Genomic DNA, 135252 nt, shown 5'->3' with positions numbered 1-135252 from the left:
ATCATTACCGCCTTTCCCTGTGATGAATGTTTCATGAGACTTGGTGGTTATGAATATATTTGTTCACATTTTGTATGTACATATTAAAATTATTGAAAGTTCTACAGGGATTCTTTGTAACCATTTACATTTCAGTTGCTGTCCAGCCAGTGGTAACACCTGTATTCTTATGTTAACCAAAACAAAAAAAGTAATATAAAACATTTTTTTTTGTTTTTTTTAACAATGTTTTCATTTACATTCACTTATGTGCATTTTATGATTAATGTTGCTGCTGCTTTTGTAACCCTACCAAAAATGATGTTGAGAACAAAACATTGAGTTCCTGGTTAACATTTAAGTCCAAAGAATATTTGAACAAATGTCAGGAAATGGCATTATCAGTCAAACATTTCATTGTTTGTATGGGCCTTTACTATATCAGCCTATAACGTGATCAGTAAAAGCATTCTGGAAACAGCCAGTTGAGGCTGAGTGAAAGGAAATCTAAAGTATACAATAGTACTCGTGCAACAGATGTAAACTGTGCATGCAGAAATGTAAATACAGATTAGTCAGTGTTTCCAAAAATGTAATTTCTCCTACGTACAAATTTGGCTCCACAAACTTTAACAGTGACACATGTGCATGAGTACATCTCTCTCACACAGTCAAAGACACGCATAGCTGCAGGTGCAGCTCTTTTAACTGATGAGTCTGTAAGTGTTTCCAAAGAGTGAGTTGCTCCGAGACAGCTGTCTCCATACACAGCGTTAACTTGAAACTCTCCATCTCGCTCTCCACTCCCTTTGTTCTCTCTCCCTTCATTCTCCTCTTGCTGGCCTTTCTTTCTTTCTCTTTCCACTGCAGCTGAGACATGATGGAGTCAATCTTTCATCCCAAGGAATGAGGTGCCAACTCTCAAGGTACAGTAACAAGAATAAAACGCCAAATGATCTGAAGAACCTAACTCTACTCCATTGTCTGCTGTAGGGCAGAATGAAAGGCAATCTGTAGTGGTTTAGGGGTTCAGACCAGAAAAGGGAAGCAGCTGCAGCTATGCCAGTGCCAGGATTGCATTTCTATCTCCACACATTGACAGAAAGTTCAACAATTACCCCAGAGCCCAGCCTCAAAATATGATTAGCATGGACCCAGATGATAATGGCTTTTACATGCAATTACACCAAAGGGGGATTTACCCAGTATATTGGAATAATGTAGCTAGAGAATGAGACAATAGCTTGCTAATGTCTGTTTTTGTTGGCTGACCCAGTGGAAATTAGTTTATTATAAGGTTTTATATTCAGACAAGCTATGTCTGCAGTAAGTCATGTGATGATCAATCATGAAATATGTTATTTCCTTTAATTCATTTAAAGACAGATTTTAAGTGTTTTTAGTAGAGACAATGCAGTTGAGAGTTGATACAAACATTTTTCATTGAACCAACAAACACTCACAGATGCAACCAGTTGTAGGAAGTCATACAGCAGCTATATTAAAATGAATAAATGTGTTGGAAAATTTAGAAATAAATGTAATAAACAAGAAATATCCCAACTAATGTAAGACTTTTTTTCAAAGTAAAACATTTCCTGGAAATTACCATAAACTGTATATGGACAATGTGCCGGTACAGATTGAAAGCATGCTGTTGATTTGAGCAAGAAAATGAGAACATGACCTCACCATTCGGATAATGTGGAGGAGTGTGTCTGGAAGAGAGATGTGCTGGAAAAAAAAGGGGAAAACACACAAACCGCTACAAAAAAAACAAACAAAAACAATAAATCCCTCGCTGTAGTAATATTGTTCTTGGAAAATCCTGTCCAGGAACATACATCTTTGTTGAAAGTGACATTCTCACGACTTAACTTGATTTCCTGGGTTTCCTTAAGCACCATTGGGTGAGACTCTACAATAAAAAGAGCAATGAGTCTTTCTACCAAAGATAAAAGTCTCACTCAGCTGGCCAATATTTCCAGCTGAATGGAACACAGTTAACGACATCATAGTTGTCCTTGTGGGTGTTCTACGCACCCTTTTACAGCAATACCTACAATATAATACAAAACTGGGTACTCCCTGAGCAATATCTCGCAAGCAGATACTCGCAAGCACAGAGCAGGAAAAACTGAGACTGAAAATAAAAACAAACAAAAAACAAAACTCCCAATACTAAAAGTCTTATAGTCACTGTTCCGGTGGTTAAAAGGTGGTTAAAATATTAGGCAGTCTCCAAAAAACAAAACATTCTAGAAAGGAAACAGAACTAACTCACCTATTATAAAGATCCAAAAGAAAATAGAGGCCTCTAACCTGTCTCCCTAACCTAAACAACCCCTACAGCAGACCTTCCCAAAGTGTGGGGCCCACCCCCCAGGGGGGGTCGCAGAGCCATTGCAGGGGGGGCGCGGTATGAAAAGGTGGGGGAACAAAACGCTTGGACACTGCTAGCACGGGGCGGCCACAGAAACGCAAAGCAGGAGATGAAGCATCGCTGAATATGTTTCCAAACCAACTTCATTCTAAGCCAAAGACTAGAAAATATGGTGAAGCATATCTTCCCTTTGCTTTCACCTGCACAAGTGCCAAGGTAGGTCTCCCCTGCAGAATTGGTTTTCCCTGCGTCGGGAGCACGCGCTGGGCTCTTCAAATCACGAACAAACAGTATCCTACATTCTTGATTGTTAGTTCACAAACACTTCTTGTAATGACTAACTACTCCTGAAACTTTGGAGATGTTAGCTGTTTATACAGTAAAGTTACAGCGGAATACAAATAACATCAGGCTGATCCTGCCACAATATGTCCCCTCGGTTCAAATCACGAACAAACAGGATCCCACAGCTGTTTATGTTTTTGAACCCATTTTGCACAGAGAGGCATTTTTGAAAAAAAAAAAAAAAAAAAAAAAAAAAAAATATATATATATATATATATATATATATATATATATATATATTGATAGCAATGTTGAATATTATTACACACGGAAAAAAAACAACTACACGTAAAATAATCACACCATGATGCCTCTGCCTTTCTAAATGGAGGGACAGTAACTGCATGTGTGTATGTAAGCGTGTAAAACCTGAAGATAGTCAGATTAACAGTAACAGTATTTTGTCTCTATCTGCCATTCTGCAACTCATCTCATGTAAACAATAACGTGGCACACAGCGTGGCATGAAAAAAGGCACATACCTTTGACGTTGCGTGACGAACTCTGTATTCCTCATCCACACGTAAATGCAAAAACTGAGTTTTAAAAAATCTCAGTTTTCGGTGATTTGAAATGCCGTTTACGTGTGGATGAAACAGCTGCGTTTTCAAAAATACCCGTGTAGGTGTGGACGTATAGCGTAAAATAGTAGTTTATTTTATTACTACCTGTAATTTATTGCAGATTACTTGTATTTGCTTAATTGTTTACTAAATGTTTGAGGTGTGAAATAAACCGCAATGGAGCAAATTAAGGCTGTGTGTGGTTGGAGGATGTGTGCGGGAGGGGGCAAACATTTGAAACCCAGCAAAAAAAGTTTGGGAACCACTGCCCTACAGCTACCAGATCAATCAACAAAAGAGACTTTACAACATTTACAATATATACTCAACAAGCTCTTATACTTCATCACACACAGAACACAACTGAACACACAAGCTGGATGTAGGCGGGGCAAGCCGGTCTTGACGGGTCTCATTTAGTCTTCAACCAATGGTTGGCCCCCACCTGGAACTGGAAAATTCTGACCTGTGTCGTAACTAACAACAACAACAACAACAATAATAATAATAAGAAGAAGAAGAAGAAGAGGAACAATCCACTTCATCCATTTTCTGCTGCACATCTGGGTTAGGGGTCTAAGTCAGAGCAGATATGCCCAGACCTCCCTCTCCCCAGCCACCTTCTGTAGCTCATCCATGGTGAAACCGAGGCTCAAGTCAGCTGAGAGATCAAATTTCATCAGCATGTCCTGGGTCTGCACCAGGGCCTTCTCCTGATAGGACATGCTTGAAACCTAGGAGGTCCACTGGCATGCTCCTGGTATCTGATCCACTAAACACCGGACCCCTTTGGCCCCTCCAGACAGTGTATGTATTGCTTTCGGGTTGTGCCCAGCCTGGCTTCATAGGCCCAACCATTCAGGCACCAGGCACTCTCCCACAAACACTTCCCCCCTGGACCTGGCTCTAGGGTGGGGCCCCAGTAACTCTATTCCATACAGGGCAGCTATGTCCCTTGATTTCTTCTTCATCATGGGAGGTTTTTTTTTTCTGAATGGCTCTTAGTCTGACCCTTTGCAGAGGCACTAAGGACCAATTTGCCTAAAGAGACGCTAACTAGGGGCTAATTACACCATAGCTCCTGCAGCCATGCAGAAACATATACCTCTCCACCATGATAAGGTGGTGATAATAATAATAATAATAATAATAATAATAATAATAATAATAATAATAATAATAATAAAACTGTATTACATACTCCTTAAAAAAGGGAAACGCTGTCTCAGTAAGGCAACATTGTAACAGCTTATCCATAACTATTCCCTCCACAGCGCCCCTCTCCATTTGTATTGTTTAGACTATGTGCAATCAGAATTCTAAAAAGCTGTGGCAGCCACCCCACAATGTCTGCTTTTTTCACTGGGACTCAGCTGCGTTGTCTGGCGGTGTTAGGTATCCCCGAGTCAGAGCTCTGCGGCTTGTCTTGGTGTAAACAGATGGTCTGGGATGTGATGACTACTTTCTGATCTCACCCAGATAGGGATTGAGGCTGTCAGATGACATTCCCAACTTCTGCAGAGGTGAGATGACTAAAACAGTTTGAAATTGTTGGCGTTAAATAAAAGCCCAGGTCCGATTTCCTGAGAGAAGCTTTATTTAGATAATCACAATTGTACTGTGAAGAGTGACAAGCTGTAATGTAGACTTCATGGGTTTTTACAGCAAATTGTTTTTCCTACAGCAATCCCTTGCTGCATGAAACCTAACTTCTTGACTGGTTGAAACGTCGTGGGAATCTCCTAAAGCAGAATGTTAAAAATACAAGAATGTACACTATGAATACATTTTGATACAATTTAATATGCATTTTTTTAGTGTAGAAGAAACCTGTTGAGCACATTTTTTTTCAATACCTTAAAATTAAAATTCAACCCTTCTACAGACAGAGCTTTAAGTCTATAATTGTGTAAAAGTATGACTAGTTTCAAAGATTCCTTCCAAATTTTGTTACTTTAAACAATTAAATCTCATAGGAATAAATTTATCAAATATTTTTTCCTGTTCCATTTAGAGTGTTGGAGCACCTCACATTTACACAGTGACCTATAGCACGGATCTAAGCATCCATCGTACTTACACTATATACTGCATCTTCTCTGCAACAAAAGCTTATTATGTTGTCATGGAGAGCTGGGTGCAGCCTTAATGACAACCAAATGTTGATGACCTTTGCTCATACTGTCCACCTTGATTCACATTCCTCACCACTGACATTATTCTTCCATCTTATGAGGAAGGAGGAAGGGCTTTCCAGTGGGATGAAGTGATCATCCCTTTAGATATTTTGTTCCTAGAGCTTACAGGCTTGATGAGGACCAGGGTATCTAAATGAATCCTCTTAATACAATGAAAATATACCTCCTGATGTTGCCACCTTTCATTTTGGATAGAAGGCAGAGAGAGACTAGGAGGTAGAGTTTATGCGTGCGTTTGATCAAGCTGGACCTTTTGGAGGATCGCTTCATATTTTCCATCTAAAGTGGCTGGGGTGCTAGCAGACCATCACATCATTACAAGAGCCTTGATAACCATAGCGCTGGTATAGGGGAAAGTAGGCAAAGTGCCCCAAGTGTGTGTGCATCTCTGTTTTGTCTGTGGCTCATCTGCCAGTTTGGCCCCTTTCAGTATTTAATGTTTACAGTTTTATCTGACATTTGTGCTTCTTAACACTTCTGTTTCACTTTTCAAATGATGTTTTTTTCCTCCTTATTACTTATTAATACCTTTAAATGAAGCAGAACATGCATTCTATTCCATGCATTCATTTTGTCATTTTGTGCCACTGTTGGGAGGACTAGGTCAAAGCAAATTTGTCCAGAACTTCTTCTCCCTAGCCACTGTCTCCAGCTCTTCTGTGGGAACCCCAAGGCAATCCCAAGTCAGCCATCTTTTGGGAATTTGAAATAGAAATCAAAAATAAAACGAGTCAGTGCTATATGACCTATAAACATCTATATGTACACACACAGAGAGAGAAAGAGAGATAGGGGATCACTAAAGCAAAAAGAGTCTTTCTTTACCCCTAAATGTTAGGTTTGCTCTTCCAGTGGCCTGCAATAATAACATAATAACATTATAATGCCTCCATTAGGAAAAAGTTTCATATTACCAAATCAATACAGACATTTCTGACAGTCCCCAAGAGTCTGTCTGTCTGTCTATCTGTCCTTCAGCTAACTGTTCATGTCATTAGTGGATTATGGCAGCCACTTCCCTGAACTGCACGAATGGCTGTAACTGGAGAGGAAGTCTGAATCAGAGAGCATGACAAGCCAGCTGATACTGCCTAGCTTGTTAATGTCTTTTTCCTTTTATGATCCACTGAAAAATGTCCCACTAAACATAAAATGCCTCTGGTTAAAATTGTTTTGCAGCTCTTGTTGTTATAGTATAAAAATGTGCTTTATTACAACATTTTTCCATTTATATTGATAGATCATGGCAGGTAAAATTAACCTCTTTTATTTGGGTTTATCTGTCCATAATAGATCCATCTCGCAAGTTATAGTCGAACTTGATTCTGACCTACAAGAAGATGGCACATTTAAGCTTTTATTTTTTACCTCAATATTTTTTTGTATTATATTCTATGTTGTTTTTCTACTTTTTCTTCATTTTTGCTTCTTTTAGCATGAAGCACCTTGAAATCTTGGGAATAGTGACTAAATTTTGCCCACTGGTAGATTTAGGTATACAATGACCCCTATAGTTGTACTGACAAGCAGATCTAGCTTGACCAGACTTGCCCCTACACATTCGTTTAGAACTAAAATAGAATAGAATAAAGAGCACACTTAGGAGCAAGGATTTCCGCACACGTACTTCCCTCCTCCGCACACAAAAACAATAAGGTCCCCATGAAAGAGATCTGAGATCTAAGGAGATCTAACCAAGTTTGACAGTCAACAGCCCTATTCAAGCAGGCCTGGCTGCAACCAAACACAGTGGTAATTGTAAATGTCAGGCAGAATTAACACAAAAATAAATAGCTTAACCTCCCTTACATGTATATGTGAGCAGGGACAAGGGACAAACATTATAGCAGAGCCAGAAGACACAGTTTTCTGCAAGTCAATCATCAGCTAGTTTCATAGCATCAAGTCTGTATAATTCGGATTGTAAATGAAATATGATCCATACTCACAAACATTACACATAAATTACTCACAATTACACTTTTTGACTATATAAACAGATTACGCACATGTGAACCGTGTAACATTTATGGCTTTTCAACAAAATACATTCAGCATGCCATTACACTTATATCTAAGTTTCCACAATTTCTTTTTCACTGTGATCACACTGTGAATGATATGGCTGATGTTTAAAGGACTAACTGAGGGTTGACGGATGGAGTGTGTTAAACTGACTTACTTTGAGGAAAGACAGGGGAGAACTTCATATGGTTTTACCAAACATGGAAACATGTTAGAGGAAAAAATGAATGAAGGAAAGAAAGAATAAAAAAGACAATAAATCACAGGGATAGAAAGCTCTTTACGCACTGCTTCTATCATGTGTGCAAGCAGAGATCTAATGTTCACTGGTTAGATCGTGATTCAGGGATTAGTCCTTCTAGGGTAGTCATGGTTAGCCTGTAACTGTTTGTGCTTAGGGACTTAGGGAATTTTTAAATTTGGGGTCATTATTAACTTAAAAAAAATAAATAATAATGATGATGACAACAAATAATTAATTTAGATGGGAAAACTTCAGTTAAAAATGGCTGTAATAAGTTTTAGCTTGTTACAGCTATCTTTTCCCATAAAGATTATTATAAGTGTCAACACTTTTCTAATTACATTTTATAAAAAAAACCCCACAAAGACCAAAAAAGAAAAATAATAAATAAATATTCAAAAAAGAAAAAAAACATAAACAGTGATAATCATATAGTTCCATTGTACATTTGATTACCACCTGATTTTTAAGCAGTTTTCTAAATTTACATTGTGAGTATTAATTCCCCATCACAGTTACTCTAAGTTTGACCCTTTTACAGATACACATCTTTTTTATATTTTAAATTTCTTATATTTCTTTTGAATACTTTTTTGAACATGCATTTTCCTGTGGAAGGTTATGCTCAAACTTGATTGTTCTAATTTCAAAAAACCTCTCAATACAATTTGGAAGGCAATTATGTTGTGCTTTACATTATTGGTGCAGAGAAATCAAGTAAATCATTACATTTTAAGATGTCAGTTTAATGACTCATATGTGGATTGGCTTGTTGTTAATCTGATCCATATAGAATATGCGTAGCTTTCTTCTGTAGGATATAAACTGGATTACTGCTTACTTTGTATGTTTCCCCTTACATACTGTATATGGAGCTGTTAGGAAACAATAGTGTATGGATAATATTTTTAGATTCAATATCTTTTCTATGGGCATTTTTTGTTTTTACATGGTTTATATGAGCCTTCCAAGATAAGCTCTGGTTAAAAGAAAAACACTGGTGTTGGCAGTTGGTGTATGTCAAACACTTTTATTAAAACTTTCAATTCAATTTCCACTGCATTCAGAATGTTTTCCAAATTTTTTCAGAGAACTAAAATAAATCAGTGTCATCAACATATAAAGTGTTTTTAAACAAGTTAGAAGACTGAATTGTTATCATCAAGTTCATTATTTATTACTTAACCACGAGTGTGCTATCCCTCTTATACTGCATGTATTATATTTGTACTGTATATTTACTGTGTTTCTCCAGCTTTTTCACAAATCATTTCCAGATTTTGTATATGAATGAAAACACGCCCTTTGATCTTTGTGCAGTAGAAAAAGAATAATTATACAATATAAGAAATGGTGAAACTAAAAATAACATAATGTTGCAGAAACAATTTAGTGTAAATTTAGTACTGTAAAAATACAAATTTGATGGATCTTGAAATTGTCATGATGTTGACCCATACTCTTTGGTACATTACATGTTTTCTCTCAAGTACATTTAGAAATAATGTTGCAACATTATGGCAACCCACTAAAGAATAAATATGGCCATCCCTTTACCACAGTAGCAGCTGGTGATCCTTGGATCCAATATCTTCTGAAACTCAGCTGTTTAAGTCAATAGTAGCATTAACATGTGGCCTTGCAATTCACTGAGGTCAAACAGAGTGAAAAGGCATGAAAAGTGGCGAGAATACCAGTAGTCATAGAGAGACCTTGTCAGAAATGTATCCCTGTGTCCATGGTCCTCGACCCCAGTCATAAAACTAGCAGACACAGAGGGAAACCGAGCAGTAAATCAGCCCTTTGCTGCCTCTCACACACTGATTTTGATCCTGGTGATATATGCCTTTAATATGTTTATGGAAGCATGGCGCAATGAAGAGAATAAAAGTAGACAAGAAGAGAGAGACAGAGGGCACACTGATTGTTTTATTTGTTTTTGGGGTTTTTTCAAAAGTGCTCGTACATCAGAGGAAATCTTAATAGCATTTTAAAAAATGTGCTCCTCCTTTGTCATTACATTTTAGTTTGATTATTAAAGAAACTATTTATTAAGCTACTTATAGCAAACACAAGTATAATCATTATAGCCACATTTCAGCCATTATTGACATAACAGATACTTTCATTTTAGTCCAACAAAATGCAAACTACTTACTGTTAAATCAACAAATGCTTTTTAATTAGGACAATAAAGGAGAAGGTCGAAGGAGAATATGAACTAGATAAAATCCATGTTGTTCCAAACTGACTACCATACTCAACCGTGTGAAATTAAGCGAATGATGCAAAAATACGACAACAGTGGAAATATGACTCTTTTTTTAGGATAATGATCTTGTCATGTAATCACCCTTCCTGTTGCTATAGAAAGAAAAAAAGATTAGGCCAGCATGGTATGATGAAATTGTGTGTTTTTCTCTTTTACTTGCCAGTTTGCACAATGTAGTGTCAACTAAGGACAACTCAGACTCGACCCTTAGCCCAGCCTTAAAGATTTGGAGTGCCATTTAACACCACGTCATGGCATTCAAAAAGCAGCTTTGTAATATCACACAGCAAAGGAAAAGGCATGAAAGGCATTACTATAGCTGATTTCTTTATAATAAAATTATTACTAATGAGCTGCTCATATATAAATTGACTATGGAACTTACTACGTGATGGGAGAGAAGCAAGAAGCTGAGGAAAGGCAAGAGAGCAGGAAAGAGAAAAGCAGAGGAAAAACATGAGGAAAACTGTCAGGGAGGGGAAGAGTGAGGAAAAGAGAGGGAGGGTAAAAAGATGGGGGAGAAGAAAAACTGAAAGGAGAATGGTGAATGACAAAGAAAATGCAGAGTTAGAGAGAGATGACAGAGTGCTGACATCAGAGGGCCAGCACTCCCTTCACATCATTCAGCATTCATGGAAAATCAATTCTCCCTGGTATGGACAATGGTGTCAGCAGGCGGCAAGACCAGCCACTCTGTGGCCTTCGTTCTGCCATTAACACTTAAAGACAGAGTGGTAATAACACCTTCTCTAGAGGTTAACCCCATACTGATTTGTTAAATATCCCAAATCAGTAATCAAAATTATATAGTGTGATTATTTCATAATAGACTGTGAACATGAATATAAATATGGCAGGGTTCTAGCGACAATTGAGGTCCTGTAAGCAAAAGCGATACAACTGTGTAGTCTAGCATATCCTATTATTTAGCAGGCATGGAACACCTCATTCTAAATAATCTCTATAAGCAACAACCAATGGTACTGCAAAAAAACAAGTTCATCACTCTATACGACAGAGGCTAAGGGTGACAGGCTGGGATAAATAAATTAAACACAAAAATTTGCATAGGCATTAAGTACGCCTTGCTAGTACAGTTCCTTCAGAACTGCATTAATTAACAAGGTGCTGGAAAGAAATGCTGTCCCATACTGACATGATAGCATCACACAGTTGCTGCAGGTTTTTGTTTTTCTTCATGTGCATATCTCCCACTCCATCATGTGAGGAGTGCGCTGTTGGAGATTTGATGACTGTGGTGGCCATTTATGTGCAGTGAACTAATTCTTATGTTCAAATAACCATTTTGAGCATTTTTTTGTGAACCTGTGCAAATTATAGCCTTCCTGCTCTTAGCTGACAAGACTGGCACCAGGCGTGGTCTTCTCTGTAGCTCATCTTCTTCAAGGTTTGACAAGTTGCCAGGTGTTCTGCTGAATACCTTTGTTGTAATGAGTCATTTGAGATATTCTTGCCTTCCTAAGTGTTCAAAGCAGGCAGGACATTCTCCTCCGACTTTTACTTTCAACAGGGCATTTTCACCCAGAGAACTGCCCTCACTACAAATTTTGTCTTTCTCAGACTGTTCTCTCTAAACCCTAGAGATGGTAGGGTGAGAAAATCCCAGCTGATCAGTAGTTTCTGAAATACTTTTTTTTTTTTTAGATCAGGTAGGCTTGGGGCTTAAGAGGTTAATGTAGTTCTAATGTAGGTATAAATTCAGGTCTATAAAGAACACATTTTTAAATTGGCTTTCACCCGCATACATAATCCTTTTGGAGAACTATTCTAATATTTGAAATCAAAAAATCAAACCATATACAAACACTAAAATGTTAACGTTAATCCAAAAAGAAATCATAAGACAGGGTTTGTGCTGAGAATGCACTCAACCAAACAACACAACAAAAAGTTTTTCGAGGTCATTTCATTTGAGACGACTCAGTGACAGTGATTCCACCTGGGGCCCAAGTTGATCAAAAAGCACACCTACTTGTAGTTTCCACTTAAAAAGACAAATATCCAGTAGTGGTGTAGAGGCTGTGATGATAGCTTCACTTCCCTTTGTGATGGTGCCATTTGTTAAAATGACAGAAGCAGTCTGAGCACTGTAGTCCTGGGACCTGTGTGTTAGTGTGTGCTGTGATGATAGCGCAGAATGTGGTAATAAAATGATTGAAGAGTTAGGATGTGTTTAGGTTCCATAGAGAACACAGACATTACAAAGCCACCAACAAACATCCATCTACAGTATCTTTGAATGTGTGCACCGGTACGTGTGTGACAGCTTAGTGGTCCCTGCAGTGTATATGTTTTCATATAAGATTTCCGTTGTGTCAGCACTGCCCTGCTCTGTGTGTACTCTTGCACATTGAAAAGAACATTGGAGGTACACAGCTTGTATTTATTCATAATATGCTACGGCAAACAGATAAACCTGGTGCGAAACAAAGATAATTAACACATGACACCCTGGTTCCTTTTCAGTGAAGTTTAGATCCGGGAAGTAAAGTTACAAGGATGTCATCCTCACAGCAGAACTGGCTCACCAGAGCAACAGAAGTTTGCAACATGTCGTCAGGCCCTGTAAAGCAGCTGCACACAGCTGGAGACCTGTTTTTACCAAAGACCAAAAGGGAAGATAGGGGAGACAGAGCGATGAGGGTAGGCCACAGAACAGGGTTCAAAGGAAGGAGATATCTCTACATGGGGAGGATAGGACTCTTTCTCCATAAGAATCAGGTTAATTTCCATCAGCTGTATTTATGTGGCTACAAAAACTCCACAGGATGTGTACACCAACAAGTTTCAAGAATTAACCACAACTTCAGCAGAATATGTAAACACAAACTACGGACCCATGAAGATGATGTAAAAATGACTGACACCAGATTAAAAACACTGGCCTCAAGTCAACATAAAGCTTTTTTTTATTGTTCTTCATTGTCCTGGTGACTAACACACAGGGTTGGGGAGATGATTTGAAAACCACAGCAATAACAGTTTCATTGACTGTTCTGAAATGTCTGAGGCCAAACGGAAACAGTGGTGTTTGGCAGATCCTAGAAAGAGGACCAGTATGTTACTGCAAAGCTGTATTTTTCATGATTGCATGTTACCCCTGCTCAAAGTGAGAAATTAATTTTACACATCATGACTCTGTTTTCTCATTATCATTACTCTCCAACTGGAACCGTGCTTTCTGTATCTGCCAAGCAGGGTGATGAATACTGTTGGCTAATCTTCTCTTGCATTATTCCGTGATAGTATGCCGTTGTTTGAAAAGTTCTTATCTGCTTAGGCAGAACTACCACCGGCATCATGTGTTTAGCACACCTGCCTTCTATCCTCTGGTCTGTGGCTTCATAATCTGTTAACATTCACTCTCTGCACCTCCCCCACTTTCATTCTCCCTCTGTTTTTTTCTCATCACCCTTGCGATTTCAGTGCCACAAAGGTCTTCCAGATAAAAAAAACAAGAGAAAAATTGGTGGCGGTGTCAAGCATACTGTGTTCATTGTTTGAGGAGGGCAATGTCCTCTTATTTCACTGTGCACATCTGCCTGGGACCATCTGGATAATGTCAGCATTCAACACTAAGCAGAGCAACCATCACTCTTTCCCCTCTCTGACACATCTCATCTCCTCCCAGTGAGGAAAAAAATAGAGAGAAAACACAGATCTTCCGCATTAAAGTCATGAAACAAATCAACTTTAACCATGGATGATCGGAAGCAAAATGCTTTATTAGATGTGGCTGTGGACACAAGGAGGAGAGTGGAAGAGATTAAAAACAGAGGCAGAGGTGGGAAGCTGGTTAACAGATGTGGAGGATGTGGAAGAGCTGGGTCCAGCATGGATGAGTAGAGTAATAAGTGGTTTGGAATGTGTCTTGTGACAAACCTATAACAGACAGAATGTTAGTAAAAGACAGATTACTACAAATTAATGACAAAATGTTTCAATGTTAAATGTAAGCTTTTTAAAAGTTGTTTATTTAAAAAGTTGGTGTGCATTGATACAATGGGAAAAATACATCATTTGGTTTGGTTTGGGGGATTTTGGAATCTTAATACTTTGTTTAATATACACACACGGAATTATTCTTTTATCCTGGTAAGTGTTTATAGGTAGACATCAAAGACAGAATATGAATAATTACAAAATTGCTGGCTTGTTTTATCAATCTGAGATTCCTATTTAAGTGGCAGAGGCATATTTGCATATATCTGTGTGTCTTTTTTTTTAAATCAATCGCAATCAATCAATCATAGTTTTGAAACTGATTTCTTCGTTAACCATTCCAATAAAGGTATGATTCATCCTGATACCCCACCTTCTGGTAAAATATGTTCTTATAACATCATGTTGAACTCATTCCAGCAGTTAAAGAAAGTTTCTTGAAAATTAATGTGACACACGTGTACTCTCTTTAATTCTGTTTTATTTATGTTGCACCAAATCACAACAATAGTTGTCTCAAGGCGTTTTATTTTGTAAGGTAAAGGTCTTACAATAATACAAAGAACAAAGGACAGAAAAAACCCAAACAATCATGACCCCCTTTCAGAAAGTGCTTTGACGACAGTGGGAGGGAAAAACTCGCTTTAACAGGAAGAAACCTCCAGCACAACCAGGATCAGGGACAGGCAGCTATGGGCCATGACCAGTTGGGGTGAGGGGAGGTAGATAGGACATCATGGTTATAAGAACTAAATTGAAATGGTTATTTAACTAACAAGCTAAACCAAGTTAAATATAATAACATTAAACTCTAAGATCTAATCATTTCTTTTATTTGGAATTTTGATTCTGTGTATTTTAATTACATTATAAATTACCTGATTTTTATTTATATTTCACAAAACTACTGAGTTTAAAATGAAGGTTCAGTTATTTTCTTATTGTAAAGTACCCTACATTGTTATTACCAATTCCATGAGTGTGGTTTTTGATGGTGCCTATCAGTGATCATTTGGACGGTATACTTCAAATGTTAATTTTTGGATTGCTTGAATTCTGATTAAAAAATTTCTTGGGTGTAAAGTTATAAAAAACAAAGACATTTAATAATGTTTTAGATTTAAAAAAAACAACAACTTCCACTTGTGATCTATTTAACATGTGAACCACGCGCTCGTAATAAAAAATTGTCGGCCTGCATGACTACGACATGATCAAATAAAAAAACACAGGAGCAGGTCTGTCATCATCCGTTTTTTGGAAAATATTTTGAGAATATTTATTATAAAAATATAAATGTTTCCACTACAAATCATTTTACATTAGTAGACAAGGCGATCTACATTTCCACACATAAACTCTCACACAGACACTCGAATCAGACTTGAAACATAAATTTAGGAATCTGGATATAGGGCTCATAACAGTATTGCTCTCTCAGCTGTGTCATTTTTATAAAGTAAGTCTAGAACCAAAACACAGACAGCATTGACACAGTATTTGCTCTACGCCCCTCCCCCCACCCTCCCAAAAAACGAACAATGCACTGTATAATGTTAACAAATAAATAACGTAATCATAATTGCCTTTTTATTGTAGAAAAAAAAAACAAAGCTGACAAATATAATTCAAAACAAGATAAAATAAAATACAAATGCTTTTTCTCTTTTTTTTTTAATTAAAAATGTTGCACAATTTTTATTCAGGCTTTTATACATACAAACATTTGTACAAAAAATGGATGGACATGTACATATAGTGGGATCTGTAGTGCTAGTTGCCATAATAACAATGGTTTACATTATGTACATGCTAATTAAAACACATAGCAGCAACAGTAGCATCCACAGGAAGACCAAAGAAAAGAAGACAGGACTGACAGACTGACCAAGGCTGGGTTTCCCAAAAGCACCAAAATCACCCCGTCTGTTAGACAAGTTTAATCTAGCGCCAAGGCAATAACATTTAATTTCAAAGTGCTGCAATACTGCGTACTAAGTGCTTGAAGAAACTTAAATATTGCATCCTTCTTGTTACATATTACCCAACCAAAAGCACAAAGTACCAAAGTGCCAGTTCAAAAAATCTGGGTACATGTTGCACTGAGGGATTGATTGGGTAACATCAAAGCAGGAGACTAGCATCGTAAAGTACTTCACTGTACAAAGGTCTTCTAAGGTGCTTTTAGGAAAGCCCATACTGGAGATATGACGAACTTGGATACTATCTCAGAAAGCAATCATCTATTAGATATGCTGCATCTCTTCCAGGGCAAAATCTAGTTAGTTTAGGTAATAACCAACTCTATATCCCAAAGAGAACAGAGAAAGAAGGCCAAGACTTTCTTGACGTCAAACCAACTAGTCCAACTACAGGAGGCACTCAACTTTTTTTTTGCATTAAACACACCAAAAATAATCGGTTAAAGTTAATTTTACAATATAACAAACTATTTTTTACACAAATTTTTCCAATCAAACAAAATGATAACTCCTAAATGGCTTTTATTAATAAATTATGAATTCAAACCTAAGTTACTGGACTATAACCTCAGATAGGCAGTGTTAATCTCAACCTACTAAACTGATCTTACACAGGCAAAAATTACACTCTTTAGAAAGAAAATGAGAGTTGTGAGAGTTTGATGATGCTAACTTGTCTTCCCTAAAGAAGAAACATGAGCTCTGAGTATATTACACTTCTGCAATACATCAACAGCAGAAGCAGAGGGCTGACATTGATTTTACTTGTTGTCTCTCATCATCATCCCTCTGTTTTCCCTTTTCTTGCACATGTTTCTTAACCTGAATTCTCAGTTCTAGTTTGCTCCATTTTCCCCATCAGTTTGTCCTTGCTTGAGAAAACATAAGGAAGTATACATCCTGAGATTTCACACAAAGGGGTTACAGAGAGAACTGCACTAAAACTGTACAATATCTGTTCATAAGCACAAAGAACACAGATGTCACCATAAAGAAAAATCTGTGGGTGAAGTGATTTATGGCCCCTGTTATTTTTAAAGCACAGCATTCAATACATTTTACATGTGATAGACTCATGGCTTCCATACAATGAAATTATTCCACTGATTATATTATTATTGCTTTTAAGTGACATGTCTACTGAATGCAAATGCTATAGATCAGAGCTACGGAGTAAAATGGCTCGGTTAGCATCTCGGTGTGTCCATTCCAGCTGAGATCTCGCATGGATAGAGACAGTAAATGAAGGTAGTTGCAACAAAATCTCACGCTTCAGACTTCCTCACTCCAGGAGGGCTCTACAAGTGGGGCAGCTGCTGCTGTCCGTCGTACCCTTCTTTGCAAGGTGTTTCAGTTGTTTCACTGCCTTGGACTACAGGCTGATTCTCGGGCGTGCTGTGGGTAAGCCATAATCATGGAGACGTCCGGCTATATGTTAATGCAGTCCTTGCCCTGCATCCCAGTACAGTTCTCCTTTGTCTTCCTGATCAGGTCTCTCTGACCTTCTTCTCTTTTCTCTGCTCTCTACCCCCCTCTTAGTTTGTAAGGCAACTCAACATGGGCACAGAGGGGCAGAGGGTTGAGTCAGCCAGTTACCTAGCAGGTAGAACTGAACTGAGCTCTTCTCCACTTCTCTGCCAGGACATCTTTCAAATGAAACAATGAAAGACATCATTTGAATCATGCCATATTTTTCCGCCATTTTCAGTCTGAATATGCAGCCACTGTGTTAGAGTGCAATTAGCAAACACAGTCTGTCAACACAGACCAACAGATAGGTCTCTGGTGGTTTTCATTTGTCGGGTCCATTTTTTTAAACAGGTACTGGGCCATTCTTGTTGTGAGAATCTAGGGCTTTCAAGCTGCTCACTATCTTCTTCTGCGGTCCTACAATAGTCACTCCAACCTTTTTTAGATCCCTGGTTTGCAAGAAAAGCGAGAAACGGGGAGAAAGGGGCAGAGTGAGGTTGAAAAATAAATGGGACAAAATCAGACAGAGAGAAAGATGGGAAGGAAAAAAATGGAAACGTGTGCGTTAGTGATAGTAAATATGACATCCGTGTGACAATAGTGGCATGCTCCCAGTGTTGCTCCCTTCGCTTCCCTGTGCGCCTGTCATTTGCAAAGGACTGCATTTCCCAGAAGGCTTCACTGACAGCTGCCATTATGACCCTGTCAGGGTAGAAAACAATAAAATGCAAGGGCCACAGTGGCAGAACAGAACTACTCTTCTGCATTGCATTAAGCTGGATTTCTTTGACAGGTACACTTAATTTTGTGGAGAGGAGCAGCACAGGGACATGTGTTGAACATGACACTCGTTCATAAACTGCTTCTGTTAAAGCGTTAATACTCTTAAAAGCTCTTAGAAGGTTGGTTACTTGCATTCAAAGAAAAGACCACTTGAGTTAACTAGAATACAGTTGTTAAGAGTGTTATACAGTGTAAACCTGAAATAGACAAAGCAGTTAGTCAGCTTAATTTAAATATTGCACCATTTCTTCAATAATAAACATACACTACCAAAAACTTTAAAATACATAGAAAGCAGTACACAGAGTATTGATTTTACAGCACACAGCAATCACAGCACATGTTAGGACTCCTTTCTCCTAAATAGTGTATTGTATTAGTAGAAGCAGTGGGATTATGGCATTTCTGCAAGAAACTCTTTCAGCCATTTAGTGCTTTTTGAAAAATCAAAACAATGTTTTTATTTTCCATATGCAAGCAGAAAGTTTAGTTTGAAATAGAGTTAAAAAAAATATAGATACAATTTGAAAACCCAGAAACTGACAGTGATCCAAATTACAGATTCTGCCTTACTTTGTGTGACAATTTTAAGGGATAGTTGCTTCAGTGTTGATTATACAAATTATTCTGTTGTCAAGTTGACACAATACTTGGGTTTACAACTATCTACCTTTGCAACAAAAAAGATAAATAATTAATCTGTAATTTATAAGCTTTTCATTTGGTCTGTTTTCTGGTCATTAGCATGCAAAAGAGGCTGAAACCAGCATCTACTGCTGATTATGTGTGCAATACTAATCAACATTTACACTGTATTAGTATTTTGAGCACCAAATCAGTAGCCCTGTTTTAGAACATGTGGCATTTTACTCTTTTTTTTATAATTCCAGCCTAAAATGGGATGAAGTTACCACTCAATAAAAACTAACTATCCCTTCAAAGGTCAGACAAGTGAAAGCCCATCAGTGGTTCTGGAGGTTATTGATCTTAGACCTAGGCCTTGGTCCTCCACCCACCATCCAGAGCTTGAGTAGGGTGGAGAGGAGCTGGGTGTTAGAGAGTGGTGATCCCCATGGATGGCTCCCATTCTGGGCAAGTGGCTTGTGTGACGTGGACCTCCGTCAGAACCACTCTACTGAGAAACAGCCAGGCCCAGCAATGTTAACACATTAAACTAGATATTATTGTTATGGGTGGTATTAGCACATTTTGTAAGAATAAACACAAACTGCTTATCTCACCTCTGTGGCAGACAAGACATCAATGATGACTTGTCTGCCACTGCAATGAGAATGTTTTCTTTAAGGGGTAATAACAATAAAGTGTATAGATTGTGATTATATTGTATGCTGATTTATTTTTGTGTGTGTCTATCACATTGTAAAAGAAAATCTAAAAATTAAAAAAAAAAAGATCCTAAAATGATTAGAAAACATTTTGACATTGTAAGTGAACAGGTGAAAAAAATACTTCAAATGATGCAGTATTTATATGTCAGTCCATCTTCTCTTCTTGAAAAAGGATTAATCAATTACCCCAACAGATGACTCAGCACACTGCGGCCGAGTATGATAACTGTTCCTCTGAGGTCAGAACATTGCCAGGCCTTGTGCTGAATATCAAGAACTAGATTAAGACTGTACAGATCAATACAGAAATCTATACAGTGCAATTCATAGTCTGAGCCAAGGCTTCTGCCTTGTAGCTGAGCTTAGGTGCCTTCAGTGGATTAATACTGCGGTGATCCAATTTAGCATCTAACCACTGAAAAGGCATTGTAGACCAATATATTATGTTTAATGCACGATTCCTTCAGTGCAATTTGTCTTTGATGTATTTTGTCAATACTGATTGTGGATTTCCACCTAGTCTGTGCACTAAATACAACATTTTAAGATAACCTTTTCATAGATTAAACACATTCATTTATCACATTGGATAGTGACTTATAAGAGAAGAGAAAAAAACATTTTGTGTAGTACTCCTACACAAGAAAAGAACCATAATAAAAATTACAGGAAGCTGAAAGTATATATTTCAGAATTAAGCACTCTGTGTGGAAAATAAACACACTTGAGCTTGTCTTAAGGTAGTACAGAGCATTACGTATAACATTTCCAGGAAAAACTATTCTGTTCCAGTTACAAGTCAATGAAGTCTACAGTTGGCACTGTGAGGAGGTCTGCTAAACAACAGCTTTTTTTAATATCAGCTCCAACCAATTTAACATAGTTTAAACTCATGCACAACACACAATCCTTCTTTCCAGCATATTAAGCCCAACACAGTTAATGACTCCCTGCTTTGTACAGTTATTGAGTTACAACTGCTTGTAGTACTGACCACCAGTCCCCAATTGCCCCCACAACTGCTATTAACGCAGAGAATGGCTGCTTTGATCACAATGATTAGAAATGTCCAATTATTTACTCTGTCACATTCCACATCAATTAAACTAGCAGCAGGCCAACAGAGCGAGGAAAAAGGAGGACGGGGAGAGGGAAAGAAAGGGACCGAACAACAATACACACTGTAGGACCTACTTTCTTACCAAGTGAACATACTGTAGGTCCTATATTGTGTGCTCGCCAGTTGTGATTTCTCTGGATGTGGCTGCCAAATAATTTTCTAGCAATCTATCCTTGCTCTATTCTTTGCATTTTAATGCTTTACAGCACAGAGAATGCCATGTCTTTGCACACCTACTTGACAGCTATGCCTTCATTTTCTCTTTCAAAGGCCCCTCTCGCTACTCTTTTATCTTGTCAAATCTCCCCTTTCATTCTCTCTCTCAATAGCTTCTTTCTTATTCCCTTTCCCTCATGGAACTCACAACTCTTCTACCCTCTCTTTCTCCCTCTTTTTTTTTTTTGGTTTCTCTTTTTTTTCTCTTTCTTTCAATGCTCTCACCTTCCCCTCTGGTCATACTTGCAGCATTGAAAGCATAGCTAAAGACCTGTCTTTATGAGTTTCCATGAGTCTCATCTGGACACCTTTAGTGATGGCTCTATAGCTTTCTTTACTTAGTGAGAACAAGAGAATGTGTGTGCTTGTTCTTCACCAAGAGTCTCTTCAAATTCCTGGGCCTTACCTCTGATACTTGGGCTCTGTAAACACTGCTGACATGAATAGGCAAAGAAGCCTAATGTGTGTGTCTGTGTGTGTTGTTGCCTTACTCTGTGGAGGTTTTGGCCAGTGTGTCACAGGAGCTGTAGCTGACCCCAGAGAAGGCCTCCTTGCAGGGCAAGGTCCTCATTCCATCCATCCAGTCGCCCATCGTTCCCACTGAGGGAACCTCTGAACTGCTTCTGTCCAACAACAAGTTGGCTGGCCTGACAGAGAGGAGAAGAATAGTCAAGGGAGAAGCAAACATATCAATAAGTGATGATGAACCACTTGTAAGATTTTCATGTTCTAGATGTCATTAGAGTTCACACCATACTGTAGTTTAAGGAAAACAGGAGAATAAATACCACCAGGTATCACAGTTTCTGTTTTATCTACAGCCAGCTGATGTCAGAGTGAACTAGTCCTACAACTATGTATATATAACATATATACAAAGCGTATATAAAGTATATTTTTTTGGTGTGTATGCTCTTATATTGTCTTTTCATGCATACACTATTGCACCATTTACAGAGTCTGAAGCATGTCAGACATGTCAGAGTGTGTGTGCAAAATGGTCTGCATGCTTTACAGTCTCAGAAACAGTTTGGCAACTGCATTTTCACAACAGACATCAGCCTTTGTTCATTGTTCATGTTATCATCAGCAGTCATTGCTTCACTGTCCTTTTTTATTATTTTGCGCTAGCAATGTTTCTGGCAAATTCCATCATTATTTCCTGTAGCAGATGTACCATGCAGCAGAACGTAGCATTAGATTTGATTAGACTTGATGGTTTCAATTGGATCAAATCGTATTAAATGCTCTGCGTTGGGCTTTAAAATGCTCAGTCAACAGTAGAGGGTGTAGGGAAAAACTGCAGGCACTGTTGTGACTAGCTCTGATTGATGTTTGCCAAAGGGAGGGGGGGCCGAGGAACAATGACGGGTAAAAAGACTTACAGAGAGTAAAGGTACATTAGAGCTGGAGAGTGCAGAGGGCCCAAGGAAACAATGTGCTTTATTAATGTCGACTTTCAGATACCGCAACTCATGTTTATACAAATGTGATTCCCTCAGCTACTGTGAAACCTGAGCACATTAGTGCAGCGAATGGGAAACAAAGCCAAACCATATCAGGTCAAACTACAGCTCATAACACAATAATCAATCCAGTAGTAGCACACTGTGCGTTTTCATTTTGATTTTCTGAGTATCATCTAAAACTGGGTTCCCAAAACTAAGGACACACTGCATTTGTCACAAAGATCAGATAAATACACCTGTGCCAAGATATGTATGGCGCTCAAGGGAATACAGCAAAGCAGGTCAAAAAAAAAGAACAACAACAAAAAAAAAAAAAAACAGATAGCGCTCCCTTGGGTAAAACTATTCATAGCACTGTAAACAAACTCATTAGAATACCAGAAAGTCCACCTCTGCCTAATTGACTTGGAAATTGGCAAGGAAGTTTAAAGCCACTCTAAATGTGCCAGGGTTTGTGTACCTATAGAAAAAAAAGGTATAATTTCATAAGATATGTTACGTGCTTTCTTCACCTGCTCTAATCAAAATGTATTTTATTGATTTAATTTTCTTTAATTAAATCAATATAATATAATTAAACTATAATCAAAATGATGTCAGAACCAAAAATCATATAGCTCCCACTGAGCAATGGTGTCAGAAACAGCACACCAAGCCAACAAAATATTAGGCACATTGAGATTATTGAGATGGTATCCTAAGTGATGACAGGAGAAAAGAAGAAAAAGAAGGAGAAAAAAGATGAACTTGAGGTGGTGGAGTGGGTGCTGTTACAGTGATTGAGTCTTTTCCTGCCAGATCAGAGGGTTGTCAAAATGCTGAGGGCCCCCAGGACCCCCTGGAAAGATGGTTTGTCTGCAAAGGAGGGAATTGAGGGCTAGATGGAGGGGGTGGTTTGCATGAGCACAAAAAGAAAGTAATATGTGAATCTTCTGACAGTAGAAACCCATTTAAAAAAATATTTTAAATATGTGTTACTTCTTTTTGAAAAAAGAGGAAGAGGAATCAATAGAGACTTTTGCTGATATTTGCTGGAAAACAAATCAGGAAAAATCAATTAAGATATAGAAAAGATAACTATCTTCCATTTAAAGTTTTGGGCTATAAAAAAAAATCTTTTTTCAGGATTATTGATCTTCTTCCCCCCCCCCCTCCTACACCCCTTTTTTCTTTCTATCTTTGATCTTTTTTCCTCTTTTTGTCTCATTTTTTTCCCTTCTGCTGTCTCCACTGAGAGGTAAACTGCAGATGACCTTGATTTGTCTCCCTTATCATTTTCAATGTTTCCTTTGTTGTTACATTTTCAGGAACATCTTGTTGCAGCTCAAGAGACACAATGATTGGTGAGGAAACAGAGAGATGTGATGAATTGGAAAATCATAAAAAAAGGATCTGTCTGAGGCTTGGGGTTTGGGGTGGGGGGTAATGTCTACTTAATACTATATAGCAAAGCAGAAAACACCCACTTGAAAATATAGATGAAAATATGACTACATCAGAGAGAAAGGGAGTCGGGTTATATATTCCCTTTTTTCGCTGTCATTAAGCTTCACTTTTTGTTCTGTAGTTCTCCTTGTTTTAATCTCCAAATAATCTTCTGATTTTTGAGCTCACAAAAAAGGGAATGAAATTACCTTTCACCGTGACAGCTCCAAGGCAATTCAAGGACAGTTTAGACTGATATTTAGGGGCAATATTAGCCCTTTCAGTTGCAGCCCTTTGCTGCCACTGCCAAATTGGATGATATCATATAGTTTTAACCAGTACTCTGGTGGGTTGAGGAAAGCTAAACTGACATTTTGATTTGATTTTAGCAACAATACGTGACTGTGCTCCGAATTCTTTGTTCAATTTATTTTCACTGTGGAGTTTTAGTAGTGTCTGACCAAACAGTTTAAGAATTTTTGGTAACTGAATTGAGGTATTGCTCATCATATGTAATGGCAACTAGTCTATTTAACTTCTATACAGTTTTTCATACTTGTGACTTTTTAGATATTCTCATCAACATATACCTCTCTGTATTAAATGCCTGTGTTCTTTTCTACTATCAGGTGGTTTCCATTCACAGTTGAATGTCTGCCCATTTCAATTGCCAAGCAAAGTCCAGGCACCAATCCTTGTTGCTTCCCAAGTCCTTTTATCCAACCTATGTTCCTGGCCTCTCTGGATAAAGGTTGATATTTGAGATATTCTCTATATAAATATTTTAGATTTGATAAAACTTTGAGTGTTATGTATTTAAAGGTAATACTGTAAGCAGCCATTGGCATGCTTTGTTGTGCAGAAAAAAAACTATCTTTGATTTAGAAAGTGCGATTGCAGCAATCTCGCGTAATTTAGACACCCTGAAAGTTAAGCCAGATACACAATGGCTGCTAACCTCTACTGGACACCAGTTGGCCCATAATTAGCCCCTGACAGTCAACCTTGGCCTTCTGACTCTCTCATCATCCATATGCAGGAAGAGTAAACTGACCAGGTCCCACCCTCGAAGTTTCCAGATGCTCTACTTGGTTCACAGGCTTTGTTCTGGGCTTTGTGGAGGAGGGGGTATTGCATTAGCAAGCCAGGACAGCCCTGAGACAAACGAGGTGTGTGGAGCTGAGTGCAGCTGCTCCCGCTGTGCAACTGCCGCCGCCACCACACACATACACACATACGCACAGCGAGTTCTCATAAATCAACGCACCAGCCTCTGTCGGCCAGCCTGTGCTCACCCAGTGTTAAAAGCCAATCAGGAAAATTACATGCAAACTCCAAGGGACCTATTTTCACTTTCTTAAGAAATCATTAGTCAATGTTACTAGCTTTGACGTCTACATAATACCATGGCCGTCTGCTGCAGACCCAATGCCTGTATCCCTTCTTGCCCAGGACTGACAAGTGTATGTTGCCCTGCTTACCCACACACCCCTGGGAGAAAATGACTGATTCAATAAAGGCAAGGAACAAAGAATTAACAAGGGCAAAAAAGAAAGAGAAACAAATAAGATAACATTTTTGAAAATATCAGAAAAGAGATCTGATACATTTTCTAGTGGTGCTAATAAAGCAGAAGAAATAGGCGGTGTTTATATTGAGCTCCTTTGTGTACAGGTGGTAAAACGAGTGAAAGAAACTTCCCCATCCCAAATTTTCATGACATTAAAAATGTTAAATTATATTATTGAGAAGTAGAACTTTCATAAATATGCTGATAATATGTCTAGTAATCACCAGCCAGAACTTTATATGACCTAAAATACAGTACTGGATTGTCTAGTGCATGGCAATAAAATTAAAAGAAGAAGAGAAAAAAAGAACATCTTAGAAACCATTCAAGACTAAGAGACATTCACCAGCCTTGCATGGTTTTGACCAGCAGTTCTGGGTTTTTCTTTTCGTATTTTCTTAAGTGCAAAGTTTTATATATGCAAGTGACAAGCACCTAAAAATAATAATGAAAACAAATACACGTAAGATGGCTTTGATACCTGGATGTGGTGTTCGCTGTGATTTTGAGGCTACTGGGGTTGCGGATGAGTTTATCCAGGATGCTAACTATCTGCTCAAACTTGGGCCGATTGTTCCTCTCTTTTTGCCAGCAGTCCAACATGAGCTGGTAGAGGGTGGCAGGGCAGTCCATGGGTGGGGGCAGTCGGTAACCTTCATCTACAGCCTTTATTACCTTTATGAGGAACAACACGGACAGCATTTGAAAAAAGGCAGATAATATTCAGAACAAAATACATTGTAATAGTAAATTATTTTTTTCTCAGTTTTGTAAGAATACTTTACTAGAGTACGTCTTTCTGTATCTCATCTGAGATACAGAAATTTGTCAAATGTGCAAAGGTGGTAGCCCTGCAGATGTGGATGTGTACCTATTAAAGGAATGCAACTTTGCAAATAAATAGAACTTACATCCTGATTGGACATCTCCCAGTATGGTCGTTCCCCATATGACATCACCTCCCATAGCACAATGCCGTAACTCCAAGCATCACTGGCAGATGTAAACTTCCTGTAGGCGATAGCCTCTGGAGCAGTCCACCGAATAGGGATTTTACCTCCCTGAAATACAGACAATGAGAGGTCATTCATTGAGCTCATTTTGTATTTCAGTCATTCAATCTGTCATTGAAAAACATCAATAATTCTTGAGCATAACTAATTTTCTACCTAAAATTATGTTGTTGTTTTTTTGGATAAACCTTTTGATATTACATCTTTAAATCTTTAAAAACTTTTTAAAAATAGAATTTCAAAGTTTAGTACTGCTCGTGGATATAAATATTTCAAACTGGATGTATTCTTGAGCAAAATTTCTGAAAACCAGGATTTGGATCTGAGGTGCAGGTTTGTGTGCAATGCAAGAATATTTCTTATGAATATTATTTAGGCTGTTCTTAAACCCCTAAATCCTGGTGGTCTTCGTGGTTTGGATTTAAGTGTGGCGATCACAGCTTCAGATTCAAAACTGTAACGATTATTTTTCCAGTCTGGTCTGGAAGAGTCTAAAGTTTATGTTTCATCACAGAAAGGTGAACCACGCATAAGCTTTTTTTTTTTTTTTTACCTTTCACTTTCATTTCATTGTCTTTAATTAATTTGTTTTCCCAGACTGTCTAAGACTTTAAAATTGTCACATAAGGGGACATTGAACTTTATTGTAACAAAACACATTATATTAAGATTTAATCAAAATTATCATCAGTCTTAAAGAAAGTTAAAGCCAGAAAGAAAAACCCATTCATCAAATTGTAATCCAAGGTGCCCTGGATAACCCCATACTACAGTGTGTAGCTGTATTTGTCATTTTAGCTAAAAATCAAGACAGATTATAGGGAGGACTGATGGTAGCCAAAGTTAACAGAAACCTTGGCCCAATCAGTTGGGTTTTGCCTAATGCTGTGCAGTCACACAAGCTGCACTCTAAACTTTACATTCTTCTATTACTATTTCCATACTGAAGTTATGGAAATAATGGGGAATGTATGTATGAAATGCAGACAGCCAACAAATGGCGGCACACATAAAGCAGTTTACAAAGAAACACTTTATAAATACAAACAAGAAAATACACTCTGCTCTTGCACTTATACTATACCCAGCTGCTGCACAAAGATATTAAAGTCTAAAATGTGCAGAAATACCCTTAAACGTGGGACGCACATGCATGTAAACATGCACATATGACCACAAACCTTTGATTTTTTCCTTAAAAAACAATGACTAAAGAAGTGGAGAGAAAAAAATCCACTGAAGCCCACATGTGCTAGCATTGTCAGTTACTTTAATGCAGCAGAGTTTATTATTCTGTCTCATTATTTCAGATTATGAATTTCTGGGAGAAAGGCAAACGGCACATTGACTGTTTATTTGACAAGCCATTCTCAGCCAGAAAATTATACTCTGTCTAAAAGGCTGCACGCATGGTTGAGACCACAGATTCCTCAGTTGAGAATGGCCACACACGCACACACTTCCAAAGGTTAAGATCAGTGTCTGGATCATAATTTGCCTACTGGGTGTGTTTCAATTTGAGCATCTAATGCTAAGGCAAATAAAAAATGCTTTTACGATATTTTTTGTTTTTTAAATTTAATGGAAATGGTGGAAAGAAATCAATAAATGGCATAAAACATCCAGGTTCTGGTACTCAAGGTAGGTTTGAAAAAGCAATCAAAGGCCTTTATTTCACAGGGCTAATGACATTAAAAATACATGAATGCATACCAGGTTATGCTTCTTCAGGATGTAGAGATGCAAAGACACAAACAGAGCAATTAGAGCTTCTCTCACCACAGGTGTGCAAATCTAATTACATGCATACACTTCTTTCTGAAAAATTTAATTGCCCAAACTTACTGGGAGACCATCTGTAGGATTCCATTTTTATGATCTTTCTCATAATACTAATTTTCCATTGCCTATGTGCTATTATTACATTGTTATGGGAAGTATCCTAAGTGGATTTCCAAGGTAAGTTGAAACACAGATTTTCCATCATCGTAAGAAGCACTGTAAATGTCTGAAATCGTCTTCTTGGCACTTACCCTTTTAAATATGCTTCTAAAAGCGAGACATGATACTTTTTGAAAGTATCTGTGTTTTTCCTCCTAAAGGATGAACTTTATCAACTTCTGTGTATCACCTATCAAACGGCTTTTATAAGTTGTAATCAGCCCAATGGATCTGGCCAGTAGATGCCTTCTCTACTAGCTAGCAGCCTCAAGAGGCAGTTCCTGCCATTGTTGTAAACAGGCACCAACAGATTATGCAGGATACCTCAAAGAATTATCTGAAAAAAGTTCAATCTAAGAAGTAAAAACCTCTGTCTTTTACATTATGAAAGCAAATGACAGTGGCAAAGCCCAACAATATTCTTCTGAATGAGACACATCGTCTTATGGCACATGGGGCTTTAATGGTCTTCCCTATGACCTTCCAGTTTAGGATATGTGGATTTATGTCTGCCCTTTAACAACTAGTTTTTTATGTGTCGTTCACCCTTGCTGTGATATGTGAGGGGAACAGGTGCACAGCATCTGTGTCTGTGTATGTGTGATGACAAAAACAAAGACAAAGACCGGAAGAGGATGGAGTGCGTTGTTTTTTGGCGAGGGGATTACTTTTGCTGGAGAGGATATATATAGAATTGATATAAAACAGTGTTGTCTTTAAATGTTTTATTTGTATTTGTATTCCAACTCACCCTAGTTGTGTAAGCAGCCTCTGGGTCATCCTCCAGCACCCGGGACAAGCCAAAGTCTGACACTTTACACACCAGATTGCTGTTGACCAAAATGTTTCGAGCAGCCAAGTCTCTATGAACGTAACCCATGTCTGACAGATACTTCATGCCTGAAGCAATACCGCGCAGCATGCCAACCAACTGGATTCCTGTGAACTGGGCATCATGTTTCTAAAAAAGGAGATATACGAAATAATTATAGAAAGAAAAGCGTGCTTTTCCCTACTGCTACACGTTAACATACATTATACAGTACACAAAGGGAATCTGACCTTTTGGGGTATTTGCATAAAATGAAACTTTTCTGCATTTTCATTTCATTTCATTTTCATTAACCTTTAAAAATCACCTTTGACATTATGTACCTCATCTTTCGTTTCAACTATGAAATCCCAGAGCCAAATACAAAGTAATGTATGGAAATAAGGATTAGACCATAAAAATGAATTTCTATTTTAAATAAATCACTGCTGTTATTGTGGAGCAGTTTTCATATGCTACATATGTGATGACACACATAGACAATATGAACACTGGCATCCACATATATATATTTGAATGGTGTATATTCATTAGAAAATCATATAATGTGGAAAAAAGGGATATAATGCATTTCCATGGCACATTACCCAATGGATTTTTATAGCCAAATGTTTGCCAGGTGTTGAGTTGCAGCAGTCAAACATATAGTGGGTGAGATGTAAACGCAAAGCACATTTTATTGTTTGCATTGGCAAGCAGCGGTGTTTACACTGATTCAAACTGGCAAGAGTTCATAACTAGGCATATATGTTCTACGATCTGCTGCTACTATCTGAATATGAGATAAATATAAACTGAGGAAACATGAGGAGAGCCATATGATTTTTTTTTTTCTTTCAGGAAGATCTCTCCTCTTGTGCTCATTATCCATACCACTTTCATTTTGTCTGTTCTTGCTGCTCTTTGTATCTTCTGTTGCCCTGCATTGTCAAATTCATTCCATTCAGAATTTGAGCATAAATACTCTTATCTTATGGTTTATGTGTCTGTGTTGTCTGTTTAAGGCAATCGTCCAGTCTTCTCTATAAATTCAATTTAAATAATCATCTCTTCCAAGTAACTGCAAGTTATGTAAATTTTGCATGGTCACAGTTTTTGAAGTAACTTTTACATTTTTCTTTCAAAACTATCTATCAATAGGCTTTCATTAAGCTCTTTGTAGTTAGTATGGCTTGTCTGTATATATTGATAAAGATTTATTTTCACATGAAATGGCTGATTCTGAGTGTATGATAAGTATGTTTTTCTCTAAAAACCAACCAGACCTTCCACTTCATTTTGAACCATTAGTGGCCAGGACACCTGGTTTAGTCACTTCAAAGCTTTGTAGATTCATAACACAGACATAAGCTAAAGCGCAAAGCTATGAATTTCCGTATGCGTGCTTGTGTGTTTATGACACATTTTCAGTGATGAAGTGCAGGCCTCTATCAAAAGGTCGGCAGACAACAGCTACACGTCCTGGATTTGTCTACGTGTGTTGCAGACGCATGTGGAAAAAGGCTAAAACAGGCATTAGTACATATGCTTTCATGCCAGTGTTGCGGCTTGGCTGCCGTGCTTTGGCTAATTTCAGTAAGGCTGGTCAATTTCTCTGTAAGAGACAGAGGCATGGCAAGAATCACATTCAGTCCTGGCTGAAAGAGCAGTTCAAAACATTTTGTTCGCTGACAAGGTGTAAGAAGAGTACAGCTGAAAGAAATCTGCTAAAACCAGCATATCTCAGGTACTTTATAGTGTATACAGTGCAATGTGTTATAATGTAGTGTTAAAACTTACAATATTAGCTGACTGTCCTAATTCGTTTCATATATAAAATATAAATAATACTTACATAAATTATAAAATAAGAACCTATGACAAAGCTGACATTCAATGTTTCTTAATTTTCAGCTAGCCATTAATCGTTCATTGCAAAACTGGTTTGGGTTTGTACCTCTTCAGTGCATTAAAATTCCATAAGTGTGTTATTAATTATTACTCACTCTTAAGAAGCTGTCAAGAGATCCATTTTCCATGTACTCGGTGACGATCATGACAGGTTTACCTACAACAGGAAGATTTCAATAAATCCCCATATCATACCAGCAATAGGACTAAAAAAAATTAGTGCAATAACATCCTGAATACTTAAAAAAAAACAACAACAACAACAACAAAAGAAAACCCTCTTTTGTGCCAGTATTGTATTGATTTTAGATTTATTCTCTGAAACAAGCAAAAATAATAATGAGTGGACATTAAGAGCTGTACCTCGACATTAAACAGACGTACACAGACCCTGAGAGTGACCAGGCTGAACAGTACGTTCAGCTCTTTTCTCTCAGTTACACTCACATGCACGCCTACATACACACACGCCCACACACACCAGAATGAAATGATCCTAGTCATAGTTTTAGGGTCCCAGCAGGTCACCTGTCAGAGTGTGACATCTTTATTTCTGTGGAAGATCTGGCTGTAAATCCATGCTGCCTGCTATCATCTGTACCTGATCAGACTGTGGCCAGCACAGAGTTTATTACAGAGGGGGGAAAGGGGGGGGGGGGGGGGGGGACTCTTTAAAAAAGCTTTAAATCAGCCATGGTTAAATGAACAGCATCCGTGTCAGGACTTGTTTGTGCCCCAGATGGCTTTGTTCTCTCAGCTTCACTCTTGACTTACCACCAGCCATATTCTTCTTTTCCATTTTTTATTCTGATTAATGTGCCCTGCTCCCTCCTCTTTCATTCCTGACCTACCTTTTCTCTATCATACCTGCCTCTCTTTCCCCATCACCCCTTCCCTCCCTCTCATCTCCATCCCTCTTGCATGTATTAATGTGAACCAACCCCACATCTGGAAAGAAAGGGACTTTTTTTTCAGGAATCGCGCAGGCTGAAGGGAGAGGGTGACGGAATTAGTTGTGAAAAGAAGCAAATCTATTAAACTCAATGGAAATTTTAAGAAAGGGGCCTTTTCATGAATCTGCATTGTACTGGTAATTCATTTTCTTTATCAGAGCACATTTAAGCAAAACAGATGTTGTCAGCTTGAAATGACTCTGAAAGATTTTGAATCTATTTCAACTGATTCTGTTTATTTACATCTTACCAGAGTAAGCGTAGCTAAAAATGTGAAGTTGACAAAATAAAAATAAACTGACTCCCACTGTGTTATGAGGTATGCACACGAAATTTATGCCAGCAATTGTTTCACTTTTTACCTGGAAAAAAAAGGAGTTTCTCAGTAAGACATAGCCTTTTTTTAAAAAGGGAGATTGAACTCACAGAACAGCATGTGTCAGGAAAGTTGCACCAATTTCACTTACAATTAGAGCAAAAATCTCTCATCATTTAAACACCGTCACAGGACCAGTACAACACCCTCCACCCACACCCTGTCCCAAAAAGGCTGTGATGGATTGTTCAGTTTAACAGAGAACTGCTTTTATAGTTGCAGACGGGAATGCACGCACCCGGTCCTCCCTCCTGTCCTCCGCCCCTTCCTTTCCCCTCTTTCTCTCTACTTTCAACATTGGCAACAAAGATAAAGGCCCCCAAGCCCCTTTGTTCTGCGGACCCAAGTGTGAGTGTACTTGTATGTGTGCATGGATGTATGTGGATGTATGAGCTTGAGCAAGAAGTGTGCATGTGTGCGCGTGTGTGTATGTGTGCTCCTGCAAATATGCAGCCTGTGGATCAGCCAAAAGCAGCAGCAAGGTAAATGGGGTGTGAAAGTCTCAGGATTATTAAGAATTAACAGGAGCAGCTTAATAAATCACCCGACAGCAGCGCGCATTTGTGTGTGTGTTTGTGTGTGTGTAGGTGTGTGTCTGTGTGTGGGAGCATATCAAATGGACCTCCTAAAACTATGCCCTGCACTCATGCTGCTCCTACTTATGCACATGTGCTCAGGGCATCTCTCCAAATGTCATGTGCGAAGTAGTGAATTTGGGGCCTCCCCTATTAGTCTCAAACCAGCAAATGAAACCGCAGTCTTGTGTTATTGCAGCATTTCTCACAGGTTGGACATTAACAGGAAGAGTGGTTTAAGATGTATTAGGCAAACAATGTGTGATGAGGGATCACACACATGCACACAGACTTTCACTTTCAGAGTGGACTGATTTCATTCATCAGTACAGTGCAGAACCATGCCGTATGTTCTAACTGAAAAATTATTCTAAAAGAGACAAAACTGGATGAAGGAGTATGATTAGCTTCTATTGTTCTGGTTACTGTTTTCTATTATTTGACCTTATTTACTGACATTATTTTACAAATACATGCGTATTAGCATGTTTAACAAGTTTCTCCTACAAAAACTGCACAAGTGACAGTTTAATAACATAATTTGTGCCACTGTTGACTCAAAATGATATGTTATAAGATATTAACTGGTGTTGTTCTGTCTTCCTTCTATTGTTTTGTCCTTCATCCTTCCTCCCTTCCTTCCATCCTTTCTATTGTTTATTTATTTATTTATTTTCATTCTACTGTCATTACTTTCTTTCTCCCTTCCTTTGTCCCTTCTCTTGTTCCTTTCTTAACTTCTTTTTTGCTTCTTTCCTTCCCTCCTTCCCTCCTGTTTCCTGCCTTCTATCATTCTTTCCTTGCTTCCTTTGTTTCTTTTGGTGTTCCAACCCTCCTTTCTTTCTTCTACTTTCCTTCCATCCTTCATTCCTTCCCTCCCTCCTTTCCTTCCCTCCTTTCTCTTTTCTTTTTTTCCTTCTTTCTTTGTAGAGATGAAGCATAATCAGAACAATATGGTTTACATGCCCAGTTCATTGCTGTTTGGAAATTACATTACATTGTAAGACTGGGCTGTTTTTGATTACAAGTCACGGCAGTTGCTAAGAAGATAAGTTTGGGAAGCAGGTAAAACAAGATGATGTAAGACAAGGTGGAGACGAGGAAGCAAAGAACAAATGAGACGGACCAGAAGAACCAAAAATCCAGAACAATAAAGAGAAGGCAAGTTCACTTGGTATTTTATTCTACTCTTTAGAATAACAATACTGGCAGAACTACTTAACAAGCCAAGTGCCGCAGGGAAATATAGAGGCCAGGACTGTTTCTTTGCGACAAAGTTCAGACTCATTATTTCCCTTTTCTGCAGTCATTCCATTTTAAAGAGGCCTTCTGTGTGCTAATGATAGTCTTATAAAGAGGCCCAGAGGGAAGCAAGTCAGAGATATGGATTTATGGATTTATGCCTGCTTTGGACACAGGCTTTGATCAGAGCACATTGATCTGCAGAGATTTACACCACGGCAACTCAATAAAACTCCTTTGCTTTTTCACAGAAGTGTCGGCCACTTTAGAGCCATTTGTCAAAGACAACTGCAAATCCAGAATCGGTAAAAAGACTCTCAGGAGAAGCCTGCTCTCTTATGAAATGTAACTAAAAATTGTTGTGTTCTGTGAAACATCATGCTTCTGAAAAAGTAAGTGCTTCATAGATTAATATTCTCCAAGAACCAGGGTAACATATAATTATCAAAATAGCACCTGGTAATTCAATTCTCTTCAGTTTGTCGTGGAACTTACTGCGTGTCACCACCCCCTCCAGCCTGATGATGTTAGGGTGGTCAAACTGTCCCATGATTGATGCCTCAGAAAGGAAGTCCCGCCTCTGTTTGTCTGTATATCCACCTTTGAGAGTTTTGATGGCCACGCAGATCTCCTTTTTGCTGGGCAACTTCAAGCGACCACTGCAGACTTCTCCAAATTCACCTAAAGATAAAATAAAGGCAAGTTTTATGTATGACATCTATGACATTGCCATGAAAAGCATTTTGGAGTGAATATGGCTAACTTAACTAGCTCTCTTGTACCAGAGTACATGATCAGCAGTAAAACCACAAAGACAGGTTGCATGCTGATACTCTTTAAACCTACGGCTAGGTCAGCTTCACCACTGAGAGCCCAGCATCTAGCATAGCATGAGTCAGAACATTCTGACTGCTCTGATGTACAACAGAGGTTCAGATGCTGTTTAAGGTGTTACAACATATGTTTTTTACAGCTGCCTGTCAGTGATTCATCCAGAAAAAGCTGCAGATCATGAAGGATCTTAAAATTTCCATCTGTAATAACTTAACTCCAATTAATCAGGAAATGCTTTGGTTGATGTTGGACAAAAAACAACATTTCCTGATTAATGCATAGCGTGTATCCATAGCCAAAATAACAAAGTGAATAGACAGCAATACAACTTTTCAGCTTCATTTATATGTCAAATTAAAACACAAAATTACTTAACATCCACTGGGGGAGAGCTCAATTAGCATTCTTCGCTGGTGAGGGGATGCATGAATTTCAGTTACTACTTGTAAGTATGTGCATGCAATGGGGAGCTATGCAGAAGGTACTGTAAGTTTTGTAGGTATGCTGGCCACTTCAAAGGCAGTCCTGGAGACAGAGTTTTGGCTGGACTGCAGAAGATGAGGGGTGTGTGTATATGTGTGTATATATATATATGTGTGTGTGTGTGTGTGTGTGTGCGTGTGTGTGTGTGTACTGAATGTAAGTGGGTGTTTGAACATAACGTACATGCATGCTGAGCGTGCTCAAGAATGGTGATGTCAGAACTAAGATATGCAGATCTCACTCTTCATCCAGTAGAATCATGTCCCATAGCTGCTCTGGATCAGAGAGCATGGGTCAAATCCTGAACTTGAAGCAATGGCATCTGGAAGGACTTAAGCCTGAATAATCATAACCTTTCTAAATACCCAGACCATCCCTGTTCTTTCCTTCTCTGCTTTGCACCTCTTGTCCTGAGCAGTGGACAGGCAAGTCAAGCCAACGCACCTTTTTATGTGGTCACTCAGTAAAGAAGATCTTCGTCTAATAAGGCTTGATTAGGGACACTCGTTCCTTTCCTGTTATGAGTAGAGCTAGGTATCTCACTTTGATGTTAAAGTCTAACCCATGTAAGCAGAGTGGAGCATGTGTTTCATGTCTTTTAACACACAATCACCGATTGGCAAGAGGATCAAAGTCCCTTTAACGTGTTTAATGAAGACAGATGGAGTTGAGGCAGGAATCGAGAAAGAGAAGGTATGTTGTATATTGTTCAGAGTGCTTATGTGGCTTTATAAAAATCACACAGATGGGTGGCAGGGTGCATTGAAGCTGACGGACAAAAATGTTTACATCATGGCTGGAGCTTTAATGTTCACCTCTGGTGTTCGGTACACATTTTATGAAGTTAAAATAGATTAGCAAGAGCAGGCCAAAGTCCCCTTTCTTCTCCTCTCATCTCACATTTGGATCTGCAAATTTATGGTTTTCTCATATAAGGTTTCTGGCTTTTATCTGAAAATCTTTCAGGGATTTTCTGTCCATCTTTCTAAAATTAAACTGCTCTGAACTACTAAGTTGCTTTTCAAAAGTAATCACCCTGTCAACTTGTCATTTTATTTATATTGTCCAGAACATGTTCTCAAAGTTGCACTCTCCCTTCTTTGTGTTACTATGGAAGAACACATACACAAGAACACAATACACTTTGAATCAGCTATGCACTGTACACATTAAAAATGTATAGTACAGTATAGACTTTTCTGCTGTAAATCGACTATGGGTTAAGGTATTACTCAGCTAATACTGGTTTAGAATGACGATAAATTGGAGCTACTCTTCATCTATTTGCATCATGTTTCACTGCTGTTTCACTTTTCATGCCTCAAACATCAAATTGCATGTATTTAATAATATTAATGAATTATGGACATTAGTTTATGTGCATTTCTTGCAAATGGTCATGCAGATTTGAAGAAGTTAATGCTTGTGTAAAATCAAAATGACAGCCACAATGAACTGTGCACAAACGTGTACCACATTCTTTATTATATTAAAAGAGAACAGCTGATTTTATTTTTTATATGTGGTTTTAATATATAAACAGTTATCTCCTATGTACCATTGCAGCCCTGTGAAAATCATTGTGCTTTGTGTCTGCTATCTATGAAAAATATATTGTGGTTAGCACTGCAGAGTGTGAGTCCAGTGTATACTCAGGTAATAGACTCTCAGGCTGTCCTGACAGTTTTACAGTGTGAAGGGCTGGTGGGACTCTGGAGACCAGTCTGCTGTTATGTGCTGTGTGCTTTAGTCTCCATCTATTCTGACTGCACTCGACATGAATCATAATGCATTACCCTCCCGTCTACACTCCTGCTCAAGTTATCAGGGAGTACATGAGTGGAGAGGAAAAGAGGAAACAAGGCTTCAATTACTATTGCAATTACTGTACATCGGGAGTTACGAACTGGAGCATAAGCTATGGAAAATGGAAAGAAAAAATAAAGGAAGGAAAGAAAGGGTTAAAGGAGACATGAACCAACTGAAGGTTTTCTCATTTCACCACCTTTCCCTCCATCCTAGGTGAGGGCTGGAAAGAAGAGACATCAAGCTGGGGCATAGAATGCTTTTTCATTCCCGGCTGTGCAGCATGACGCATAGATAACTAGCTCACTGCTATGAAAATATAGATGTATAGGAGCTCTGTATATACTCCATTTTCCTTAAAGTGGTTGTGCACTTGGTTTGTCTTTGTCATTTAAATAGAGCATGAAAGAATGCCAAAGTAAAAGGAAGTAACTGATACGAAAGTGGGAAAAGTCTTTTTGATTTCCCTTTTTTTATGTATCCCACCAAGCTCTTTTTGATTATTGTTTTGAAAATATTAGAAATGACAGGAATTTTTTGCAAAGTTGCAAAACCTATATTTAATCTATATAAGCAGCAGCATCTAGCCATACTTTTTCCTTTGCCTATTCTCACCTGCTCCCACCACTTTATCTATGGCAATGCAGGAGGCATCCAGTTCCTTGGCAAATTCGTGCACAGCCTGGCTCGGGTCCTCATATGTGTGGGGGTCCACATAGGTTCTGATCCCTGGCAGACGCACTGCAGCAGCACAGGAAAGTTGCATTGGTTACCAACTAGTTAAAAACTCCAAAAATAGCACAGCTTACAGTAAAATTGCACTTTCAGTGGAGTCTAGGAAACACACAGCGTGGAAAAAAGATCCAACTAACCCTGCACAATGAAACCAAAACCATGAAGATGATATAGTCCTGAGTATTTCAATGATTGAATTTTAGGGAAGAATTTCCCTCAAGGAGCAGGCAGGGCTGAGATTTTCTCACTTAATATATTATGCATTAAAGCAACAGTCACTTATCAAATGGATATGAAGACACTTTTAGCTGTTTTAATGGAAAGAGTTTTTTTTGTTTTTTTTTAACAATTCCCTCTTTTCTCTTTCCCCAGAGAGTCTCCCTTATTGAGATTTGATGGAGGAACAATAACACAAAGAGGAATTATACCCTTCATAACACATCAAGTTTAAGAAACACTATGTTTCAGAGATATGTTTTATTTTATGATAAACTTGAAAACGAAGGGAAGATATGTAACACAGCTGTATTTTAGTAGTCCCTGTGTGTTAAAATTTATGCTCTGGGTTTGACTCATCCAAACTACTCATGAAGCAGTGGGCAGATGCTCTTCAGTACCTGAGGAATTCTAGAGGCCTAGGTCAGATTTAAAGGTAGGACTATTTCAAATAAATAACATCTCGTAAAGACAGGAAGAGAGAAGAAACAAGGAATAAAGGGATGAGGAAGTATCATGAAAAGAAAATTAAATTACTATTTATTTAGTACTGACTCTAATAGTAGAAACAATATCAAGAAACTTTTTATTTGGAAAGTAGAAACTAAAGCGCAGATTTAGCCACTTCATTTGACTGGTTTGGAAAACAGTGTTATTTTGTTCTCCTTTTAAATGAAGCCTCAAGTATTCGTTTCTAAATGGGCCAAAAAACATGGTCATAACATGGTCTTGTTTGATTATTGTCTTCTCGTATGAAAAAACAAAGATATATCCAAACTTAAAGGGGAAATCCACTTCAAGCGTTGACATATCTACTCTAAAACAACCGCTATTGGTCAAAAGGTTCTCAGAAGGGCATGCAAATTCAAATAACATCCCTCAAATTATCTTTTATGTAACTAGCTAGTTCTATCTGTATTCAGTGACTAGTAAAGTACGGCAAGGAGAGACAGAGCCAATTCTCAGATAAACAAAGTCCAGTACTTACAGTGTCCATTGCCAAAATGCAGTCTTTTTTCATCAGGATGTTTGGATTTGCTCCGGCAACAAAACCTGCCAATGCAAACAGAGAAAGACCAGAAGTAGTGCCACATCTCCAATAAAAATTTGCCCACAAGCCCAGCCCAAACGCTACCAAGATCCATGTGTGCATACTTATGTCTGTGTGTATATACTTCTGGCTCTTATAACCCAAAAGAGTATCAGTAAGTCTTATAATGTGATGTGGATTTATACTCTTTCCAAAACCTGCTGACCACCAACTTCAGCCGCGCTCACATTGGCATTCAAACACCCGTGTTGTGCATGAACGCACTGAAAAGATTCCATTTATTGAAGATGCTCATGTTTTTTGATTGAGTGGCAACTAAGCCAAGAGCAACCTCAGCTGAAGTGTGTATAGATCTGGACTTTAAAGGACCATACAGGCTATCAGAATGTGTACTTCTTGAGAAAGCTGACGAAGCTGTTCTAAAATGAACTTCTTTGAACAAATTTAGAACACGTTCTCAAATATTTAATGAATAATGATAGCATGACAATTACAAGGAATCATCAACAAGGTTAAAACACCTTGTAAACCACAGCGGTAAAAGTTCCTTTGGTTATTAACTGGTGTTTTTTAATTTGCCCTCTTTTATGGCACATCATTTAACGTGTTTCTTCTAAGCTTTTGAAAGTACATTTTTGAAAAGTTCACACAGAATCAACTGAAAGGAGAGAGTACAGATGGTGTGACTAAAGGAGACAATGCTCAAGGCGAGAATCCAGGCAAGTGATTGGTGGACAGACCTGCTAATCAGGACGTAGAGAAGCACAGTGAGCAGGATGATGGCTACGGCAGAAGAAATGGCAATCAAAACAACCTGGCTGCTTTCACTTGAGATAGAGAAGGCTGCTGAAAGACAGAAAGAAACAACTAATAAGCAGTGCTAACTTTGTTTTGTTAACATTACAGCACATCACAATACGCACTTCAATTACCTGCTAGTCCTATTCCAACGTACTGCATGCACATCAAGAATAAATATACCTTTGATTCAATAAGATATTCTATTTAGTTCCCACAAGAGCAGGTAAAGGTGATTCAGCTCACTCTAGAGACACTTACACATATTTGGCAGCAAAATTGATATAAACAATAATGTGCTTTCACAGCTTTTATCCCATGGAACAGTAACAGCTAAACGAAACAACTTAGGCGTGTAACAGAGACAAAGTAAAGCAAAAATCTTGGGCAGTATTTTCACATTTTCCCCAAAGCACTTGCATGTTTGCTGCAATAAAAAAATGTGATGGTTGAATTCACTTCTGAAATTCTGCCAAAGTTACTGCATGAATATCTAAATTTCACCAACAGCAAGAAAGGAAAGAAAATTGTTCTTGTCAGCGAACATGTTTGAAACAGCTGCTACACAACTGGACATAAGGTCTTCTAACAAAAAAAATTAACATGCACACATCCTGCCAGAGAGGTTTCATAACCCCACAATTCAAAATAAAAAATTGTATGCAAAAGGCTAATGGACTATCATATAATTTCATTTCATTTTAATCTCTAGTGCGCTTACAGTCAGGGCTGGTCTCGAACTGGAAAGTGGGGCTGCTGGCTCCATATCCTGCTGCGGTACGGGCTCTGATTTGAAGCAAGTAGGCAGTGTTGGGCTTCAAACCATTCAGGGTCACATTACAACCTCGAGCACGGAGGATTGTGTAGCTGGTCTCCTGCTCCTCCTGTAGAAAAAAGAGAACAAAGAAGCAGGATGACAGATGAGAAATCAAATTGTTTTGAGGAATTAAATATTTATTTAATATACTGATTTAGTACTATGTAATTTATAGACGCAGTAGTGTAAACTAATAATAAAAACAATGTGTGTGTGTATATATATATATATATATATATATATATATATATATATATATATATATATATATATATGTAAAGTTTTCCATAGTAGAATCATGTATCTCTGTTTTTGTACTGATGCAAATGCGTAAACATCCCAGACAGTTTGATAGCATTCTTGCAAATCTGATAGATTATGCCCTTTATGTTTTATGACTTCTCTCCTACTGATCTCCACTGATAAAACAACAAGAGGATTTACACACCAGGTCTGTATTCAACACATTGTTTCCAGATGTGGAAGGAAAAGAAAAAAGAGAGAAAAAAACAAACTGAAAGAAAAGAGATGGCAGAGAAAAAGTGGGAAGGTGGAAAGTAGCACTCTATGAAATTAATTAACACTGAGTACATCTTACAGAGGTACAAAACAAGATCTTATTGTATAACAGAATACACACGCACACGGTTCTGTATTTTATAGCCTTCAACTGTCCTGAGTAAAATTTGCTGGATTTGTCCATGCCCACAGAGGACTGCAGGCACATTATTGCTGACCCAGTTCTGGTATAAAACAAACTTTGGATTAAGAGGAAAACCGCACAAGGCCACTTGTTAATATTAATGACAACCTATTAGGGATGACTTCAGCAATCCTAAAAATGAGCTACATGTTTTGCAATGTACCCAATGTTATAAAATTCCTGACACTGTCATATTCTCTTTTTTCAAAGACCCTGGCATGTAAAAATTCAGTCCCCCGAAGAAACTTAATGCTTATTAATGGACTAGATCAGAGTTTTATGGTGCACAAAGCTTTTTAAAACGGGCATGTGTGTGAGGCAGTAACTGATACACCAGACCTGCACTGGAACAACCCTTCATCACAGCTATAAATCTCTTACAGCTTGTCATTGTTCAAGACAGCATGTCATCCCCTGAAAATCATACACAGGTGTGGCACAAGTATCTTTGTGTGTGTGTGTGTATATATATATATATATATGTGTGTGTGTGTGTGTGTGTGTGTGTGTGTGACTGTGGACTTTTTATTCTGTGCATGAGCCTCCATGTACTCTTTTGTGTGTTGAACACCAGAACGCTGTAAGGATTTAATATGGTCTCAGTGCTGAATTGTGCTTTGATAACATAAACAAAGCTGCAGTAAATTATAGCTTAAAACACACACAAGACACAGAGGCAAAAACATACAGATGCTAAGATGGGTGATGTACAGCAGAAGTCTTGTGAATTGTTTTAGTAAAAATCCCTTTTGTCTAAGACTAAATAAACAGCCTAAATTAATTTGATCTGGAGTTCTCTCTCGGATCTCGGCTCTCGGCTCTTTAGATTATAGTGATAAAACACGCAAAAATAATTAGCAAAGTGTATTCGCACAAATTCGATTTCCACAAAGTGCACTAGGAACTGTCTTATCGGTCTGCCCTTTAGCTTGTTTAACGGACACGGAGAGCATGGAGCTACTATGGGATTTCCAAAAGATGAAACACCTCTCTTCTTCTGGGAAGCCTTCTAGTTTAGATTATTACGAAGATTACGAAGATTATTACGAAACCTCCCCATCCCCAAATATGGGACATAAAATGTGCAGCCCTTCCAATTCAGACATTCTGACCCATCAGTTTTACAAGTGTGCTAGCGAGAGCAAAGGGAGTAAAGCCAGAGGTAGAAAACTGGTTAGCTGTGGTTCATTTAATTATAATGAGCTGGCTTGTTTGTCTGGTATAACCCTTCCCATGTATAGTGATCTATTGAGGCCTCTCTTTAATGTTTTTTTTTTTTTTTACTTTTCAGAACAGTTCTATGTTGACACAATATTTGCGATATTTTTTACAGCTCTGGGTTTTATTTTGTTTGTTTTTGTTAGGTTTTGGCTGCTGTAGCACAGCAATCTAAACTTTGGGGATTTAAAAAAAAGTATCGCTCTTTTTATTATTATTTTGCCATTGCCATTCTGCAATAAAACACTTTTTTTGTATCCAGTGCTTTTTTTCACTTATGTTATATAAAATTTCACATCTGTTGAATACTGGATATCAAAGGAATATGATTAATTTTAATCAAGCTGCGAACACTATACTTAGTGCCTTAGCTTCACGTGGTTTCATCTTGAAGTAACGTGGTCTATTAAGTTTACACGTCTGGAAAATACAGATTTTTATCAGTTAGCAGAAAATACGCTGCAATTTGGTGCATTAGGAAGGCCAATAATCACAGGATTTAGAGCGGTAGCCCACAATATGAGATGAAATGACTTGTGACAAATAACATTTTTGTTTTGCCTCACATTAACATCCCAGTAGAGAATTCCTGTTTATCCAGATTTTACTAGTGAAATATGGTATGGTCCAAAATTAAACTATGAAGTGTTTATATAAAACAGTATTTGATTTTATCACCCAACAAAAACAACAAGGCTGTAATTTTAGAACTTTCCTTTTTGGTTTCAGGAAATATGTTGGTCCACTGAGGATCGATTACTCTATGCACTATATGCTTGGCATTTTTTGATATGACTGCAGTTTGGACAGTGACAGATGCTGGGCTGGAGTCGCTGGTAAATTTCTACTGGATTACTGAATTCTTCTCACTGCAAATGTCTGTTTTACACTTGTTTAAATCCAGACAGGAAACCACAGCAAAAAAAAAAAAAAAAAAGTGCGGCTGTTGATGTAAACCTGAACATCACTTTCTTGGTAAAAGCTCTCTCTCTTTTAATCTCTTTAATCTTAGTCTGTTTTTGTGTTCTGTTTCACCATCCTGTTTATGTCTATGTGCAATTATATCTGTGTGTCTGTGCATGTGTCTCTAAAAGCCTCTTTCTGTCTCATAAGTGAGTCACGGTGTGGTCTTGGTGTGGGGAATTTGTGTTCCAGTGTTTCTCCTTCTGTGGCCTTTATCCTTGGCATGCTAGTTGCCCTCAGTGTCCCTGTGCCTACAACAAGAAGAGGCCTGTGTCTGGCATTCGTCTTAGGATCTACCATGGTTCTCCAAGTTCGCTCTTCTGCGTGGAAGAGCCTTTTGTCAGGGGTTTAAAATCCCTGGGTATGTATGTCTAGTGAGGAGAATCCTATGGGAACTTGCTTTGTGGGTATGCGTGTTTGTGTCTCCAGCACTTCCTGAAAGATAATGCGGTTACCAAGCAAAATACCCAGAAGGCTTTATTACAAAATGCTTTACTTTAGCTCCACCTTCATATTTTTCCTGTCCTTTTTGAACGAGCGTGCATTGGTGATAAGTGAGCATGCGTGTGCAATTGGAAAACCACAGCTGAGAACAAGACCTGCAGTGAGCTCTGACCCAGCATCACTCATTAACTTTTCCTCTCACTGTTTTCCGGCCTTGTTTTAACATCTTAGGTAGGGATGGCTGAGCAGAGACCAGAGTTTAGAGAGGAAACAGCTTCTGTCAGCCTACTAATCAAGAGATTAGGGGCCACTGTTGGCATTCAAGCAAACTGATCTGGGGCACACACGCACACCTATACACACACAAACACACAGACACACACACTGAATCTGCCAGAGTGATTAAACTTGCATCCACGGCTAATTTCACCATCAAATGTCAGCCATAGCCCAGCATTGGTGCTGAAAGCCAGTGTAATTCGTTCTGCACTAATTTCCCTCACAGAAGAATGAGGGACCCCACAGATGCATTTACTGTCTGCCATAAAACTTGTCTCCATTAAGGAGTGGACTAGAGAGGAGGACAGCATGAGAGATGGAAGGATAGATAGAAAGAGAAGAGAAGCAAAAAGAAAGGAAGAATGTAAAAATTGTCACATGAAAAAGAAAACATGGTGGAACGGGAGGTCTTCTGATGAAGAGATTTCTTTTATTGTGAAAATAAAACATTATGCACAACATAACGACAACTACATTTTCATTTCATTTCAATTTACATTAACTTAAATTGTACCTGAAAACTCAAAACTACAACTTGCATTAGTTCGAATAACATTTACAAAGACTATAAGGTTTAGAGTTGAGTTAAATCTTATTATTTTCACAGAAATTCAGTCTACTAGGCCAGAGAATAAGTCCAGGATGTGCTTCCAAATGTTAGAGAAAGACTGATGGATATACTACATGGGCCTAAAAAGGTGGAAATGTAAGTAAACCTTTTCAGTCTATACCCCCGGTGAGAAATATTTTCAGGAAATTCAAGTGACCAGTTTTCAGGGTATTTATTTCTCTTTGATGCCTAAATTGGAGACACAGCTGGATTGAAATAATAAAATGCTAGAATCTATTCACAAGCAGCTCACGAATTACTATGCCATATGCTTTTATCTTCTGAATTTAGCATCATTCTTACCAGACGTTTAGAGAATGCTTACAATCTTCCCATCTTAGGTGTACTCCCCCAAATGAGTTAGGGTTAGATATTTTTCTCTTAGAGAGGCACATTTTATGATGCAAATGCACACAAGGAAAACTTTAACAGTGATATATGCTGTACCAACCTTTTCGTAGTATTTGATCTCATAGTCAAGGATGATACCGTTGGGTCTTTCTGGCTCCTGCCAGGACAGGGAGACACTGCTTCGAGTTGTCTTCTCCTTTTTGATCACTGCTACTGGAGAGGGAGCTGGGCAGGAGACATAGACAGTCAGAGAGTGAGTTCCGTTAGTGTAAGGTTCAGTGGAAGTTCAGTCCACAGTGTTGAATCCTGGCAATTGTCTATAGTTCCTGTTAGCCTAATTCAGTTTGCTGCTTGGTGGGGTGGCATTCTAAGGCAAAGGCCCAGGTTTGTGAGTGGAACAAGACCGTGTGAAGTAATGTACAAGAAACTGCACTGGATCAACATATCGGAATTTTCTACTGGTTTTAAATGTATCAAAATGTGTATCGATATTTGTCATTTTAAGTAAAGATTAGGACCAGTAAGATTTACATGTTTACCAAAAACAAGCAAAAGCACGATAATTTCTGCTATTTCTGATCAGAGTATAGTAGTTTGTCCTTTGTTTGTCCTCACTTATATTTAAAACACTATAAACAATTTCCTCTCTGCTGTCCTCATCCATTTTGGTTAGTCGCTTTCTCTCTCGCCAATCTTCCTCGCCAATCCTTCGCCCATGCACCGCTTTGCCTCAGGGAGTTCACATGGTCCCAATCTAGTAATTCAGCACATCTCTCCTTCTATCAAGACTCGCACCCCTCTCTCGTTCTGTGTCTCTCTCCTCACTCCCTTTCTCATTTCCCTTTTTTACTGCTCTCTAATTGCCAGGCAGCTCCAGGGCCAGCTCGGCATCTGAGGCATCAACTTTTAATTTTATTAGACCACAGGAAAAAACATGTTTGTCTTTGAAATGTTCAAGCCTTTCTTGATTGTGATTATATGGCTGCAGAATGCGTCTGAGTGTGTGTGTACGTTTACTCGTGTGTATTTCCGCGGGAAGTTATTTTTTCTCCTGTAATGAATCCAGATGGGGAGAATCTGTTTCTATACCCCCTGCTCCTCCTCTTCTCCTCTCCCTCTGGTTCTGATAGTGGGGTGAGGCTGTGCTTTTTATTGGCTCTGTGGTTTATGGTGGTAATGATTTACTGTGTCTGGGTCGCTTAGAGGCAGCTTCAAGTTCCTCTACTCCTCAGTTTCCTTTGCCTTGCTTCCCTTTCTATCTTCCTCGGCATGTCTACTGCTAAGCACTTAATTTGCTGTCACTCTGTTTTTTGTCTGAGGCATAACTGATACAGTATACCAGGCCTGTACTGGTGTTAAAAACTGTCCTTCTTTGTCATTCACTCGTAATTTGAGGGCCATGCTGCAGATATTGAAACAGTGACCTCTACAACACTGGCACACAGTTAGAAGTAATTATTATTGGAAATTAAATTAAACAAGATGCTATTCAATGGCAAAAATCATTGCCCAAATGAGAGAAAATATACAACTTTGCCTTTACTTTCTCATTGTTTAACGGCTATCATCACCAACCATATTATCATATCACTAGAGATATGCAACTAGATATTACTCTGCATCTGAATCACAGTTACTCTGTACTTAGCATAGTTATGAAATAAGTGGAGGGCAAAGGAGGCGAGAGGAGGAGAACTGTCTGACAGCACCTTGACAGCACAACCAGGACACACAGCTCCTTCCAGGGAAACACTTAATCCAGCTTTTAACAGCTTTGGCATCTATACGTGTGTGCTGGTGTGTAAGTATGTGTGTTTATTTGAGGGAAAGCATATAGACGGGTGGGGCAAGTGCACTGACATACTTAATCCTTGTAAACTCTGAGGGCTGATGGAGAGTGTGCAGCTGCAGGCTGAGATATTTGTTAAAGAGAGAGGGGATTGTAAGTGTGTATAGCCAGGACAGAGGGTATAGTACTGAGGTGTGTATGTTGTCCTTCTCGGTGTGTAAATCTGCTTGCATCTATGTGAGCACACAGATAAATGGTAAGTAAAGATGAGTTTCATTTCATCTGATTATCACTTAGGCACTAAGATGGCTTTTGATATTCTGTGGACACACAGACCTCTTAGTGTTGATAAGCCCTCTTCAAATCTAATATATATTCAGATTGCAGAGATAATCCTACTAACTAACCACACACTTACAATATAATGCTTACTAAAAATGTGCTTATTTTTTCATTTTTTTTGTCCAAATTTGTATATTTTTAATTTTGCTTTAATCTGAACTTTTGATGCATGTACACTTAATCATACGAGCAGGACAGGACACTTAAAATCTACATTTAACGCTTATCCCTATTTTGTCACTTAAAAGGCAGACACACAGCAGACTCTTTATATGGTATATGATTTATATATATCAAAGCTCCCGCATTTGTATTTGTGTGTCTAGTTTAAAAGTTTCCATAAGTACACTGTTTACTCTATGCAGTGCCTCTTTTGAGTCTCCCTCCTGGAATTCTCTGAAGCTTAAACTACATGCTGTAGTACATGCATGTTTTCTATCACAAGAAAATCAGCCTGTCACCAAGTCAGCCCAACACGACATTTCACAAAGACTGCTGCAAGTAGCAACATCTGAATCAGTTATCCAATACAATCCAACCCTCATGGTATTTCCCGTTGAGCATACCCACAGGTGTGAGGCTGTTTTTACAATTTTGGATCTGTTGTTATAATATTTAACATTTTACATTACTTGATTTTCATTTTTCTCCACACAGCTTTCCCGATTTACAGGCATGTGAATTCCAAGGGGACTACATTACTGATACTGATACTAAGAATAATCAGTACACCCTGTAACCTATGAGAGAAAGCGTCTCTTTCATTCATAAAGCAGTGGCACCAAGACTCGATATTTGCATGTAACTTTTAAAACAAGCAAAAGACTTGAAGTACTAAAGGTTTCATTGCATTTTGCTTGAAGGCATCTCTACTCTGACTCTGTTTAAATTCATTGCTCTTGCCATCTGCCTATCATCATCGATGTGATGGAGTCTGACCTTGCTGTATGACAGCTTATGAGAGAAATTCGCATCTGTCTGGTCTGTAAAAAAAATAAAAATAAACAAACTTCCAGGTGCTAAATCAACCTTCAAGGTTTAGACGAAGAGCCACACACAAAAATAGAGGAACACATTAGAAAAACTGGGTGTGGGGTTGGTTTGGGACATGACAGGTAGAAGTAAAGGAGGTCGGTAGGGTGGTGGGGGGATGTAGGGAACCACACTGCTTGAGAAAAAAAATGCTGAGCTTCCAAACACAAAGGCAAAATGTGTAGGGGAACACTGAAGGAATGGCAAAAAGAAGAAAATAAGCTGATGAACTAGACTGGGACCTTTGCGCATTCCTTGCTAGAGTCATGGATTTCTGAGGTTTGGCACTTTCTGCTGCAGCTAGATTTATTTTACCCTTGGAATTTCACGGCACTGCTTTCCTTTGCTGTCTTTTTCTTGTAAGAACTGGATGTGTGGAGAGATATTTGTATAAAAAGATTGATGGGAGTTTTAGGAGCCCATCCTCACGTTAAGAGAGTATGTTAAAAGGAGGAGTTATATTTTGGAAAAGGAGGTGGACATTCGATCCTGGTCGTTAAACAAGAGAATAGCGGCCTGGGATCGCCTTGTAAATGTCCAGGGTTGATGGTTGTAGTACATATGTTTGAGGTATATAAACCATAGGCTAGGGTATTATTTTATGAGAATATTCAGAAGCACAGGGGGAAAGGGGGTCGAAGCTCGTGTATGTTATCAACATGGTAGCTATTTTTTTATTTACACACAGTACTTGTTATTACATATATAATACACTTGTATTAAATGCACTTTTCTTCATGCATGAATTAGTCACTCCATAGTTCCCAGTCCTCAGACCAGCTAAAAATAGAGATAAGCAAAATCTTGCAACCTGCAGGAGATGACCAACCTCCTTAACCTAAGATCTGCCAGAGGCTATTTTTTCTTTGTCGTTGGAGAATGGGTCTATGTTTTTACATCAGTGATCTATCTTTTTTATTGATTATACGCAGACAACTTTCAATCAATATCCAAAATGGTTCAAAATTATTGCTGTTATTGTGTATAGTCAATCGTCTCAGCTCATATCTTTAGCTAGCCACCCATACATCATGACATCTCACCCGCTTGGTTGGTGGTGATGGTGACGGCAGCGTACTGTCTCATCTTTGGTGCCAGCGATGACACACCGTTCTGTGCTTCAATCTCAAATGTGTAGTTAGTGTGGGCTAACAAGTCGCCAACCGTCACTGTGGTGTTGTGCAGTCCCATGGCTCTTGGCAGAAAGCGAACATTGCTCCGGCAAGGTTCACAGCGCTGGGTCCCACTGCTGCTGCCATTAGCAGCAACAGCACGGCAACGTTTGCAAAGGACAGTGAAGGTGATATCCCTGCGCCCTCCGGTGTCCTCAGGCCAGCTCCATTCCAGGATAACAGAAGTCTCATTGATGGAAGAGATTACGTTCCGGGGAGCTGAAGGAGGTCCTGGTAGACAGAAGGAGATGAGGTGAGATTGAGAGGCAGGTCAATGGATTTACAGAAGGAGAGAACGCTTAGTAGCACACAAAAAACTGATTAGTATAGCATAAAAAGGCAGATTGAAAGGAAAGAACACAAAGAAAGGAAAAGTGCAGCAGCATAACAGACGGAAAGCAATATTAACATCAGTCAGTAGACTTGCATTAAACTGAATTACATTTAACAGCAAAATCATATGCTAAGTGTAGTACACAGAACATGTAACATGAACTTTAACTTTAACTATATGGTCATTTTACTTCTTTGCTGTTATGTCTTTCTCTTTGAGAATTGGAGCAGGGTTGTGAAAAATCACCCATTTATAGCTGGATTTGGTGTTTATTCTTCCTTAAACTTCCCAAAGTTTTTCCTTTTTCTTTCATAAGGAAGACAATTCACAAAAAGGCAAAAAGGAATATATATATATATATATATATATATATATATATATATATATATATATATATATGTATATATATATATATATATATATATATATATATATATTTCACAATGCATTATTTGCCTACTTGGACATCTTCATGGAAGAAAATTCTTACTATGAGTGCTATACAATGAATGAGTTGTCGTAATACTAGGGTTATGTTAATGTAAATCAGTGAATCTACTACAGTATGTATGTGTTTACATCTCACTTTCAAATTCCGTAAGAAATAAGAGGAGCATGGCACAGTCGGAGCAAGTGAGCCTGACTCACTCAGACTAACATAAAATCTGTCTTATTACAAACAGATTTCCAGATACTCATATAAAAAACTATGACTAATTACATGGGGGACATAGCAAAACTGCCAAATAGCTCAGTGGGGGAAACTGAGAAGGCAGAGGAAGGAAAAAAAAAAAGATTCAAATGGGCTTACTGGATTGTGTCTTGAGATAAAACGCTTTGTTTAGTTTGTTTTGCTGAATTTACTTCACTCCCAAACTATGCGCACTGGCTGTCTCAGTTATCTGCATCGCAGATATTTATGTGCTTGAGCCAGAGAAATCAAAAGAAAAATACAGACACGATTTGACTGCAAAGAAGTTCTGATAACTTGGATATCTGCAAGTCTCGTGAATCTAACTTTGAAAGACATGTCAAATTACATGTCAAGTTACATGATTCAAACTTTTTAACTCTAAATACAGTTACACACAAGAAGTTTCTAAAAGTCAGTCATTTAAATATCTAAATGGTAAAAACAGATCTGAAACATCAGTAAAAAAATGTACAACTAATATAACATCCACTGACCACATCAGAGTTTTGAGTCTGCATTTCAGCTTAGCTTTTACCCATATGTGCATACATGTATATGCACTGCACTGCTTGTATGCACATGCATACAGGGAAGCTAAAGTAAAAGTCAAAATGATTGAACACATCTTGACTGGCACGTGAAATCAAACACAATGTGTTAAAGCTAAAGGTGTAAAACTACTGTGGAATAAGTTTCAGTCACTTATATTTTCTTTAACTTTAACAGTTTGGTTCGTCATTGAAAATTAAATTCCTCCAAGACGTCAGTTAACTCATTTTACTTTCAGCCATTTACATGTTTGCTGTGTACTGCATCTACTGCAACTTAGAACTTCAAACTCAGAATTAACACCCATGAAAATACTCAATACTCAAATACTCAGATCAATACTCAGAGTTATGCACAAATACAGTAACAGTGGTGCCTCTGCTTTTGAACACAAATTATTTTGTTATCCTACTAAACTAATGTTTATTAATGTTACAGATGTGCTGGGCTGCGCCATTAACATTATTGTTTTATTATATATATATATATATATAGCAGCTAGCCAGTAAACGCCTTAGTTAAATGACAAATGTTATCATGTGCTATTTAATGCTTCCGTAGTGTATAAACGGGAGCATCAGTGACCTCTCAAAATCCCTCAAAGTGTTGTTCATCGTTCTGAAGGTCAGCTACCTTACCTTCTAGCAAGGCGAGGGGCTGCGTACCTGCCTTTCTGCAACTGTGCTGTGTGATAGGGTTGTGCTGATGAGCGACGATGTCGTGGATCAACAAAGATCGAAGTAAGCGCAATAGCTCATAACTCAAGGTGAATGCATGAAATCGATATCATTATTATAAGGTTCATAATAAACTTCAAATAGCACCTTCACATATAAGCAATATTTGTAAGAAAGACATGTCTGGGCATGCAGGGGCGTGCAAACACAAGTTTACACCCAGAATTCTTTATGCTTTGAAGTTAATGAGCGTGGAGCAGCTACACTAATCCATCATCAGCATCAAGTGAGAGAAAACAGAAGAAGATACTTTTGACTGCTGGATGGATTTTTAAATAACCCCATTATGTAACTTTCATTTGCAGATGCTCGCTTATCTTGTTAACTTTTTTTTCTCCACAGTGTGAAGACTGAAGGGAAGACAGATGAAATATTTAACACCTAAACAAACAAACAAACAAACAAAAAAACAGAACTGTAGTACAGCTATACTATAGGTCTAATTTATAAAACTAATAAGCCAGAAAATGTGATGAATTTAGGGCTGTTCATATAATGATATATATCGGATGACAAAACGTCTGTCGTTGCATTTTACGCTATCGTTTGTTTTGTGGTGTCGCAAATTATTATAATTATTATATTATAAAAAATGGTGGTCACTGTAGTGGCTATATTAATTTCTTAAATTTCTCTCTTTCTCTTATATTTAATATAACCACACTACAGACAGACAAGCGCTTGTTTTTATGTGTTGTCGTTATTTCCACATAAACCTTTCACAATAAAGCTCAAGATCCTGTTGAGACTTTTCAAAATAAACTGAATCACGTGAAAGATCTAGAGTATTTTCGGATGAGAAGCAAAAAAAGAGCCGTCAGGTGCTAAAAAATAAACCTTAGACTCAAACAGAACAGGCTTTTCCCCGCACCACACTGTGTAATAAATACTCACTAAATACTACCCTGCAGCAATGCTATCGGTCATCGGCAATGGCAGGGTCATGATCATGTGCAAAGTGCCTAACCCTGATGTGTGAAGTGGTCAGCTAAAGCAGGAAAAAGTGGCCCTAATCTCTAATTATTAGTCGGTCAACATTACAATACGGTTGTGGAAAAGTCAAATCAAGATGAACAGCAACATACTATAATTTTTTAACGTCATATGTAAGTGGTACTGTGCGACATGGAGGGACTGCATTGTTACATTTTAATAATAGCAATAATGCAATGTTTCATACTGAATGAAGAACAAAATAGAAACATTTTCTTCTTTTCTTCAACCTTCCCTCTGACCTTTGAAATTTTCCAAAGTCAGCTTGAAACAACCTTTATCACACCGCTAACAGTAAAAGACCTCTCCTGAGATAATCATGATCATTATCTCCTAACAACTTATCTATTCATTTTCAGCTCTAGCGTTGCTCAGTTTGTCCCAATGAGATGAAATTTGCGTAGTTGACAAGATGATGTTGAGATAATCACAACAGGGACCTGCTGTGATTGTCGTTCTAATTAGCATTCTGTCTGCGGCTGCGGGCGTTGATTTATATTTTCCACCATTCCCCACACAGTTTTTTTTCTCTTCCTAGTCCCGTTAGTAACGGATGTATCAATAATCTGACATCAGGGAATGCAGTGATTTATTGGTTTAGAGAGAATGCATTTTTGAATACTTGCAGGAGTCGTCTCCATCTGCAATCCATTTGCATGAGATGGAGGCAAAGAGATTTACACAGGAAGTGCAAAAGGTGGTAGAAAATGTGACCTTTTAAAAAAATGAGGGATTTTTATTTTCCTGTGTCCACTTATTCACTGTTTTCCCAGTGTGTTATCTCTGGAATTCCAATGTTGTGCTGAAGGTGTTTATTTTCATGGGCAAACATAGACGACTGCAAAACAATAAGTTGTTTAAAATGTCTGGAAACCTTTATATTAGTGACACAAAACACAAACTGCAACATATGAGACTCACTGACTCACTATGTGATAGGTCACCAGGAAATGTAAGTGCTATTTACACTGGAGGAAAATGCACACTTACGAGTACAGGCCATAGAAGCAGGGTCTCCCTCAGCACGGAAGTAGTTTTTCTCACAGCCACAGTGAAGAGACCCCTCATGGTGAGAGAAACTATGAGGTGGACACTTTGAGCACTCCATATTCCCGAGAGTAGATTTGTAGAAGCCTGCCCTGCACACTGAAAACAAAAACAACACACGCAGATACATGAGCATCGTGCTGAACCAGCACAGCTGTGTAATAGCTGCATTCTTCTTCAGAGCACCTTCAACAATTGCAAGTCAAAAAATGAAAGATTGGACATGTTTAATGCACTCTCTTTCTCTCTCTCTCACACACACACAAACACACAGACACAGACACACTGACACCAACAAAGTGCTGGAAGGAGACAAAATGTATATCTCCTGTTAATGTAACAGGAATCCATTGGCTGCTAGTAAAAACAATAATTCTCTGAAATGTCTTTGCATCTATTTCCTCCTCCCTTCAACTCTCAGAGGGCACAGCATGAATAATGCAGATTGTCCCCTCAGATAAAAGGGATGTTCTCTTTAAATATCTGTGGTATTAAATGTGCACTCAGCAGCTCTTTTAACTCCTACTCACCACTAATCTGTTGCAATCTGTGCAAGTAGGGTGACACTCTACCTGTGTAAAGTATATTGCATGTGAAAGTATACTGTATGTGTGTCTGTTTTTCTGTGTAGGATGGAAGATCAAGGGGGGAAGATTAAAAAAAAGACTTCCCCTTGTGTTTTTCTGTTCTTCTTCCTTTCTCAACATATTTAGTTCTACTCTACTTTATTCAGTGCTCCCCTTTTCTCCCACCACCAAAGGTTGAAACCTCTGTCAACTTATCCAAAGTTATAGTGAGATAAAAAGCATTTAGGTATACAAACTGTCTCTTTCCATGATGGTCAACTGCATTTAGAGTTCACCATCAACAGTACTGTATTTCCAAGCATGAGCGGTATCGCCACTGCCGAACCACAGTAACTGGAAATTCAAGCTCCTATAACCATTCCTCCAGTTCCTGACACAAAAATGGCAGAGATTTTATATCTTAGAATTGGAATACTGTATGAATATCCTATCCAGCTATCCATTTTCTTAAACATATCCAAGTCAAAGTCAAAGTGATTATAAAATCAATTCAGCTAAGTGTGCATAAGCTGTCTAGATGGGATGTGCTAATATGATGTTAATATAGTACGATTTTTACTTATGGCAGCTCATAGGTGTGTCTTTATGGCATGCTTTTATGGATGGATCTCTTAGGCATGTGTTTCACCAGCTCTTTGAATACAGATATTCATCATCTGTTTAGCGTAGTACTGCTTTTAATTCTTCATCTCTTACAGCTTATAAATTAAAAATAAAAAAACAAGGTCTCAGAGGACAATTTCAGTTTGTAAGTCTTTGTTTAGAAGGAAAAAATGAGCATTATGTATTCCAAGACTGAGTCCATGTGCAGAAAGATCGAGGCAAGGAAGTAATCAGGTTTAAATGTTTATTTTGTGCATTTTTCACTTTTTACGAAAAGTTTAAACCAACAGCTACTGTGTTTGTCTTTTTATGGCCATTAAGGTGTACTTGATGACCTTTTTTATTTTCTGCTGGATTTATAACCAATTGCAGTTGTAATATATGCTCCTTGTAAACCCAGTGTTGTGCACATACTCAGACAAGCTTGCACCCTGTCTCTGTCTCTTTCTCTCTCTCTCTCTCTCTCTCTCTCTCTCTCTCTCTCTCTCTCACACACACACACACACACACACACACACACACACACACACACACACACACACACACACACACACACACACACACACACACACACACCCGAGTGATTAAAGAAATAGCTAGCAGCAATAGCAGCCAGCCAGCAGAATGTGTGGGCTCAGCAGAACAGATCTGACAGATCCCAGTGGTGGACAACACACTTCTGCAAAAGCCAACACTGCTGATCCTACTGCCATATCCATCACTGACACTGCCACACCAAGGTCCCTGTGCTGCACTAAATACTACCTCTCCTCCACAATGTGGTAGTTTGTAAGAGAGGGTACATGCATGCTTGTGTGAGAGAGTAATATAATGTGAAGCTGATTCAAACACCCCAGTATGATCCTACTGATGAAAGAGCAACCCCAACACTTGCTGACACACAGAAAACAGACCACCCTGATTGGAGGACACGCCAGGAAATTACACCTGACAGCCAATCGTATAACAGAAACAGAGGAAATTGCTGGGTTAACAGAATTGTGGAATATAAAAGAGAATTATAGATAATAGGCAAGAGTTAAAACGCATTAGTCTCATACTAGCGGGAGAGACTGATTAGTCTAGCCATGAGCAGACTTTGATAGAGTATGTATGCCACTAACAATTCACCACTGGATAACACCAAACAAAGATGCATTTACCATATATACTGGCCAGCTAAATCACTGGGCTCAAGTCCAAGTAGATCTGTTTTCTTTTAGGTACTGTATTATACCAACTTCACTCAAGGGTAGAAACAAATCACTTATGCAGACACATGCATATTCATAGGAGAAGTTATTTTTCACATGTGGCAGATTTTTTTTCCAAGTCATTTATATCATAGCTTAGAGTTTTGCATGGATATTGCCAGAGAATGTAAATCAAGTTGTTCTTCCCCTGCATACATGTTAGAAATAGACAAAAAAAAAATAAGGCATGTATATATATATATATATATATATATATATATATATATATATATATATATATATATATATGTGTGTATATATATGTATATATATGTATATATATATATATATATATATATATATATATACATGTTTTTGTGGGGGGGTTTTTTAGCAAAGCTTGCTCGCACAATAAGACATTGCAAATTAGCTTGGACTATTTCCAGCTATAGATTAATACACATCTTAAGTACTTGAGCTCATTTATCAATTTCATAAATTTGTGGAACTAAAATTAAATTACTGAGTAGCTTTATTAACCTCTGCACCTACTAAATGAACTTCACATCTTCCATCCATTTATCCATTTTCTTAACTGCTACAGTGTCAGTTATGCTATGCCCCCAGAGGCGGGGCATAGGGTGTAAAGGTGGCCAGTCCATTGCAGGGCATGCTAAATGACTCTGGCGAGTCAACACTGAAGACTTTTCAACACATCTATGAAACTTATTGGATAACGAGAGAATCTTAGAGAACAAAATCTCTACTTACAGTATGAGATTTTTCATGTGTCAATGTACAGATTTTTTCATGACCACAACCATATTTTTACAACTGCTGGAAACGGATAATATAGGTCTGCCAGAATAAAAAGCCGCTCTAAAAGAGACTGATGGTAAAATCATATTTGTAACCAGGGGATTAGCTCCTCATCCAATCAGGAAGTGTTACACTGACATTCAGAGAAAAATATGAAGGTTTTCCACCATTAATTATCTTTTATTTATTCGCAGTCAATAGCGTGCAAAGGCTCTGTCACTACTCCTACAAGTACTCGTTTCTTTAACCATATAAACAGCCATTCAACTGATGGTCTTAAATACTCACGCACATAAAGGTATAACATGATGTCTTTTTACTTTCTACATATCAGCTGATGGAACAATCCTTTTACACACTTTGAAACAGCAGTTATACACGCACAGAAGTACACACATGTACACATACACAGCTGCAGAAGCCACATGACACGGTGGTTGAAAAATAACTGGGAATGCATTCTGCTCAATCAATACTCCTCTTCTTGTTTCAGCTGGTCCCTTTAGGGGTCGCCACAGCGGATCATCTGCCTCCATCTCACCCTATCCCTAGCATCCTCCTGTGTAATACAAACCCTCTGCATGTCCTCCTTCACTAAATCCATGAATCTTCTCTGTGGTCTTCCTCTTTTTGTCCTGCCAAGATCTTCAGCATCCTTTGTCGAATATATCATCTCAGCCTTTCCTGTCTAACTCTGTCTCAAAATGCATAACCTGAGCTGTGCCTCTGACATGTTCATTTCTAATTTTTTCCATACCGGTCTCTTCCAATGAAAACCTTAACATCTTTAACTCAGCTACCCTACAATTCAGCCTCCTGTCTTTTTGTTAAAGCCATCATTTCCAAACCATACATCACAGCAGGTCTAACTATTATCTTGTAAACCTTCCCTTTCACTCTTGCAGCTGTTCTTCTGCCACAAACTTCCTCTGACACTCACCTCCAGCCATTCCACTCTCTTGTTCACCTTTCTTGTGCATTGTCCATTGCTTTAAATTTGGTTGACATTGGGTATCTATTCTCATCTTATGTACATTTAATACCTCTACTTCTTGAATCTTCACTGTTACACCACTCTTCATCTCATTCAAACACATGATTTCTGCATTACTTCTACTGACTTTCATTCCAGAGCATACCTCCACCTGTTCAGGCTCTCTTTCACACTCACTACAGGTCATAGTGCTGTCTGCGAACATCACAGTCCATGGAGTCTCCTGCCTGACCTCATTTATCAACATATCCATGACCACTGCAAACAAGAAGGGGCTTCCTTTCCAATAATTAACATAAGTGCTAGATCAGCGGTCCCCAACCCCTGGGTTGAAGCTCGGGTGTGAAATTTATGGTTTTCAAGGTTTTTATCGGTTTTTAGAGTAATTTTTTAAAATCATTTTTATTGTTAACTCGGTTTCCCTGGGTCTTTTCCTGTGTGTTAAATCTTCTTTTTTTGGTACCGGTATTGGTACTATTTTGTTGTATTTATCCGCAAAGCCGGCCCGTGAAAATATTGCCGGACATAAACTGGTCCGTAAAAAAAGGTTGGGGACTGCTGTACTAGATGGTCTAGTCATCATCCATCCATCCATCCACTTCCACTACACCCCGGACAAGTTGCCGGTCTGTCACAGGGCTAACACATAGACACAGACAACCATTCGCACTCACTTTCACTCCCACAGTCACACCTATGGGCAATTAAGAATTTCCATTTAACCTATTCCCACTAACTACACGTCTTTGGACTGTGGACTTGTTTTTTACTAGTAGTGACCATTACCAGTAGTGATCATTATTACAATTTGGTGTCCAGTCCAGTACTTCAACAATTCTACATGGTTTGACTGCTGTTTAGGATGGAAGGTCTCATTTCGTACAAGACTTCTGTTCAATGTCTTTATCATCTTCCATTAAAGGCACTCAAGGGGAAGAAAAATCCTGTTACGCTGATGCTGTTTCACTTTTTTTTTAAGTAGAAAATCTGGGATTTACAGCTTTCAAGTGGAACCTGCAATCTGTTTGTGAAAGGTCGCCAAAACTCAGCAACAAGGTAAAGAACTGGGAAAATCCAAATCACTACACTATTAAAATATATTAAGCTCATTTTATCAAACTACCTTGTGATAATTTTATCAAAATGATCTGACATTCAGAATGTTACTTGTCACATGATCAGTTTCTTAACCCCTGAACATAACTTGCAAATTGATTCGTGTTACACCAATCAATTTACAGTGGGAAAGTGGGAAAATGCCCTGCCCTTGACTCCCTATCATTTCATCATGCTTCAGTCTTGATCCCAGCCTAGTGCTTTCTCCCATTCACACACTTCAAGGTTAAGTGTCTGTGAAGGTTCTCAGTCATCCAGGTCATCGTAGTCAAAGGAGCTTGCAAAGAAAAGCGTCTGGACTTCTTTAAGTTACTTGAAGACGTTTCACCTCTCATCCGAGAAGCTTCTTCAGTTCTAAGGTCAAATGGTGGAGAGTCCCAGATATAAACCTAGTGGGAGTGTCCCCCCACTCCCACGACTGTTTGCCTTTCCTGGACTGCGCTGTGCACATTGAAGAGAATGGCAACCTCAACATCGAAGTTTACCGGAAGCCCACACACACGGACCAGTACCTCCTGTTTGACTCCCATCACCCTCTGGAACACAAACTTGGAGTGATCAGGACCTTACACCACCGGGCAGAACATGTTCCCTCTAAGCCTGAAGGGAAAAAGAAGGAACACAAACATGTAAAGGAAGCACTCAAAACGTGCGGCTATCCTAAATGGGCATTCTTAAAGTCAGCAAAGAGGCACAGAAAAGAAGATCAGACACCAGCGAGGGAGGATAAGAAGGACAGACGCAACAACATTGTTATCCCCTATGTAGCCGGTGTATCAGAGAAACTCAGGAGGGTTTTCTCCAAGCATGACATCCCGGTGTACTTCAGACCCAGCAACACACTCAGACAAAAAACTGGTTCACCCGAAAGACAAAACGCCAAAACACAGACTTAACAATGTGGTGTATGCCGTACAGTGCAGCGAGGAATGCCCAGACCTCTACATTGGAGAGACCAAACAGCCACTTCACAAGCGCATGGCACAACACAGAAGAGCCACCTCGACAGGACAAGACTCAGCTGTCCATCTGCATCTTAAGGATAAAGGACACTCTTTCGAGGATGCCAATGTTCACATTTTGGACAGAGAGGACAGATGGTTTGAAAGAGGAGTGAAAGAAGCCATCTATGTCCACTGTGAACGGCCATCTTTGAACAGAGGCGGTGGTTTACGACACCAACTCTCTGCCATCTATAATCCAGTTTTGAGATCCCTTCCCAGACGCCTTAACGCCCACTCACACCCTGGGCCATCTGACCTCAGGAATTCGCATGATAAGGTGGGGCCAGGTTTCACAATGAACTCACCTGAAACTCTGGCTGATTGGGACCCACACCCAGTTCCACACCTTGGCTCAGGCGATTAGAGGATCATCAGGGGGTCCTTTTGTCCCTCTGTGGGGGGACACTCCACCATTTGACCTTAGAACTGAAGAAGCTTCTCGGATGAGAGGTGAAACGTCTTCAAGTAACTTAAAGAAGTCCAGACGCTTTTCTTTGCAAGCTCCTTTGACTTCAAGGTTAAGTCTAGCTGCAAACAGAGCCAAACCAAAACGCAGGCCCAACAATTGATTTCCTGTTTCCAAACCACCTCTCGTTTTCACTCCAATAAGATTGCAATGACTTTCACTCTTTCTCTCCTCCTCTTCCATTTCCCTCCATGTCCGCCTCCCTTCATCTTGCACTCCCTCCTTGGGTTCTTTTCTGCGGCTTTTCCCTTCCGTTCTTTTGCTCCAACTTTCTTTCCTTAATTGGAATAGCTCTCTTTGAAATGGAAAAGTTATTTACTTTGACAGCTTAGGCATTTGGCTGGCGGTCTAATCCGGAGCCACTTGTAATGTTACTGGAGACATGGCAACAGTAAACATCTTGCCCCCTGCCATGAAATCCTGCTTCAGGCAGAACCAGTAATAAGTTACAGAAATCTCAGAAAGGTCAAAGTCTTTTATGATAGCGTGGCATATTTTGGTGGGATTTTTTTGTCTTCCTAATAATGGTTTTGATGTTGAAACATGTTAAGCAAACTGTTGACTAACGCATAAAAATACACATGCTTTTTTTAATATTCAAAGTGCAGTTTTTCAGTTATTTTATGATCTCCCATCTTAAGTTTTTTCAATGCACTTCAGTTTGGCATGAAATGTTAGATATAAGCGGCTATAATAAACTAATATTGCCATTTTTATTACCTTAAAAAAACCTGCAAAATATACCCTAGAAAGTCTTATTGATGTAAGAAAAACTAATTTATGAATATATAACTCAGTATTCTGATATACAGAGTAACATGGATATCCAGTACGCTGAATTGCAAACAATTTGCTGAAGTTAATATGTCTGTAACCCAATAAACCAAATAAATTTTGTCAGAAATATAAATGAAAACAATCATCAGAATTGATAGGCTGTGTCTCAAGGCAAATTACTACACATTTTTATCTCTTTATGTTCAATTATCATGTCATTTACCCTGCTAATCACTACAGGGACATGTGAGAATATATTCAGATGTCAGTAGTCAGTATTGTCGACCAATGCAGAAGTTATTCTCTACATTTTCAAGCCTCCAGAAGGTCAGGAGCAAGAATTCATTTTAACAGTGCCTCCAATTCAGGTTTTGTTTTTTTTGTTGTTTTTTTGTTTTGTAAATGGGATGAAAGCTACTGAAGCCAATTAAATAACAAGAAGGGTTTTATTAGACTCTAAACTTTCAGGGTCATATTTTTTGATCATTTTACTGTTTTTGTTTGGGTCACTTGTTTGCACAGAATAGCTTGCAAGAAGAAGAGGGGATGTAGAAGTGACAACAAGTTTATTATAGTTTCTTCTTTTTTCTTCTTTTTTTTGCTAGTTTGTAGATTTAAACTATAAATATTCTGTTTTGTTTGCTTCATTTTAATACCAGTAAATTGCTGTATTTAATTAAGACTAAGTTCAAATTCCTCACTAATATTAATTAATGAGCTAGCTCTGTCAAGAGCACCTATACATGGTACATCAGTTTCAGACCATGCTATTTAGTTTTACCACCACAATCTCATAAGTAGCACTTTTAGGAGCAATAGGAATGAAGCAGTTGGCATTGCAAGGTGAGCAAGGTGAGGGCCAGATTGGAGTATAGATACTAACTGCAGGCTAATGACTTGGGAAAACCCTGCTATTCAAGTCTTTTTATCTGCGCTCACTCAAAGAGGTGCTTCTGCTGCACAGAGGGACCGCTTGTGTGTTTGTGAGCATGATTTCAGACTCCGAATACCAATCATTAAACCTCCCAGTTCCTTTAATGTTTGTTTAAAAGTTAGGATGAGTATGTGTTATTGTGCCTGAAAGTGCGCTTTGTACATGTGTGTTAGATTTCACACGCAAACTGGCATAGTAAAGCTTAATTAAGTGATGCGGTCCAACACTGATTTGCATAATAAAGCAGCCTGATGAGAGGGTAAGTGGAGGACAAAAGGAAATAGAGGAGGATGAAAGGAGGAAGAGGAGGAGGAGGATAGAATGAGTTGAAGAAAGGATGAAGAGGAGGAGGACGGTTTATAGGGGAGACCGGGGATAGTTGTAACGTGGGTCAGTTGTAACACTTCCAATTTCTCCAATCAGGGCTAAGTTTCAAATGATGTGACTCATCCTGTGCATGCCCAATTCAGTTCTGCTATCACATGTGAAAAATCAGCACATTTTGTCAAACACAGAAAATTTAACACAAAAAAAAGTAATTTGTATGCCAAAAAGTAAGTTTTTCTACTTTATTTCAATTTCTAATAGAATTATCTGCTTTGCAGTTAAACTCATCAAACTTAAATTATGTTATTTGTATGCCTATGGGGATATATTCTGTGTAGGTCTTTAGTGCTAACGTTTTAGCCGTTGGCTGCAATGTTAGCTAGTTCATGGCTATAGGAGTCTGGGTCAGTTGTAACAGCAACAGTCTGGGTTAGTTGTAACAATAATGCAGATGTTACAACTTACCACACTATTACTTTAACTTATATTAAACAAGTTGGGGCAACGACATCAGCAGAGAGAGGTTCACTGGTCGCTTTTGTATATGCGGTTAATGCCATTGGCAACACAATTCCTCCACTGTTTGTGTTCCCACACATACATTATGCAGACCACTGTGTCAGAGATGGACCAGTAGGAAGTACTGGTAGTGGAAATAAATCAGGATGGGTGCAAGAAACAGATTTCCTCCTCTATCTGAAGCACTTTGCAAACCACACCAAGGTAAGCCATGATAAAAAGTAATGGAATTGCGATGCTGGTGAACAACTACATTTTTTCAGCTTCATTGTTATGTTTAAAATTGGTGCAAGCGTTGTAGGTTATAATGCCCACTGAGCCAATGAGGCCAAACTCAAGGAAGACCAACCAAAATTAATGAAATATTCAGTTGCAGAAAATTCCATAATTTGTCTTTTTTGGGGGGTTGGAATATGTTCAAAAGCTAGATTTCTGCATTCTGTCACACACACACACACATAGCTACATAAATGGCTCTAAGTGCATTCATGTGTTGAATAAACAAAGATTACATGTTAATGTTTTGTCAGTACCCTTATTTCATTGTGTTACATTTCACCCCAGGATATGTTACAACTAACCCAGACTATGGGGTTAATTGTAACATTTCACTCTTCGTGTTTGAGACCATACCATGCAATGGGTAATTGTGCTGCAGAGAAAATAGCTGCACTATTTAATAGCCGAGACATGTAAATACTTTGCATTACATTTTGAATCCACTACCTTAAAAGAGCTCTAATTTAATTGACAGAAATGTCAAAAATGTTACAACTATCCCCGGTCTCCCCTACTACTGATACTTTGACACACAAGCAAAAAAAAAGCATATATTTTTGAAGTTAGATACTCAAAGGCACATTATCATAGTAACAAACCAAATACTATATGTGTTTTAAATATATATGAAAGCGAATTATATGATACAGGGTTTATGTGAAGTAACGGATCATTCTTTGTGTTTTCTAAAAGCAGATTCACCAGATGTAGCCTTTGAAATTAAACTTCATTAATTCCAGCAAATTAAAATCATGTTAATTAGTGTAATTTAATCATAAAACAAGCAGTGTGCTAACTGCACTATATTAGATTTTAATTGGAGCAAGTATTGGCCTTCATATATCAGTCTAATCTTCTTGATTTAATAAAAAGAGGAAACTCAAGCCTACCCCCCCCCCCCCCCCCCCATCTCCCTTTCATATTCACAAAAGCTTCAGTTTGAGAGAAAATGATCAAAATCAACAGAACAGATGCCAATTAGAATATATTGTTTACTGAGATGCTACACTGTGAAATCAGCATAGCATTTTTAAATCAGAAAAGCACTGAGATGAAAACATGACATGTTTTGAATCATATTTATAGTAAATTTCTTTTCATACATTTGCACTGTATATTTAATTTATCCAGTTTTAGCAAACAATCATAACACAGTTTATATCTGCGCAAATTACATAGGTCAAAAAAATCTCCCCATCATCAGGAATTTAAAATGTCTTGCTAATTTATTTTTTCCATTTTATTATTAGCAAATACAATGAAAGCTACTCTAAGTCACATTACTCCACATTGCATTTGATTTGACAAGGGCACTTTTATTAAAATAGCACGTGTGCGTATGTATGTGTGCAAAGCTGCTGTGAAGGACAATAAACTGGGACAAAACAGGGCAAGGACTCTACTAACCCCACACATGAAGAGGCATGGATCAACTCCCTGCTGTATCCATCAAGGATGCAGTAACTGTTTCCTACACACTCCACACTCCAGAGATTAGCCAGGTCAGTAAGAAAATCCAGGGCAACCGGCACACCAGCCGGAACAAACTTCAGAAACATACATGTTATGTTAATTTCAATAATAAAGGGGTAATGTGACTGTAAGGAGGCAGAAGTTTAACCTTGCACTTGATGGAGTGATAGTGGAGAAAGTATATAGCAACTTTTTTTCCGTTGCTATATACTTTGGTTTTTCTGCCAAGAAAAAAATTTGTGATGTCTCTATTCTGCAACTGGCTCAGGATTGTGGCAGATACCTGCCACACATACTACGAGGCATAAAAGTGTGAGAGACATAGACCCTGGGGACTAAATTTTCCATCTCTAGCATTAAAGGAAGGAAATGCTTGTTATATATCAATAAACAATGAATTATGGTTAACCTCATTCCAAAGACACAAATGATTTCACCTTCCCTAATTATGGAAAATGAGTGGACAGATATCAGCTGAACAACTGAGGGTAACAATGTTATTAGCAAATTACTCCCCCCTTTTCTGTTCTTTTTTTTTATCTCTTTGAGCTCATTTACCAGACAATATAGGCATTGTACTTTATAGTTAATGCTTGTTTCTAGAAAACCTTTTCAAAATATTTCTGAGGGGTTGACTTTTGCTAAAGTGCTGAGCGTCCCCCCAAAACCTGGATTCAATTCTTGTTTACACGTTTATGATACAGGTTATAGTCAGCGCACCATTTATTTAACTACATGCTACATTACTGAGTTTGCTCGCTGCAAATAATAAAAAGTGTGTACTTACTAAGTGTGTACATTTAACAGATGGATTTTAGGTCTTATATTTGTAATGATCCCGTAAAGAAATTTCTACACTTTACATAAGCCCTTTTTTCATTGTCCTGATGTCTGCAGAAATGTTGCTTGTCAATAAAAAGTGAGTAACTCATTTCTAGATATCATACTCTTTATCATCATATTAACTTTTCTGCCTTTATCCACTACACAAGACAAAAAAAGCAGTCCTTGTTTTTAAATTCAACACATGTGGGGTGTTTATCTGTTTGTATGCAGTCACTGTGTTTGAAGAAGACATTGGCCTCTTATTGCCCTTGCACTTGCCCAAATGCAAGTGCACACACATACATAGACATTCCACTTTTACAGTCCCTGGCAACACGGCAGTCAACCCAATCAGCATTTAAACCCATTTGCCTCCCCTCATGCTTTACAGGGCTATTGTGCTTCTGTTAACACTAGGGATAACCAGTCATGTACACATGTCGTCATCTTGTTGATTTAGCTGGCCAGGCTATAGTACCATAAACCCATTTATGGCAGTAGTAACAAATGGCAACTGCATTACTATTTGCAAGCTTGTTTATGAGAAACTGATCTGTAGTTGACAGATTCCCATCTCTTGCTTTATTTTCTAGTTTATTTTTCCAGAAAGTTTTTTTTTTTTATTATCGCTATTGAAAAAAACTTCATAATAACAGTACTGGGCATAAGCAATCCATTATTCGAGATGATGAAACTCACAACATCCTCTCTTTAAGTGCATGTCAAGCATTCTGTGTCGCTGTTATTCTCTGAAGAAATACTTCAAATCCAAACATATTTATCATTTGAAATCGTTTACTGTAAGAGCGAATACGAGAAATGGAAACTGTTTTTAATGAACGATATTTTTTTCGTATGTTTTATGCATATTGGGGGTTCTTAACAGGAAAAAAAAAAAATTTAAGATGCAGACAGATAAAGACTATAACAAAGAATGGATAATGGGAAAACTGAAAAACATACTCAAGTTGTAGTGCAGTTTTCAATAAAATGAGGAAATGTGCTCATATTTGCATGTCTGCTTTGCTGTGTGTGTATGCGTGTGTGTATAGGGGAAAAAATCCTTGCTTGTCCCCCCCTGTTTTTAGAGTTAAGCTCCAACAGGGCAGTTTTATTGACCAGTGCTGCAGAGGACATGCTCTCTTCTTTAAAAGAAAATAGGTCAGCTGCACTGCTGCTGGACACACACACACACACACACAATGAAAGTGCAATGACTGTGACCCACTTCACTGAATGAACTCTAACAACTAGTAGTAATTGATGTGATGATTGCCTGCCCACAAGACTACAATATTGAAATACTACAATAATGATGCATATTACACTATTACACTGTGTACTGGAAGTGATTACAAAGAGGCATTCTATTTAAATGTAATTCAAATATTTTCTCCTTGTTTAAAATGAATGATGATACAAATTTTATTTTAAAGGCTTCCCCAACATTACATCTATATCTATATTTATTTGATGTCTTATAAATATGGCTCATGCGTTCTCACTCCAGTCCCCTCAGTACTGTAATTCAGATTAATAGGCATCCATGTGATTGCTGACACTGAGCCTCAGTCGGGGACATGTTACTCTGCCTGCTGAGGTGCGTGTGTGGGGAATTAGAGTAAAGACCACTTTATTGCTAGAACACCTGAGAACAGCTGAAGAAAACATGCAGACAGATGCATACTAATACACGCACATAAACACACATCGCATATGACTATGCTGACAGGCACCTCAGGCACAAGCCTCAGAATGTAGCTGCTGCCATATGCTAAAGAGCCCCCGGGCTCCTTTCACTTCAGACAATATGACACTCTGGTTTTCATATAGCCCACAGTGTTACTCTCAATGGGATCTATGTAACCAGTGCTGACGAGGGGTTGTTAAGAAACGATTTCAATAGAAGAGAGAAATATTTATTGGAAACTGGTAAATCCTGGGGGTTGCTTTCTCAGTTTTGATATGCTTTATTGCCAAGTTAACACATATAAGTTTAAAAACTGATCAGCACTTAGTGTCGATTCACTCTTTCTTGTTTTAATAATGTGTGAATTATGCAGTCTTTCATTCTGAAAACAAATAGCGACAACACTGGCGTTCTGTAAGCTGACACCCCAACATCTGGTTTTCATTTGTTACTAAGGGAAACAACATAAACTACTGTAAAAACAGGGATATAATTCAAGCAATTTTATCCACTTTTAATTTCCACTGTGTAAAGCTAAAAATGTTTTTTCACTTGGGCTTCAGTGAGAGCCTTCTTAGATCATGCTTCCTAAGAGTGTGTTTTGCCATGTCTTGGACTTTGGAAGGAAAATGAACATCCACGTGTGTTGAAATTTAAATTCAGTAGAAAACTGTTGTTTTCAAGAGTTTAGAGATGGTAAAAAAAAGGTGCTTCATCTAAAGCTAGGATGCACCTGATTTTAAAGACTTAATTACCCTAGTGCATTGCAATGTTATCTCACAAAATCACATTAAATCAGATATGTTGCACGTACCTCATTAGTTCTCACCTTGAAAGTGAACAACACAACATCAATTTCTGACAGAGACGGGAAGGTCAGAATGTATTTGTACAGTGCAGGCATGAGGGGGCCAATAAGATTCCCCCATATGTAGCAGGGCAATTTAATCAAGGTTTCATATAAACATAATAATAATGAAATTCTCAGCTTTATACCAATGTTGAAGCCCACTCTACTTACAGTGTTGACCATTCAGATTAGTGTTGTTTTATGCTCTATTCCATTATATACCGTAACTAAACAGAAACACATCTGCTGTCCTACAATGTGCAAAATCAAGCTTTTTTAATGCTGTCCATTACAGCCAGTAACTGTATTATACTGCTGTAATGGGAAAACACATCTCCCCAAGGGAATAATGTCAAATACAAATGCTGTTACATATTTTGGATTACTTTTAGAGGAGCTTGAATAAATTGTTGCCATATAATTAGTGAACAGTGTTTCAACATCTTTGAAACTGGACAGTGGCCACTTACAGGTCCCCTTGTAAAAGATTAATTAGAATATACAGAGGAATGCCTCAGTTCATGATCCACTCAGAGCTGGTATGCAAGAATTTGTGAAAATAGCACAATGGGGTCTAATCAGGCTGTAGACACCAGAGCATTTAGAGGTTTTGGTAGTGCTTAACCACTTTGTCAGTATGTGTCCATCATATGCTTGCATCTGTGTGTAAATGTGTGTCTCTGTGTGTGTATAGAGCAGGATTCCTGGGGCAGGTGGCTCAGCAGTGGTTGGGGTAGAACAGCACTAAATCACTCCTCAAATGACACACCTCACCACGGGTGTCCCACCATGTGTTGCTGCTAGGAAAGAGGAGAGAGAGAGAGAGAGATGGCGGGAGGGAGGCAGAAAGAAAAACTCATGGGCAATGGTTACTGGGTCACACAGAGAGAAAGACAGAGAGACAGAATGAGGAGAAACCTCTCTAAAACCTTCCTATGAAACAGAAACTTTTGATTGAGATGTGTGTATGTTATGCTTTGCCTATTCCTATCAGTGTTATGAGGTTACGCGTGCGTGTGTGGGCTTGTGTGAGTGACAGACCAGCGCAGGTGAACCACAGACAGGGCCAGACATCCTGGCACGATCAAAATACACATCAGGACTCTCGTCTTACCCTCTTCTTCCCAGCTCTTCTCTCTGCCCCTACTCTCAGTCTCCCATCACCCTCGGCTGGCGCAGCGTACACACATGTAAGGTGAGTTAATGTCGGCGAGTAATGCTTATTTTTATACATTTGTAATTATTTTCAGGCGTGATTACATGACATCCTATGTGTTACTGTGTGTGACATTTAATACCTATGAGCGCATGTGTATTCAGATGAGCGCACACCCGCTTTAATCAAATTAAAAGCACATGTCCAAACATACAAAGACAGACACAAAATCCTGCTGAGTGTGTAAACAAGTTGTTGTGTGCAAAGTGGGTTTGGGATAATGAGTCAGCACTGACTCATAGATAGAATTCACATGAGTCCATTTAAAACCAACTCCTTGAACACGCACACAGATAAACCGCACACCACCACAGTTGCTGTGGGAATGAATAAAAGCCCTGTGAAACAATGCACTGGAAACAAATTAAGATAAATTGAAATAATGGCAAAACCTTAATTATTAAACATGCAAAGACTGTTTAGGATGAGGAACAATATATGCAGTTTATAAATATGAGAGAAGAGCTACACTAGCATACTTTAACTATGATATCATTGTCATATAGCTGCAATACCTGGTAGGTTCATGGGGAATGTGGACTTAATTACCAAGGCGGAGTCATAGATTACTGAAGATAAAGCAGAATGAAAAAAACTGTAAACTGTATCATAGAGCATTATTATATGTAATTAATGTGTGCTTTATATGGGTATAAAAGTATCCAAGACTAAAGAGTTATCCTAAACAATGCTAATAAATCAAAAATCTGAAATGCTTATCACCTTCATTTATTCAGAACTGACACAATCATGCCTTCCTAAACTTTTGTTTCTGTGACTTTCTGTGCCCTTGGGATGCAGAGAAGATGATGCTTGGTGATAGTGAGGCTGAGATACTTGGAGAAGTGCAGGTTCAGCAAAAGTGTATTTCTAGTGTGGCGCCCTGCAGAGCTAATGTTAGTGGGAGATTGTGAAGCTCCAGCACATTGCAGTGGGACACAAATGTTAAATGACAATTACAAAATATGCTCTGCTCTGGGTCCTACATTCTTACAGGCACTCATACAAACCTTGCACACTAGCTGATAAACTCAATCATGTATATTGTGTCGCCAGTTAGTCACGCTGATGGAACTGGACACTGAGACAAGAAATACAACATTTCCAGACACCACTTGCATGCATATACACAATCAACAATGAACTTCACACTGTGTAAAACTTCCCTCACTCTATCTCAAAAATCTTGAGACCTATAGTACGTCATGATAGTCTAAAAACTGTTTCAGAAGCTTTACCTGCCATGGGAACAGTTACATGTTGCAGACACAAATAAATCCAGTTTTAAGGTCTTATCCCGAGTGCCTTATGTGAAATTAATGAATTAATTTAATGAATGACAATCTGCCAAGGACAGCATCAACTTAGTTAAGCTCCTCTTTTCCCACAGTCTATACTGTTTGTGGAACATTTAATTGACGGCATTACTAATTCTCTTGTATTTTCCATAGGAACCAGAAACCACAACAGTAAATCAATTAATTAATCCTTCCTCCTGAAAATTTCCCTTCTTAAAGATATTAGTTAGCATTACTTAAAGTTGTTATTATGAGGAATGGCAGGAGCCAGAAAGGTTCTCACTGGCATCATTCATCAAGGGAGAAAGAGGACATTCATCATAGGGTTGCTAAAGAGTCTTGTAAAGAATGTGCTTCCATGGGCCATTTAAGCTGAAACCACAATTTGAATCCTTTTGTGTATTATTTTAGCATTAAGCAACATTATTAAGGACCCATGTATATTGTTTCTTTCTACTTGAGAAATGGCCTGCAATTAGGGTAATGGCGAATATTTAGAAAACACATAGCTGGATGGACATTGTCTGTTTACCCCGTTTCACACACACAGAGACAATCACGCATACATATGCTGGTGTCCCCCCTTAATACTGGGGCTAGTGACAGGCTGAAAGGCGAGAGTGATGGATGGGAAGGGCTTAATCACCTTTAATCAGCTCTGTCCTTGAATAATGATGAACAGCCATCTTTGCACACACACAATGCCAGAAAAAAGGAGAATCTTTGAGAAAAGATGTGTGACGCATACTCGTTGAATTTATAAGTAGTGGCAGATGTTGTTCTTCTTGCTCTGCTTTCACTCCACACATCCACTTTGTCAATGCAGCAGATGCTGTGAATTCTTCTGCTTTGCTCAGGCAACGTCATGAAATTATCTTTTGTATGTAAAGAGATCAAATAGCATTTAACTCAGAAAATACCAAGCGGTTTGGATTCCCTTTATTATGCGCCTGCCACTTTAATACATATATTTCATGTTAAGCTGAGACAGAGATGAAATCAAGAGACAAATCGAGAGCGAAGTGTAGTTTAAGGCAATTGATTTTCTTCTTTGCCGCTAACTTTTCCCCTCACTTTTTAGTTTATGAATTATACTTCACGCCTCATATGAGGAAATCTAAAATATGCACTTGTGATAAGCAATTCAAATTTTGCCAGAAACTTATGAAAGAAATACTTGTGGTGAAAAAAAATGAATAAAAAATAATTCAAGCTAACTAAAAGCTATATTAACCCCATCCTTGACCCCATTCTCCCAATGAGCTCCCATCAACCATCGTGGACTTGGTGTGGTTGACAGGCAGCTGAAGGGCAGTGCTGTCAGGGAGGCCAAAGAGGGAAGCGTGGGGGGGCTACTGGGGCAGCTGAGCCCCAGTACAATGCCATTACAGTGGGGATGAGAACTGCATGAATGACCTGAGGAAATCATGGGGCCAGCAGGAATGTTATCCTGCTGGGCGAGCACATGGTATTTCACTCTACAGCAGGGTGATAACCCCACTCTTCCCAATAACAGCTACTCAGGGTAGTCCATCATTAAAAAGAAACTTGGTGAACGATTGTCATCTCAGGCAGATGAAGAATGCATAGACACGTGAAAACAACTTCAGGATCTTTACACGTTATCTCCTGAACTCATCACACTCTTTATTTCTTTTTAGATAACTGATTAGTTGCACAGACGAGAGATTTTCTGAGTTATGATGATATTCTCAGATCTTCTTTCAAACCTTCAGAGTATTCTACTGCTTAAGCAAACATAAAATCATCCTTCCAGTGTATCTGACAACAGTACATGTGAGCGGCCTCCCGTTAGGGTTACCTTGAGTTCTATGTATTCTCATGTAAGCCCATTTTTTTAAGCTTTAAAAGACCCAGCAAGCATGTTACAACCCCTCACAGACTAATCCTTAGTGCATTTTACACTTCATTGTTAGTCACTACAGGTTACTCAGGTTCACTGGCTGACAGAAAGTCTTGCAGTTTAAAGTCACTGAACCTCAAATGGTAGGGAGAACATTCCCAGGACTACAGGGTTTGGGTAAGGAATAACTGTACAGTTGTCAGCCAGGCTAACTATGACCTTATTTTTGTCCCCACAAATTTAATTCTGATCATACTGTGTTTTTAACAGTGAGTTATAATACAAATCTAATTCAGCTGTCAATCAGCTTTCCACTGACAGATTACAAATTAAAAAAAAGCAACAGTCATGTTCATGTAATCAAAAACCCAGATGTATTTTAAACACTGTCTTACTCACACACTAATGTCTTTTATTTTGATCACACAATTCCAGATTGGCATCATCAAGAAACACAGTACTAGACTTTTGTCTATCTGTTGTTGTTGACAGTTCTCTAGGAACAATCCTTTATTTTTTCAGCTGGATAACAGAGATAAGGCTGCTGTGGATGTTCTACATCTCACTGCTGAAGTTTATTCAACTTGAGACATGAAGAAACAATAGAGGCCTATTGGGTAGATATGGTTACGGGTGCAGCAAATATACAAAGTGAGGCATCAGCTTCTAAAGACAAATTATAGCATGTTAAACTTACATCATACTTGTGACAGAGGTGAAGTAAGTGCACCCAGTGCAAACAAAGGGTAAACATAAACAAATGATCACAATAACACAATTTAAATATGTGCTTTTTACAAACAGTAAAAAATAGCTTCTCAATTACTTTGTTTCACAGCTAAAGATGATTGAGCTTTCCTGCCATCATGAGCTATTTGCGGTAGAGGGTTTTGACCAAAGACATTTGAGTGGAGTGTCATGAATCAAACCACTAATGTCAGGATAGCCTGCTCTACCACCTGAGGCATGGCTCCTCATATTAAAAATTAATATGAAGTTTACAGTTCAACAGTTTGTGAAAGTTTAAGAATGTGCTCTAATTGTCCTACAATGCTACCTTCAATATTAATGAATTCTAACCTCAAAGTATTGCATTGTAGCCTGTGTTTGGTTTTCTAAAAATCTGTCTCCATAGCCAGAGTAAATTCCCATTTATTTGTTTTAGTTTTTGTATGAAATATTGACTAAAGTACTTTTAATTTTTCAAATGAATACTGGGTATTTGTAACCATTGTCCAATGTTAACCAGATGTTAAGGGTCAAGTGCAATTAACTGAAAATTATGTGGTATGCTCCATCTAATTTGACAGGCTTCCTCATCTTTCCCATGCTTTGTAAGTATCTTTTTTTGCCAGTAAAACCCTTACTCTCTTTCCTTATTGTTTTTATAGGACCATAAATAGTCCGGGCTAAATTAATGAGGCCACAGAGACAGTGATGGAGGAGTGAGGGGATAAAGGAATGGAGAGATGAAAGGAATGATAGATGGCATCATTATAACACAGCACATCTCACTTAACAGAACTGTTGGCTTTGGAAGTTTCATGTTTTAGCATGTGCCAATTGTAGTCTCGCCATGCTTGAATGTACAAACACACCCACCCACCCACCCACACACACACACACACACACAGCGCTTCAAATCATCATATCCACTCGCACACACACCCTCCAAACAGATATACATAAACATATACACAGACATACACACACACAGTGCACACCAAATCATACACATACAAATGCACGTAGAAGCTACCACTCTCAAGTGGCCCTAAACATACACAGATGACAGAAAAGGCTTTGCCAGCACAACCCGCTTGCACACACTCACCATCATAATTAGCTCAACTGCAGTTATGAGAAATGACGATAGAGCCTATTCTTTCCCCACCTGGGGACAATTTACTGAGTATCTCAGTTAAGCTGAGCACATTCGTAATTAACACTGAACCACAGCCAGTATGCTAGCTGATAGCAAGACTCGGGAAGAGCACAGCTAGGACGAGCTATTCTTCACACTTAAAGGAAACTTAAAAATGATACTTGAAATATCAATTACTGTAAAACTAGAATAGGTTTGCAAGAGAGGAATGCAGAATAATTGTTTATCATGTCGCACCCAAATGACACTTTCATGATCACAGATATTACAGAGTACAGAAAGGTAAGATTATTTCTTATCATTATAAATTTTATGACTATTTCTACCTTTTGAGACTGTAATGAAACACAAAAACACAAATAACTACCATTTTCCTTATAAATATATCAGTCTCAAGAGGAAAATAGTTTTAATTTGTTTTCTTTTTTGAATTACATTGCTCAAACTCAAATTATGAATATCAATGAAGTAAAAACAAAATTGAACCTACATAAAAAAAAAACTCCTACAGACTCATGTGCAGGGGTCTAGTGGGAGATTGACAGATCAAAGATGTTTGTTTCTTAATTAAAAGGTGTGTGCACCCACAGTTGATGTATGGCATTGCAATTAACACCCTATTTTGCAGATAATGGGATGTAGCGCAATCTATCAAAGATCAAGCAGTCATGTCTCTCTCTCTCTGCCTGAGACACTTTTAGTCTCTCAGCTCCTAAATTTCTGCATTCGTGTTGAGTGTCACTCAGCACAACATTAGCATGGTAAGTACATGCAGATGGCAGCCACAGCCAGTGCCCTTTCAGGAGCCATTTACATGTAAATCGATGGATTAATTGGCTAAAGCTCATTAGATTTGAGGTCTCATCAATACAATACACCTAAATTACCTCTGGCACTGAGCTGTCATCCTCAGCCTACCCCCACTGACACACACACATGCATAGCAACGAGTGAGGCTCTTTGACCAGGAAATTGCAATTCACCAAGAATGAAAATAAATAGTCTGAAAAGTGGAAATTTCTTTAATATCTTCTTCTTATTATTATAATTATTGTTCTATCATTGTCCATTATCTGAATGCTGCTATTATTCTACTAATTCATATTTGTCACATGCTCTCTGGAGAGCTTTTCTGTCATATTGTATTGACATCTGATAATACTAAATCCACACACACACATACACAAGAAAAATATTGCAGTGTCACACTGCATAATTAATTTCTAACTCAATTTAGGGAATCAGCTTTCCTGTTTATGTGTTTCTGAAATTAATGTATCAGATGGACAGGACAAAACAAAACAGATTTTTGTGCAACACAAGTATCAGCACAGTGCACATCACTGTAGGCATTTGCATCAACAGCAGTACAAAGCCACTAGAAACAGGCAGGAGTGAGTGCAGGGGTGTTGCATTAATCAGTGAGATTTCTCTAACATTCCTGGAGGCTTTGCTCTTTGGCATCACCTCCAGGTGCTGAAATTGAACACTTAATAGCAAAAGACTAGCAGAGCGGAAGAATGGAAAAATTGGTTGGTTGTATTGCGAGGCATGGGGCGCTCTACCTTCACCTTGACAAATGTCTGGTGCCATCCATTTGAACAGACAGAGGCGGAAGGAAATGAATTGGTGGAGGTTGGAAATCTGTGGATGATGAGTACAGTAATCTTGTTGGACATTGCTGTCTGCCATTTTACTTTGCTCATCTTCACTCTGCCCCCCCAACCTTCCATGCATATTTGTGCGCGCGTGTGTGTGTGTAGTGAGTGTGTGTAATTGTAAGAAAGGTCATCTCTGCAATATCCCTCAACCTTTAAAGGTTGGATTCTTTGTCGTGGTATAAGTGGCACTTCACTCAAGCCTCTAGAAGAGGAGAGGCTGAGAGAAAGGCACACAGAGACACCTCTGTTTTGAGGGAAGTGGCGTTTAACATTTTTGGCAGTGCAAACACTTCCTGGCACACAAATCTGGGATTAATAAAAGACAGCATTATGGGGCTATGCTGAAAAAAAAAGAAAGGGCTGCACGAATGATTTTGAAATAGGTGTTGCATCATGCATCTTATCATGATATTATTGTGATGGCTCAATAAGTCTGCAAGAACTTGCAACACAAAAACATTAATATTGACCAAGTTCTTGGAACAGACGTTTCCTTTAAATGTCAGGGTGATGAATTGTGGCGTCGGAACTCCCATAGTCTAACTTTTGCTCGTACAGCATGAATGGCTTAAAAGTTTGCTTGACAAATCAGAGTTAAAGCTTAGGAAGGAATACATAAAGACTAAGACTCGCACACTCAGTAGTGCTTTGTTTAGATGCCGAAAATTGGAAGATGGAGAAAAAGTGGCTTTTTGAAAACTTTTTTCCCCCATCTATATAGCTTTATGTTGTCTGTGAAGAGCATAAAGGAGAATAAAAAGATGAAAAACATGCACACAGCTGCAGTCCTTTAAGGTTGTCCAGTGTGGTCTAGCATTGCAGACTCTATGCTTGGCTGCACTGGGAATCCTCGGTTGTGTTTGGCATTCGAAGTGCAAGCAGAAGGCCTGATCACTGAGGCCTGACTGCCTTTAATCAGCACCAAAAACTGTGCATGCACTCACATGCATACACAGCAGCAGCATATTTCTCACACACAAATGACCCGTTCCTCTCTCACAGATGAACACTTTCCCACACACACAGATACATTTACACCGCGGGGCATGTCGTTCCATTTGACACCATTTTTAAGTTAACGGCCACTGATGAAGGTAAAATGTCACCACTCTTCTTCGTGCGCAAGGATGGGGATGGCTAGAGTATGCATTAAATGAGTGCAGAGACCTTTTACTTTATCTCTATCAACTGTTGGAGGAGGAAGAATCAAGGATGCGTGGTGTCTGAGTCTATGGATCATTTCAGGAAGACAGCACTGTCTGGGACATCAGAAACTTCTGCAGGGGCACCAAAACAGATATATATTATCCTCTGCTTACTTTATTTTGTGTTTCTTCACATAAAGAAGAAGGCAATGCAAGGAGGTATGAGTAAGTAGAGTACACTTATTTGTCTATGCCATTCGCTGATTTTTCACTTTTTTATAGCAAAATGGCCTGTCGAAAAAACGAAATAAAAACCAAAAATAAAGAAATAAAATAAACATTTTCAGGTAAATTTCAGATCTACCTTGAAGTACCACTTATTTCGGCCTAGTTTGTCATGGTCCGGGTGAGTGCGGGATTTTCCAGCATGCCAGTGAATCCATCACTGGGCAGGGGTCGCCATACCTCCTCGTTTGTTGTGCCTGTGTGTAATCAGCTGGCAGGCTCTTAAGACCAGCGTTCTCAAACTTTCGTTGCCGGAACATCAGCTAACCCTCGTCACTGAAAGTCACAGTCATGTAAATCCTGTTTTAGTGTGTCTTCTGGAGCTAAACTTGTCTTCTCGCCCTCTGCAGCTTCAGGGAAATTTGGATCTTGCCGTCATAAACCTGCTCAACTCTAAGTCGCTTGTTTGTTTTCTGTTCTCGGCGTACTCTGCCTGCCTCCCTGCCCAGAACCTCATCGTGAGTGACGTGAACTTTTTTAGCCTCACCTGGACCTTTCTTCCCCCCAAGCCTCACCTCCACCTAGAAAAGTAAGACTATTGCATTTTAGCCCTTACTCCCCAGACTGCTGCTTGGGCTCGCTCTGACTTCGCTCTCCTTTGTTTCAGTGACTCAGTGAGTGTTGCCCTGTAATCTTCCACCTAAGTGTGCCTGCTCCGGAAAATACCCAGTATCGAGCCCAGGCTGTTTTTCCCCAGTTCATTAAGAGTGACCTTTTCTTTTGGACTCTGCTGCTGTACTCGCGGTGTGATTCTTGTTTACATTTTTGATTATCGTTGAGATTGCTCTAGCCAAGAATAGTGCTTCATAGTTTTGCTTGCGTCACAGCATCTCATAGAGTACTTTTGTGTAGTATTTAGTGATTTTGAAGTTCTTGCCAGTCACAGTGTCTGTTACAGGTTCTTAGTCCCCTGGTGTGAAGCTTTACGTTAGTATTGTAATTGAGCAAACTCAGAGGTTTAGCGCTTTCCCTCTCGCCCTTAGTTCATGTTTAGTACTTCTGTTTACGTGTGCCATTTTCATGTGCCAAAATAAATCTTAACAAATCTTTTTTTTTTTTTTATCCACTATATCTCCGAATCTCCATATGCTACCTGCATTTGAGTCCACTTTCCAGCGTTCGACCTCCCGGTTGTGACATATCTGACATTATTACCAGGTTTGCCACCTTCATTGAGCTCTTGCACCAACTAATGGAGCCTAAAGTTCAACTTCAACTGCTGTCTCCACAGTGCTTGTCGTCATAATTCTATAATTTTCCAGGAGCAAACTTAAGTTTGTGGGTCAAAACAAAAACACATGTAAGTCATTTTTTCTCTTAACCACAGAGGCACAATATATATACATATAAAACCACAGATATATTCCCAACATGTTTTTCATGCACACTTGTAAACAAAATCAAAGTACACCTAAATTCAGGGCAGCAGGCACTGGTTCAGTCCCTTTCCTGTACAGCCTCAAAATGGAAACCGATCCAATCATGGCCTCTTTAACTAAAAGCACAGCTCAATATACAGAAAAGTAAGGCACTTCTTTATCGAAGCCTTAATCCTAATCTCAAAGGCAACATATTCTGTTATTACATACAACTAACTGCCCCTTAGGCACAGAAATACAGAAATTAGATCTGGAAACTCAAAAACAAAATCTTTTTAAAGGCTAGAAGTACTGTATTAAAACTTCTGCTGATGTTTATTTAAAACATAAAGCGGACAGTCATTTATAGCATCTATTTAAAAGAAAAAAGATGTAATAAAAGAATGAATAGACAAAAAATAAATAATACTCCACCAGTAAAAACAGACTCAGATTTGGTGTGTGTGTGTGTGTGTGTGTGTATCGACATGTGTCAGTGGTTGCTGTCATAGTAAGCACCTTCTCTCTAATGATCGCTGTAACATTAAAAGGCTTACTGTACGTCACGTACTAATTCTCACTCTTATACACATAAGCACATATAGATCCCAGAGGAACTGTGAAGCCCCACATCTTTCAGAAGTGATTAAGATGGAAGACGCAAATAATATTAGCACCAAGGTCACGTTAGCAAGGTCAATGACTCACAAGCAAACACGCCTAGAAGGAAACAAGCGCATTCAAATATACAAAAGAGGGTAAAGAAGGAATAAAAGCCCCACACTTAGAAATACAGGGACCAGAGACCATAGACATCCGAGGACTAAATGTGAAAAAAATATATATATATCATTTAAAAAAACTGTGAGCACGTCCCACTAAACTTTTCTCAACTTTGAGGTGAGTGATTTAAGTATCCAGTGCAGCGATTGGTGACTGACTAATGGCAGAGTAGTAAATAAATTAGAGGGTTACCTAGGCAACTGGACCCTGGGATGAATAGTCCCTGCTCACTCTGTCATCTTCTCCTCCTTCCTCTAGGCACTCTCCTCCCTCATCTCAATCTCATTCCATCCTCCTTACTTAAAGCCTCATGTCCTGAACTACAATCAATACTATACAAAAAACCCATACATAAACAGCATTGTTGCATTTAGCTAAGTTATTGTTTGCAGATGAGATGTGAAACTCTCCTGCAGAGGAAAGTAAATAGTCTCCGGAAAGCTGACCATTAGCAACTATAGCAACAACAACAACACCAGTTTATAAGCTAAAATTATACCAGGACCATAATTTGGACTCAAGTATCCTAAAAAAAATAGCATACTTTCCCTGCACTGAACAGTTTAATTTCATAGAAACCAGCTGCTGAGAGGATTAGCTTTACTTCAAATAACACTTCAGTAACACCACCTAACAGAGGCTAACAATTCCTAACACCACTGGCAGTCATTAGCTAACACTAACAAAAAGAAGCACCTAAGGCAGTAAAGTATCACCTCAGTATCACTGTCACTGAACAGAATTGATGCTCCATTGACTCATTGCCTTTCCTTGGACTCCTTTCACAAAGATTTTCAGCTTCCTGAAGAGTAAATAGACATGCCACACTGACAGGCTATTCTTACTACAGACGAATGCCATCAAGGCATTTGAGGTGACTCAGGAGGAAAAACTGAAAAATACTGCCAAAATATGTAATTGACATACGAGAATTGATATTATTCACATAGAATAAAAAACAGTCTGTATAACAATGTTTTCATACATAGATAATCATAGAAACTATGCAACAGAAAAACAATGAATTGTATGAATTTAGAAGAGCTGCCCTCAGGTGCTATGGGATACACAAGGTTAAATCAAAACTGGGCTAAATAAAACAATTCAACTTGATTTGACTTTGTGTAACAAGGAATTGGGCTAGGTGGACATTGTGCCGTCCTTGTTGCCCTTGCAGATCATTTGTGGTTGCTTTTGCAGACTGTAGGCTGCTGTGTCAAATTAGCCGTCAATTGCATTATAGTATGCTAATTAAGTCTTACCTCTGATGTTTACCTGCTTTACCATATATAGCATTTAGAGTTTCCCTGTTTGTATATTGCACAGTACAAATAATTGACTTAAACTGGCTATAGCCAAGTCTAAAATACTGTTATCTTACACAATAACCTTCTACAACAAAGTCAGTCTGACAAGGTTTCAGATAATACTGATTATGATGTATTGATATGTGTCATATAACTTAGCATTAGAGCAGCATATGAATGCAGAAAAGAAAAAAAAAACAGATATCATAAAACATCTGAATGTCTAGGAGGCTTCTGTAGCAACAGAGGTGTCTGACAAATAAGTACATCAGTTCTAATGTGCCACCACATCAACGGTAACTGTCTCTACATTAACTGACTCAGGCCTCACTGCAGAATTACCACCAGACTTCCATGCTGTGCCCTAACTTTCAGAGGTTTTAAAACAGACACTGCCTTTTGTTTTCATTTTTCCTTTTTTTCTTTTTGCTTGGCTGACATTAAAGAATGTAGCGTTTGTTAAAACGGAAAGGTTGTTATGCTGACATCTGTGATGCAGCAGCACAGCAAGATCAGACAGCTGCTCGAAGACAGACATTTATGTGGTGACGCTGGGGTTTTTCAACTGAAATGACACTGAGAGGCCTCTCTGAACGCATCTCATCTATACAATAAGATGATGCTTCTGACAACTACTCAGTGTCACTATACATGCCTGCAGTGTGGGCTTAGATAAGTGAGACACTTGACAGTCGCAGCCTCTAGAAGTGTCTGAGGTTGCAGCTTCAGCACCAAGGACAGCAGAGATCACACAAAATAGATTTACATTATTAGGCCTCTTTTATTCATAACTTTAATTAAGAATGTGATATAAGCGTAGGCTGAATATCAATTTCTAGTATAAGTAGCCATATTATTGGTAGTAGTAGCATTTTAATCAATGTTTCATTACAGTATTTTCTGACATTATATGGTCCTCTAATATGTCTTTTGTGCAGTCAGTCAGCTCCATTACCAACTGAAAGTGGTAATGGAGCTGGTTATGGTTGCACAGATATACAAAAAAAAGTCATTGCAGAAAGTGGAGAAATAATTTGAAATACAAATGAGCTTCTGATTATGCTGCATCCAGTTTCCCATATATATATATATATATATATATATATGTATATATATATATATATATATATATATATATATGTATATATATATATATATATATATATATATATATATATATATATATATATATATATATAAGGCTTGCTTACTAATGGTGTTTCTAGAATTCCTTATCGAGAAAGATTTTGTAATAATATTGTGTTTTCCTTTGATTCGTCTTTTTTTTAAATAAAAAGTGAACATACAACTGAGTAGAATATGTTAAGGTGATAGGTTAAATTACAATAAGTTAAGCAGTTCCAAAGAAAAACTAAATATGCACTGACCTTTGTAAATGTCACACATAGTCATTTCAACTGCCTGTTTTAAACTATCGTGGATAATCACTGCATGGGCTAACATGCAGAAATAGTTCAAAATAGCACAAGTGGAAAACAATTTGAGGAGCAAAGCCGAAAGAATGACGCAGATGTCAAATTAATGCCGGTGACATCACAAATCATAAAACCGACATTCAGCACCAGTTATCAGCGGGGGTCTACGTCCCAGTGACAGCTGCTTTCTTTCTTCCTTGCCTTCACCTCCCCATCTCCTCCTCCAGCTCTTTCCAACTACTTGCTTCTCATCTATCAGAAATGATGGAGTGACTGCCATGTTGTACTGCACCGTTTCCCTCCTTTGTTACATTACATGTATACTAAACATTTACTTCATCACACAGGATGTTTCCTCTGGTGTCCATCCTTCAGTCCTTGACTTTCCACTGAAACAATGACACATATGCTCACATGCATTCTTGGAGTGGTCAAACACTGATGCCAAACCTGTTGCAGTTGCGGATTTGGTGACAATATTATGATGTTTTGTTTTTTTTTTGGTAATGGTAAGGAAGGTCCTAATTATGAATCAACATATAACTGTTGTTTAGGCCCCCTCGGCTTCATATTTAAATGTTTTGTCTATGCTTGAGTAGCCTAAAACTTTTTTTTTCACCAAAGCTTATTTTTCTAAACTTAACCACATACTTGTACAAGCACCAAAAGCAAATAAAGATGAAATTTATTGTCAGGTGAAAGCCAAACAAAGCAAAGTACAAAACACAAAACTTCCAAACTTTCACAAAGTGATAAACTTTGGCTGATGTATCACAGCACTGAAGCCAAACAGACACTTTGCGCATATGTCTGTGATAGAGCAGCTTTTGGCAAAATGGGAGTACTAGATGCCCTGAGATTAAAACGCATTGCTAAATCCACAGTTATCATCCATCAGTATTAAGCTACGCCCATGGGCTGCATCTGTGGATATGGCCGTAACACCAAAATCACAGCTATGCATGTCCATCTATATATATGCTGTTCTTTTCTTTTGTGTATTTGTTTTCTGTCTGGACACACATACTGCCTGTACACTCTATCTCTGTGAACAGATCAGGCACAAACACCCACATGCATCACACACATACACAAAGACTGGTCGCTGTGAAGAGGTTCGGTCAACTGGCAGGGGCCTCTCCAACAAATAAACACCCCATCTATCTATCCCTCTTGTTTCTGCTACAGGCACGGTTTTGTGTGTGCATTTGTGTATATTTGTCTGTGACTGTGTGTTAACTTGAATTCCTGAGCCTGTGGTTACCAAAAGCTTTGAAGTCCCAACAGCACCAGTGCTCTGGGTTGACAGGCTTACCCGCTACCCCCAGCCTGCACTGGAAGGCTCATAAAGAGAAAAGTAAACAGGCAATAATACCAAGAATGAGCAAACCTTTCCTGCTTCCTTGGCTACCGCTTCCTGAATGCCAGCCACATATGCACACACACACCCACCTACACACACAAACGATGCATAAATATATACTATAAGACTACACAAAGAGATAAGGAAGTACACAGTGATTTAAAGATGAACTGAGACTTTGATGCTATATTTCAGGCTGCACATGGATCAGTGGATGAATGTGGTCTCTCTCTCTCTTTGTCTCATATACACCGTATACACCCTACAGTAAATAAGCATATTCAAGATCATTGCTGAGGTTTTTCATCCACTTACACTACAGCTCAATAAAATCTGTAATTATATCTGTTTTTGTGACACTTCTTGTCCTTTTTACCTGCTTGAACACACAAACACACACATAATTCACACATACAGTATAGTCTCCTAGCTGCTGTGAAATGAGAGTTAGTATAAGGGTGGCAGGGCGGTTGATATGAATCCTCCCTGATATTTTTTTAACCTATTTTTAACAAAGACTGTGTAAAATTAATTTTGATCTACATCAGGGTGGGGTGTAAATTTTGTGTAACTACATATAATGTAGAGTTAGCATCATGATCTTGAACCTTTCTCTCCGAAGCACTCAATCCACCCCTTGTCTTTCTTCTCTAGCCTCTTTTCTTCTTTTCAGCTCCAAAGCGGCTACACGCCAGGCAGCACACAGCCAAAATGCTGCAGCAGAAAAAGCATCCCCACTAAGCTAAACTGACAAGAGATGAGGAGACCGATGCAATGGAACACCAGTGTTAGACCAGAGCCGTGTACTGTATAATGCTCAATTCACCCATCCAAACACACACACGCAAACACACACAGTGACACATGGGACAGATTTAACTGATGTGATTGCCTGGATTAGATTTTTAAATGTGTGTGTGGCAATAGTCTAAAAAAGACCTCCATTCTCAACCACAAAGAGCAAAGGTGCCCTTCATCAAAGAACCGAATGCCGAATAGTACAGGCTATTGCTATACTGAGCTAGGCTGCTTTCTTCATTATGAATGTGGAAGGACGGTATATGAAGTGCAGGAGGATTCTGCTGGAAAACTGAATAATGTCCCACCACACCACTCAGTGAACTGTTCACATAAGATGTGAACAGATGTGTAAAAATGTACCTGAATACAGAAAAGAAGGCATGATAAATTTTAGTTTTGTCGTGGATTAGAAATAGAGTTTAGAATGCAGTGCTACATATATGTGCATTTCAATTGGTTTGTGGGTTTGTGTAAATTTGCGGGTACAAGTGACATGTTTTGTGAGAGCTGGGCAGTTATATAATGGCCAACACAAACAAACAGAGTCCTTCCAAAGCACCAGAGGAGAGCCAGCAGCTCCATGAATTCACAGCACTCAACTTCAACAGTCTGACAGAAAAGTATACAACAAAGACACTACAGCAACAGCATGGAAAAAACACACACACACGAAAAATATTAAGCATAACTGTAGGAGCTCTCCAGTGATATTATTTTTCTTACGTGTGTGTGCATAAAATACATGGGCCATTGACAATGTAATATTTTTTTTATAAATCCAGGGTTTTTATATGAAACATGTAGTTGCATTGAAGGATTTCTGATCACTAGGGGGCAGGGAGACTCCAAAACAAAAATAGATGCACATTTGTCACAAAAAGAACAACAGTGAATCCATGCTAGCATTTAGCTCTTACAACCAGCTTCATGCAAATTGGATTGGCCATATATTTTCCTGTTATGGTGATAATATGTGGGCCATCCAAATTGCATGATAGCGAGTCAGTAGATTGGGAATAAACAACAAATAAGTGTTTCAGGGAAGAAGTTAATTTCTTGTCTTTCTATATATAATCGTCTTATAAGAGGCTAAAGTGGGTGTTGAATATCTTCAGGCTAAGCTTGAGTATTTCTTTGACCAAGCTGTTGCAGTTTTGCGTGACAGTGTCAGTGAAAGATGTATAATGTGAGTCCAGAATGTCTGCTTGAAAGCCATGCAGTTCAGTGCATGAGGGCAGCAGCTAAATCACTTAAGTGAAAGAGTGGAGAGTGAAATAAAACATTTGACATGAGATGGACGACGGGCTTTGATCCGGCAGCCAAGTCGATCGGGCGCTGGGATGAATGGAGAGGAAGGAAACAGAAAGGGAAAATGAACTTTTATTTGGTGTTGGTCCAGTCGCAAATGATTTTAAAAAGAGAAGTTAAAACCACTTTTAAAACATCTCGCCTTCTTCCTCTTATCGTGAAAGCATACGGTAAGCAATGCTGGCGAGTAACAACTGAGGCTTATGTGTGACACTTTGTCTGTGTAATTGTAATAAGCTTTACGTTGCTGGAAGGTTTCAGGATTGTGTGTCTTGATAAATCCAGCAAGAATGTAAACTTAGGTCTCTCGTCAACGTATGAACGAACAGCTGCTTGCATTTGCAACGTGCATGCGCAAACACACAGTCACACACGCGTTCACAAACTGGCATGCGTTTGCTGTTTTAGGATCAAATTAGGGTTGCAGGAATTTCACACTGATGGTAGATAGGAGTTGGTTCACCTGCTCCAGTCTGTTCTAATGACAGATGAAAGACTGACTTAGCGAGATTAAATCTGGCCTCACATTCTCTGTGTGGAAAGGCTGAAGGCTGCTCACAAAACATACAGTAATCCGGGCGATCAGCGACACGTCCATTCGCATTGTACTGTATTATAATCTTCATCTTATCTTTTCATAGAGTTTCATCGTAACAAAAATTGGATATGCACATGCTCGCATAACTGCCGTGTCCCTTTGCCTAAGCCAGACAGAATTCACATGCTCCTTTGAAGGCGCCACTGAAACAACATCCTTGCTTTGACAAACATTGCTGACTATGGACACAAACACGCACATACACACATACACAGTCCAGAAAGATAATGATGGTTTAATGCTAGAGTCTACTTTATTAAAGCCCTTAAACACACTTTGGAGTCTGTGTAAACAAAAGCAACTGCTTGCGAACTCTTTCTCTTCCCCCTTCACTCAATCAAAAACAGACAGACAGACTCACAAAGTAGAGAAGGAGGAGAGGAGGTGCTGCAACAAGGCATCTTATCAAAGAAAGCAAATCATAAAGTATTCAGTAAAGGTGCTTAATCTTCACTGTCAACAATACTTAGTCCAAGCATTTTTGTCTTTAAATCCACCTTATTATTCCTGCCAGAAAAAAAAAAAACATAAGTTCAATGTTTGTCTGTGTTTTTAAGCATCTTAATAACATATTTGTTTATTTTTGTCAAATAGCAACAGAAATTTCTCAGGACACTGGGAGCACTGCCTCTGAAGAGTTTACCAACAGAAGAGTTTTCTTTGTCTATAATTAATATCACTGAAGTATCGACAATATACAGTGCTATTTATTCTCCACTTCTCCATTTTCTTTTTCCCAGAAAATGTTGTGGCTTGTTGTTCGTAGCACTGTAAATATGTCTTTTTTTTCTTTTTGCTATCAGTTTGGGATGACCTAACCCCATTCAGCCATCTATCTGTTAACACAGAAGGCCTGGAGAGCAAGCTGCATGATGGGGCCCCCAACGGCTGCATGCAGGGATTGTGGGGACCTGTTGGTGCAGCTGTCCCACTCCATGGTAACATAAGACCTTATTAGAGTCCATTAGACCACTCTGAAACTAATAAGAGATTGTCAAATACATCTAAACATTCACACAATTCACAGAGGCAGGAAGTGAGAGGAGGGGGGAGGAGGGGGGAGCAGGGGGGGACAGGGGGGAGCCATTTGTCTGTACAATGTCCCATTCTTGAAATGACATGTCGTACTCTTTCCAATATAGGGACAAAAAGCAGAAAAATAAGAAAGATATGAATGAAAAATTACACTATTTCCGTGTAATTTAAAAATGACAGTTGGAAAAACAAAACCAAGATAAGTGCAATCCAAAAATGAAAATCACAGGTGACACTTGGGAGAAATTCTAATTACTCAGAAGATGTTAATCACCAGGGACAAAGGGGTTCAGCAGTAGATACCATTGGCTTTTAATGAGTAAATTCAGAAAAATATACTGACAAGTGTGGAAAAGGTTTTCCCTCCTATCTGTACAGTTAGACAGGTTGGCCTGGAGTTCACAGCAACAGAAAAAAAAGCACTTCCCCCTGGCCCTGACAGCAGGGGCTTGACCTGGGAGACCATCTTTGATCTTTAATTAACACTGGGCATGGCTCTGGAAAAGAGAGAACTGATGAACAAGGGACCATTTGGGACCCACTATAATAACCTAGAATGCTAAAGACGGATTTCCTTTTCAGAAACTTCAACACCGTTTTAACTTTAAAGTCATTCTGGGACAGCCGCAGTGCAGGGGTGGCTGCTTTCAGATGGATGCTGTGTCTGGCTTCTTAAGCAGAGAAGATCTCACAGAAAATAAGTAAAGAGGAGCAGATATAGAGCATCATGGAAACCTTCAGCTAACGTTGGTCTTGTTTGCCACTATTTTAGATTTTGTATAATCAAACAAAAATGTATAAATGTAATATAATGTAATCATATCCATAGTGGCATTTACATTTATATGAACTGAACACATCTGCATTGTATTGTTCACACCAGGGACCACTTTCTACTTCTTCTTTTTTTTTATGCATGGAAACACCGATGAAGTACTGTAACTGTAATTGATGAAAGCTGTTATAGCAGCCACAGAAGCAAAACAGAGGAAATTTAATTTTGAGTAAAGTGGTGTAATGATGTCCTATCTGTGTACATGTCTACAAGATTTAAAACCCAGATCCAAATATATATGTTTGGGACGTTTATGATGCATTACACCATGGATATTGAAGACTTTATTTTCATTTTTTTATGCTAATCCCTTTTTATCCCAAAATGGATAACTTTACTTCTTTTGACAAAGTTGTTTAGGCAAAATGATGTGAGGAGGAACAACAACAATCAGAGGCCTTTTACATATTCTCTACTATACTTTAAACTCTCATGTATAGATGTGTTGCAGAGCAAAGTGTCACCCCACTGGCCAAGCACAGCTCTTTAACTCTAGCAGCCAAAGTATCACTGCAATCATTCTGACAAGCTCACTTTAAAAACCATCCAGCAGCAACAAAAAACAGTCCCCTGCATAACATGTGTGACGATAGTACGGAAGACCAGTCCTGTTGGTCAGGACATGAAAGGCAATTTTAGGCATGCAGATTTGCATACTTTTGAAACCACATCGAATGACTACTCATTGCTACCTTCACCAACACCCACAACCATCACCGCAGCTATCCCATCATTCACCATCCACTCCAGCCCACTCCTTTCTTCTGTGTTATCAGTCCCATCTTTCTGCTCTGCTTAAAATCTTCCCATAGCTAATGATGTGTCACAGAGAAAATTGCTATTGAACCTCTATATGCTGCACAATGTATGGGAATATGCACGTATAACTACCGACCAATCACCCAGCACCCTGGGAATTTGGGGTTAGTTTGAAGAGTTCACATAAACAATGCATACACACACAAACATATACACACATGCCCACAGAGAGTGTATTTGACATTAAACCTTCTGGACTGACAGATATGAAGCGTGAGAGTCCTGATATCACACTGTTTACTTTTACAGCTTTAAAAAAAATCTGCTTGTTTAGGCCAAAGGTTCAAATAAGGGATATGTGTAGAAGAGAAGTGACACGTGCATTTATACATGCAGAATCAATGCATGGCAAGGCATGTGTGAGAGTACTGTTGAGAAAAAGTTGCAAAAAAAATATGTTTCTTACTTTGGCAGGTGCTGCTTCTCTCCTCATATCCTGGGTTACACAGACACTTCCCGATAGGCACAAGCCACTCCCCTTCTGTGCTACAGTACATTCGAGGAGGCTCTTCCTCTTTGGAGTGATTGACGCATGAACCTTTGACTTCCACCAGTGACTGGGAGTCCATGGGCACAGTATCAGGGAAAGAGGCAAGATTCCTCACAGTGTGTGGGCACTTCTTGAAGTAAACCCTTACTGACACCAAAGCTACACAGGCGCCCACGTCCTGGAATGCGAGGTAGAAACCCTTCTTGGTCATGGGACCCACCTCGCGTACCTCAGTATTGAGCTTGAGAATGCGATCTCCAAGGTCAGTTTGAGTAAAACTCTCATCAGCAGCAATGGTATCAATCTTGGAGAACTGATGCTCTTGGAAGTGGCTGCCCTGGTCATCATCTGCCTCTAGGTAGAGGAGGTTGAATGTCTCCTTGCAGGTGCCCAGTACCAACGGGATTGAGTTGCAGTCCCTCAGAGTGAACTTCAGCTCCACATAGATCTTCTGAGCAGATTGGCGAGGGATCCAGTTGGTCCGAAGCCAGTTGTTCTGGCTGTAGTCCATCACATTGCAGACCTGAAAGGTCCTGATGGGAGTGTAGTGCTCATCCACCCCACTGATCTCCTCCCACTGGAAAAAATAGAGACAAGGAAAGGTCGAAGGGAGAAACAGAGGAAGACAAGGAAGAGTAATAGACAAGAGAGACCAAATACAGAAAAAAAGGGGAGAAGGTAGATTTAAAGATCGAGAGCGATAGATAACAAGGAATGGATGCAACAGAAGGAAAAATAGAAGAAGCATAGATACAGGGAAGACAGATTTGTTTTATGAGTAATGAAAAGGATCAAGTGAAAATATATTAGATTTAAAAAAGGAAAGCAAGGGGATTGGGAAGTTTGGGGTCAAAAGAGAAGCAAAGGGAGTAAAGGGAATAGGGTGAGACAGAACAAATGAGGAAAGTGAGAATTTGCAGTCAAAGAAGGAGGAATAAGAGGAAAGGAGGGGAAGATAGCAGAGAAAAAATAAAGTTATCTCCACCCTGTAAGCATTTAGGGATGAATTATTTAGATCCAGAAACATTCTTGCTGAATACTAAGCATCTAATAAACACTTAAGGGTGAAAAATCACACTACCAGATCTCTTGTAAATTGTTGAAATTAATTAAAAGCAAACTTGCTGGCTTAGCCAAATTTTCTACATTAGAAGGCTCTGAAAATATCGTCAAGAAAAAAAAGCTAGAAAACGTGATCTTCAATCTTTTTTAAATTTGTGTGAGGCAGCTTAATTAATGTTAAATATTAACAAAATCTCGTAGTGTTTCTTTTTTCCACCCTTATACTAAAATGTTTTTCTCTAAAAGTGAGGACTTTCAAGCTGCAGTCTTGGTTATTTGCATCACAGTACTACTTCTACTAAAGGAAACGTGCTGAATCCACTATGAAACAAAAGGAGCTACGACGTATAGACAGATGAGAGTGTATACCAGGAACGTTTGTGTCTATCTTACATTTTCCCTCCACTGGGAGAAAGCAAAGAGAGAGGAGAGGAGAAAAAGAAAGTGGGGTCATTCCTTTTGAATTCAACACAGCGGGTAGACTCATTGATCATGCGCTTTGGCTTTGCTGTCCTGGCAAATCAGCGCTGAATCGGAGTGATGATGAATGGACAAACACCTGAAATAGCGGGCTCATAGTGGCTGAAATGGCAGTCATTAGAACAAATGGGCGTAAATGCCTAAATGGATGCTTTTGTGTATATTTTCTCATGGTGAAATCCAGAATGCATGTGTGTCTAAATGAGCAGCACTTTCTTCAGAGACGGAGAGATATACAGAGAAAGAATTCCGTGGTAACTGGAACCTAAATTATTGCTCCTTTCACCCACAAGCATTAATGGTAACATAAACCCACACACGCACTCACATAAAGCTCATGTGAAGTGTTTAAAGTCTCATAGCAGGCAAACACAGCAGGTGCCTTCAGCTGAACTCAGAAATTAATGACGAGCTAAGAAGGAGTTGGTTCTCTGTTACATGTTTTTGTCTGCCTGTGTGTGGGGGTGTGCGGGTGTAAAGCATATGTATGAATGTCTGATGTTCAAGAGGCTCTCAGGCTGAGGGATAGCCACTCACTTTTCATCTCACGGCAAAGTTAATGAAACACCCCTGAGAGAGCGAGAGAATGAGGAGGACAGGGGAGAGAAAACAAGAGGAAATAAAGGAAAGCGCTAAAAAAAAGGAAAAAGAAGAAAGCAGGAGATAAAGTGAAATGAAAACTGAGGGCCGATACTTCTTTGGTGTTTAGTCTCTCCCCATCACCCGCTTTGGTATCACGTCATTCATCAGCCAGTAGTCCTAGCTCTTTGGAGGTCTAACAATAACAGGGAAATGTCTGCAGGAGTGAGTGGGACTAAATATAGAGAGGTAAAGCTAAACTTAACATTTCACCTTGCTTTACTCAAAGGTGTAAGAGCACGACTTTAAACAGAAGCATAAAAATGATGTGATGACATGCAAAAAGCTATGTTGAAAGACTTTGACATAACAAAAAGTAAAGTGAAGGCAAGGACTGCCACTTTGATTAATGATTTTGCTGACATTAAATTTTACAAGATAATAGACTTCCGTGAACAGAAGAATAATAATATATCCTATTATGCTTGTCTTTTATATAGATGTGTGCTTTTTGTCATGGTTAAAGCAATGTGTTTCTGCCAGGAGAGTTCAACCAGTAATTTAACTTTTTTTTGTGGTGACCTGCTTTAAAGAGAAGTGACAGATGTTTGCGTTCTGTCTAAAAATACATGAAATTGGGTGACTTGTGCCAGTGAAGGTGCTAAGAACGGCAACAAAAAAGATTAAAGCTGAGGATAGAACCATACTGCATAGTAAATTTTAGCATATCAATCCCATAATACAGCATATATCATTCAATATTACAGTGGAAGAACAGTTATTTTCCAAAAATTGGATGAAAAAATACAGTTTTGTCATGTAAAACATCAACATTTTTTCAGTTGCTGTTTATTCACTTTTTATACATTTTTTAGGATTAACAAAGGATCATACTGTGGATAAAGGTTATAGTTCAGGCTGTATCAGGTGACCCTGAATGTTCTATGTTACGCTGCAATAGGCCTAGTGTTTGTTCTTTACTCACCTATTTTCACTCACCATGTCTTTATCACCACTTAATATACCAGATTGGTTACTATTAATCTCTGGATTTCTTTCTCAGTGGGTCTTTTGTCCTCCCTCCCATTGCCCCTAACAGGTCGCAGCAGATGGCAGTGCCTTCCTGAGTCTGGTTCTGCCAGAGGTTTCTGTTAAAGGGGAGTTTTGCCTTCCCATTGTCGTCAACTTCTTGCTCATAGGGGGTCATCTAATTGTTGGGGTTTCCTTTCTATTAATGGAGGGTCTTTACCCTATAATATAAAGTCCCTTGGTCTGACTGTTGTTGTGGTTTGGCATTATTATAAATACAGTTGAACTTAACAGGAATTAAATATAGCAGTTTATGAACTTCTACCATTCTGCAAACAGCCTTCTCCTCATTTTTCCTTTTTTTTAACAGGTGACAAGTCCAGTGAGACATTGTACTTCTTCTTCAAGTTAGGCTCATAATCTAATCTTAATCTAAAGCAACTATGACTGATGGCAGTCTGTAAGCTGTCTTATAGAGAAGCTTGCCAAACACAAACACAGAAATCCAGTATATGTCTGTATGTGCCTGCGCATGTGTGCATTAAGTACGCTATATGAGAATATGACTCAGCTTCAGCAACTTTCTGCCAAAATAAGTGAGAGGGATAAAAATGTCTCCCCATCATTGTCCCTAATCATTACATCATAAGAGTTAACTTGTCTAACCTTGAATCACTTCACTTTATTTCTAAGTTACAACTCTCTGTCCTTTAGACCAGAAGTCAAAAAAAAATAAGAAGAAATAGAGAATATGTTAACATCATTATCCGTATTTAGTTGATTGTTACATTATGTGTGGTTCAGTGGAGGTGTACCACAGTACCCATGAGTTTCTAGACCCAACATTTCCACTAATATTGCTATTACTCACTCATTGCAATACATGTAAGCTCTTCCACCTACACAAGAAATGCTGAATGTCAGTCAGGATAAAAAAAGATCTAGTCAGCAGCGATTCCCTTGTTTCTCTTCAAAGGGTTGAGGGTGTAACTCCCATCCCCCTGCCCTCTAATTGATATATAACAACACTAGGACCCTACAGCAGTCCACGTGACCTTTGACCCTGACCCCTGATGGTCACAGCTGGGACAAAGTTCAGTGTAATCTTGCCCCTGGTTTCTCTGATCTGTGCTGTAGGTGAAGTAGCTAAAGGGACAGTAAAATGAAGTGTGGTAACTTGATCTGCTCTGGACATACCTAGAGCAACAGGCACATCTCTGAGTCACAGAGTCAGCACACCAGTTTATCCACTTCAAAGACACTCAGGTCAATGGTAGTTAATGGGCCAGTATATGGACTTGTAAAGGGCAGCAATACATTAAAAGCAAGTCTTGTTAAGTGTAAGAAAACAAGCTCAATCATGCTCTTATCACAAGTCTAACTTGCTCAACAAGAGCTTAACATAACAAATGTTTCATTATGTTATAGTTTAGATAATTTATAACATAGTGCAGAATTCAGTTTAATCCAGTTATGTAAAATATATTTTTTTATTTAAAGATTTTGATAATTATTTCAACTTCATTTGGGAGAGAAAAACAATTACTCGCTGTTAAAATCAAAACCAGAATGGTTCCCATTTTGGTTTTTACTTTTAAAATAAGCTCTTTATTTACTCATCTGCCAAAATTGGCTATTTGTGATTTTGGGGTATCAGATTACTGAAAAGAAAAAAAAAACAATTATAATTACAACGTTCTGTTAAATCTCTACAGCTGGAGAAGGGCGATCCTAAAAGCCGGAGTGTCTGCAACAAATGCTGGACGAGAAGCTTAGAGCACAGAGGTCTTTGGGGTTACAGGCTCAACAACTGCAACATATCAAATAGAGGATATTTCATCACTCTGTCCGGCCAATGTATTCATCCCATCTCTTGTTTATGTGCAACCCTGAGCTTTGCCTGACTAATTGTTTGTGTTTTGTTCAAGGACAGACTAGCTGATGGCAATTGTTTGGGGATGCTGGAATCACAAATGCTGTTCATTTATATTTAAACAGTACTCAAGAAAGAAAAATGTGAGTACTGTAATTCTCAAAGTTCTTAATGTTATTTTTCTTTACCTTTTTTTCATTTTTTAAGACACGCTTGTCTCAAAAATGTCGTGATCTTCACTGCACTGGTAAAACATGTTTACTTGTTACTAATTCTTCTTTGTAACACTGAGGTCTAAGATTTTCATAGTTTAGGGAGGTTTAGTACAAAATCAGACTGTGTTTATCAGTACAGTTGTATAATGCATACAACTTTTAATAGGATGTAATAACATAAACTTCTCAGGATTTGTGCCAACTTATCTCAGGAACACGAAAGTAACAATAACTCATTTTACCCTCCCCCTTCCTCCTTACCTCTGGTCTCTTGCATTACCAACCTAATCCTTGTTTAAGGATAGGTTCGCTCTCTTTCTCTCTTTAAAGCAGTTTATCTGGTCAGGTTGATTTTGCACATTAAGTAGACGCAGTTCGCGGGGGCTTTTAAGCACTTGGATGATTAAGGAAGCTGAAACAGCAGTTGTCAAAACGAAAGAAGACAGATAGAGAGAGAGAAAGAGTAGGCTGACTGGTGGGCCTGATCCCAAAGCATAATCAGCCCTGCTATTATTTGCCTGTCACCTCACCCTCTCATTCCAGACCTGAGAATTGGAATGTGAGGTGTGAATGTGTTTTGGTTCAATTTTTGTGCGAATCCAGACACTATAAGCAAAGTTCACATACTGTGAGCACTGAGTTTTTATTCTACAGATGTCAAGCTTCTTTATCATCAACAATACAAATGTTACTGCGCTTTTACTAAAGTCTGACACAGTAATGTAGACTGTTGAACCCATGTAAAAACAATTACAAGGCAATGTTTTTACTGTATAAATAGTTTTAAACTTTTTTATTTTTGCTGATTAGTTTCATATCACAATGACAATAAAAAATGTAGCATGTAGCAAATAACTGACATAAACTTGGTATTTAATCAGAAAAAAATCAAACTAGAGTTAAGCTATAACTTGTAGTAAACACTTTGGGTCTAAATGCTGCAGCGACTTTATTTATTTGAAAAACAATGAATCTAAGTTCCAAGTACAACCAGAAAGGACATTGTATCCTCCCTTCTTATGAAGAATGGACTTTAGTTTGTAATTATCCATTAATTCTATTTTGTATGCACAGCCAGTGTCTAGGGTGTTGGTTTGTTGCTGAAGAATGCTTTCAAAGCATGCAAGAATGTAATCTTTAACACACTTTAGTGATGGGCTAAGCCCCCTGGACACTGCTAAGCAATCAGCCAGCTTCCAAGACAGATAACTGTATATCTGGATCACACGCACACAGACACACAGACACACACGCACACACTCATGCACTCATCAGTCCAGTCGGTGGCTCTGGAGTGAACATCCTGGGGAGGCTAAGCTCTTAATTTGTTCTGACCGGAGCACGTTGTGTCTCGGTAGGCCAATAGCCACGGCCTCTCCATCAATGTGAATGAGTGTTTGTCTGTGTATGTGTGTGTGCGTGAGAAAGGGAGGGAGTGAGGGCTCAGTGCCACTGCCACATTATGAGAAATCATTTGTGAGCAGGAGTCTCTCAGGGCACTCTGCTTATCGGAGCGCAGTCAGTGGATGACGTGAGTAATTACAGATGATTCACCTTGAGGACTTGATCATCAGCAATATCTCTGTGTGTGACTCTCTCTCCCTCATTCCTTCCTGTCCTTTCCTCTCCCTGCTTCCGTCTCCCTCTCCCCACCCCTCTCTCTTCATCCCTTTTTCCTCCATCGGTCTCCTTCTTTTTGATCCTCCCCCCATTCCCTTCTCTATCTCTCTGGAGTTATTCTCATTTAACAATGACATTGACTCACATTCCTGCAGCGTTTTTATGAATTATATAACCACACGCTCTTCATCTGAACTTGGTCAAAGCAAAAACTTGAAGTAAAACAGACATGGTTGCACAAATTGCCTAACCTCTGTCAAAAAAGTCTGGTGTCCAGCGCTGGATCAAATAGCCGTATCAATGGGTATTTCCCTAGCTGCTCACATGTGAAGAATGTCTATCAACACAACATCAATCTGGCCTGTCAGCTGGTCATGCAGTTGTTGTGTAGGTTGCAATTGTCTTTCGACTAAATACATTTTAAGGACCTGAAGTTTTTCCTTTGGGTAATTTTTTCATTGTGGTTGAACCTCATGAAAAAACCGAGTGCTCTGTTGGTGCCAGCTCTGTATATGGCCGAGAGAAACAAGGTTTGGCAGCTCAATGGAACAAATGACTGGATTACCTTAAGCCACTGCCAAGGAGTAATTCTAACACTTAATAAAGGAGAAAGAAGGAAGTGTGTGTGTGCGTGTGTGAATGAGTGTGTGTGTGTGTGTGTGAGAGAGAGACAGTGGGCTTGCTCAGAGGCACAGAAGTCTAACTAGTTGGAGAAATAAACACTGAACGAGAGCCCATTGGAGGATTTTAGAAGCAGAGACTGATATATGAGCTTTTTTTTTTTTTTTTTTACATCCAATGAAATAATACTAATACTAAAAACAATATTAATGTGATCCCTCCTTGTGCTCCTGTTAATTTCAATTGCATTAATGGATAAAACAAACTTGGAAAAACTTGGAAAAACCTTGATAAAAGGTTACAGTAGTTTCTGTAATATAATGAAAGACAGACAAAATGAAGTGTTGCATATTATGGATTAGCAAATCAAAGGTTTACTTGATATTGCCATGTGGGTGGGTGTTGTTTATACGACTATAAATTAATGTTGGTCCATGGTGACTGATTGAACTGACCTATCAGATGGCTGTGATGTCCTAGCTGTGCTACTCTGAGAATAAGGCTATAAAACACTAGCACCATTAGCCCTGTGGGGCAGAAGTATTATCAATAGAAGAAAATACATAGAGTTGAAATTGTGGTAAATGAATAGATTAAAACACATGTGTTTATGAAAGTCAAAGTTGAGTTAATATTTTTAGATGAAGTTAATTTTTTTGCTTGTTTTCAGTCACATTCTGTTAATTTTACACAATACTTGTGTAGGCTTCAGCAACACAGGCCTAGAGGTTGATACATGACCCCTTTGTCAACCTGCAGGTCACTAGGGATAAATATATATTCCCCGACCGGATGGCAAGCGGTTGCTGACTGATTGAAATCAGTCGCAAAAAGGGTGCTCTAAAAACTTCCTTGCGATTGCTTTAGTGACTAGCAGTATGACACAACTGCCCATCGTTTGCAACGAAACTTGAAACTTGTCCACAAACACTCACTAAGTAACCACAGAGTGATAGTGAGACATAAAAAAGTGCAACACAAACTGGAAACAGAAAACACCATCTCCATTTCCGATTAAGTTGCACTGTTCACAATTCCATAACCTCTCAGTAAGCAATTGGTGCATTTTTTATTATGTATTTATTGTGGTAGCGATCAAAGCAATCACAAGAACCTTTTCAGTGCATCACTGTTCATGACCAATTTCACAAAACAACACAAAGCTACATCTCACAACCATTCGCCAGTCAGTCAGGGAATGAACATTTTTTTCCAAGTGACCGCTAGTTATCATGGGGACATTGACCAGTGTTTAGGCCTCCATAACTGAGATGTAATTTGTTTGGTTTAATCACCAAAACTACTTTAGGTTAAGGAAACAAAAAACACGATTTGGGTTAATATAAACCCCTTTGCAAGGTTAACCAATGTTATAAATGATTTCTGGAACAAAGGTAGCAAATGTATGACATGAGAACAGTGTGTCTAGTCAGTGATGGCCATCTAACACCATTATTTAAGATACTGTAGGAACAATACTAACATGGCAATATCACATTGTGCAACAAGTCAGCTTTTGATGGAATTTCCTGTTAAACGCTATCTGAGTTGTTAATGGGAGGCTGGAAGTAAATCTGGAATTTTTTTTGCAGATGTTTTTGGACCAAAAGTCCAAAATGTATGCTTTTTCATGTTTAATCTTTTAATTTATACATACATGTATTCAAAAACACAAACACATATACAGGCAGTATGATTGTATGGTAAGCTCTGAATACTTTAACCTGCTAGATAAAAAAAAAAAAACATTAAGAAAATGCCCAAAAAAGTAGGTTAATCTTCATTGGATCATTGTTTCAACATGGCATAGTGAGAACCACAAAAATCTGAAAAAGCTGATTTCACGGTTGAAGTTGACATTCAATTCATGATATTGGATCTGTCTCCTAAATGCAAACATATTCAGGCATGATGTGGGTAAATATAGAGATGGAAGATACTCACCCCATGTGATGGGTAGGAAATCCATCCTAACTCCCCTTGGCTTGCTTTTGAGTCTAACAGGTTGACTGTGGTGAGGAAGAGAGAGAGGAAAAACAAAGAAAACATATGAGTGTCTAGCCCTTGTTAGCCCCAATTAGCCTTTATCTAATCCCACAGGAGGATTCACCAACCTCAAGCACTGATCATGACTCCATTTACTCAGCTGCCCCCCACGCACACACAGAAATATGCACATACACACAACCACAAGCACTTGTACTGATGTCTTTGTGAGGACATTCATTGATATAACTCATTCCCTAGACCCTTAGCCTACCCGTCCCTAAACCGATTTAACTCTAAAACTAAGTGTTAACACTTAACACTCTTGGAAGAGAGGAGAAAGTTAAGACTGGCCAAATTGTCCTCACTTTTCCAACACATCCTTGTTCTGAAGGTATAGTGAATAAAGTAGGTTTTGTATCCTTGCTTTGTAAGGCATCAAAGCAAAACTTCACTGGGTAAACAATGAAAATATCCTGAAAAGGTACTGAACTAAAGTACAGTCAGTTTTTCAAAAACCACCAGATGCTTTTTTCCTTTTTTTCTTTCTTTTTTTAAAGACTTTTCTTTTGACCCATCTGACCCCCATTCTACCGACCCACACACATATCCATGGAAAATAGAGTGTAACCAGGTGAAGCAAAACTCTATTGGATCTAAATTCAAATGCAATCACCGGTTTCAGAGGTGGTCCGAAATTCAATTGGCCACACTGAAATCAAAATATAAATCCAATCCAGAATGAATGGAAAAAACAGTTTTAAGTGTGTCTCCTGCCAGAAATTCGTTCTTTTCAAACAGACATCAAACAGCAGAAGGGGATCCATGTCTAATAGAGGAAATATGACTGAGGACAAATAAGACAAGGAGCTTCAGCGGTTTAATCATGCAAGTGCAGGCTCTGGCTTAACAAAACAGGATTCAAATTATGGAATTTAAGGGACCGAACTAATAATCATGTCAGTTGTGCAGCAGTTTTGAAGTCACAAATTACTTGTGAAAGCGCTTTCATTGCCTACCTCCACAGAACATAATTAGAAGTACACTTGCGAATAGTACATGTGATGGCCAAATTGACTCTGACACAGAGTATCTTAAAAGGAGCTGAAGCATTTTCTATTCTTAGTGTACACTTGGCTGTGGAGTGAATAATTGTCATTGAATACAACTGTCAGCATGGGTCATGACACATGGAGTGAGGAATGTGAAGGCAGCTTTATGCTCAAAGGATGCCCCACTTCAGCAACCAAACTGTCACGAGCAATTTGGCAATAGATTCTGTCTACCGACACAAAGCTCAGACAATAGCTAATAAAGCTTTTGAGTGCTCTCACCTCAAATAACAATTTATGTAGTTAGAATAAAATACACAAAAAGATTTTGGTGGTGTTCATGACGTAAATTATTTACAGTTAATCCCTTTTAGTCCTGTTTTTCAAACAGTACTGAGGAAAATAGGATGCTTAAATATAATGTTTCTGACAAGCAATGGTATGGTGGAGAAAAAAAGCACATAAACCTACAGTGGGCCAAATTGGGACATATTATACTTTTAATATGTTACTGTGCAATAGAAAATGTAGCTTAGGATTATGTGAATTGAGTAAAAAAGTAAAGGACAGACAACCATTTATTATAAAGAAAAAAAGAGCAATACACTTCATCAGTTCCAGCAACACTGACTCAGCCTCTTTTTACTTATCCCGTTGAGAGCAAAGCAGTCGACAGCTCTGAACACTCAAACAAGCAGCAAACACTTAGCAACGCAAGTGGACACATACAGCAAAGTGAAGCAGCAGTGCAGTAGAGGCCCTGCAGCTGTAACTCTATTCACTGTGAGAATATGAAGAATGCATTCTTCCTTCATTCTCCTGTGCAAGGCTTCAGTAAACAAGAATGTCCACATATCAAGTATGTATCAAGTCATGATGGACCGCTGGCTCACAGGGAAGCCTTTTAAGTCAAACACAATCTACCCCTGTCAAGCACCGGGATCTTAATTTGCAAGAAGAAGCGATCTCACTTCTCTGCGAATGGGTTGTTGTTTTGTACTACAGAAAAAGTTGGAGAAGGAAGTGATTCTTTGTTTCAGACTTATCAGCTAAACATCAGCCAATGTGGCATAAAAGGACCTTAAAAATGAAGCATAGAAAGGCAGACACAAACACCTAGATTTATTATTCTGGACTCAAAACACAATAGATGTTCACCTGAGCTGCAGTCATGCTAAACCGCTGAGCCAGTTGAGTGGCAGTGGACACATTCATATTAGAGTCTAATGAAGCTATCTGTTCATGTCAGATAATAGCAGCTCAGCATCCAGGGCCATTGCTTCCAATTTACATTTCTCAACGAGCCGAGCCCAACACTCAAATTGAGCCGAGTGAGGGAATTTGAGAGCAGAAAATTAGACAGCTCTCATATCGCAGGAGTAAAAAGCCCCCTCCAGCTGCACTTGGCTGAAGAAATCAGCACCCACACATGCGCACAAATGCATGTACACTCACAAATACATGCAAAGCACAACAAACACAAAGGACGCATCCTCAACTAAGAAGCAAGAAGAACTGAGATACTCTGAAACACAAAAAACGCTATATACTGAGAGGTAGTCAAATGATGCCAACATACGAAGTCCTCCAAAGGAAAGCGTTTGCAAGCACATGATGTAGTTGGACATGGACACGCACATCTACTGTATGCATTCATTTTTTGTAGAACCTGACCAAAACGTGCAGTTTTTCTCACACATGCGCATTCAAGCAAACACAAGTGCACACATCAACATTTGCTGACAGTCTTTTTACTCTCTCGCTCAATCTCTCTCTCTCTCTCACACACACACACACACAGTCAGTTAGCAAGCTAGCGTCAGCCAAGCATATAGCCCCTGCCCCAACAGGGAGTGCCTCTAAACGGGAACTACGAGTATTAATAGCAAACTCAGCCAGCCTGTCTGGGAGGGAGCAAAACATCACAGAGGTAGAAACAGGTGAATCAATATATAAAGCAAACTAAGGTCACCATCAAACGCCCACACTCATAACCCTAGCCCCGAGGAATGGAAGACATCCTTTTTTCACTTGCTGGTGACCTATATCGCTTGGCATATTATGTGTTGAACACTGTAGCAAACAAAGCAAGAAAGGGTACTTTTTCTGATGCCAGTGTTACCATGAGTAACGGCTCAGATGAAAATAATAACTGTACAATACAAAATCTCATGAAATAGTTCTCCACTGCAGCCACATGTTTCACAGCTGATGTTAGAGGGGAGAAAGAAGAGTCAGTCAGTCAGAGACTAAAGAGAGGGGCATGACCAAAGAATCAGCTTCCTCCATAATAGAATAGCATACAACACATGTCCTTATATATCAATATCTGCTATTTGACAGAGTGGATGATGCTTTGCAGCCTGGTTCCATGCATCTGAAGGTTGGCAGGCCGCAGTGCAGGCAAAGCAAGCGACTTGTGTCTGTGTTAAAGGGTGAAGTGTTCACCTCCCATTATGAATTATTCAAGAGCAGAGTCGCTCTGTCTGATGTTGCTGCTGCTTGCCCAGCCCCTCTGCTCCCATTTCTCTCTTTCTTTCTTTCGTTTCTTTCTTTCTTTCTTTCTTTCTTTCTTTCTTTCTTTCTTTCTCATATAATTTACACAGACATAAAGGCATAGAGCACTCCTGCACACCATGACCACGTACTGTATATGTACACATGTAGCCTCCCTAAATACGGATTTTTTTCGCCTAACTCTGAAGATGAAACGTTAAAATTAGGATGACACCCTTCGGTCAGCATACACATATAAATATAGGCATTTAGAATACATGGGGACGGGAGTGAGAGGTATTTTGCGTCTGCGCACATTTCCATCCCCTCTGAAAAGTACCATGGCCCTGAGACGCACATCAGCCCCAGCGGGACTGCTGAGCCGGGTTCTCCGTGCCAAGCCTCCCTAACGCCGACTAAAAATACCAGAGGCCTCCGGACGTCCCGCAGCGAGCCAGCATTACACCACCTAGAAGGACATGCTGCACCACATCATAGAAACTAATGACTTTCGAAACTTTAGATTTTTTTTTCTTCTAATTATGGGGAATTTAAACGATATCGGATAGTTAATGTCAGCACAAAGTCTCCTCAAAGGCTTCTCAAAGTGAAAATGAATCCTCTCCGGTGAAATCTATTACTGAGGCGTTTCTCTGTATTTCCTTAAACTTTTCCTAAAGTTTTACGGGATCATTAAGACCTAATGAAAACCACACAGTAAAATTAAATAAAAATGCTTGCTGAGGTGCGGTGCGGAGACGGAAAATTCAACGAAGTACAGACGCGAGGAAAACATCACAAGTTTGTCGTCATCCTTTTAAACTTGAGGTTTCTTTTCTACTGATGCTTTTTTTTTTCTTTACTTGTTATAACGCACTTGATTCATTTCCTAATTTACTGATAGCTTATATAAACTACAGTAAGACGTCAGCGAAGTCACAGAAGATGTTTTTATGGCCGTCGAGTTTTAAACGTACAAACAGCCCCCCACGGTCAAGTGGACTGTTTTATAATCTCTGCGCCAGGGTAGATTTTATCACCTTCAACTTATTGGCGTGAAATAAAAAATAAAGCCAGTAAAAGTGACGTTATGTTTCGGTCGTGTAAACAGTGACCTACAATTCAACGTAAAAGATCATGAAAAAAGAGTGTCTTCGAATTCGTCACATTATGTTTATGAAAATCAGTATTTTCAAAATTGGTACAGTTTTCCAGCGTGTTTATTGTCTGCTTTATTTTCAAAGCAAAAGCTTATGATCTAAATAAAGATTAAGAAAGATCCAAGAAAGCCCTTTAAGTGCATATATACTCTGTGATGATACCTCTGATTTTCTTTTGTGTCACGGCAAAAAAAGAAATGTGTGTGGACCTCATTCTAAGGTTTGTAGTAAATTACTAGGTTTTTTCTACTTTGTTACTTGTAGAAATTAATGCCGGTGAAGGATCGATATGAGTTCTCTTTCATCGTGAGGACTGTCAAAGTCAACCAAAACAGACGTGTGTTTCCATCTGTTTAACTTTTAACCCGAACCGGAGAAACAGCGCTTAAGTGATTCAAAACGTCTTTGTCGTCTTCATATTTGTGGTCTATATGAATTTCTATACAATGTGCTGTATAGACGAGGCAGCTCGATACTGACACTCTCTGGCTGATTTATGACTCTGGAGGGCGAATTGCCTGATTTCTTCATTGTATTGACACTTTCCCTGTTCCAGCTAACATGCAAACTGTTTAGTTAGTTTATCTGTTTGTGTATGTGTGTGTGTGTCTTCTCATCGTTTCTTTTCTCTCTGATATTCACTCGTATAAATTACACGTTTATCCTAAACTCTTAAATTATCCCCCCGCCCCACTTACTCCGCGTTCTGTATCGTCTCACTTTCTCCCTTTCCTCCAAACGCAAAATAAAATACTAACACACTCCTACCAGTGGAATTGTGTGTATTTTTTTTAGGGTCAGTGTGTATTTGCTTATTTTTTACCATCGTAAGCCAAACTAAAACTTAACCAGTCTTATTTTTTCAATCAAATGCTTATATGTGGATTTGCATTAGGCCTGGGTGGCTTTGACTCTTCTTTTTTTTTTTTTTGCTTCACCACAGAACTGCACATTTTCCCGACCCGTGCCTTCGTGTCAAACACCATAAATTAAATCGTATGCTCTGTTGCATTGCGTTAACAACTAAGGAGATATATTTCCCAGACACGTAAAAAAGGGGGACAGTCTTTTTTTTAGCATTAAATGAATGGTTTACATTCCACAAACATGTTTCGTTAAGAAAACATTGATTTTAGGCTTGATGGCTTAAAAGAAATCACAAAACTTATAGGGTCAGAAGAAAATCCACTGAAATGTGACTGGCCTGATTAATTAATTCATTTATTAAGTGCGCGACAAGTGAAACTTTTAGTTTGATAATTGTTAGATTATAAAACAGATCCTTTGGCGTGACCTACAAACTAACGTCCAAAACTTTCCAAACTTCTCCAACAACACCAGCCTTAATCTGGAAGTTTACACGGGGTGGGTTTGTCTCTGAACATTCAATTACTGCGGTGTAAACTGCAATATCTACAGTATACGGACGGATTCCATTACTTTCTCGCCATTAAGGTTTAAACTGTTGGGTATCCTAAACTGAGATCTTTGAGCCGGCGTGTGCTGATAATTCACATAAAGCACCATTTAGATGGCTATCGTGTTAATAGGTTCTATTCACATTTACAGACTCATTTTTCATTTTTTCTTTCGGACTTTTACCCAGAATAACTTTAAACATGATCCCTTACTTGATGTGACATAAACCACAGAGAACTGGACATTAAAAATAAACTCAATTACATTTTTTTCTGTCTCTTGTGGAGTGCTAAGGGTTGGAGCTCATCCTCAGAGTGCATTTGCATTTACTGCCCCTGCTTAACACACACACATACACACACTTTGACCCGAACATGTTAAAGTTTTAAAGATGTCAAGATGTAAAACAATAATTTACAAAGTTTAAACCAAATCTCCCTCTGTTGTGTAAAGTTTTTTTTCCCTTTCTTTATTGTTTGTAGTTTAGTTTCATATGTTTGAATAAATGACTGTGCTGAGAGTGGACGTGCCTACCCTAGCCTTTTTCTGCCCCGGCTTCAAAATACTGCCACAAGCTTATACTCACCTAGAAAGCGACCAAGACCTAAAGAGAGATAAAGTGCAACGTCTTTGTTGCTCATTTATCATGAAATCGGCTTTAAATGCAACTTTTAAAAAAGTCGTGAAACTGCAAATTTACATGATCACAACGGAGTCGAACCCATTAAAAAAGCAGCCACGTTTTTACGCACTATGCGAATATTCTCATATTCTATTTATTACCTTAAAACTGAGTTAAGCTCACATTTACCCAGTAACTGGGGCGTCTACCCCAAACGGATTCTTGGGTAAAACAGACAGACACGCACATCTCATATAAACACAAATATCAGAGTTTCTTCACGTCCACTCGTCCCATAATCACGCTTCTTTGGGAGCTGTCTCGACATCACTTAGTTTATTCATCTGTATTTGAAAACGATTAAGTCCTCTTAGCCAAATTATCGGAAATCGCGCTACCTTGTCTGGCTTGTTCGGATTTGGATTCAAGTTTACTCTCTGATTATTACTATCTGCTGGCGATCTGATCCAGTTTGTCGGTGATGTCCGGTGCCACCGTGATTCGCTCTGGATAGTCCTTTGATTTTTGAGACTATAATTTAGACAGTAAGCCCTCGATGAGCGCACAGCTCTGACCGCGATACGTGCCGTAGCGCACCATTCATACATAAACACAAGTGCGCACATACACACAAACACACATGTCCGCAGCCTGAGTTCCCTTACCTTCATTGGGGGGATAGAAGACGGGAAACGCGGGGATAACGCAGGACAACAAAAGAAGTAAAACGAAAAGGAGTGATCGCGGATTGCAATCCATGGCGGCGGATCAGAGACACATAACTCCATGAAGCCACTGACTAATCTGGGAACGTCTTCTCCCCACTCAGCTTTCTCACTCTCTCTTGCTCCGTCTCCCTCCGGTTGGAGGAGTTTTCCGCTGGGTCCTACAGAGTCTTAACATACATCAAAACAGCGTTCAAGTTCATCACAGGTCATTTTATATTTTCTACCACAGGCGTCTTTAAAAAAGAAAGAAAAAAAAGAAAAAAAAGAATGACGAATTCAGCAGTTTAGCGTATTTTATCTTCTATTTCACCAAATCTGTAACATGAATCACTTCAAATGGAGAGCAGGGGCTGAGATAAACGTAATGGGTTTATCTAGAAACAACAGTCTGCACTATGTTTTCTTTTACCAAATCTTTCCTTACACTTAAAGAGTGTTTATTCTCTCCCAAAATATCTAATCATAATGGATTACATTTGGCTCAGTTACTATTATGAATGAAAATGCAGTGTGAGCCCGTGTTTAAACAAAGCCACATAAGCACCATGATAAACTTTATTTATTTATTAAATATAGAAATAACATAAAGTCTGTGGTTAAAGGCCATACTTTAATTTATTTGTTCGTTTTGGTTTAAGCTTTGACTTTTAGTGACCTCTTGTTTTTAAACTGGAAACTGGGGCAGACAACAGTATGATGTTATGGTGTCAATCCTGCTTTGGCAAAAACTGTAAAGCACTGCAAAAGTGCAAAAGAACAGTGAGTCACACAGGATTATTAAATAAGGGTACAAAACAATTGTTTTGTCATATTATGCGGCTGTTTTGTAATATAACATTGACAAATTTATATTATATTCAAGCTTATAGCTATGTTTAACCTATAATTCATACTATATAAACATATAATCCTGAAGAACCAAAATACCTATTTGTTTATACTGTTTTCCATGTTGTAATACTCAGCCACAGTAGGATAAAGTTTTATTTATCTTTGTGCTGAAGGACATATGTTGTATGTGTATTTCATTCTACTGTCTGCATTTTACTTTGAAGGCCATTAGGGGCCCCTGACACCACAATACTTGACGTATACTGAAAGGCTGGGGTGGCAGTGTAACGTCATGGCCCTTGCTGAGACGCCAGCTGTTGTGGTGGGGGGTTGAAGGCTTGTGATGTATGGGAAAAGTTAAAGGACTTAGCACACACAGAGAAACAATGCCGTTTCACTTGGATTTGAAATATCTGCTCCTGAATATAAATCATTTTATCAGTTTACTGATGAAATATCTTTTCTCCTGTCATACATCCATCTTAAATCAAATAAAAAGAAATATTGTTTTAGCCTCTATTGAAGGTTTAATTTACAAATAAGGCTGCTAAGGAATATAGTACCCAGTTGAAGTAATGATAATAATATGGAGTCACTGAATTAAACTAAACTTTAAAATAAACCACTGAACACACAGCTAAATGTGATGTGAACAAACCTATAGATTTCACAGCTTTAGAATAACATTTGCTCCATTAAATTATTGCATATATAACACAATCCTGCAAATCAAGGACAGCAGTTTTAATTTCGCCATCTGTGGAGCTCAGTGAGTTGTGTAGCTTGTAGGATGTTAAACCATCCTTCAGTAAATCAGTTGTTAGTTTGCAGTATATTTAACCTAAATATTAGAAACAATAATAACTTAGCAGTCAGCTTAAAAACCCACCAGAGGAATTTATGAGCTTCGGGTGTCAATGGATACAGTGAAGAATGATGCCAGGAGGTCTCTGACTGCATTATTAAGTGACTGTGGCATGTGGATTTACAGCAGGTTTTAGACATGCCAGCCTTTGTCATACATCATCTTCTACATCCCACTAATTCACTTATTACACACTGAAAAAGATTAATACAAGAAGCCCCACAGCTAGCAATCAATTCAAAGGATGGTCATTCTGGGCTCACAGTTTACAGGCTTTAGCTTCACGGCAGAATCTCCTTTTATTTTTTTCATTCTGCATGTTTGTAGAATATTAGAAGAATTATACTCAAATCTGGAAAGGATTTTATTTCTTTTAGACACCAAAGTCACTGCTGCCACAAAAGAGCACAATTAAAAATGGCAAACTCCCATTAGAATGAAAAGAATGTGAACAAATTCAAGTTCTCAATATAAGTGACTAAGATTATAACTTGGCATTTAAAGGATCTTCATTCTGACAGTCAAACATAATTAGTAGTTACCGTTTTCATTTGGTCGTCTGAGAGGCACTGTCACTATGTTTTTAGTCAATAAACCTGCAAGTTAGTTCAGACTAATTGCTGGAAATCTGTTTCTGATTGTGGTGAATTGAAAGAATGCAATGGGTGCCTCCCATCTATCCACTCCAGCATCCCCCCCCCCCCCCCCCCCTCTTCTCAATGAGCGCTTGTCCATCTTGAACTCTTGCCAGTGGAACAATCCAGTATGAGACGGAGGAAAATATTGATTTAAAGCCGCAATTGTAAGTCATCATGTGCTCTGACAACGCTGTTTTAGCATTCCAAACTCATAGAACAGATGTTTTTTAGAAGCAGCTTTGAAGCCTCCAAGACTTGGCCTTCTTATGCAGTAACATACATGCAAACAAACAAACAAACAGAAAAGCTGACTGTGATTATTGCTTGCTGTCAGTACTCTCTTCCTCCCTGTGGTTCTCAGACGGCACATTCCTCCATACGCACAGCGTACAGCAGGAGGAGAAGCCAGCAGGGTGCTGCCATGTAACACTATCCCCCCCCACACCAAACATCATACCACGGAGGCTTTCTTACCATTGCCAGCACCACAACTTTTCACCCTTTCCCTCCAATCCTTTTATTTTCTTAGGAGGATTATTTACAATATTATACTCATGTGGACTAGAAGAACACAACTAACATTTTTTATGCATCCATTAAAGAGAAATACTAATATTTTTTTTAAAGTAACATTTGTTCGACAGTACCATGTGTCAGCTTGCTACCAGAAATTGAATGGCGGTGCAATATTTCTTTGAATGTACTGAAAACAACGTAGTATAGATAGGATTATATATTCCTTGTCTTGAATTTGCTGATGGTGTCAAATTGATTAAAAGTTGATTAAAGGGAGTCGAAGCATCTGATTACAAAAACCTTTGTGTTTTTCACAGATGCAACCAATTCCCTGTGAACGTCTGTGATCTAAGATCAAGGAAAGGAAATCTTTATGCTGGGAAAAGACGTTAATTACAGCATCACACATGGAGCATTCACTCTAATCGTATGAAAAATGTGTTCAGTTGAGTGTGTCCAACTACACAACTAAACAAAAACCCAACTGCCCCGCCATTTCCTGGATTTGCACCAATGAATAATTGGGTTATGGTTCATGTGGTAAATCCCCCCACTCTTACCCTTAGAGAGAGATGGCTCTGATAAGTCTGAATGACCAGCCATGACAGAGTGCAGCAGAGCAAGGCGTCTTTCCACATCTACTCATGATCATGTCCTCTCATACTGTCACACTTTAGTGGGTGGGGGTGACAAGGCCAAATTTATAAATCATGTTGGGGCAGATTTTTCGGTTTTGTGAGTTTGTTTTAATACAAATAGGAAAAAGACTGGTTGTTAAATGTGACTATTGTTCTCTGTTAACACTGTCAATAAACAGTTCCCATCAACAAAACCTCAAACTATATGGAGCTGCTGCAGAAATCGGCATTCTCTTCAGTTTATCATTAATTTCCTATGTTTTCCTGCATGACTCTTGACTGGCTTGTTTCTGCTTTGGCGCAAGTATCGGTTAAATCTGTGTCCACTTATGTAGCACAAAACCAGTGTTAGACAAAAAGTCTTTAACTAAAATCAAAGGACCAATACTGCAGTGCAACGCTATGTTGCTCTATTCAAAGTATTGCTTAAGACATATAAACAATTTCCAGCCCAATCTAGTAAAATTGCTGCAAGCGAATGCTTTGGACTGTCCAGGGGATGTTCCTGGTTTGAGATCAGTTACAGAATGATGCCAAAAAAAAAAAAAAAAAACAGAAAGAAGACAGAAAGAACTGGTGTGTTTAACCCTCTGAAGCACTTATGCATTTTTTAATCCCATATAAAGTAAACATGTGCAAAAGTTTCCTTCCTTTCTGTCTTTTCTTCTGTATTTTGAGACATGACATTTCAATTACCTTTTATTGAGACAAGGAATTTTTGCTAGTTTTAAACTTTTTTAATTAAAAAAAAACAGTTACTTGTAAATGAAACCATGTGGAAATGGTTTATTTTTATTTCCCGCCTCTCTCTGTCTTTCCTCTTCTTTCTCACCTCTTTTCTCTGACTACTTAGCCAAAGTGGGTATTGTTGGTCAAACCTGTTCCCTACTTTTTTTCACTTATGATTACATTTGGTTGCAACATAATTGCTGGCTGGTTAACCTTGTTATGTGAATGAATGAATTGGCATGGTTTATGTTGTCAGCAGGGGGTGATAAGGAGTGGATGTCAGGTGTGTACAAGTTGCACAACTCTCACCAAACAAGGAAACCTGGGAGTTCCCTCAGTGGTTAGATTTGCGAGAAAAAAACCCTTCATGTTTAAGAAAATAAATGTAATCGTAAATATTAAATAAATAAGACATGTCTTGGGCCAATATAAACATCTTTCTCACAGCTTAACCAAGCCGAAAGATGACAAAAGATTTCAAATATATTCAGTTTTTCTTAAGTTGCTACAAATGTAAAAAGAGATATTGTCAATGAATATATTACTGATGCATATGTGTGGCTTTATGAAAATGTTAGTTAAAAGCATTTTGTTATTAGATTCATTAAAAAAGTAATTGGTTTTCCTCAAAATAATTTGCTGATGCAATTAAGTTTTATGCAGACGTAAACTGTCAGAGAGTGGCTTGTGTTGCTGTTGCGTACAGACCATTTCAAACTAATTAACTAGCAAAATGACAAACACATAACTTCCCACATGCCTGAGGATTCTCCCTTGGGAAAGCAAATCCGTCATGAATTTGCTACAGCTAACAGCCTTACTCACGTATGTCTACCGTATACGTTAGCAACAAGGAACACAGTGACATAGATGTGGATACTTTTTTCCTCTAAAAGAATGTACACAAAAACTCAGTCCCACCTGGCAGCATATTTAGCTAAAGAATTGCTCGAAACTAAACAGTCTGACATAAGGGTTTATTTACTGTAGGACAACTAAACAAGGCTAGACCATAAGAGCCGGTAATTAGAGAGCGAGGAAACAACATGGTCTCCTTGATGGCATTGAGGTTTTGTCACGAGGAGACACAAAAATCCAAACATGCTGACAGAAACTTTCTTTCTGAAACTCAGAAAGAAAGTTTCCTCTCTCTCCTTTTACTTTTTTCTTTCTGCTCCCTCTCTCACACACGCATGCATATCCTCACACACACACATGGCCTCGACTGTGTTTTGGAGACAAGGAGTTGGCTGTAAATGTTTAAAACTGCCCCGATGATTCATGTACTTGAAATTAAATGAATATGAATCCATAACTAATCTAATTATATTTACTTCTGCACTCCTTTATGATTTTATAATACGCAAAATAAATAAATATGTAAAATAATGATCATATGCATGTTATCTCCAACTCAACTCAAACTGAAAAGCTGTTTTGGCTTCATATGTGAAAAATCTATTGTTTCCACAGGCGAAAAAAAAGAAAAGAAAAACCTCCTGTGAGGCACTTGATCACTAATTTTACTGTAATAATAAACTAATTTCATGGTGTTGCAACATAAGAGTCCAGGCCAAATACTGCTTGAGATAATTAGCTCAAGTGAATGAAAGGGTTGTGTTTTGTGGGCTACGCGGAGACGGCTCTGTCCTAAAACAACAATGTGTTCATATTAGAATCAGTTTTATTCAACCTTTGAAGGACAGCATCCTTACTCCCATCTCACTCCCTATAGCGTTCCTTTTGCCAGTATTGTCTTGGATACCAATCCTCCTCCATCTGCTAGGATTAAACTTCTGCACACCCCAACACACATGCCTCCCACCCCCCCAAGACAGGTTTTATAACTATGCCAAATGAGACCTGGACAGCAGTGCACTCCACTTCCTAAACAAATCCACTCTTTTTAAAATTCTTTACTTGAAAAGTTAAGCATTTTGCATCTCTGTTATTTAGTTTTAATAAACAATAATTATTTAGGAGGAATCAGTAATAAAACTCTGTATTTCCACTGATTATTCTTTCAGAGTGTAGTTAGATTGCATTTTAAATCTCAGTGTAAAAATGTTCAATGTCAAGGTCTAACCAACATAATGTTATCGAATGAATAATTGTAATCACGCCTGTGTACTCTGTGTGATTTCTAATGGTTTCACTCTGAGAGCAGCATACTTCAGTGAGAAGACAGCTCAAAGAAGGCTTGTTGCTGCACTGTTGCAGAGACACTTAACTAAAATATTCAGGAGAAAAGCACCTTAATTATACAGATGATAGAGTACAGGCCCTGAAGTTGTGTGCATGAGCGTGTATCAGCATTGCACAGCTTCCATATTAGCTGCTAATTGGCTAATGGCTGTACAGACTTGTCACTTTCATTGGTGCATCTTTGTTGCTGCTGTTGTCTAGACCAGTGGTTCCCAAACTTTTTTTTGCTAAGCCCCCCTTTGCTTTACAAGAAAAATGTAAAGCCCCCCCCCCCCCCCCCCCCCCCCGCGTTTAGAATCACTGAAAACGGAGATTTTTAATACTCCTTTTTTGCATTTATGTGTGGACGAGGAATACAGAGTTCGTCATGTGCCTTTTTTCACGTCACTCTGTGCGCCACGTTATTGTTTACAGGAGATGAATTGCAGAGTGGCAGATAGTCAGATTAACAGTATTTTGTCTCTATCTTCAGGTTTTACACGCTTACATAAACACATGCAGTTACTGTCTCTCTATTTAGAAAGGCAGAGGCATCACGATGTAATTATTTTAGGTGCAGTTGTTTTTTTTTCCTGTGTAATAATATTCAACATTGCTATCAATACATTTTTCAAGAAATTCCTCTCTGTGCAAAATGTGTTTAAAAACATAAACAGCTGTGGGATACTGTTTATCTGTGATTTGAACCGGGGGAACAAATCGTGGCAGGATCAGCCTGATATTATTCATATCCCACTGTAACTTTACTGTATAAAGAGCTAACATCTCCAAAATGTCAGGAGTAGTTAGTCATTACAAGTGTTTGTGAACTAAAAATCAAGAATGTGGGATACTGTTTGCCCGTGATTTGGAGAGCCGAGCGCTGTTCCTGACCAAGGGAAAAGTAATTCTGCAGGGGAGACCTACCTTGGCACTTGTGCAGGTGAAACCAAAGGGAAAATATGCTTCACCATATTTTCTAGTCTTTGGCTTAGAATGAAGTTGGTTTGGAAACATATGCTTCATCTCCTGCTTTGCGTTTGTGTGGGCGCCCCGTGCTGTTTTTTTCCCTTTTCATACCGCACCCCCCTGCAATGGCCCCACACTTTTTATTTTTGATACTCAAACATGCGTGTATGTATATATAAATGCAAAGGCACAAAGTGTCTCTGAATATTTGCACACACCATAAACATGTAAAAGACACAGTGATCCACAGTTAAAGTAAACATTTCACATCAGTAAAAACAAAGATGGGTGAATCGTGCAAGTCTATTGGGTAAGTCTTGTGAAGATACACACATGCACACACACACACATGTTGCTTGAATCCTGCCAAAGCTACAAAATGAGGTGTTCCTTTCTAATTAATCATGGCTGCTTATAAGGTTACCTGAACAACAGTTCAAGCTGTTGAGCCAAAAAGCAAGACAGCTGGAGCACTGAGTGACACTGAACAGTGTCACGTGAGTCCTAATTACATCACATTAATATGATTATTTCAGCACTTATTCATCAAATTACACTCTTGCAGACTGAACATTTACTGTGAAGGTTGATTTAGGCGTGTAAAGAAAATGAACAGGGATCTGACACAGAAGAAAGTGCTGCAGATACAGAATGGCATCAAAATGAATGTGCCCTTTGACAGATGATGCAAAACAAGTCCTAGCCAAAGCTAAAACAGAACAGAATGTAAAGTGAAAATCCTAATAATAACACCTTTTTCCAAGGCCGTAAACCTAAACTACCCTCGTTTCTGTCATCTGCTTCTAGTCTTGCCTGTGGAGCTGTAACAATTTGGCACGCCTGGTGAAAACCAAGCCTATGGGTGTGGTGCACAGCTACAAATTTAATCCCAACTGCGTTACTAAGACCCTGTGTTGAAACATTATGAATGTCCGGGCTAAGTTCTTACTCGAGGTCTCACGGGAATGTTGTTTTGTTTGTGGCAACACTCTTGAGTGTGCTACTATGCATAAAATGCAAATTACAAGCCCACTGGAAACCCAGCTAGACAGTTCGTACAATATAGTTATTCATTAGTCAAACTTCTCAACCACAATATATTTCAACTACTTTAACAGTGGATCAGTATGTATGGTATTTCACAGAAGCAAAGATAAACTTTTCTTATCATCTAACAACTTTAACAAGCTATGAGATTTAATACTGCCTTTGGCTACGCTGTTGACCGAAAAAGTGCAAAACCTCCACCTTTTACATACTGGATGGGGCTTTGAATGCAGCTATAAACACACATTTACAGGGCAGTTATGGATCATTAAAAGCTTTATAGAAACTGCAGTTGTTCATGCGTAAGCAAGCAAAACTCTGCCACAGAAATCAAAAGTAAAACGTTTGAGGGAAAGTGATGCTGAACTGCTGATGTGAGCAAGTGAATAATTGGTGTGCCTCTCGGACTGGGGGTGATTGTGTTTGTTCGGTTGAAAATAATCACCTCAACTCATAATAAGAGGTTGTCACATCCATGATTACACATTGCTGATGACGCTCAAACTGCTTACTCATCAAATTAAGTTGCACACTCAGATAAAAACAGCCATGTATGATTATTAACACATCGTATCACTTTCCCACAGCAAGTGAGTTGAATGTTTTCATGCTTTTCTAGCTATACAAATTAATACAATAACACTTCTAAGATATTAAGTACAACCAGTTCAATGTGCCTGCACTAAGAATTTCTAAGCTTAAGCTCTTGAAAACAAAGCCCAATCATTGTATTTTCTTTTCTCGAAATTTGAACCAATTTGTTTGCCAGATTTGTGTTTTGAAGAAATAAATGATCTGCCAAAGGTTCTGACACATGAAAGCATTTAGGAATTATTGAAAGCTACAGTAAAGTATAGGCAAAGGATCTTAGCTTTGCTCATCATAACCGAGCCTGTTCCCGTAAAACCCACATGGCACTTCATCATGGAACAGGTATGCTGGCAAGCATTAGTGTATTATTTGTCAGCACAGTCAAAGTATGTATGTCCTCTGGAAACACATGGTTACCATCAGCAGAACTCAAACCACAAAACCACAGTGTTAGTCTAATCTCTAAATACCGTGTGTAATGGACTCTGTGTCATTATGCTCCTTTGCTTTATGACACACATGAAACAGCGCAATGTATTTGTAGCACATTTAACCAGAGCACTGAGTGGGAAAACCTTCATCGGTCATCAGTCGCGACTCTTTCATGTACGATGTGTCTGATGCTCTTCCTGTCTTGTTTAAGTCATTTTGAAATGATTCTGGGGAAGGATTCGCAAGCTTTTGCTAACAAGCACACTCACTTTGAGTAAGTCTTTGTGATTTAGTGTCTGGTTTCTGGCCTGGCTTGAGGTGTGGCCTGACTGTCTTTAGCCTACACCGCTTCTCTGACTAAGTGTCTCCGGCTCATCTTTTCCTCTACAAAGAAAAAACTGAGATTACATCAATTTGCCTGGATTTGAGTATTTTGCAGGACATTGCTTCAAGATAGCTTCAAGCTAAATCACTGAAGGAATCCATGTATGGACTTTGGAGAACTTCAACTTGCCTCTCTTGTCTTGTTCGCCTCTCTTCTGCATCGTATCTATGTGTGTGTGTAAGAGTGAGGGTGTGCGTGTTCACCTCATGTGAGAGAGTGCGGGAAGTATTGAGAAGACAACAAACCAGAAAATTACCCTGAGCAGCCAGCTGTTTCTGAATCTCATCATAGGAATTTATCAACACGCATATTTCTGGCTCCAACCTCCTACGGTGCTACAAATATTTCTGTGAAAAGAATAATCATACAACTTTCTCTCTCTTTCTTAAGAGCTAGCTGCTTATCATGGGTATTTTGAGTTTTTCATTTCATTCGGATGAATGCATAAATGAATTATTCTTGCATATCTGAAATTCTAGGGAGGAGAGGGTGTTTGATCCATTCTAATATATGGATGATTGCAATACACCGTGATTCAAATTATGAAGCATGCACTCATCCTCAAAAACACAGTATACAGTCCAACTGGCAGCTGAAATGCTCCTAATTGCAAAGCACAAACAAACATGAAAAATGAAGCAACTGTGCCCAATTAGGAGATATTTTTTGCTTTGCATTCTATGGTTCTATGGATGATTAGATGCCTGTATAGGTAAGAAGTTAGAAAGGAGTGCTTCTGAAATGCGAATAGTCAGGTCAGAAGTGAGGATCCAAAATTTGCTGTGAATTTTTTGAGTTGTGCTATACCATGATGTATTCTTGGCATGTTAATTATACTCAATTGTTAATTGAAATGTGAGGAGTTAATTGTGTTTTTAACATACTTGTTTTTCTCTTGTCCTTGTCTTACTGAACATGCACAGGGATAGGAAACCGACAATGACTAGAGGTGGTTTCCGTTGGAAGACAGCTTTCCACTCCTCTTCTTCTTTGAAAAAAGTATCACAAGTGATTTGTTTAGTGACTTAAAATTTTAGAATTTGATCCCTTTTTGTGATGGTCAAAACCAAGCACTACTGGTGTCCACAGTAAATTAAATTACATTAAATTAAGAACAACTTCAGTGTAAAAGGTATTTGGATCTTTGCTGCGTACGCCTATGACCAATAAACTGCTACTGATGTAGCGCTTTAAGAAGTCTAAGCACTTTTTTAGCACAAGCCTCATTTACACACACATTCATACACCCACCTTTCTATGCCCAAGCTATTTTTTAACTCAACACTCACACATTAAAACTCCGATGGATACATTAGGGGCAACTTTGGATTCAGTATCTTGCCCAAGGACACTTTAGCAAGTGGACTAGGCAACCTCCTGAGCCACAACTGCCCAGTATTTGCCCAGTAAAAAATAATCAATTATGAATATATAAAAACACTCTGACAGCTTTCCACAGATTTCAATATGGTGACTAAAATCTTGATGTTTTTTATGCAAAACAAAAATAATATAAACAACTATTTGTGTCATTAAAACGTGACAACACTGACCATTTGTGTGTGGTTGCTGGAGGTTGCTGTCACCTTATGAAGAATGGTGGAATCAGTTGCAAAGAGGCGCTACATCAAAAACCTTCTCATGATTGCTTTATTTGTGACCAAATGCATCTCTTTGCAACTAGTTTCATGCTAATGACTCCTAGCACTCACCAACTTTTCACGGGCTAGACGCTTTTCCCTAGGTACTAATGATTACCATGGGTCACTATGCCTGTGTGAATGGGGCTTTAGCAGTTGATTTCATAGTGACTGCCAGCAACCTCTCAAAAGTGCACTGACATTCCTGGTTGTCAGTTGGTTGCAGATAGGTCACTAGGCCCGTGTGACTGAGGCCACATTCAGAACTAGTGAGGTAATGTTTGTTAGGCTTGTTGTAGGCTTGAAATTCAGTGGCTACAGTTAATTAGCTTACCTCCAAATCAGTGCACAGGTTAAATGCTTAGATTTGGTAAGAGGTTATATAAACATTAGTGGGTAAATAAACTTTACTTATTTATGGATAAAAATTCAGCCTCAGCATTAAATGATTCAAATTCAGATTTAATTAAGGCCTGTGTTTAAGTCTTATGTGCTCAGTACACACACATAAATCTACTTTGTCAAAGTAATTGTACTTCCAACTTTTGCTTCCAATTTTGCTTGACAAGCAGCAAGTCTTTATGGACTTGGCCCAAAAATCATAGCACTATTCCCATCACACAAATTATTTGCACACTTTTCACATGTGAAAATTGTGCAAGTGCCTTCCTTGTGTATAGCATACCTAGTCTGCTTAAGTGAACATACTGTAAAAATCCTGTTATAATCCCAAAGTGCAACATTGCACCACTGTTGGTTCAGAGGGTAACAACAGAGAAGGGCAAGCACTAAAACAAAAACATGCAGAATGCTGAATGTATCTTGTGTCAGTGTCAGGACACAGTGCCCTGAATTTGCATAATGTAGTGATGTGCGGATCGATCCTGAAATATCGATTCCTCCGATACCACTCATTTATGTTCTAGAATCGATTCTCATATTAAAATATCGATATTTTAGTAATTTAGGGTAAATTTGTAGTTTATTATTAACAGGAACACAGTGGAAAGAAACTATAACATTCGGATTGTCTACATTCAAAGGAACTACTTCCTCTTCCGCCTTTCATAGTCATGTGCGAAATACGGCTGTATAAATGTCTCGCAGCCCCTTGGCGTGCGCACACGACAATGGCTGAGCGTAATTTTACCTCCACAAACAGCTGAGACGTGGTTTGCGATACGTGTGGCAAAAAAAGTGCGGTGTTGTGGCCATACTTGCCAACCTTGAGACCTCAGAATTAGGGAGACATTCAAAAGGGCTGTTGGGGTGGGGGGGTGATAAATAAATTTTACAGTGTTTATTTATCGGATAAAATACGTTAAATGTCACCGTTATTAGTGGCCGGCCCGGAAACAGCGGGGGTGTCCAAATTCAGAGGCTGCTTCCACCTGAGGACCCGGCCTTCGCGGTCTAAAGAAAGCCAGGTACGTCACAGGCTCCCTCGGTGGAGTGAAACTTGCCGTCTGCTCCTTGCTATCTAAAATATAACCGGGCACTGACTTAAACTCTCGACCGTCTCACACTTCTGTTTAATCAGTTTTCTGTTTGACGTTTATTCAGCTTTGCGAAAACTAGACTTGTAGTCAAGACCGCCTAATCCGAGACCAAGACAAGACCAAGACCAGAGGGTATCGAGACCAAGACAAGACCAAGACCAAGACCGAGACGAGACGAGACGAGACCAAGACCAAGACCGAGACAAAAAAAGTCTTTAAACTGCAGCCAGATGCTGCTTCGTTTACGGGTCTCGGGCATATTTATTAGGGGTGCAACGATACACAAAATTCACGGTTCGGTTCAGTTCGATACTTTGGTGTCACGGTTCGATATTTTTTCGATACAAAAAAAAAGTTCATGCCTTTTTAATTTGTCATTTATTAAATTTTCACGGCACATTCTGCACCAAATCTCTGTGCGTTCATCATTTGTTTGAAGCCAGCTCACCTCCTGCAACCACTTTTCCGAGAATACGTGCTTCTTTTGTGGTTCGGACTCCTTCTGACATTTCTTTGGAGGCGGAGGTACATCACAGTAATTGCTTAAAGGAGCTTCTTCAACATCTTTAAGAGTTCTAAACAAATGTCTGTCCTCCTCCTGAAAATCTTATGTACGCAAACACGCGTTGCAACTTCTTATCTTGTGCGCGTTTTTTATTTTGACAGGGAATGCGCACCTGCGGACCACTTATGTGCAGCCCTGGTTATTTAGCTCGTCATATTGCAGCCACAGAAATTCTTTTGTCCATGAAACCATAAAGCTGCACTTTCTTTTTGCCTTATAGTCTGATTTGTCATAACTTTTCCGTTTTGTGGTAAGCTTTTCTTTGGCTGTCACTTCTTCACCCTGACCTGTCTTATTTGGCTCAGCAGAACTAAAATATATATCCTGCTGCTTTGACACACGCACTCACTTAATGCTCAGCGATTCTCTGCGCGATCAACCTCTCACATGTTTAAGCTTGCTGCGGGAGATTTCACTTGTCATGTTTACATAGTAAGCTAATGATTGATAAGACGATGTCAGAGGAATTGGTGCGCAAATTATCATCACTCACCAATCAGTACTGTCGCTCTCTATACACAGTTCACACGATTGCAAAGTGAAAGCAAAAAACAAGCGCAAATTCAAACGCGATTTCAATATGTCACATTGACAGTGGCTCACCGATGCCAATGACATAATTACCCAGCTACATTTCCGAAAGAATGCAAAAGCATTGACATAGATTTTTCCTTCCTACGATAGGCCGACGGGCAGGGCAGAGAGATTTTGGTAGCCCGACTGGAAAAATCGCTAGCGATTTTGCAGCCCTGTATCTGATTGAGGAATCACTCATCTTTGGAAAAGAGAGTTTATTACAGAGAAATGTCTCTTTCCAAAATAAAAGCTCTACTATACGCTTCTTCTGGGCTATATTCTCAGCAGCATATTAAACATATCAGGTCCCCATAAGGATAATCATGTGCTAACGGCTGTCTAAATGACTCGGGTAAAGTTTGTAGCATGCCTGCTTGTTGTTTTTCTCTGCTTCCACTTGTCTTTGCACTAGGATGATGTCGGCATAAATGTGCAGTCATATTCGTTGTGTTCCCACTAGTGCTGTCAGCGTAAATCTCATTGAAATGACGTTAACACCACAACACGGAAAATCTCCGTTAACGAGCTACCACGGATCGCCCCGTGCGTGGGGCTGGACGGCCAACACGTTAACGAGCTAACTGCGCTAACACACTAGTTCCCACCCATGTAATTGAGCATTGCTGGCACATCCAACATACTGTTTTACTTTAGTCCACAACACGCTTACCTTCAGGGTCATACTTCACATGAAAACCAAAATAGTTCCAAACGCCAGATCTGAATGAGGGTGGGGGAGGTTCAATTTGCCATGTTGCAAGGAGAGCTTAACTTCTATCTGGCTAGCTTGCCCTGTGCTCCGTGAATCTGCGTTCGACTACTCCGCCTAGGCTGCACTGTCGAGCGCAGATCCACTGAGCGCTCAACACAGACAGCATCGTCAGAAGAAGTTGATAAAATAAATTAAAAATTTTGTATTGTTCGATACATATGCGTACCGAACCGAAAGCACTGTATCGAACGGTTCAATATCGATACGAGTATCGTTGCACCCCTAATATTTATGTGTTTTTGCTTTCGCACAGCCCTCCTCACCGCTGTCTACTGTCTCACTCACTCACTGAAAGGACTGACGCATGCTCCACTTGACTGTTGCGTCTCTCACCCTCTCTGTTTTTCACATAATGATATTATCCTATATCCTCGCATGTGATTGGCCACAATATGGAGGGATTGGAGCGTAGCTGAGCCACTGTGTGAGAGCTGAGCAGCCAAAGGAAATTAAGTGGGGGTAGAAATGACTGAAAGATTATTAGGCTCTGTTTTGAGCTTTGTTCAAAAAAGAATGACTTCATATGTATATATGTATATATATATATATATATATATATATATATATATATATATAGTTTTTTAATTAAGCAGCAAGGCAGAACAAAGTCGGGCCTGTATCAAGACACAGGGACTAAACCCCAATTCAACCAGACCCAGAACTGATCCAGAATTAAAACAGGACTACAACAGTAACCAAGACAGAACCAGAATCAGAACTAGATGATAGCAGCACTAAAAATCATCTTAGACCTGCACTACACTTATTTTTTAATTCTACCAAAGTATACTATTTAGATTCTGAAAAGTTTATATAATTATTCAGCCTTGTTGAGCAAACAAGCCTGCATAACTTAATAAATATAGAATTTTAAAAGTAACAAACGCTATCTAAAAAGATACAATAGGTACGAGATACATGTTCTGATGAGTTTTTGGCAAACAACCATTTGACTAACTTGTGTGTCTCACCTGCTCTTGTTCCATCTCTGTTCTGTCGTCATTTTCGTCGTCTCTCTCCCTCTCTGTTCCTCTCTCTCCCTCTTTGTGCTGACAATCAAGCCAAACACAAATATACAGTGGAAACCAGATATTTACATACTCTTCAGATAAAAACACAAACACTTTTTAATTGTAACATCAAATCAGACTAAATGTTTATTTTTTTAGATTGATAAATATAAAAAACATATTTGTTAACTTTAAGAGTAAAGAGAGAAACTGTCTGTATTTCTTAATTGTAAATGGCACCAAATTGTATTCAAAATTGAGCCACACTTATGGAGCTCCACAATTCTTTTCCAGAATTCTTTTCCAGGTGTTTTGGTTGACATCTCTTGATTTTTCAAAGAAACTTTCCCATTTCAAAGAAACAGGCTCTGTGTTTTGCCTTATATGCATCCACAGCTGTGCCACCAATTTACCCACATGGACTCTACTAACCAATCAGAAGCTTCTTAAGCTCAGAATGGAATCATCTGGAGTTTTCTTAATTAATCTTAATTAACAATAAACTTAGTGTATATGTACTCCTACATTTGATGAAAGTGATTAAAATAGACAGCTCCCTCTTTTTATTCTGACATTTAACTAATTCAAAAGACATTGCAACATTTATTTATCTAAAACAAAACTTTACTCTAAATTGATGTTTAACAGTAAAAAAAAGGTTTTATGTTTTCTCCCTAAAGTGTATGTAAATATCTGGTTTCAACTGTGAATATACTGCTGTGTATTGAAATTCCTCTTGTTTTGCATAGATATACTGAACATACAACAACAACATACAAAGCATAATATATAAAATAACATCTACCTGAGTTTTTTCTTTGAAAGAAGCTCCTTATGTCCATTGTTGTGTTCATCAGTACACAACTGAAACCGATTTAGAGAGTTTGTTTAGCCGTGGAGGGTAACAACTGAAAATATGAGATGTAAGCTAAGACTCTCTAAAAAAAATCAGCATTGTCGTTCGGCTTTTTATTTATCCATTTGTTGATTCACTCGAAGAGTAAGTAACGCAACCAAGTGATCAGTTTGATATCAATCTTTTGTGATACACCGTCATATTTACATTATTAGTTCAGTACGAATGATTTCCGTTGGTACCTGGTCAAACTTAAGCTCTCCTCTGCAGCAAACTCGCAGGCAGCAGCTTCTCCCCCCTCGCTCACATGGGTGCTGTGCTCAGTCGCCTAGTGCCAAAACTCGGATCATACCAAAATCAGGGGGAATTTAGGACGGTGCGCTCTGTGCTTCGTGTGTTGTTTTTGTTTTATACAGTTGTCAGTCAGGCATCTAACAAACAAATTACACTCCAAAAAACCCCATGCTTCAGAAAAAATGACCCGGGCTTAAGCCCAGTAAGACACCCCCCGCTCCGCTGATGGTTGACTCCAAATCTCCCGAACACTATGTCGATTTGAGAGCGCAAGACCGAGACAGCGAGACCAAGACCGAGACCAAGACGAGACCAAGACAAAAGTCCGTCGAGACCAAGACGAGACCAAGACCACGTAAAAGTGAAGACCGGTCTCGAGACATCCAACTCTAGCGAAAACCCCGGAGGACCCCTCCCGAGGGATTAATAAAGTTAAATTTAATTTAATCTAATCTAATAACTTTAATCTCAGCCAAACCGATTTAGTCACGAACAAATAAAACACTGAAAAAGCCAAACAATAACATTTTTAAGTTATCAAAGTGACTTATATATCATGTTTAACCCGAGTAGTGAAAGACCGCGGGGGTTTGAAGACGACGTGTCGGTCGGCTCAGATATTTGAAGTTTACACAGCTACATTCTCACGTGAAAATATGTTAAAAGTTCTTTTGCGACCCAGAAAGAGAAATAAGAGTAATATTAAAACTAAGTAGCTGCTTAGTTGGAAACTGGAATTGGCTGGGCCCATCTGGGATATGGTTTTTCAATTTTGTTGTCCGGGTGGAAAATCTGGAGAAATTCGGGAGAATGGTGGCTCTGGGAGATTTTTGCGAGGGGCACTGAAATTCGGGATTCTCCCGGAAAAATCGAGAGGGTTGGCATGTATGGTTGTGGCAACATCACTAACCTTGTCAAACACCTTAGAGTAAATCATATCACAGAATATGATAAGCTTATGTTGAGATAAACTGAAGAGAAGGAGAGGGACAGGTGCTGCTAGGGCGAGACAAGTCCTTTAGTGCTGCAGGCAGGCAAGGTGTTCAAATAGCGCACTACTTCAGTTTTTTTATTTCTGTATGATGAACTCTGCATTATTAAGTGATAAGAACAAGTAATCTGATGCCCTGTAATCATTATGACGCTATAATTTGAGATACAATAAATAAAATATGTTTTTGTACAAAGTATCGGTATCGGATCAGTATCGTCGATACCACCCTGAATATTACTTGGTATCGGATCGGAAAGGAAATCAGTGGTATCGCACATCACTAGCATGATGTCTCTGGCTTGCGTGTATACACAAGCTAATATGCACACACATGCATGTTAGACAGACTTAAGCGTTGTGACACAGGCCCAGTGGCACAATGTCTCTGACACGCAAGCTTAGCATCATGGCATCCATTACTTTGCTTCCAAATTACTATTTTCTTGTAACTTCTCAGCAGACCTGCTGTCATTAATTGGGGCTGGCTTTAAGCCAAATGTGCTCTTTTCTTTCGCAATCTGTGCAACAATGCACATGACTATTGGTGCCTTTCTTTAGTCATTATCTCAGGTCAGTGGAGTGTCTAACAAGGGATGGCATTAACACATAAAACAATGTTTTGTTAATTTCAAATGAGTTGACGTGCCAACAAAGATGTTGTTTTACAAAGTTACAAATACTCTGACAAGATTTTTTTTTAAACTTAAGATAGTCCTCTGATTGCTATCAGCTGGACTAATAGACTAATAGTGTATGAGATAAATTCTTACAGGGAGATGTCATTTGTGAGACGCACTTACCAGGGTTTGTTTATAACTGAAAGGTTTACAATCCAAACACCTTGATTTTTGGCAAAAAGAAATAGGATTCACATAATAAAAGGAAACCATAAAAGTAGGTCTGCTATTCAAAAATGTATTACTTACCATATAAATAAATATAATATAAAATCCAATATAAAATGTGAATGCTACAACAACTGAAAACATTGTTGTACATGGAACACAGTGTGCTTATTCTAACAAAGTCAAAAGATTTGAATACCATTACAGCATAATCAAAACATTAGTAACCAGTTTTGAGCTTTGGAGGCTGTGATGATCAAAACTTAAGATGGGCCTGAAAAGAAAGAGAAAAGAAGGACATAAAGAGACAAAGACTAGATGCACACTATGGGAGAGAGAAGAAAATGCAGTAATGGCATGCAATAGTGGCATATAAATGCATGGAGAGTGAAAAATGGGGAGGCCCTTACTGTATCATGGGAAGTCCCACAGCAGCCTGAAGCTATAGCAACAGAACCCAGGGATGATTCAAGGTCAACTGATTGAGTCCTAGCGCTGTTATAAGCCTAATCTTAAACGTCGAGAGGATGTCTGTCCAAACTGGGAGCAGCACTTTTAATGTTAATGTTCCAGAATGAATAAGGAGTAATTGAAGAATACCCAGTATGGGAGAAATATAATTTCTCCTTCCAGTTCCCTCTACTACTTTCACCATGTCTTTTCAGGAAGATTTTAGTGTTAATACAGAATTACAATTGTCTAGCCAAAAAGTAACAAATGTTTGAGCTAGGTTTTCAGCATCACTCTGAGTCAAGATGTTTCTGCTAAATAGTCTTGGGTCAGAGCACAGCTATCTTCAAATTTAGCTTCAACTAGCCCTCTCATGCACAACACTGGTGAGAGACTGGTGGAGTTTGGTAGTGATGTTGGCTTGGGCTTTCTACAGAGGATTGATTCAATGTGATTAGAGGTGCCATGCTGTCTGCCAGAGTACTCAGGCACCACTTAGATTCTGCTCAATTTGCCAACCCAGTGTTATACTTCCACTGTCCTCCCATCCTTTATTTCCTCCCATCCATTGGAGAGTATGCCAGGGCCAGAACCACATGGGCAGTTTGACAGAGAACAGCATTGTAATTGCACTGAGCGAAAAAAAAAAAAAAAAGTCCTCAGTAGACCTGTGTGGTTAAACAAAGAAGGGTAATACCATCCCCTTTTCCACACATGGTTTGTCCTGTCTTTCTTCACTTCCTTCCCTCACTGCCTCCTATCCTTCGAAGTCAAGGCCATTCCAAGCCTTGCCAGGTTGAAGAATTCAGCTGCACGTCAGAGATCTCACTTTAATACACTACTGCTCCATTTTATTTTATTTTTCTGCCAGCCTCCCACCTCACCATTCCTCAAGCTTTCATGGAAAATCACACCCTTTGTTTTGCCAAAAGTTGCATTCTAACACCCCATCCCTCCTTCTTTCACGGTATTGAGTGGGAGCCGAGAACTTCAAGAAGGATTATTTTGCTTCTTAACAAAGTAATAAATCATACTGTGGGCCATCCAAGGAAGGGCATTGCCATTTTTCCCATTCCAAAATAACAGCAATCAGGGCAGCCAGAGTGTTAGGATGCCTGTTCAAGGATAAGCAGTCACAGAGTTACTCTGATATCTTCTTCGGGTTTCACACAAATATTGGATCAATCCAAGTAAACTTGAAGTTCTGCAAAAAAATATGCTTGAATATGTTAGTTAGATTTTTTAGTTTCAGCAGGAGTAATTTTCAGTGCTTATATTGATGTTAGAGTAGAAATATGACACTCAATTTACAACTTCACATCACCACTATAGTAACAATTATATTAGTAAATGTCTAACAAGTTTATAGACACATTTTTTAATCAATTCCTGTTTAGCTCATCAGATGACAGTCACTGTAATACCAATCAATGACAGCCTCTTAGATATAGCTGGCTGGTATTTAGCTTAACATATGGAAAAACTGACATGCTGGTTGAAATCTTGCAGGCTCAAACATATGCAGGCATACTGCCAAAACAGTGGGCCAAAATTTAGACATCTTTCCACTAAGAACACGCAGACTCCCACCTTCACCCCTCATAGCCATTTATGTTCTGTTTGTTTCTCTCTGATCACCTATAGATTTACACCAGACCACCAGTGCGGTTACAAACCAAGCATATACACAGACATGCACAGACAGATTCACACACGAAATATAACCAGAATCTCTGCTGCTGGGAGGCAGCCGAGATTACTGAATCTCAGGAAAGGAAGTCCTGTGATTGATGTCTAAACACCGAGGAACAAATGAAACCAATCAGAACTAATCAGGACTGGCAGCTCTATACAGAGGAAGCTGAGCAAACATAAGGAATATGTCCGCAGGTTGACAAGGATGCAGCTACATCCTCTGATTACAATACCAGCGTGCCGTACTTTGTACAGTTTGCTTCAGCGTGAGTTTCACTTCAGTGTACAAATGTTTACTTTGAGCAGCGGATGATGAACAATGACTTTCGTGGGAAATGCTGCAAATAAACATTGTTTTACTGACAGTTACTTGCAACATCCAAGAGGTGTTTTGGCCAGAGACGGTGCAGAAGTAAACATACCGATCCACATTCGTCCTCACATTGCAAAGCTATAGGGAGGCAGATTAAAACTGTAGAATGTGAACTGCCATTTGCTTTTAACATGCTTTTAACTCCAGACTGTTAAATTATAAATGTGAATGATGGTCTGTACGATAAGACCTTGGGATAAGCAATTAAAAAGGAAATAATGATAAAGGTTGCAGTACAGCACTGTCAATGTATGCTAATATCCTTGAAAGTCTTACAGTTATGAGCACTGTTTTTACAATACATTTAGAATTGTTACTTGAATCTTGTAGAGGCCTTCTCTAACTCAGTGTTATGCTGTCCTGCACAACTTCACCGTTTTGGTTTTTCACTTCTTTTAGAGTGTCCTTTATAGATAAAACAAGCACCGGTTGAAAAATAAAATAAAATAAACTGCTCCCATAAACCATAGCATATGCTAACATAAATGCTAACATTATTCCACAGGTGCTTTGTAAGCAGATGTTAAATCAATTTCACAACTATCCCTAAACTGGCTTACCATTTTTTTTTTCGAATAACAAAAAAACAGCTATTTAGTTTTATAACTTATGCTGATGCTGATCATCAACTGATGCTGTTGTGATATAGGGATTCATGAAATTCATTTCAAAAACATAAAAGGTATTAAAAGATACCTGATATTTTTTTTCACTGTACGCAACATGAAATAACATATGGAAAGCATTCATACATCGGAAAATCACTTAGCATGTTATCGCATTGCATTACATATTTTGTGTGAAGTTACACCAATATGTAAAGTGACACAAGGCCTGACCCTTACTTTATCTGTAACCTGCTTACATTTAATTCAACATAATAAAATAATAGGCAGATGGTTAAAAGTGTATGTATGACTCCATCACTAAAAAATAAAGAATTTCCTACTTTTTGGTCAGGAAGGGGTTTTAGCCACTTTATTGGTGCACAAAATGGAACATCTGGGGGGCTGTATATTGGCTTCAAAGCTCAGAAATGTATGAAATCAACAAATAATGGATAAACGACGAGAAATAAATTTTCAATAAAACAGGGTGGGTATCTTTTAATGGTTTCAAAGAAATGAACAGAATACAGTAATTGAGTGTTGCCAGAATTACAGTCACAAAACTGCAGAAATCCTTTGATTTTAATTAGAAACAGGGGATTGGACTTTGACTTTGAATGACTTTCTCCAGTCTGAAGGTTATTCATGAATCCTTCATTGTTATTATTGTTCTGCATGTTGATGACAGATGTCTCTCGTGTCAGCCAGTTACTGGCATTGCAAACTGCCTGTAATAAAATGTAGTAACAGTAACTGTACCATTGACCACGTGTCTGTGGTGAACTTACTCACCCCTCACAGCAAACACACATATATAAACACATTAGCACATAACGGTGGTGCAGTTATTCATTCTTAATAAAAAGAACCTTGTTTACAAGTAATAAAGTTAAACTCTACATACAAGGCATACAGTGCACGAAAAAGCACAAATCACTTCAAGGGAGACACAAACATGACTTTTACGACGAGATGCTATTTTTGGGGAGGGTTTACAATTATTATGGCTTTATCTTGGCCCTCAGGAGGAAAAAATTTGGAAGAAAGCCACGTCTTACTGCCGCATGCAAGTTTAAATGAGGAGTAACCCATCAACTCACCTAACTGAGTTATCAGACAATATCAGATATTCAGCTGTCTTATGTCTTAAATATTAGTAGAGTTACAGTGTTTTACTGCTCACTCTACTTCCAAACATACAAAAAAACATATTAAATATTAAATTTAATTAAATATTAAATTATTATTACTATTACATTTATATTAAAATAATGAAAATATTAACATGAAAAGCCCCAGCTTTAATGTAAACCTTTTAATTGCATTTTGTTTTACCCCAAATTGTTCAAATTTCAAAGATGGGAACACATGGCTCATAGCTTTACATATTTGAAGAAATCGTAAAACCAAAAAAAAAGTCACCAACTCAACCAAAGCATAACCTTATCAATCAAATATGTTTGGATTCTGTTATGGCTTAGACATTTACTGCTGGCAGTGGAACTGTAACTGGCATTTATGGCTATTTACATGAATAGTCTATGTGCTCAAATGCAGATAAATGCATCAAAACATATTTGTGCTGTAGACATTTCACCAGGCAGCAGTTCAAAGGCCTACAGTTCTTAAAAAAAAATTATTAGACCACCACCCAATGTAAGGGGTGCAAGCCTAAAATAACACAGACTTATTAAATGTTGTGCTTGATTAATTTCTGACATTTCCAGTGTGCTCAAATCGCGAAAAATGGGATTTCTGTTTAGTAAATTCAATAATTTAAAGTTTTGAAAAAAAAATTGTCTTCTTGTTTTTATGACAGGTGATCTTATAACTTTCTTTAGCACTGTACATCAGTAAAAAAAAAATAAAAAAAAATACCTGCAATGCAATCAAAGTACTTTTCAGAATGATGAGTTGGAATCTGGTTGAGTAAATCATGTGATCTCAAACCAAAGAGGCTAATGAGAAAAATGTTTCCTAATACTTTATATTACAATAATTCGATTAGCTATTATACATATTAAAGCCTTATAGAATTCGTCCCAATCTATATTTTATCCTCTAAATTGTATTCTAAAGTGAAATTATAAGTAGTGAGAGTATTTGCTTGTATAAGCCAAGTTTCGTAAGCCTCATTCCTACTTTTGTGTTGTGATGTCCTGTTTGTGCTCATTAGTATTCTTGTTGCTTAGCCCTATCAATAGCCCATTAGATTTTATGCTGGAAGAGCACCCACTATATTATAATGCTGGTACTGTATCCAGTTAGCTGACTCTACATAATTTGGCAGTTGTTAGTACAGGGATCATGCAACGTTGTCTACACAACATGGCCAAAGCACAGCAACAATGCTGTGTGAGGAAAGAAGAAATGACTCATGTCACCCAGTAACAGCCTCAGGCCATGTTTTAAGCAGACTTTGGTGTGTGCATCAAAGGCATATGCCCAGTGCAACTTCATTATTGCAGATTTTTATGTTATTGCCTTTGTACTTATTTCAAGAAATAATTAACTGAAAAAGCTAAAACCTCTTAGACTCGATAAATATCACAATAAGAATCATATGGACAAACATGCACCAAACCAATAATTTCTGCAGATATAAAGTAGTGGATAAACAATGACTGAGGTGTTTATATTTCTTTTTCTTTCTTTTTCTTTGATCACTTTTCAAAATATCAAAAGCAGTGCTGTGATTTCTTGACCTTAGGTTGTATTTTACAATTGTACCTTCTCACACAGCCAGTCAAAGCTACTCTAAAAGGATCAATATTTGTAAAACTTTAAATCCTAACCTTCTAGTCTTCACTTCAGCTAAAGTCATTAAGGCCACATGCCATCAGTGAACCACCTTGGAAAGGAGTACATCCTGTTTTCCAGACAATCACAGTATTGAGTTGTTCTCCCAACAGGCCTTTCCTCTGCTCCAGACACGTTAAGTCATTACACAGCGTGAGGACGATGAAGTCTCCCCTGGAGGTGGTGAAGAAGTAAATTGGAACTGAAGTGAGGGGTTCTGTGTCCACGGTGCAGAGCAGGGTCCGGACAAACCCTGGGGTCTTCGGGCCCTTCGTTAGCAGACTGGCCTACATGTTTTCATTTGCTGGCAGACTGCAGGAGGTCAATTGCTGCTAAATTACAAGCTTTGGCTGGGAAAACAGCATGCAGATAATTAGTTCACTCTGCCTGTCCACACGATTAGGTTTTCTGAAAAACATTCTAAGAGATGATTCAGGGCTCCAGTGCTGCAATTAGACCTACATTAGTCCAGCTTTCGTGCCTGCATGTGGATCTGTTGCTGAGGGGCAAGTGGGAACCATGAGAGAAGAACGCTGCTCAGTGTTTAACACATAAAAGCATCTTGTGTCTGATGCAGCTGCAAATATGAGAACCTGTGTTGGCTGAATTCTGTTGAAATGACATGTATTTTTGACAGTTCAAACATACTAGTGAATATGGTAAATAACATGTTATTTGCTATTTTAAAATCTAAACAAAATACAACCTAAATTTGATTTAAGTGATAAATCTCATTTTTTTAGAGTGAAAATTACAGATAAATTAGCTTTATTTTTTGCCAGTTTCCAAGTACTTCTCTAACTTTTAAAAGCACTTTGTGCAAACCCTTAAAGTTCATGTAAACAATCTTTACATCCATGCTGAATATTGCAGTTTAATTTCATATTTTATTATTGTTGTTGTTGCTTTACGCCTGTCTAACTACTTCTTTAACAGGAAATTGCACATGCGAGTAAGTATGTGTGTCCACTTGTCTTTCTTTATTCTTTAGAGACACCGCCAAGACTTTTAATTAGCAGGCAAACCAAAGAGAATTCGAAAGAATATATTGTTTAAAATGAATGGAACTGGTGTAAGCACTTAAGTAAAAAAAAAAATATATATATATATATAATATTTTTCTTGAGTTTCCCATTTTTGTGTAAGACAAAAACAAATATTCACATTTGAAATGGAAAGGTTAATGGCACCATTGCCCGGTGATAGAAGCAACACTGACAGACTCTATAAGCACGCTTGTTATCTCTAATTATCTGCAGTTTATAATCCATAGGATAAACAGAAAGCAATATTTGGGTTGTGGACACAAGGATTTCTTCTCTTATGTGCAGAATCGGGGATGCAAACACAATTATCTGTGACACATCCATCCAGCCGCAGGAGAACTGCTCAGTTTTAAATGCAAGATTTATGCAAGCTAACAGACAAAGCAAACGTAAGCTTACACTAATTACTTGCATGCATGCTTTAAATGGGCAAACATAGTGAATGGGAGAATTCATGCATGTGTGCAGGCTGTGCACAAGGGCATATAAAACACAAGACATAATATATATTGTTATTCTATTATCTGACCCTCTCGGGTATCTCCATCATACAGGCCTCCTGTGACCTCAGGGGTCAAAGCAGGGTGTGTGTCCTCCCCCACAATCAATGACCTTTGTTGAGATTTGCTGAGGAGACCCCCAGGGATGCTCTGCAGCAAGGACACATGCACACGTGCACACAGACGCACACACACTTCACACACGCTTCATACTGTGAAATGAAGATATAAAAAAATATATAACAGGATAACCATAGTCGTAAAGTTCCTGTCATATGGACTGGTTGGGACGGAAGAAGAAAGAAAGTACAATAAAGAAGCCTAATAAATATTTTTATGCTGAGACACTTGCAAGCTATCATTTTTGAACCAACACATCTCTTCTTAGCTGAACAGGATCAAACTGCATCATTCTCTTATGTGCATCACCAAGTTATGTGCTGATGTTCAGAAATAAGTCAGTTTATTATTGTTTGGTTACTTGGACATCTAGTTAATGGTTCATTCTATTCAGCAGTGAAACATCAGACTTGAGATTTCCTTGTTAGAAATTATAGTGCAGTCTCAGTCTCCCACAACTGAACATTTCTCAGATGTGCATAACTGCATTAAATTTTAATTAAACTTGTGGTAGTGAAAGGATGTAATTATGGACTTACCCTACTATATGTGACCATTTGTGTGTGTGGCTATGTTACAGAGCAAGAAAGTGTCTATTCCATTGTCCCAACAATTCTTCTTTTTGTCTTGCAAAATTACTTTTAGGTGTGAGATATCAGTCCAGAGAATCAGTTTGGTTAAAAACTCAAAAATAAGGCCATCTTCCAGTCTGTATGACATCATTACCACCATTTTCAATGTGCAAATCTGAGGGGTCATTACTGGCCAAATCTCCCCCCCATCAAGGATTGGCTTCCAGTTAATCCAGCAATTGTTATTCATTAGGCCTGTCTCGTATCTGAGCTTCATCTGTGACCTTTGACTCTTCTGTCGAAACAGATTAGCTCATCATCTTTAGTTAGGACATCATCTGCCCCACCTCAGGGGTCAAGTTCATTATGCACCATCCTAATTACAGATTTACCTTGCTTAATTGGATGTTTGTGGCTGAGGAACACAGGATCATTTGAAGATGGATTAAGAGTTGAAGTTAAACTTTATCATATAACGGGAAATTTAGGAATTAGATTGCATGGGCCAGAATTAGGTGCTGATTTTGAATATATTATGCTGAGTGAGTAAGGATAATGTAAGTGAGTCTCCACAGAGCACTACTGGGAATAAATGAGTGTCATCATAAAAAATGTCCTGAGACCAACCATCAAAATAATTGAACCTTCCATTGAAGTGCTTCACCCTGGTTTTCTCATCTATTTCCAATTCGTGTTGCAAAAGTCGCCTTTATCTGGCTGGTATATGCGATTGCTGGCCATAACTCAAGGAGATGGAGTGAAAGGAATGAGAAAAGGAAAGGAGTGTGAACAGTAAAGTGAAATATACACCTGACGCTCAGAAAGGAGCTCTTTTTTTTTGTCCTTTTTTTCTCTTTCTGTATCAAACTGGTAGAAATGGAATATGTAATGAGGTTATATTTAGGGCCTGATAACATGACTCCAATGAGTAATGGAACTGCAAAGGTGAAGATTCATTACCTGCCACATTATGATTTAATCAAACTGCATAGAATTATATTCATTTTTCTCTCACAAAGGGCTCCTTCTTATGTGGCCTTTCCCCCGTGTGCATGCATTAGGAAGGTGGTTTTACAGGAGAACTACAGGGCCTATAGCTTAAGGTCTGCAGCAGAGAAGAAGAAAAATCCTTTAATTTCACAAGCAGTAAAGA

General features: G+C 38.6%; 1 protein-coding gene across 4 annotated transcripts; it reads right to left on the bottom strand.

The window, feature by feature from the left end:
• Positions 1-15630: 15630 nt before the first annotated feature.
• epha3 (eph receptor A3) lies at positions 15631-107192 on the bottom strand. 4 transcript variants are annotated; one of them, XM_085135321.1, is made up of 18 exons: positions 106998-107191; positions 99542-99606; positions 90035-90695; positions 54119-54274; positions 49693-50052; positions 45587-45711; positions 40823-40985; positions 40044-40149; positions 39241-39305; positions 37917-38042; positions 34674-34859; positions 31128-31189; positions 29062-29271; positions 26268-26417; positions 25838-26031; positions 21384-21539; positions 19224-19342; positions 15631-17873 (listed from the first exon to the last, which is right to left on the bottom strand). In XM_085135321.1, exons 1-17 carry the CDS (start codon positions 107089-107091, stop codon positions 19261-19263), a joined length of 2961 nt encoding a protein of 986 aa, XP_084991447.1. In that variant the 5' UTR covers positions 107092-107191; the 3' UTR covers positions 15631-17873; positions 19224-19260. The 4 variants fall into 4 exon arrangements, with proteins under 4 accessions (XP_084991447.1, XP_084991445.1, XP_084991446.1 ...); XM_085135319.1 differs by lacking the exon at positions 19224-19342 and having other exon boundaries at positions 106998-107192; XM_085135320.1 differs by lacking the exon at positions 19224-19342 and having other exon boundaries at positions 40044-40146; positions 106998-107192.
• Between the last annotated feature and the right edge of the window lie 28060 nt (positions 107193-135252).

The sequence above is a fragment of the Neolamprologus multifasciatus genome, chromosome 16 (assembly GCF_963576455.1).
Source record: "Neolamprologus multifasciatus chromosome 16, fNeoMul1.2, whole genome shotgun sequence".
NCBI lineage: Eukaryota > Metazoa > Chordata > Actinopteri > Cichliformes > Cichlidae > Neolamprologus > Neolamprologus multifasciatus.
This window is presented reverse-complemented; position numbering and strand designations above follow the sequence as displayed.

Coding starts and splice junctions, on each gene's coding strand:
- epha3 (XM_085135319.1), bottom strand. CDS start 107,091: ATGGATTGCAATCCGCGATCACTCCTTTTCGTTTTACTTCTTTTGTTG. Junction 29,272..31,127: donor CTCTTGACAGCTTCTTAAGA/GTGAGTAATAAT, acceptor CTCCTTTTTTAG/AAACATGATGCCCAGTTCAC. Junction 26,032..26,267: donor GGGAGATGTCCAATCAGGAT/GTAAGTTCTATT, acceptor TTCCTCATAAAG/GTAATAAAGGCTGTAGATGA.